A 144179-nucleotide genomic window follows, 5' to 3' on the forward strand; every position below is an offset into this window, starting at 1 on the left:
TTGCACCCACGTTTAAGACAGTTAATTGCACTTGTTTTATACATAAGTCTGTCTGTCGTCGTTAGGGCTATATTGCTGTTGGCTGTGATAACATTTTTATCTGTTAACTTCCAAGCTGCTACGACTAACACCAGCTACTCATGAAATGAGTCAGCTAACTTTCCTTTTAACCGTTCGTTCTGCTCCCTGAAGGTGTTATGAATGTTGTGGTATGACAAGCTGGTCGACACTCATTCCTTTAAAGCTTATGTAGCAATTTTATTGTCACAATAGGCTTTCTAAAAAATGGGGTCAGGGTTTTGCAGCAGCTGGGCAAGAAGCAGTTACCATTTCAGTGTGAAGGCTTGAGTGAAAACAATTGTTTTGATTTATTTAAAAAGCATCTTATGATGGAAATTGGTGTTACATGATCCAGGTTTTTGTTCCCACAGGAACAATTCTTACAGGCTATCTGAATTATCCAGAAACTGTTAAGGCAGATTTATGCTTAAACTGGATTATAAGGAAATACGCTGCAAACCACTGCAACAAATCATAACTAATCACAATCAATAGGAATGATTAAAGCTCAGAAATCTCCCCTGAAGTTGCATTAATGAATGAGAAATTGCATGCAAAGGGCGCTGCGGTTCTTGGTCTCAGCCAGACATTGTGCCTCTTGCCCCCCCTCTCACCCGGGGCGTTAGAAGGCTTCCCCTTGAGCTGAGGTCCCACCAAACGACTTTTCCATCCTGGGTGAAATTTCTATGGGGGGACTCGGGATGTTTATGCCAGACAAAGAGGGAATGCTGTAGCTTGGTGCACCCTAAAAAGATGTTAACCCCTATAGACTAGTCACACCCTTACTCAGGTAAAATATTTTCAGACTAGCTAATTTATCTCTTCACATGTAAAATGTCTGTGGTATTCATCTTAACTTCCTGTGCCTAACTGCTTGAACTATGCTTGCTAAACGTGGCCAAGAAGCTATGCTTTCCCACCCTAGAAGTGAACAGAAAGCTCCAGCATATATTTATCTTTTCTTTTGCATACTTCACAGAAACATTTTGAAGCTTAAGCAGTCTCTCCGATTATGTTTGTTCAGTGTTTCAATAACCTCCTGTGAAAATGCTCACAAAGGATTATTCTTCTTTCTGGTCCACAATAATTTACTTACTCCTCCAACTCCGTGTTTGCTTCATGCTGATTGTAAGGGCCATAAAGCCAAATGCACCATTCCCAGAGGCCACTTGCTGTCTTTGCTGGGAGAAAAAGAGGACTCACACCCCAGAGGATGCTTCTTGGATGGAGGATGGAGCCTGCGCTCCTGGAGCTGCAAATTTGGGAGACAAGATGTGTCTGTCCAGAAGCCCGCTGCTGCCAGTGCTGGCTGGGAGCGGAGGGTGGTGGGTGTCCCCGGGTATGTTCATGGCTGACAGCATCTGAGGAAGGCCCCATAAAGTGTAATCCTTAATTCCTCTTCTCAGGAGCCCAGAAAGGCTGACGTAGTTGGTGGGATGTGTGTGAATGTGAGCCTTTCAAAGTCAGAACAGGACGACAGTTCCTCCGTGCCTACTGCGCTGGTATGAACTTGGCCTGCATGACAGAATCCTTTTGTAATGTCCCTGTGTTTTACCCTCATCCAAAACAGCCAAAACAATTAAAAAAAAAGAAGTCCCAGATGACCCAGTGCCCACCAGTCCATGCCCCATATGAGACAGACGTGAACATCCACCGTGCACCCCAGCTCGGAGGCAGAAGATGAGCCTTCAGCCATCGGTGTGTGCTCCTGGGAGAGCAGCGGCGTAATTGCTGAGTGGTGAATACCAGTTTATCATGTTCTGGGATCCTTCCCCACGTACACCCACTTTATATGCTTTTTCCCTGTTTAGAGGGGAGGTTATCTCAGCCCATAAACCCCCCTGTAGCAAGATAGCTTTGTGCAGCTCTCCTCCGTGTGGCAGAGCCGGTGGTGAGGACACCCAGTGTAAGGAAACCTGTGCACCGCAGGACCTGTCCTCCGGGCTGCTCTGCTGCTGCATGCCCTTTTGAGGCCACCTCCTGCAGCTGCTGTGCAGCAATAAACCGTGTACACACCATGTCCGCAGCACTGAGAGCACCCTCAGCTCAGTGGGGTTCCGCAGCCACTGGAAGAGGCACTGCTGGGAAACATCAACTCCTGCTTTAGGACACTCCCATGTCCCAGCACAGCATGGGTGTCCCTCAAAGGCTGAGGGAAGTGACCCAGGTCCAGCGTATCACATCTCCCCAAAGAGTGGTGCTGCAAAGTGATGCTTCCTGACGCAGTTGCTGCTTAGTGACAGGAATGAGGTAGGTGTGTTTTAATGAAAAGCAGCTTTAGCTGAGGGTGGATTTCTCTGCTGTGGGTCAGCACTGTGGGTGGGTTCACCCCGCTGCTCCACACAGCTGTTGGCCCCAGGCACTGCAGGATCACCCATCTGGCTCTGACCAAAAGTCACTTGAAATCTTTGCTTGTTGATGAAGGTGATGAGCTGGGCTGATAATTGTGTCTTCTGCAGAACAATAGATAAGCAAACATTTGAGGAGGAAGAAACTACTGAGGGGGGAAAAAGAACCTGTACTTCTCACATTATCAAGATACTTGTGCTTGGCTAAACAGGCTGATGGGAACTGGGACTATTTCAAGCCGGAGTGTTTTAACATGGCAAATGGGCCAGGCTGATAATCTTCCTCCTTTTGAAACAGTTGAAGGGCTGTCTCCCCAGTGGGTCTGCTTTGATTTAATAATCACCAAAAAGGAATCAGGAGTGTCTCCACAAGCACCTAATGCTTCTGTGAGCCTGCAGTTCATCCCTACAAACGTGCACATGGTTCTGTATGTGCCAGAGTTTCAGCTCATGGGGTTTCACAGAGCATTTTCTGTTTCATTTTTTTTCATAGCCTTTGTAGGAATTCCGTATTTTTTACCCTCAGCTGTTGCTTACTGAGTTAAAGGGATGCACTTGCAGAGGATATTCATCCCTGGCATTCATCCCAGGTTACCTATCAAGAGCCTTCATGTTTGTTCTTACCTTCATGAGCCCTTGTCCCATGGTACAGTTAATCTTGGAGAAACATCTGGCATTGCTCCTCCATTTCTGTGAACAGTTTTATGGTTTGCATGTTCGAGGCCGTGTTCTGATTTGCTGTCTATCTAGTTCACAAATAGTCACCGCTGAAATGGTCCTCCAACTCTGAGCTGACCACAAGATGATTTGTTCAGCAAAAGCAGGATTGCTCTTCAAAACCTTTCCTGCCGCCTCTTGCTGCAGCATCGCTTTGTGAATCAGTGTCTAGTGGAGAGTCCCATTCATAGTCAAGATGATGTTTCTGGCGCTGAACATAGTGGTCTTCTGAAAAGTCTCTTCTGCTCCTCTTTAATCTTTCTGTTTTTAACTGTGCGGGTTGTGCATGCTCCACTTCTCAGTAGGTACTAGAAGCCCTTGTTTGAAGACTCTTGCAGAAAGATTTTGCTTCTTTTAAGGGAAACACACTGCTAGTGTGTATTTCTTCTCGGTGCTGCTTGCTGGTGTCTCCCTGGACCCTCAGTTTGTATCCCCTCTCTGCACACGTTGCTTTAAAGTAGTTCTTCCTACCTTCATGAAAAGGCAAAAAAAAAAATCCTCTCACCGTGGTCAGTGCATTCCCGGGATGCTTCAATGCCCTGGAATCCCCAGTTTGCTGCTGCGAGGTGCCTCCCCATTGCTCTTTGCCCTGCCCCACTTCTGATACGAAATCAGCCTTCTCTGCTGGTAGATAAGGTGAGCCCTGCGGCAGGGTGGCTAACGAAGACGAGTCTTTCTTATAATAACAGATTAACAGGTGAAGGGAGCAATCTGAGAGTGGGAAATCTGCATTACCCTGTAGTATCAGTACTATCTGACTCCATCTCCAGCTCTTCCAAACAAGAATATTCTGGCATCCTAAAGACCATTGGTAATTTTGACTATAATTCATACAGGGCAATCAGACTTTAAAGTCCTTGTCAATCTTCTCTCCCTTTCCACTGACATCAGCCCATTTTCAGGTCAACATATTCATTTTTTAAGTTGCTATTCAGTCTACAGCACTGACATGGCATTTTGAAGTAAATCCAGTAGCAGAGGTTGAGCAATGCTCACAGATTACTAACTCGTGTAGCTTTTATCAACTGGAAGTAGGAAGATGGTATTAAATAATAGTCTTTTATTAATATCTTCAGTACTAGTATTACATGATACTATCAAACATACAATTTTACATTTATCTATGAGTTTATTTTACAGAAAAGGTGGTTTGCAGTTCCAGCTGAAGATCTTTCTGGTTAAGAAATGCTGTTGTACAAAGCATGGCTGCTGCCTTTGATTTCTTGTCTGGAATGGGGTGTTTCACCTTTGTGTAAAGAAAACATGTACTCTCTCAGTCTTCACTGCTGTTGGGCACCTGTAAGTCATCTCAAAGCTGTGCAATATGTGAAGGTTACTCATCCAGAATTGAAGCAATGGTGCTAGCCAACACATTGTCTTTGAACACGGAAATTGCCTCAAAAGTTGATATTTAAGGTAGATTGGAATGAGTATTTGACAGGCCTTAAAAAAGAGGCCACTGATTGACAACTATGGAGGAAGAATATATTTTTTTAAATAGTGCTTTGAGGGAGGGCTTTCTTGGTCTATGTCCTGTCAGTGGTGTTGCTGTAAAGTTGGAGTCAGAGCCAAAGCTTACCAACAATTTTTCTTGTTGATGTGCTCTGATATCTGATTTTGTGAGGGTTGGGATTACCCCTAGAGAACGAGCGTGGGCTGTTGAAGCAGCTGCTCATATCTCTAGCAGCCTGGGGGAAGGGTGGGCTTTGCACCCAGCTGTAGAGGTGTGAAGGTAACTCGTGTCCAGGTCAGGTTGTTCCCATCAAGTCAAAACAGAGGACCACTCATCTCTCTTGGCTTTCAGGCCAGGCTTTGGATAAGTGAATTTTCTCTTCCTGTTTTTCTTCCTCAGCTACAAGTGGAGCTGGAGGTGCTTGGCAAGGACCTAAACATTAAGTTTTAGATGTCTGAGTCATGGCAGGTGAATCTTACCCACACGTTCAACTGCTAAAAGAAGCCGCACGCAGGTTCTTAAACGCCCATCTCCCCAGAAGCCTTGGCCAGCACAAAAAAAGACTTGAAAGCTGCTCTTCCACCTCATGACTGGGAAGATTTCAGGTACTTTCCTCTTTGCCTGGAGATATTGTTAGAAGGCGGCTAAGGCCCGTTTTTCCACCATAACAAGTTAATTAAATCCATTTTCCCCCAACTAAGTTGAGCAAAGGCTTTGTGCAAGCCACATGAGCTATATTGAGAAATAGGGCTTTTCTCCCACGTTCTTGCTGTGCCCGCAGTGGTATGGCTGACAAAGGCTGTTTTCTTCTCAGAAGGAAAACCATCCTTCGGAATTGTTTCTAACGGTCTGGGTTGCTCTTTTGGTTTCTAACTAAACTCGCTGCATTAGAAGAAATTCCCATCGCAAATTGCCTGCTTCCCCCACCAAGCCCTTGTGAATCATCCACGAGGGAACAACACGGCGCCGCTACCGTGCTGAGCGCAGCTGCTGCCGGGCTGCTCTCCTCATCTGCTGCAAGATGATGCCCAACACGAGAATTCAGCAGCTTTCCTGAGTCGTTCATATGACTTTCAAGATTTTTGGCTCATTTTTTTTGCCCTTGCAGTTGGTGCAAACAAGATATGCCACGAAGGTTTTGCAAAAGAGATTTCCAGATACTTTTTCATAGCTGGGTTGCCTATGACAAGAAGTGTAAAAAGCCTCTGCAAATCAGGAAACTTGTTCTGCGGTGCAATCTGTGTAGGAAAAAGTTCACTCACCACTTTTTGTGCTTGGCTCTGCCAGTGCAGATTCAACATCTTGCAGCTTCGATTCCTGCGAAACACTCTCAAAATATTTGTCACAGACTGCTTTTGCTTGAAATCTACGGGAGCAGAGCAAGCTGTGCAACAGAGCATGCCAGCATGCTTGTGAAAAATCCCTTCTGGATGCCCATCACTTCTCTGCTGAGCATTTACCTTTGTACTTGCTATAGCTATTTCCTTGACCTCGCGTTTACCTCCATGGCACTTACCCACTTCCTCGCTCAGCTGCAGATCTTGCTGGCTGGCTCAGACGTTGCTGCACATGCAGCAATCTGTCAGCTAGATTGTAACTCCGCTGACGAAGTGATGTGCTGATTTCATCTGATATTGGCACATGAATTTGATTAAAACATCAAAGAAAGAATCCATTGACGTAGGTGTTTTTGTAGACCCATTTGCACGACTTCACAGACATTGCTCAAATAGATGGTTTTTTTCTGACCACGGTAAGAAAAGCTTGGGTTTATTCATGGAAAAGGAGTTTCTTCCCATGCTGCAACAGCAGTGTTTGGGATGGAGAGTTGTGTAATTCGTATGCCAGTGATCTGCAGCTGATGTTTGCAAACCACCCATCTGCCCGCTGAGCGCCTCTGGCTGCTGGTGTCACAGCACCAGTGTCCACTGAGCCTCCGTTCTCACCTGTAGCTGGATAAAGCTGAAAATTGAAGAGGGGGTGACAGTGATCTGGGTGACTGCTTTTGCAGGGACTTTATTCTGGCTGTGCTGGGCCAGGGTCTTGTCCCTGGAGAAACAAGAATCGAGGGGAAAGATTCTAATGCCAACCTGTAATGCTGCAAAACCACAGGAGGACAAAGACATATTCCTGAAGACCTGTCAGAAAAGCAAATAAACCTGACAGCTGTTCTCATTAGTCAGAAATATTTGGCCATCACTTTCTGCAAACTATAGCCCTTGATAACTGGTCAGCTGCTGAGAAATTCAGTGTATTCAATGGTGAGTTTTACAATCTCCTCTCTCAGTTGCCAGATTTTGTTAGCTTTTCAGGAACATGATGATATCTTTTTGGGCTTCTCTGCCCCCATTCTCTCTTTACATTGTCTTCTCCTTTTCTTATCCTTCCCATCCTTCACAGAGACCTCCACAAGATGACTGAATATTGCCTTCTTACTCTTTCTCTCTCTCTTCAAGCTGCAAGGTGTTCAGCACTGGTTGAAGCCGGTGCCCTGGATGGGTCCGCATGATGTAGATGTCAACAGCATAAGACAAGAAGTGTAAAACACAGTTATTGTCCATTGATCAGCCTCCAGGGTGACAAACCTGGAGACTGTTGGTGACAAACCAAGTCATTTCCCAGCCCTGGGCTCCTGCCTCTGTATCTTCCTTCTCTAGAGCCTTGGGGCTCTGGAAAGGGTAAGTCCTTTCCTTGCCTCTGTGCCTTTCAGTGGCCTGACACTTGGAGCCTGCCTGGTTTGGGGAACTGACTTTGAATGGGTGCGGGTGTGCTGGATTTTGTGTTGCTCTGGAGGAGTCTGTACATCTGCCTCATACTGTAAGCGCCCCACTGCTAACAGGGGGTTGAGGAGGAAAGGTCTAGAAAGGGTCAGACTGGTGCCTGTGTCTGCACTCCTGGTTTAGTTCCAATATTAGAAAAACCCAACTCATTAGATTCACATGATGGAGCAGCAAAGAAAGTGCCTATTTATGGAGACTGAGGAGAATCTGCAGAGATGTGGGTTCCTGTTATTTGTCTGGATGGCGCCTCCTGATATCACGAGTGGCTGGAAAGGCTTGTTCAGGAACAACGGAGAAGGCAGCTCTGCTTGGCTGTGTTAAAGCCTTAGCACAATGCTTTCAGCACCTAGAATTGCATATTTTGGTTTTCATTATAGGAGTCTTATTTTGCAGGAATTTTGATGTACAGAGAGGATAATGCTTTTTGAGTCTTTCTCAAAGTGTGCGCCTTGCTTGTTTACAAAGTGACTTTTCAATGACACCACGGACATTTTACAAAGAGCAAAATGAGGTGTGTAAGTAGAAGAGAGAAAAAAGCTCTAAGAAAGGGTTTCACTAAAAAAAAGTTATATGAAGATATCAACTGAAAGGAAGACACATGTGGCAGATCTGGGAAAGTAACACGCCATTCTGCTTTTTGTGTTACATTCTGTAACGTAAAAATGCAGTTTTGCAGCAAAACTATACAAGGCTCAAGTTTTCAACAAGCCCACATATGTCAGGGATTTTTTTTTTTAGATTCATTTTTGTTCCTTGTCCATTTTATTTTGGTTCCTGAGTCCTTTTTGAAGTGTGTATCCTAACACTCTGGGGCCATCACTGCTGGGTCCTCCTAGGCAAAACGCTAGCATTAAATACTGGGGGTGCCTTGGTATTTATTCAGGTGGGTCAAGGAGACAGCAGCTGGATGCCTGATACACCACTTCAGGAGCCATCAATCTGTGGCATCCCTGAGCCCATCAGTCAATGCATTGTGCCCAGCTGTTTGGGACAGAACATTGCTGCATGAGGGCTCCTTTGCTGGCTAACTCCAAAGCTTGTGTCTCTTTTTGCAGCACCGCGTGGCTTTGCTGAAACCACCTCAAGGAAGTGCAGCCCCAGGTGCTTAGTCAAGACTTGTGGATGCTGCGGGGCAACATCAGCCATGCCCCAGGATTAAAGGGAAAGTAAATATGGACTGGCTAACGCGTGGCAGAAAGTGAGGCGCAGGACCGGCTTTGCTTGACCAGGTGAACTTCACTGCAGTGTAAACTATGGAGATGCAAAATTGCCCACCTGTGCGCCTGGGACAGGAGCTCTGGATCTATTTGCCCATTACATCTCCACAAGGCCAGCTTTAGTGGGGACGTGAAGGTGGCCAGGGTGAACCTTCTAAAAGAAACTCACGCAGACCTGCCCTGGTCACCTGTGGAGGTCTCCTGTTGTCCCTTGGAGGCACAGCTCTGGGATGACAGTCCTTCAGTGCCTTTTAAGTATTCTTGTGGGTTCTTTATTTTGCAAAAGCTCCAATTTGGGGTGTTTTGATACACATCCTCTTTTTTTCATACATTGGCCAAGTCTCATTTCTCTCTTTGTTTTATGCTCATTTTCCTCCTTTCTTTTTTTTCTTCCCCACCCCTCCTCCCATTTCTTTCTGTTTTTTCCCTTGTTCTGACTTCTTTATGTTATTTCCTTGTCTCCTCTCACCCTTTCTTTCTTCTCTTTTTTTCTCTCCACCCATTCTTTCCCTTCTGCCCCTTCATTGCATTTCTAATTCTCCAGCAGCATTGAAACTCATCAGAAAGGATGAGGCATCCCTGTGAGTCTGTGCCTCAACCAATTCCCACCCCAGAGGAGATACCAGAGACTTCAGTTGCTGCCTGAAAGTCTACTTTGATTTTTTGTTTCCTTGTGTTTTGTTTTTTTTTTTTTTTATTTTGTATTTTATTTTATTTTAGTTTAGTTTAGTTTAGTTTTTTGTTTATTTTTTTGTTTGTTTTTTTTGCAAGTTGCTTCATCAGCCAGCAAAGCTGGTAGCCACAGCTGGAGCAAAGAGTGAAAGTGGGTGGCTTTCAGGGAGCCACTGCTGATTTATTTGCAGCTGCAGCAGCATTTCTGTAACATGTGGGTGGATGGATCTGAACAGCCCCACCATTTACCCCTTCGCACTCAATGCTTTTCTCTGCCTCGAGCCCCCTCCTAAAATCTCATCAGAGATCATCTCCTTGGACCAGAAGAGAAGCCACCAAGCTGCCATCTGCCATGTACCTTCCCATTAGGTATCACGTGGCATGAGCTCATCTCACCTTGGTCGAAGTTCACTATCTGGGGCTTGGCAGATGTAAATGTAAAATTGAAACTACTGGTTGCTCTTCTTATCCGTTTTCAGGCGGGTACATGGTGCTTCTCTGCCTTTAGGCAGAACCTACTGCTGGGACCGTGCTGGTTTCAGTTTCATCAGTATATTCTCCTCAGAGGCCAGGCTTAAGCAGGGTTTGCATTTGCAGCACCAGATCTCAAAGCCCTTGAACTGTTAACTAACAGGCTTGCAAAAGGCAGACATTTTTTTACACTTGTTTTACAAAGAGGTAGAAAAACCACACAGAATTACTGTGTTTCACAAGAAGGAGAGTGTAGCTGCCTGAGGTTGCCATCCTTCTGCTGTGGACATTCACACCATGGCCAGTATTTGTATGCTGCAAACCTTACCTATGGAGCATCCTGTCCAAATGCTGCCTTCTGCAATGTGTGAGTCACCAGCAGCATAGGAATACATGCGTATATGTCAAAATACTGTCTTACTATTATTGTCTAACCACGTTTGCACCTATATATAAATCTAGGGTAAAATGTATATAATGATACCATGCACATGCATTTGTGTAGCATATAGATAATGCACACATTTGTATGCAAATACAGTTGTTAACATATATAAATATATTTTCAAACATGAATTCAACAATGGAAAAAGCATTTGTTTTTAAAAGTAAGCCTTTATTATGCCATAGCCTCTGTGCTCATTCTAGGTATACATTCTTTTTCTCGTTGATGACAGGTAGCTATCAGTTTTCCGGTGAAACAAAGCAAAAGAACATGAAATAGTTGTCAAGCATTGCATTGTACTGCGCCATGAATTTTCCTTCCTACAGGCTGAAGAGAAACCACTGAATTATACCGTAACTGTCAGATGTCCTGTTTTTAGTTTGTTGCTCAAACACAATAAAATTATTTAATATACAAAAGCTATCATGCGAAGCCAGTCAGTTTTTCCTCCAGCAATATATCAAGGAAAACAAGAAATGAGAAACGCACCTGAAAATGTTGAAACATTGGCCGTAGGATGTGGGAGAATATTGTAATAGATCATATTTACGACAAAACAGAAACTCAACACCCTGGAAAACATACACACCACTTGAACTGTGTTTACTTCCAGGCACATTGGCCTTTGCATAGGGGTGGGCCGGGTGATTCAGCTGAATCTGAAACCTGATAAACTCTTGCCTTCTGTTTTTACATCACAGCCAGTGATTGCACATGACACATTAAAACCAGATATGGCTACATAGACACTACCTTTGGTATTTATCGTATTGATCCTGGTAAGGTTCATTTCTCAGGCATACTGTACTTCACTCTTTCACTTACGACTGTGTATATGTGGGTGCAAGAGGATATATGTTTAAATGGGAGGTCTCATGCCTAGATTGTGAGAGAGTCGAGAGATGAATTTGTGTCAGATATTTTCTTCTGTTTACGAAATGTGGCAGCAGGCTGTAGTTCTCAGTAATGCATGCCTCATTTGAGCTCATTCATGAATATCGTTTTGTTCAAATGTTAAGTAAGAGCCACACTTAGTAGGAATTTGAGCTGCAGTAATCGCACCAACCAGCAAAGTTGTATTATTATTTATTTTCTTCAACTGGAAGAACATACCAGCGCTTCTGACATGCACTCTTGCACAAGGAAATTTAAAATTAAATTCTGATTCCTTCAAATAGTGCAACTTAGAAGTGGTTTCTGTGAAACCTTGCCCTCAACTCTTAATTGTTTACATTTTTCCAGATGCTGAGGACATCAAAGTAAACAGTCCAAAAATACATAGTAAATATTTTTAATAGCTTCTTTAGCTTTTTTTTTTAATTATTAATTTTTTTTGTGGTATTTCTTTTAAGCCAGGCTGGTCCAACCTCAGCAGCTACAAGGTCTGCACCAAGATTTTGGGAACCCAGCCCGAGCAGCTCCATCTCCCAGTCTGGAGAGCTCAACCTCACCTTCCACCCTCTTGACAGCTCCTTTTCACCCTTCCTTCTGGCAGCAGCACTCACTCAGCCTTCTGACCGCTCCCTGTCACCAAAGCTGTTATGGATAAATTGGGGAAGAAGGAGAGGGTTGGCTGCAGATTGTTGTCCAGTTTGAAAACTTGCTGCCAATTGCTGGTGGTGGAGGGGAGGATGAGGAGGAGGGGGTGGTCATGGTTGTACTGAGGAGGCAGCAGCTGCTGCAAGACACCCAATCTCAGAAGCCCGGCTCCCAGTGACAAGAGGTCAGGAAGCGAAGGACATGGTGTTTGGCAGTTTGGGCAGCTCTCACATCTCCAACCATGGTTCCCCATCTCCTCTGAAAAGGAGGGGTGGACTGCCTGGAGGCTTTCTGAAGGCTGGAGCTGCGTGATCCTCACTGTGTGAGGATCCGGCAATTCTCCAGTCAAAAATATGTCCAGCAAGCGGGCCAGTCAGTGCAGCCAGCATTTATAAAGCTCTCCTGGCCCTAATTTCAATCATATAGATTCAAATCCATAAGAGCCTTTCTGCCTCTACTGGGACCATTCATGATTTTTACCTGTGTGTTGCAGGAGGTAAAGCTGAGACAAGGTAACTTCAAATCCCACACCAGCAAGTACCCTGATAACTATTTGGTGGGACACATTTTTTTTAAGCCTAAGGACTGGGACTTGGTAGACCCGGCTTCAAAGTCTGTCTCTGCCCATGAGTCCTCTGGGAGGTCCTCTGCACATTATGTGAGCTCATGGTGGTCCAATTTTGGCCCTGCAAAGTAGGAATAACAATTTTTCCTTACTTTTTCCATCTCTTCCCAGTGCCCAGTTGGCCTGTTAGCCCAACCCCATGTACCATGACCTCTTTCTTACTGTTGAGCTTGGGAGGGCTGCAGACCTTTAGGGTGTATAGGTGCTGGTATAAAATAGGTAACAAGAAATTATGTAAAAGTTTATGCCAGACAAGGCTGGGTGCTCTTTGTTTTGCTCGAGCAAGTGGTCCCTTGACATCAGCATCATCGTGCCCATCACTTCTGGCTTGCATTGAATTGCCAGACACTTCTGGACCCCCAAAAATCCTGGGGATGCAATGACAGGGGAATTGGTGATTATGTGTTTTCCACATGCTATAAAACAGAATGAGTGGGATTCACTGGCCTGAAGGCAGATAGCTGAAAATGAGTGTGAACTACTCAGAGCAAGGCCATGGCCGGAAAGCTCCAATGTCTGGGGTGGCAAATCACACGTGAGTGGACCTATTTCCCTCCATTGACCATGGAGAGACCCTAAATGTGACATCCACCTCTCTCTGGGCCAGCTGGCCCTGGACCTGTGTCTGGGGACTGCTGTGCGAGGTGGGAGGTGAAGGAGGTGGGGTGGGGACACTAGTACCACCAAATTGTGGTGAGGGATTAGCAGATCCTTAAACTCCCTTTGTGGTTTGTGTGGTTGATGGGATGAGACGTGCACTCCCAGGAGGTAACTCACAGCAGTGAAGTTAAGCTCCTGCTCCGAAATGGGCTGCAGACGTGCTGCCCTTCTCCAGCAGCTGCATAAGAAGCCTCAGACTGGTCACTTAGCTCACTTAGCTGGGCAGTGCGAATGCATTGTCCACCCAAGGCATGTCCAAACTCTGCTGTGTAGGGAGGCCCTCAGACAGCCCAGATGTGATGGAGGTGCCACGCCACCTCTCTGATACCCAGCCTTCTTGGAAACGTGGACTACAGACCAAAGTCTGTCCCTTCCAAGAGATGTGGAAGGAAAGTGGAGGTGCTGAACTCACCCATTCTTCCTCAGAAAATAAGCTTTCTCCCAGCTCTTATGATACCAGGTGCACACTGGTATTTCTTCATTGCCTTTTGTTTGTTAAAATGTTTGTACTCTGTCACCATGCACATACATGTAGAAAAAGCTGTACACAGAGTACGAGTGCTTTCAACCTCATGTAATCTTCTCCTGGATTTGATCAAAACCTCAGAGAGTGAATTATACGGACAGTAGTAAAGAGACAGTACAGATCTTTTATTTTGGCTGCCTCAAACCCCAAATATGAGTAGAAGGCTGTGCTTTATTCCAGTGATGATAAAAGGCAATCTTCCGGTCTTTAATTTGAAAAAATACAAGCTGATGCTAAGGATGATAGGAGATATTGTGTTGTAGAGGAGTGGAAAACGGGAGCAGGAGTAGGAGTAGAGAACTGAAAAGGTGGAGTGTAGGAGGAGGACTGTGGGAGTAGAAAATGAATTGCGGTGCATCCATCAGCATTTCAGCATTGTAGGAGATGAGATAAACCTAACGGTGTCATTTGTAGATGCAGTAAAATTTCTTGTACTGAGCCATCGCTGCACTGAGCTGTTTTAGGAGGCGGAAACACTCCTTCAGCAGTTGAATGGGTGGTTTTGTTCGCGGCAGTATGTCCTAAGGATGGTCACTGATGTGGGGGCGCACTGCAAGAGTGGTGCAGTTGAGGTTACAGCATGCAGCTTGTGTGGCCCTCATATTCTGTATGGCATGTGTGTCACTTTATTGCTTTGACTCTAAAATTGGTTGACATGAAAGGATGCAATCCCCAAATACTTGATGGAGAGAAAAAATTTTATGAGGAAAGCAACGGATCACGTACATGGGGACCGGGGCCTTACAGAAGGATTCACTCACCCAGGCGGTTCCCCGAAGCTGGAGCAGACTGCCTGGATTACTCAGCCCAGGAAAGTGCAGAGCATCATCTCATCAGCCTTCAGCCTTCCTGCAGCCCTCGGCAGACCTGGGCCCAGCGATAGCACGCAATAGTCAAAATCCCCGCAGCAGAGCTAAGCACCACCTGTTGCATTGTGAGTCATAGGGCTCCACTTGCTGAGCAAATGCAGCATTTTGAAGGCTCTGGCTTTTCCACTCTGTACCTCCATGTTGCTCACCCCTCACTGCAAACTGCTCTGTGTATTCACTGCAGAGGTTTGAGCTGCAAGAACATCAGTGGCATGGGGCACAAACAAAGCAGAGCCCCACCAAGAATGTGAGGTGAGCAATGGCAACACCATGTAGGGCCAAGAAAGGGCAATACAACCCTTATCCTGCAAAACAAGCTGGCAATGAACTACAAACACACCAGAGCTTCCTAAAATCTCCCAACAGCAGCTTTCTTCCCAGTTTTCACAGTTGGCGTCTGACAAAGGAAAGCTATCTTTTTTCAACATTTGCATATAGCAATAGAGGTCAGGGAATAACATCTCTACTTTTGACAAAATGTAAAAGCAAGGAATGCAAGATTTAACAAAAAATCCTTAGAAGAAAGCCTGGGTAATAAATCCATTTCCGTTAGCAGGATAGGTGCCAGTCTGCCTCTTTTTCTTTTTTATTCAGACGCCAAGGAAAGAGAAAGAAAATGTTTCAGTGTTCTTGGGCACTTCTTTTGTTTTGGCTCCCATTTAAGCATGTTCATTCGCCACGCAGCCCTGGCTGCTTCTCACCATTATATAATCTCTGCTTCTCCAAGGCAGGGTGCTCTCCCTTACTGCAGGGCAACTACTGTAGCCGAGTTGTGTAACGCTGCCGGATAAAACCGTTCCAAGCTGAAACGTGGCATGCAAGTTATTAGGTTGAACTGGGACTATTTTTTTTAACTGAAAAAAAGCATTTTTCTAAAATGCATGGGCTAAACGATATAGATTTGTGGGCTGAATCATTTGCAGGATTTGGAAAACACAGAAATGACTTCAAGGCAAAGCAAGTCTGAAATCTGACAAGCAGCCAACCTATAATAAGGTATAACACCTTTGGCATTTGGGAAAATAAACATGACAAAACCAATGCTTTAAAACTTGATCAGTTACTATGCACTTATGCATATGTTGCACTAGCTATGCAGTTAGGTGTCATCACATATCTTTAAAAGTATTTTCATAATAGACAGTATGTGTATGTAGACGTATGATCTGTTGGTAAATTATATGCTGTGGGCCTAAATCCAGTCTTATACTCTCTTTCATTATTGTTACTCATTTTCAGAAAATATCTTCATAGGAACAACGAACCACATTTAAATACCATTAACGCTCTCTGCCTTGATGCAGAGAGTGAGGGAAGAGTAACGGGTTCGCCATCTCAATGGTGACAGTTACCCCACTCCAGTGGTTCTTTGACAGACAACATCAAATGCCATGCCTGGTTGTGAATGTTGTGACTTACTAACCCACGTTTGAAGTATGTTTTTTAAAAGCACTCCTATTGAAAACGAAATAGATTTTCTAAAAAGTAGGGTTTGCCACTTCGAGCAAGGTGTTGAGTTGTGGCTCATCCCCGGGATAGTTTCCGTAGCTTAAGCAAATGTATTCCTTTTAATTTTAAACAGAATAATGCTTCTGTGTCGCCTTGACCATATATCTATGCATGTTTATGAGCTCCGGAGGCAGAGTTGGCATGTCCTGTAACTGCTGCCTCTTTGGAAGGGAGGACTACAAGCCTTAGTAAACTGTGTGGTTTTGGGGTTTGCCGGGAAATATATAGAGCCTGTTTGATAGTTGACTCGAAATGAAATTATCCTGTGCTCCCGTGCCTGCCCACGGCATAAAACTCCAGCTCACAGTATGAAAACACGCTCAGTCGAGGGGGAGGTTTATCACTTCGGGAGGCGCAGACATTTTCTGGCGAGGAGCCGGTCAGGGAGGGAAGAAGAGAGGGAGGCAGGGCAGCTGTCCCAGCCCCCGGTCCCGTCCCTCGGCGCGGGAGCTGTCCGGGCTCCCACGGGGCGGGCGGAAGGGCGGCAGCAGCACTCCGCACGAAGCCACCGCCGCTGGGCTGCTGCTGGGAGCGGGGAGCCGCCCGGACCCCCCGTGCAACCCCAGCCGCGCCGCTGCCCCCGCCGGTCCCCAGGAGCGACGATCACCGCGGCCGTCAGTGCGAGCGGCAGTACCCTGCCGGCAGCAACCAAGGCAGAAACACTTGCGGGGGCACTTTCCGTGGCGATCCCCCGCAGCTCGCCGTGCGAGCAGAGTTGTTATTTCTTTCGCAGCCCGCGGCCGAAGGGCACTCCCTCCCCGGCGGGGCAAGTGAGCTCCGGCACCACCCGCGCAGCCCCTCGTCGGCGCCGAGCCCGGGGCTGCGGGGGGTACTGCGGGCTGCCCGCCGCTTCTCACCCACCTCCGCCGCCGGAAAACAAAAACCACCCAGTAACAGCACGGGGGGACCGGCACCCTCCTGCCAAACCGGCCCCGCGGCGGGAGGCGGGCGGGCGGAGCGGCGCTGCCATTGGCGCGGCGCTGGCCGTCCCTCCCCCCCGGGAGGAGGAGGAGGAGGAGGAAGGCTGGAGGCGGGCCCGCGTGGGGCGGTCGCTCCAGTCGGTGCGCGCCGGGCGGCCGTGTCGCTGCTGTTGCTGCCGCCGCGGAGGGCAGGGAGCCGGGAACCGGACAGGGGCTGGGCGGCTGGGCCGGAGCCGCGAGGCGAGTTGGCGGCCGCGCCGTCGGGGCTGCGCCCGTCCGCGCTCGGAGCCTGCATGGGGCGGCGGCGCTGAGTCCAGCCGCCCCGCTGCTGCAGCCGCTGCCGCCGCGCTCCCGCCCCGGCCCCACCATGGCCGAGGCACCGCAGCTGGTGGACATCGACCCCGACTTCGAGCCGCTGCCGCGGCCCCGCTCCTGCACCTGGCCCCTGCCGCGGCCGGAGTTCAATCCCCCCAGCTCGGCCACCTCCAGCCCGGCGCCGTCGTGCGGCGGGCAGCCCGACGGGGCGGCCGGGGCCGCGGCCGGGGCTGCCGCCTCGGGAGGGCTCAGCGCCGACTTCATCAGCAACCTCAGCCTGCTAGAGGAGAGCGAGGACTTCGCGCCGCTGCCCCCCCGCCGCCGCCCCCCCGGAGGCGACCGCTTGCCGGTGTGGGGACTTCTCGGCGCCCGAGGCCGGCTGCCGCCTCCACCCGCCGGGGCCGCCGCCGGTGCCGCCAGTGCCGCCTCCCGTGGCCGGTCTGTCGCCGGGCCCCGTGGCCGGGCAGCCCCGCAAAAGCAGCTCATCGCGCCGTAACGCCTGGGGCAACCTGTCCTACGCGGACCTCATCACCAAGGCCATCGAGAGCTCCCCCGAGAAGAGGCTCACCCTCTCCCAGATCTATGAGTGGATGGTCAAGAGTGTCCCCTACTTCAAGGATAAAGGCGACAGCAACAGCTCCGCTGGCTGGAAGGTGAGGGGCGGGCGGCGGGCGATTCCCCGTCGGAAGGGGGTCCCGGGAATCTCCGTCGCGGAGCTCCGGGCGCCGTGTTCGGCGCTGCACACGCTGCCGCCCGGGCACGGAGCCGCGGCGCTGCGAACGGCAGGTCACGCCGCCCCCCCCTGGGCTTCTCGCTACCCGCCGCGGAGTTTGCAGCGCTCCGGTTCAATGTCTCTTTCTTTCCCTTAAAATTTTACTTTTTTTTTTTTTTTCTTTCCTTAGCCTTCCTAAGGGAGTGATCCGAAGGCGAAAAAGCATTTTCGCTCTCTCCCCGCGGGGCGCAGGAGGGACTGGGGCCGCCCCCCCCCGCTTGCCTCTCTCCGCCTCCCCCCCACTCCCCGCCCTGCCCCGCCGAAAGCAAAAGTTCATGCCGTGTCACGGCGCCGTCCGCGGGCAAACCTGGCGAGTGCGCCGCCGCCTCCGGCTGCACTGGGGCGATTGGCCAGGGCTGGGGTTCGACACCCGTGTCGTGGGGGTGGCCGTCGGGCGCTGCGGAGACACTGCCGCGTCCCCTGGGGCTGCCCGGCCCGGAGCAGGGGGGGGGTGCCGTGCCGCTAGCCGTCCCGGCGCGGCAGCGTTTGCCGTCGGGCGGCTAAGAGGGGACAGAAGCAAACAGGGATGGGGAAAGAGCGGAGGCAGGACAAGGGTTGCAAAAATACCGTGTGTTTAATGAGTAAGCGGCCGTATTTGTCTTGATGGCTCTGTTAAACTTGGTTGAGGGAGAGTTTTTTCTCCTGTTAAATAGTGGGACAGAGTTTCCTCCTGCAGTGCGGTCTCTGTAGCCGTAGCAGTAACCTGTTGGTGACAGGGATTTGTGCTCAGCTCTGTGCAGGCTGGAGCTGAGCGGCCAGTGCTGCTCAAAGCCAGTCTGTAAGGCCAGGGACCAGAGCACTGTCTTGACCGCGGTTCCCCACCCCCCGCTCACCAGGTCCCGGGGGGACCCGTAGGCACCTCGGGTGGCCCTGAGCCTGGCGTCACTTCGCTTGGGGCTGTGTGGCCACGCTAGCCCTCGTGACAGTGGCTGCGCTGGGACTGTCGTCCCCTCCAGCTGTGGGTGACGCTTAATGCTGCTGTGAACAAATCCTCTTCCTCTGAGACCTCCCTTGAGAATGTGTCACCCACCTGTGCCCCTGAGTGCGGCAGAGTCAGAGCACATAGTTTCGTGGCACTGTTGCGTGACGGTGTTGTCAGAATAAGCTTTAGCTGTCTATGTAAAGGCAGAGCCTCCTCCACCCTGCGAGGGATTAAATGATGCCAGTAAATGTGCGAGGTGCACGCACCTAGCATGGTATCAGCGCATCCTGCTATGTTCCCGACTTAGGTCCAGGCAGGGCCAACCAAACTGCAGTGCTGTAGCAGAACTGTTTGTTTTCCACTTTTACTTCACTTTCTAGTATCTGTAATATTTGCCTTAAAAAAAAATTTCAACTCTCATCCTCTGTTTATGTATTTTTAATTGCATAGCTAGGAATGTTTGTCACATCAGATTTTTGTAAGTTTATATATATATATGTATATATATATTAATTAGAGGCAAGCAGCATCCTGCTAAGGAAATGTGGATTAATCTTAAACTCGTTTTTAGCTGAAGGCTTTTAAGGCTTTTAGAAGTAATTTGCTAGTTTCTGTTGATGTGATTGGCTAAAAAATGACTGATAGTGGACAACTTTTACATAAGATACCTTGTCACTTAAAAATACCTTTTAAAAAATACCTTTTTTTATTTTTTCTTTCCTCTCCTCTCTCCCCAGTTGTAATTTAATCTCCTGGAGAAATGCAAAATACATCAAGTGCTTTTTCAGAATAAGTAGAAGAGAATTAAAAACTAAACAAACCAAAATAAAATCAAAGAACTCCCAGATTCAAGCGAGCAAATAAGAAACTGCTAGCTGTGTAACTTATTGTTTCTTATTTCTGCTGCTCTTCCTGTGGTGTTTCAGTAAATAAGAAGTCTTATATTCCTCTTTCTGATAGATCGAGCCCTTCCTATGCCTTCCATACCTTCGCTATGACAGGGAGAGCAGTATGTTTTTTGGCTGTGGTACCCTCTGGTGGGGTGCAGTACTTACCCTGCCACTGCTGGCAAGTAAATACACATGTACTCTGCTACCCTGATTAAATAGTTACTGTGTTCTGCATTGGACACATGTTGCCCTAATCCCTTCCTTTGGCTCAGCCCCTGCCAGGCTGCTCAGAAAGTTACACACTTGCAGGTTTTACCGCTTTAGCCGGGTACCTGCAACGTTGCTTGAACACATTTTCAAGTTTAGTTGCTGGCAGCCACTGGGCATTAATGCTCTAGCTGATTTGGCTGAGACGTGCAGCCCGTTTGCCTCGTTTATCACCATTTATCCACAGCTCAACCTGAGTAAGGATTATTTTTGTTTTTCGGCTTGGGTGCTCTTGGTTTGCTGGTGCTCGGGGGGCCGGGGACCCGCAGTAGGTGTGGGCGCAGGGCTGGGAGCGAAGCCTGAGTCATGCAGGGGCCCGGCAGAGGAGGAGCATCGCTCCGGCTATGGGCACGGGTGAGCCATGAGCACGGATGAGCGGCAGACTTTTCTGCTGACAGAGGGAGCGCGGGTTCGCCCTATGGCCTGACACTGACTTAGGGCCCGCGGTACGTTTTGTGCGGGTGTTTCACAGTCTGAGAAAGAGAGGATGGGTTCTCCCTCTCCACTCCTCCTTAAATAAAGTTTGAAGACAGTTCATCTTGTTGGAGTTTGCATATTTTAAGTGCAATAGGGCACCTTTCAAATTATACGCAACAACAAAACGCAAAAGAAATCGAAATGAATGTGCATTTTCTGCACAGGGGCAAGGCTGTGTTTCTCACCAGAAGATGAGGGCTCTATTACCTGTGAATATGTACTGCCCTGATTTAATATCTGATGCTGAACTGCCCTCTCATTTTATGCTGAATAAAGAAGTTCAGCAGTGTCAGTGTTATCTGTTGGGAGCTCAAAGCAGCATGGCCGTTCTTCCAAATAAAAACATTCAAATAAAAATGGCTTTAAAAATAAGAACAGAAGCTGAAGGCAGTAACATAAAATTATTAATAGAAACTTATTAAAGTAGGTAAAATCATTCTCAGTTGTACATACAAAGTATTTTATTCCAGGCTTTCTTAACACAAACTCTGCTTTATAAACACACCACCTCCCCCTTAAACTCTAGGGGAGCAAAGTCTACATGACCCCCATGTGGTGGCTACCTTGAATGAAACACTTGAGATGCGCTTTGCCAAACCTGCTGTATTACTGATTGTGAACGAGTGTCAATAGCGACCAGCATTGCTCAGAGAAAGCTGAATCAAGAACAAGATCTGTTTCAGAGATAACAAAGAAATTGTTGCGAAAGTTGCATGGAAAACTTTTCTCCCAGTAGTAAGGTGAAAGCAATGTTTTCCCTCACCTGTGCTAGTGGGAGACAGGGTCTAAGACAGTCTTCCATGAGCTTCATTCAGCTGTACATAACTCTTCCTCTACTCAAATCTGATAGCTTTATGGCTAATCATCATTTATAAAATATGAAATGTTTTTGGGGTGTGCATATTTCATGATGTTTTTGCTTTATGGCTGGATTGTTGAGATTTATCATAAAGGAGCTATCTCAGCTAAGCTTCCTTGAATGGTCTTGTCCTCTGAGCATGCTTTTGAACACTGGTTCAAATCAAACCCTGTAATTTTTCCGAAACACAAAACTCAGTGTTTTGGTGGCACTCATCTCAAGGTGGATGTGTTGTTTATTTTTCACAGTTGCAGGTATTAAGGTTGCATGCGTATTTACACCTCCTTGACTTCTAGTCCCAAGGAAACTTGATCACCTAAATTTATTTGTTGCTGTTGGTGAAGGAATGAGAATAAATGATGTCTAGCTGCAGAATGATGAATGGATGTAAGCCTGAAAGCTTAAGGACAAAACAGGTGTGAGACATGAGACAGATGCTTTGGGTCGCCTTACTAGAGGAATACTCTGTGCCTGTGGCTCTATTCTATAGTGAATTGCTCTCCAGGCGAAATAAATACTGAGTTGCAGTGTATTTGATTCAAAAGCCACACATGGTATGAAGTGTTTGAAAGACCCTGGGAAATCAAGAGTAATCTTCACAGTAGTTGTTCGAGCCTTTTGATACTAGATCGGTGAACAATTTAAATTGTGGAAATTTATATATTTAAAGTGAAATGAGTTTTTTATTACGTATTCCTTTTTCTATGTGAAAATGCCACTGTAATTGAAGATTGCCTTGAAGAATTGCTGTGTATTCCCTCAATGCTGGTTACATACCTGTAAGGCATTTACCTCTGTCCCTTTAGATGCTCCTAGCATCACGCATTGTATTATACATACATACAGTGTACACACATGCATATGTAAGTGTTTGGTTTTCTGTTTCTGGATTCTGCCAAGGTAAATGGGATTATAGTCATACCTCTTTAGATATGGTACTAATAATAGCCTCAACAGCTGGAAGCTGCAGTTGGATCTGCTCTGCCGCGATACCTGATCTTGACAGAGGCACAATTGGAGGAACAGCCAGACAAGTTCCAGCCTCTGCCCACCCCATTCCAAGTTTTGCTGTTTAGTGGCTTGCATGCATGCTCACTGCCACTAAAAAGTCCTTTGTAACAGCCTTCGTTTGTCTGTGAGTCACCAGCTTGCATTTTGCTTAGTAAGTGAGAAACTTCAGGTATTAAAGCTCAGCTTAATCTCCGCAGGTGCAAGGTGCTCTCCTCGCCTGTGCCCCAGTAACTCGTGATGAAGTTGTATCGCAATGCTGGTCCTTAACTATTTGTTCCTTTTCAACTTGATTCCATTTCTCCTTTTATCTTTGCCCTTTTGACTTCAGCCCTTCCTTGAATTAAAAAAGCCCATTCTGACCTCAAAACTGTGTGTTGCTGTTTTTGGGGCAGTGTGTGAGCTTCCCTTGCCCCATCCCACATGGGGCAGGAGGGACTGAGGTGCTTCTCAGCAGCCGGGATGCTCAAGATGCGCCTGCTGCCAGCATCCTGCGCTGTTTGGTGCAATGTCTTCCAGTGTTCATGGGTGGTTTGAGCTTCCCGTCAGTGCCTTGAATTATGTGTTGCAAATACTCTTCGTTTTCTCTGCCTACTTTATATTTGCTGTGATATATGTTCAGTTACTTGTATGATTATAGGTAAGATTAAATACCAAACCAAAATGCCTGGGTGGCTTCGTGTACCGACATAATTAACTAATTTTTCCTGAAGTATCTGACTTTAAAGAACTTCAATACAGAAATGAGGTAGCTGATCTCTTTGCCACCATATTCCTTACGATATGCTCAGCTACTTCCTTAGTATAATTATTTTCATATCACTTACACAAGTTGTCAATGAAGTTGGTGATTTAGGGAACTGGGGCTTTTGCTGCCTGGGATGGAAAGGAGAAGCAGTATGGTACAAGGGGGTAAAGATGTTTAAGTAAGGTATGCGAGGTGTGGTTTTTTGTTTGTTTGTTTGTTTTTTTGTCTCTTTTTTTGTTTTAATACAACAATCAACATTAAAAAGGCAATTTTTTTATGGTTTAGGTTCTTATAAGACTCCGGAAATGATATACTCTTGAGATGTCTGTTCAGACTTTTTTTCAGTTTCCAAAGCACAAAATATACCTAAATATATGCTCCTCTGTTTACACAACTGGTGAATATTTTGTGAAATTAGTGCTTGGCTTTTGGAACAAAAATGCTGGTACATATTGCAGCTGCAGATTTATGAAATGCGTAGGACTGTGGCCACAGAAATTCAACTTTCAGCCCCTTCTGTTTTTAGAGAAATTGAGTGTATGAAACAAGTATTTCTAATGGGAATGATTTTATAACCTGGAGTAATGAATACTGGAGTAATATATACTGAAGTAATATGTCCTGGGGGTCCTGGTGGACAGCAGGATGACCATGAGCCAGCCCTGTGCCCCTGTGGCCAAGAAGGCCAATGGCATCCTGGGGTGTATTAGAAGCGGGGTGGTTAGTAGGTCGAGAGAGGTCCTCCTTCCCCTCTCCTCTGCCCCGGTGAGACCACATCTGGAATATTGTGTCCAGTTCTGGGCCCCTCAGTTCCAGAAGGACAGGGAACTGCTGGAGAGAGTCCAGCGCAGGGCAACAAAGATGATGAAGGGAGTGGAGCATCTCCCTTATGAGGAAAGGCTGAGGGAGCTGGGGCTCTTTAGCTTGGAGAAGAGGAGACTGAGGGGTGACCTCATTAATGTTTATAAATACGTAAAGAGTGAGTGTCACGAGGCGGGGGATTGGACTAGATGATCTTTTGAGGTCCCTTCCAGTCCCTAACATTCTGTGATTCTGTGAAAACACCTGGTAAATAGTTCATTTTCTTCTTTAAAAATATGTAAAAGATGGTTTTATTGACTTTATTGTCAACTTATATGAAGAAGGAACTTGAAATTCAGTGATGCAGCTAGTTGTAGTTAAGCATTTTATAATACATACTAATATTTTATTGAGTTTTGTAGCATTTTGTAAGTCTGGGGTGCCAAAGTGAGTTGTAAATATTGGGGAAACACTGCTCTTTTTGATGATAGGCTGCACTTCAGAAATAGATGAAGTGCTCTGGGAAGAGTCACATTTTGAAGAACAGCATCTCTGCTGCTCCATAGAGAGCTTCAGCATGAATTAAATTGATCTGTGAGGACAAGTGTTATTTGCATCTAAGCATTATTTCTAAATAATAAAACTTACTAAGTGTGTTCATTAAACAAAGCTGCTTGATTCCTGTACTGTAGTTAGTGATATGATCTTTAAGTTGTCTGTGCAGCAGCTGTACCATGAGGTTTCTTGGTAGATCTGTGCTCCTAATGGAAGAGATGGAAGAATAAAAAGAATGAAGTCAACCACTTTTACTGGATCGATGTTTATCTGCTAAGAACTTCGTTAGGCCTTGTGCTAGATTTTAATAGTGGATACTGATCTTTACCAGATCACTTAAATAATACCAAAGGAGGCAAATGTATTTAGTTTTGAAGCACTTTGGTAGTAAATGGTAGCGGTTTAGCAGTGCTTTGCTTTGTGGTACATGGGACCAGCAGTGGCTTGGTTTAAAAATGTAGCTGCTGAAAGTCTCTCAGGACTCTGACAGCTGTGGCATCAGACAGAGCTTAGAAATTTGCTGGAGGAGCATAGAGCAGCACTTGGTTTGCTCAGACAACTTGCTGTTGTTAAAGGCATCTTACATTACTGCACAGTATCAATGGTGTTACAGTTCTGTTTGAAAATACGTCTTATTCTAGAGTTAATTAAACTTAAAGGTACAAGTCTTCTCTTGTTCTAGTCTTAGAAACTTAATTTTTGGGAATGCTAGGAATCCGTGCAGCTGGAAGTATGTTCAGTCCCATTGCCACTCCAAGCCAGGGTGTCAAGGGTGGCTGTGATTGCATTTCTAAGCAGCCTGTTTCCCCAAGCGCTTTGCTGGTATCCTAACTGCAGCCCAGGCCCGTGTTGGTGTGAGCATGTGGGGCTCCCTTTTCATTTTGTCTAGGCTGTTTTTGTTGCTTAGGTCTAAGAGGTGTAAATTCTGGAGCTTGGCACATGTGTACTTGACAGAACATAATGTGTATGTGTGGGATATAGTCTTTAAAACAGTACATATGCAGATTTAAATTTGGACTGATTGCCAAAAAAGTGCTTGCAAGCAGAGATGCCCTTAGCCCGTAGTATTTGCCAACTAAATTATATCTCCTAGCTGTGCTTTGTAATATGTAAGAGCTCTTATTTAATTAGCTTTTTTTTAATAACGATCGTTAAGGGGCCACTTCATGCCAGGCCTCCATGCTTCTCCTGCACCAGGATGGGAAATGATGATGCGGGCTTCTCTCTGCTTCTTGCATGTTGGTGTTTCCCTCTGAAAATGAGAAATCAGGAAATTAAAAACTTTTTTTTTTTTTTTTTAATGAAATGAGTGGTGCGCATATATGAAGGAGTTATACTTGTAAGCAAGCCTCTGCTCTCCATGGAAACCGTAGTTTTGGGGAGAGCTGAAGGTTCATGAAGGCAGGAGATGCAGAGGGCTGGGAGGCTGACGAGGCACCGCTCTCTCGCTCCGCTGTCCATGTTGCAGAGCAGGAGGACAGCGAGTGAGCAGAAATGCTGGATACGGGAGGGCCCCACACCGTTGCTGTTCACCCGCAGCAGGTCTGAGATGTCCGGGCTGGAGCTGGCCATGTGTAAATGGACAGCTGCTCACTACGTGTGACCTGTGTCCCTGGCTGCCCTTTCTGCTGGCAGGTCCACCTTCTGGGGAATCCCTGTTCTTGCTGATGGTCTCTGCTTTAATGCTGCAGTGACAGGTGCCTCCCGGCCCAGGCAGAACTTATGGATGTTTTGTTTATATGCTGATTTGTTTAAATTAAAAAAGAAAAAAAAAATTTTGTTTTCTTCCCTTTTTTTTTCTTTCCTCCTTTCCTTTTAACATTTTTCTTTTCTTTTTGGCAGTTACCGTGAGTGGGCAGCAGAGGGTCTTTGATTTTGCTACTGTTTTTTGGGAAGGGGAGCTCTGCAGCTTTGGAATACAGACATTCATTTTGTGGGAGAAAGTCAAAGTGCCACAGTGCATACTTTTTTCCCCTTCCTGAATAAGGGCTATACACATGGTTCAGAATACGGACTCTAATGTCCAGATATTGTTGGTAGTCTCCATTGCAGTGAAAAGGTAGCAACTTCTGCAGTTTTCTTATGCTTAACTCCAGAAACTGTGACGTGGGTGTAGTTTCACTTACCCATCACTGACTTTTCAAACTATGCAGTTAGATAACGCTGAAGCAACTTGCTATAAATGTGGTGACTTGTTAGACCGCATTTATTGTGCAAATGAGCTTACATCCTGCAAGATCAGCAGAAATGCTTAATGTTTGCCTGGATGGAAATTAATTAAAATTTGGCGACTGAAATTAAAGCCCGTTGTGTTTTATGAAGCTGCTTTTTAGTTCCCACAGTGGGAATTAGCACAATTGCTAATGTTTTTTTGGCATATGTGAGTTTCAAGTCTGAGTTGGTGTTAAGTTCTGGGATCTGTAGTCTTTTTAAGATTTAGACAAAACTTGTTTCACTTTGTCTGCTGCTTTTTAATATATGTTAAATGTTTTTGAAGCCGCTAACAGGAGTAAGGATACTAACAATCCAAAAATAAACTGTTGTGGTGGAGGTTGATTTGCTTGTAGCTTGCATTTGCTTAAAACTGATTGGAGTTAATCTGCTAATTTGAATGTAACTGTTAGAATTATAAAAAAAAATATACCTCAGCCGTATATATTGTAGATATATGTACAGATTTAAATTTTGATTGCCAAAAGCATACTTACAGACTGAGAGATCTTTAGTGTTTGCCAACTAAATTATATCTTATAGCGATGCTTTGCAATATATAGAAACTCTTAATTAGGTATTCAAAAAATGAAGATGGTGTTATTCAGAGATGCTTCATAGCAGGCCTCCGCAGTTCTCCCCTGTCAGGATGTGAAAGGATTATGTGCTCTGTGCTCCCGCTTGCTGTTAACGTGTTGATTTCTCTTTCCAAAAATATTCTGTTCAAATGCGAACCTTGAAATTAAACGTAATGGTTTGCAACCCCCACCACTCCCTCTCCCAGAAAGAAGGTTCCCATTTGGAGCTGTGACCCGGCGGCTGCTTTGTGCCGAGCTGAGCCCATAGACGGGGTCCTGCCGAAACGCTGGGGCTGTGTGTGGGCACCCCTCTGTTTGCTGCTCAGGTGTAAAGAGGAGGTCAAGGAGAGGAATTGCTTTTCCTCTGAGTAGTTACAGGGAGAAGTTCGTAGTGATTCACCACACAGGTTCCTCACTACTTGAAGCAGTTAAGGTACATCCCTTGGGCTCTCTGGAGGATACTGTGCTGCTGCCTTTGCTCCTCAGGAAGGTCTTTCAGTGTCTCCAGAGGTTCAGGTGAGGAAAGCAACACTTGTGCCAAAGTGAAAGATTCATGATGGACGTGTTGTTCCAAGATAAATGTTTATTGTCTAGATCCATTAGTATTACTACACTTTTTTTTTTTTTTTTAAATGAGCTTTGTGGTGATGTTGAGGAAGGTTAATTTGTCAGAGTTAATCTGGTTCAGGTGTCTGCAGTCACTGTTTGCCTGTCACCACTGCACTGCTATGATTGTCCTACTTCAGCCCTGCCTCTTGGAGCTGAGCTCTGCTCAGCTGCCAGAGCTGCAGATCAAACCAGAAGCTATTTGAAATTCAGGGTGAGGATACAGCCTCACATGTGATCTGATCAAATTGTATTATATAATTCAAACATAAATAAAAATACCTACATATTTTTATCTAACTAGATATATTTAGATCTTGGTTAGAAATCTATAGTGAAGTGAGCAATACCAAAAAAAAGGTGTAAATTTTTTTTTCGATGTGAAAGCCCTGAGTGTGACTGCATGTGTAACTCAGAGCAGCTTCATTGTTACAGGATCTTGGCCTTGCCATCCTTTGGATGGCATCAGTGCAGTGCTGGAAGGCATTTTGCTGTTTTAAACACAGGTGTCATGATGCTCAGAAACCTCAGAGAATGAAGGGGACAGCTGAACCAGGAGCCTTCTCTTTCAGCTCAAGATGGATGATAAATTTTATCTTATTTCCCCTCCTTCCTTGATGAATATACACAGCCTTTGAATAAAACTGTGGTCTCTGCTCTTTATGGTTGAGGGTTTGCCTTTGCTGAAAGACCTGAGTGTCTCTCCTAACATTGTGTGAGTGTATATTCCAGCTAGCAGAGTGTTAACACTGTTCTTGGGTCTGGTTACTGGTGCTGCTGGTGTGTTGTGCCCTTATCCACAAAGGCAGTAAATCTAGTATATGCCTTCTTGAAATAAAAATGAGGACGGGAGTTTAAAGCAGCATTTTAAAAATGTAGCCTGTTGCAACTAATTTTGGGAAAATAAAGAGATGCTATGTTGAAGGAGACTTTTTTGTGCTTGTTAGGAAACTTGCGTTGCTCTTGGATAATCCAGTTTGTTCAGTTTATGAAAACATGATACTGCACTCTTGCCTATTTCTTCTGTACAGTTCCATGGCAATGACATAGTAATAAGTATTAAAAGGAGAAACCATAATCTCTGCTTGCGGTCCAAGCCAACACTAGTCATTCCCTGATGCTATGAAGTCACCCTTTGCTTTGAGGTTTCTAAGACTTTGCTCCCAACATCTGCTTGGGGTGAGCAGTAGTGGCGTTAGTGAGGGAGTCCTGGCGTGCTCCCACAAACTCTGACCCCTCTTCAGACCATCCTCCTGTGGCCAAGGGGACGAGTTCTGCAAAGTCCACCCTGTCCTTTAACAGTGATCACTCTTTCCCCCTTCTGGAGCACTAGAGCAAAAATGAAGATGTAAATGAATTTGCAATGATTGCACAACCCGGTTATGCAATGAGGCTGACGTGGTAGCATATACATATGTAGAAAACGCCTTTTTGAAGAGATGACATTAAGCACAGTTTCACCACCTTCTCCCCAAAGATGAGGGCAACTGTGTTACTGGCTTCAGCTCGTGGTGGGTTAACCTGGCTATTAAAGCACATCAAATATTCAGCTTATGTTGACTGAGGATTATTGTTGATGGAACCAAGAAAATAAAAAAAGAAAACAAAGAAAAAAAGATTTGGTTTTTGCCGACTGTTTATTTGGGAAGGAGTTTTTTAGCTCGGGGCCCAGAGTCCAGGCAATTAAAGTTACAATAGTCAGTCCTGGGGAAATGTCCTGCACTGTGGTGAGTTTTTGTACTGTCAGCATAATCTGAACCACCTTTTAAGTGTGTGTTTTGTTTGGTTTTTTTTTTTTTTTTTTTTCCTCAAATGAGTGATGGAGTTTCAGTTGGAGACATTATGCGCTAGTCCAACAGGTTCGTGACTGAGTGCTCAGCATTTCTTGCAGCTTGGATCCCAATTCCTTCCTTCCTATGGTTTTTGATTTATCTAGAAGAAGTTGTGCATCACCGCAGACTGCAGCCTTTCGTGTGAAGAAGGGAGACTGATGCAACTGTGCTCTAGTTGCATTTTTGGGTGAGGCTGATTGATTAGGCTGTCTTAGAATCACAGAATCATTTTGGTTGGAAGAGACCCTCAAGATCACAGAGTCCAATCATTAACCTCACACCGGCACTAAACCGTGTCCTTAAGAACCTCATCTACACGTCTTTTAACACCTCCAGGGATGGTGACTCAATCACTTTCCTGGGCAGCCTGTTCCAATGCCTGACAACCCTTTCCATGAAGAAATTAATCCCAATATCCAGTCTTGATTCTGAATATGCTGCAGACATTATTTTGTCGCTTCCCTGGCAAGGTCTCCTGCCCTGCGTGTCACGCGGGTTGGTGGCCAGTGCTGCCCTGCCTGGGACTGTGGGCGAGCAGAGGCGTGATGTCCCTCACTGCAGTGACTGACCCCCTTGGGGGTGTCTGCTGGCTACTTGTGTCCTGCGGACCTGTGAGTGAGCTGGGGGGTGGTGACTGGGGCTGGGGTGGCTACTGCAGTGGATGTTATCACCAGGCAGCTTATTGCAAAATGTTTTGGACTTAACTGCTGATGCCTTGGGGCAGGGGATGGACTTCTGAGGTTCCTACCATGTCATCACCTGGGCAGATTTACATTCAGCTGCTGGGCCTGTGGGAAGTTGTTCTCCCAGCTAAGATGCATGCTCTCTAGAAACTGAATCTATCCCATTTCTCCAGAAATGGCTGGTGCTGTTGTTAACATGATGTGCTGTGGCTCTCGGCCTGACTTTGGTTGGTACTTTTTTTACTTATGTGTGGGAAAATAAACTTTTTTGTTCCTCAATTGCTTCTCTTTTTGCTTCTGTATTAATTCCTGGTGTGTAGAACGGATGATATCTTCATACGTAGTGCTTATTGCTGATTGAAATAAAAATTCTGCGAACTAAGCAAGTAGACCGACCTGATGACTCCTCATGACAACTGCCTAGTTTTAAGTTAACATTCAGAATATTTTTATCCTAGTTTACTCCTTGGAGGCTAATAGGGAGAGTGCTGCTAGAGTAATTTTCAGATGAATCATGCCATCTGCCATGCATGCTTTGCTGTTTCAGCAGTAGGGGAGGAGAGGGAATATATATTAATACATACAGTGGTCTGAAACAGTATGTTTGCATTCACTGTAAAACTAATTAACATTTCAGAGTGGTTTTTTTCTAGCAGGCATTTTATATTTCTCGCTTTGGTGATCAGTTTAACATGTGGCTCCAACACTGATATCGCTCTGTTGGGTGGTCAGTGCCAAACTTCGCAGAGACTCACAAGGCGTAGGGCATGCTTGATCTGATCTGAGTCAAAGTGAAGCATTGCAAAGACCTTTTTTGAAAACACAGTTCTAATGTTGACCCTTGTTGGGATTGTGAAACAAACCAAAAATGATAATAAAAAAAGTTGTAGACAAATGAAACTGATGCAGGTAGCCTGGCTGTGTAGAGGGAAAGGTTACTGTGGAATAAGTTCTGTAGGGCCGATATTCAAGACTTGTTCATCCAGGAGCTCTCCTGGGCCGGGGGAGGAGCATATCCAGCATGTGTCCGTCTTACCTGTGAGAAAGAGCAAGCCGGCATTTGAAACCAAAAATTCATAACCACAGTGGAGCATCAGACATGTCATGTCCCATCTCATGTTTTGTTGAGAAGCAATTATTTGGGAGACTAGCCAATCTGTTAGTAAGGTTCATGTGTTTGGATTTGGGTTTAGAGAGAACTGAAATTATAATCTCGAGGAGTTTGTATTTCAGCCATATCCTATCTTTGAGAACAGGCTATGATATTAGATAATGCTTTAGTTATTACTAGGCAGAGTAAATTCTTCTGTTCTAATATAGTAAAAATCCTCCCTTGCTGCCTGTCCTAAAGATCTAATTTTCTCATGAACTGATTTGGCTGGTGAACTGTTGCACCGAAAAGTACTGATAGATTTTGTGCTTCATGTCTTTAAGCTTTTTATGAGAATTTTATCTCGTGCTCAGTTTTAGTGCCCTGACAAACCACATTTGAAGAAATTGAGAGCAGAATATTGAAATGTGAAGCAATTAAACCATTTCCCTCCCTTTTCATGCATTTCACCCCTGCCCCTGAAGGGAATGATATATCTGGTATACTCCAGAATTAATTACATGAGGTCAACTGAAGGCCTGAACAATAGCATGCTCTCTTTTTCAGGCAAGACAGACAATTTTAGAATGCCAGGAATTAAAAGCAAAGATTGCTTGTCTATGGAGAGGAGTTGTTGCACCAGATATTGAGCTGACATGCAGACAGATCTCTGCTGCTCTTAGATGAGGATTAGTTTATGCCCTGAAGCAAATGGGTTATTAACTCTTGTAATTTTATTTTAGCATGTTTAACAACAGATACCGTTGTTTATAAAACCTATTTAATCCCTTTTTAATCGCTGCAAGTTATTTTCCAGTAGTTATCCTGCAGCCATGGGTTCCAATGGTTAGCTATTTACCGAGCAAAACATAGCATTTGTCTGTGTATTTTTTAAGTAATTCTTTAATGGCTTGGATTAGAGTTGAAAAATAAAAGAAAGAAAAAAGTAAAAAAAAGTTGAGACTCTCCTTCTGTTGCCTTCTCCTCCCTCCTGATTCCCCAACTCTTCAAATACCTGTAGCAGCCCCTTCCTTTTGCTCTGTACTCTTTGGACTCTCTGCTGTATCCCCATTTCCCTTCACTTTTCCCTGGCCACCACTGTTGTTGATGTGAACCACCAGCAGATAATCCTCACAGATTTTTATTAGCTTGGGTTTTGCTCTGCACCTCGAGGCATTTATTGATAAATAGGGGCCTTGTATTATGGGATGTATAAACAGGAGCATGTGATTGCCCTCTGCATTGGATTTGAGAAGGCAGAAAATAGAGGTGGTGTCAGTGTCGTCATGATGTTCTTAAAGGAGGCAGTGCCCTTTTCTTAGAGCCAAGGCTACCGTGGGGAAAAGGCTGGCCAGCTTTCAGCAGTGCAGGACATTCTTTGTGTGTGAAATAAAACCTGTCAACTTCAAAACTATATAGCTGAGAAGAAATATTTTCATCTTCAAAGACTCTCAGAGAAAGAGCATCATTGGTAGGTGTAGAGAAGGGACACCAGAGGAGGTGGAGGGCTGAGTGGCTCTTCCAAGGGAGAAATGGAAGCTGTTGGAGCTTGGAGAGGAGGAAGAAAGTACCCACCATAGTTACCAGCATTGCTGCTTGATCCTTACCCCATGTTTCCCACCTACTTCTGGGGCAAGAGCTGGTATTTACTGTGGTTTTTAATGTCCAGCCAGTCACCAACAGTCAAACTAATGTGCAGCCTGTCCTTTGGAAACCAGGCTGAAGTGAAAGTGCCCCAAATGTCCTATTTTTCAAGTTACAATCCAGGCTGAGACAGAGGTAAGAAATATTTACACCAAAAATCACTTACCAGGTTAGGTGTCTTTAGCTAGATCCATTGTAGCAGCAAACAATGCATGCAGAAAACATGACTCATGCCAAGGACTTTGTGCCTTTTACGTTATCCCGTCTGTGACCCAGGGCAGTGCCGTGACTGCGGAGATTTCTTCTGAGGTAGAAGTTTCCAAACTGCTCCAGTTGTTCTGCTGAACAACAGGGTTTAGTAACACACCAGCTGAATTAGCAGCTGTGGCCAGGGCGGCATTTCATTTTCACGAGCCATCATCTCTCGGAGCAGCATCCTTCTAGGTGGCCCGGTGGCTAGTGGCTCAGTAGCCAGTGTCCCTGTCCGATGGCAGTGAGCAAGGCTAGGGACACAGGCGTGATAGGGAGGTTGGCTGTGCTGCCTTCTGTAAACTTTTTGGGATGACTGGCTTGAGTCTTGGAGGTCAAGGAAATATGAAGGGAGAATTTTACTTTGCTGGACTAAGTATGCTTAGATGCATGTGGATGGCCCATCTGCTCAGAAAGCTGGGCGGAGGGCATCAGGGTTTTTTGGGTTTGCTGGCCACTGTGCCAGGATGCTTCAGAATCTGGCAAAAATCTATCCTCACTTTGTCAGCTGCTGGGACGCAATGTAGCAGTGCTGCCCTGCATGTGGGGCGATTTTGTGCTCTGTCAAGTGTGTGTCTGAAAAAAAATATAATATATATATGTGTGTGTGTATGTGTATACATATGTACCCTATAAGCTACTTACTTATGCAGTGTGAAAGATTAGGAATGAGAATAAGAGAGTGATAACATTTATGTCTTTCTGGCTCTATGAGCTTTGCCTCTTAACTCTGATTAAACTGGTATTTAGCCTGTTTTTTTTTTTTCCCCTTCACGCTGGGAGATCTGCTGTTACAAAAGATTTGCCATCAGGGCTGGATGGCATAAAGCAAATACCTGACTGACTTGAAATAATTTGATTGGTCTGTCTTTTGCTGGGAAAATCCTTCGCTCAGGCCTGTCCCAGGGGTAAGTGAATCATGCAGAGGAGAAATTGAAATTGCCAACTAAGACTTTAAGTTTGTTGCTGTTAAGTGACTGTTAAATGAGCTTTGCTGTAGAAAACATGCCTTTTCCTAGAAATGAATTTAAGGAAAAAAAATCAGATGGCAGAACATGCTTTTATTGTCAGAAATTTGCGATTGCGCTTATTGCTTGTGCTGCTGAGTTTTACACTGCATTTTATTACATGAGGAATAGAAATACAGTAGCAAACCATACCTGACCTGAATATTCCCTCTGCCCATTAACACCTTTTTTTTTCCTGCCATGTAAATCTTGTGTTAATGTTCACGTAGGTAGCACCAGTAAGAAAAGTAGATCTCATTTACGATTTAAGATTTGATGTTTCCTCTTGTACTAGCAACCGAAAGATCAGATGTGTAAGTGCTGATGGGAACCAGCTGTGTGAGAGTCCACTGGGGTTCTGAGGTTCCTCTGCAGCATTGAAGTTTCAAAGTAGGAAAGAGAGGTTTCTTTGTCCCTGAGTGGTTAGCTGGTGTGTAGACCACAGTCCTATTCTGAACTCCATTTGAGGTTGCCTGATGTTAGAAGGCCTAACAGTTGCCTTTAGTTAAGCCTAGTGGTTCCTTTCCATGTGTTGACTTCTATGATTTAAAGTACCTCTTGCTGTTGCAAAGAAAGCCCTTGGGTAGCAGGAGAAGGGGACGAAGACAGCTAGATAGGAAGAGGGTTACATAGTCTGCTTTTATCTTAGGAGGCTGATACGTTTGGGATCAGTGTTTGGTGAAGGAAAATAGGTTTCTGCTCTAACTGTTCACAAGGAGAAACTTCATCAGTCATGGTGAATAACTCCCTAGAAAGGAGGCAGAACTTGTGAACATCCCCAGTTTAGGAAAAAGGCCAAGGGACAGTTTCAAGTGTTGACAAAATAGCCTCATCACATTCACGCCTGTAGTCCTGAGTGTGTGGGACTAAGGTGGTTTCTCAGACCATGTCTCCTGCTTATGTGAGGACTTGGCATTTCGTCTTCCTGAGGGATTGGCTCAGTTTGCTCTGTCATGCAGATGTTCTTACCTGTACCACAGTGCCCATTAAAGGATTAGAGAGAAAGTTCTCTTAGAGCGATTAAAAAACCAAGAATCTCCTAGTCTGTAGAGAAGTCATGGGTGTCACATGCAGTAGGAACAGTCCGCTCCTCTAAGGAGGTGGAAAGGTGACAGTCTTACATGGGGTTTAACCAGTGCCTGACTCCCTTCTTGCCAGCGCTAGGACGTCTTAACTCTGGTCTCTTAAAGACTGAGCACAACCACACAATTCACATGTAGTGTAGGTGTGTTTTTTCAGGTAAACAGCATAACTTCCATACATATGCAGTCCCAGAGTTCTCCCCCTTTTCCATTTTGAAAGCAAGACCAGAGACACAGAGGAGTATGCTGTGTAACCCGGGTGCATGTGATGAAATATGTTCTTTGAGCCAGAGGTGGTCATGACGTCTGTCAGTCTCAGGCTTGCCAGCTCCCAGGACAGACCCAGGAAATATCTGAACTCCAAGTTGTTTTGTGCTTCCTAGAAAGTCTGCAAAGGCTGGATGGTTTCGATAAAGGGAACAAAGGCTATAAAGTGCCAGTAACCTCAGTGGGTTGCAGAGAAATTTCCTCATATTTGGGAGTAGTAGGGTTTTGAAAATCAAAGCAAACAAATGTATTTGGTTGCGGTGTTTATAAGAAAAGGCGAGAGGAAATGAGAAGACTTTGAAATGTGAGCTAAATCGTGAGTGCCATGAGCTGTTGTGTTTTTCTCGTTTTTTGCTTTGTAAAATCCCACTTTCTCTTGCTGCAGCTTAATAAGGAAAATTTTACTTTCTAAAGAGAAGATGATGTGTGTCGCAAACAAAAGGAATATCTTAAAGGTATGTAATCTGCTACGTAATGGAAGGGTTTGTTATGGAGAAAAACTGCAACACTGAGACATTATAGTATTTCCTATAAGTTCAAAAAAACAAGCTTTACCTGGAAGCGTGAACTCTTCAACAACATTGTGAATGCAGATGAAAATAAAATAAAAAGTTACAGAATTAAAATAATGTTATAAACAAACTGCAATTAATAACGAAGGTAACTTGCTATGAATTGTATTTGAGAAAATGTTTATTCACATGAAGAAAATTAAATAAAAAGAAGAGTCAAAGGAAGAGCTTGTGTAATTCATAGCTTTTCTGCTTTTTCCAACTTCGTTGTCCAGTACAAAGAATGATGTCTGTCTGCAAGTCTTGCCTGTAGACATATGTATCCTTTTCCATGATCCCTGGGTCAGAGGAAGAGATTTTTTTGCTCTTACTGGTGTAGGGTAGAAAAGAGCAGACTTTTGCTTTCAGAAGCAGTGCTGTGTAATGTCATTGGATGGATCTGTTCGCATCACAAGCCAAAACGGAAATACATTTAAAAAAAAAATCCAGAAGCTTAAAATGAACCATTCTTCCTGCATTTTTAAGGCTTGAAATCCAAAGTGTGAAGGGGATTAAAAGATTCTAAATATATCTGTGGGATATTTATAAATCCTAATTTCTTACTGTTCCAAATGCTGGGTGCTTGTGCTTCCCTGTAGTGTTGTCATCAAAATTGTTTTGATTTGTAATGCTTTTTGAAGTGTAGCTCTGATGTGGAATGTGGCCTAAAAATTATGGAAACTTTACTCAGTTTAGAAAAAACCTTTAATGAGTCATATGGCAGTAATGAATCCAGCTTCTGTGCTCATCACTGTTAGAGTCATTATTATGGGTGACTGTCATAAAACACCACAAAAAAAACCAACAACCCTGAAGGTTCAGTTTGAGAGCTAAGAAGCCTTGCTTGGGGTCTCCTGTTTTGCTTCTGGTGGCTAGTGACTTGCTGGCCAGTCCAAGCTCTGTCGTGGACCTGGTGGACCCCCGAAGGGATGTTACTTAGGCTGGGCTGAAGGCTGCTATGGAGTTTGAGGGCCATGTCCTAGGGGCTTGCAGTATTTGGGGGCTGCAAAAGATGAAGAAGTGAAAGTAGCTAAGTTGGAAAAGGGGTGCAGATCGTGGGGTTGAGGTTATGCCCATGGGAAGCTCTGTGGGACATGGCAGGGGGAAGGGTGTAAATTTGTTGGAAATCATGGCATGGCTTGTTGTGCTTGCATAGCTTTAGTGTAGCATGCCAATATTTTCACTTACTTTGACATGTTTTTATATTGAGGGTAGCTGAGAGGAGCAATTGCAAGCAGAGGCAATCCTGAATGTATCACAACCCCCTCCCCCAAATAGTGTGAAGCCTAGGGAGGCCCAAGAGGAGAGGGGCTTCAGTGTCCTGGCTGGTGGGTGGGGAGCAGCATAGGGCAAAGGAGAGGCCTGGAGCTGCGCGGGGGCTGCTGGTGGAACCTGGAGCTGAATCTGGGACCATGAGTCAAAGTCCCATGACTCCGTTGCAAGACCATTAGTCCTTTTAAGTAGCTGCCTTAAGGGCTGCCAAGAATCAGGGCTGACGGACGGCACCAGAACAGAACTTGGATTATTCGAGGTTTTCAGATATTGTAGAAAGCAGCATGGGGTGGAAACCAACACAGTATGTCTCCCAGGCAAACTCTGGCAGGGTAAAACGTCACTTGTAGCTCTGCGTCCTGGCCACTGCTACCCAAAGGTTCTTGTGGTTCTAAAGGTCATGATAAATTTGAGTTACTGAAGCATGCATAAGAAGCTGCAGAAAGGACATGCAAGAAATAGATATTGTTTGTTTGTACATTTAAACTGTATGTTTAAAAAACTTGCATTCGAGAGACACCACTTGAAAGGCAACTTTGTACTTTTATCTGCATTTTTGGTACAGTATTAGACTTTTGGTCATAAATAACTTAGTAGTTATTGATTACCAGTTGAATAGCAGCAGTACTCTGGGAATTAACATTTGCCTTTCATACTCTGATCTAAAGTATTAGTTTACAATTTGTTATTCTACATATAATGAAGAGAAAAATGGCTTTTTTTTTTTCTACAATGAACTATGGAGAAATTTTACATTCTCAGTACTTGTTATTTTAATTCAAATAATTTTGCATTCTTTGTATGTCTAATGTCAATTACTGTATGTTTCAAATATGCAGAGTCATAGAGCTTGCAATTCTTTGACACAGATATTTCCCCTGAAAAAATCAGGGTTGTCTTTGTGATATTCACCCCAGATTTTTTCCTTTCACAGTTTGTACAAATACTCATCTCTTTGTGTTTTCTACTGTTTTAGGTATTCTTTTTTTTAAAAAAAAATGGATGCTACTTAAGACTTTTATATATAATTTGCTTACAGCTTTTTCTATATTGTTCTATTCATTTTTTTAATGTATTATTCTGTTGTTTTAAATTTTCTATGTATATAGGCCGCTCTGTGCGTGTGTACAAAAAAATATGTGCTCCAAATTTGAGCTTGAAATAGTCATCTTAATATGTCTGTGCTTTTTGTCCAAGTCCATAAAATAATTATGCTTATTTTCTTCCACTTTTAGTTTGCAAATGGGGTAAGGACCAATTGCACCTTGCTTGCAATACTCCTGCTATTATGTATTTCTGCGTTAGGTAAAGGATGAGTATTTTGAGGATGCTGATGTTGCGGCTGCCTCTTAATACTTTTTGATGGGACCATTTGTGTGGTTTTTACGCAGCGTTTGGGCAGACCTGCCAGAAGTAGGGCACTATTTGCTTGCTAGCAATGCATGAAGCACGAGATAGCACCTTTCCTCTGGAGTTTACAGTCAGAGGTCCTGAGTGTGCAAACGCACGGCTGGGCAGTTGTGAGCATGTTGTGAGCACTGGAACCTGATTAAAGACAGCTTATTGGGAGCCAAAGTGCAGGCGAGGTGAAAGCCCAGACCTCAGCTCAGGCAACCTGTTGTTTACAGGAGCGAAGTGGTGGAATCACTTTGGCAAAAAAGGCTATTTGTCACAAAATTCATATTCTTTGGCTGTTTGGGCAGTATTTTTTCTTCTGTATTTTTTCCTAAGAGATTGTTTATGCAGACCATATTGAAAACATACTGCTTTTTCTTTTCTATTTTGACTGTAATAAGGGCTTTGTTAATCAAAAATAAGTGCAATAAGGTAGAATGACTTGGTTATTTTTACATTTTCCTGTTTTAAAAAAAAAAAAAAAAAAGCCTCAGTAAGTGAGCCACAATGAGCCGTGATGTATTTCCTCCATCAGGATGGAAAATAAGCCATTTATTATTTCAGCTCTGACTCACAGTGAACCTGCTGACACTGAGACATTTTATAATCATAAGGAACAGGTTAGGGCAGTAACTTGGACGCCAGGCTGGGAATTACCTACTTATTACAGTGTTTTACAACCTGGATGCTTTAGGTTTTCTGGCAGAATGTCCTAAACCTCACACTAACCACCACGTTGTTATTGTACAATTACTGCTTGCAGGTCTTGCTGTAGGTGGTGCCAGCTAGACAGATGCCTTCATTATAATTATCCTTTTTACTATATATAAAGATTTCATCCCTTTAATCCATGTAAATTTTACTGCTCTTGAAAGTGACACTAATAGTTATACTTCTCACCCTTCCTCTTTGTCCTGCGTTGTTCCCAAACCGACCGGGCCGGGTTTGCGCAATCCAGAAAGGGGAGATTTCCAAGGAGAAGTTGGGTTCTGCGGGAAGCGGCGCTGATGACTCAGTAGGCAGCGCTGGTGGTCATTGCATAGTCCCCCGACACCGTCTGTAAGAACAGCAGTGCTAACTCCAGCGTGCTGGCCAAACTCCAGCTGAATAATTACTTTCAGCCTGCCCTGAATTCCTCTGCAGCTTCAGCTGGAGAAGTTGAGCTTCGTTTCCCTTCTTATAAACAGTGCTGTAGTGTTCAAGCAGCGTGGCTGCCTCGTCGCCCCTCGGAGGTAACTGTATTTTGGTGTTGGCTGAGTGACTTCAGCCTCATACATGTGTAAAGCCTGAGAAATGCTCTGATGCATTTTTGGATGATAAGTCCTGGGTTTCATTCTTTGCATTTGTGAAAGCATATGTCCTGTCATGTTTGGTGCTTGTATAAATAACTTCAAAATATATGGCCTGGGAATAAAAATAACCAGCGTTTGAGCATTTGACTGGCCAAGACAACTCCTAAAATGCACCTTTCACTATGAAATATATGACAGATCATCTTGTACTCCACTTTTTCACTAACAGTCTGTGAATACCATTGCATTTACTGATAAGTGAGGGCATCTTTGAGGTTGTTGACCTTTTGACAGCTATAATAAATGTTGAAAGATGACTAGGAAAGGGATATTGAGATCCTTGTTAGAGGATGAGCTGAGGTGACTTTCCTACATAGCTGTTTAAGCACAGTAGGTGGTCTCTTGCTGTTTGATAAAGCATCACAGTGGGCAACCTGTGACTGGATGTCTCTAGTTTGCTCAAACTCACAGCTCCACGTCTATAGTGAATCAGAGTAGTATTATAGAAAGGTAGATCAGAAAGTTACATCTACCTTGAGAGTGTCTTCAAAAATAAGAGCATAGCCAGTGCTCTGCTCTGGGTTTGGTGTTCAGACAACCCCATCCCACCATGCTGGGAGGAAGGCTGGCTTCCCAGGGCAGGTGCTGCACCCCTTTCAAGTATGGGGGCTTTCCCAATATTTCATTGCTTTTTCCTGTAACATCATTGACTTGAGGCTGGGTGCTTCTTGGGGAAAAGTAGCTGGTGGGTTTTGCTGGTCATTTGGTTTAATCTGGTATCTGGCTAATGTATTCCCTGAGCTGTGCAACTAAAAGATTCTTATGTTGACTTGATTTTTGTCAGTGAGTGACAAATGGAGGATGATTCAGATGTGCTCTTACCCCTTTAACACAAGCAAAAATTACTTGCAAGAAACAAACTGCAGGTAGAAAGACATGGTTGACATGGCTGAAGATGTTGGCTCCTTGATTTTGTGTTGGAGCTCATGTGCACAAGAGCTTGAACTGGTTTCTTATGAGGAAGATGGCGAAGTTACCTCAGAGTTAAGCTTACGCTGACATTTGCTGCTGAGCTCATTTGACAAACTGTCTAATCTTTCGCTTGCCAGATGCTAAGTACATGTTTGAGTGCAAATAAGAAATCAAGATTCAGTGAGGCTTCCTATGCATATTAGAACTACTTTTTTGCCATTTATTTTCTTGGAGAAGTTTGGCTTTGCATGATCCACTCTTAAACTGCCCTTTAATTGCTTAATCCCATCTTTTCTTGATGAGGAGACTACTCATGTCTTTTTGAAGCCTGCAACTTACCAGCATTCTATAGTTAACCATCAAATCCTCTATTCAACACATATTTTACTATTTTGTCTCCCCTCTCCCAGGGTGCTCAGAAACTACACCAGTGTTACAATATTTGTGTCTTGCAATATTTGATATATGCAATATCGGATGTTTGATTGGAATCAAAATAATTGGTTGTCTAACCAGTGCAGGCTGCCCACTTAGTTGTGCAGGGTGATTTGGGTAAGCCACCAAACAGACTGCTTGGTACATTGCCATTGCAAATTCTGCTTGGCGGTTCATTTTAAAATAATCTTTAAGGGACTATGTTTAATGTGTTGTCAAAATCAGGACAGAACAAAGCATATGGATTAAAACTGAGCAGACAGAGTCTAATACCTTCAAGCTCATTGGAAATGGCAAAATGGGAGGTAGCAGCAGTTCATCATGGTAGACCAGGAACTTTTACTAGCTGTGTTTAAGCCCTAGTGTGTGACAGCTGAAGGCATAGACTACCTGAGAAAAACGTATGATGGTGAACCTGCAATTTTCTTAATAAGTAAATGTTAATACCAGACTTCATAACTCATTGCAGGATAGAAGAGGTAAGTAAAGTTATTGTTGTTCTTGTGTTCCTTTCTTTTTTTTTTTGGAGGCAGGGAAGCTCTGTGTATAAAGTCTATCTTTTAAGCTACTTCTTCATAAATGCATAATCTGCATATTCACATGTAGAAGAAATTAAAGTGTGCTTTCACTGTAGTTCTCTTTAAATTGTGCAAGGATCCAAAATCTTACCTGGTTATCTGTAGGCTTATCAGTTCCCAGTGCCACGAGTTGGCACAGATCTTCTAATATGAAGAGGAAATAATAAATTCTAGACTAAAAATACTGGCATATCTCATCTGAAAAAAAAAAAAAATCACAATAAGGGCAATATGGGAAGAGGTTATACAAAACAGGCAAGTTGAAAGATGATGTGGGCCTGAAGGGAGAGCTTATGTTAGGAACCCTTTATTTTTCACATGAAACATCTTAGTAATCTGTCAGTTACTTTAATGAGTGGGTTTGGTTTTGTTTATTTTATTTTATTTTATTTTATTTTATTTTATTTTATTTTATTTTATTTTATTTTATTTTATTTTTTTAAATTTGGCCTGGACCAGTTTCAAAGGGAAAATTGGAAAGCACAGCTTTTGAACAGAGTTTGACTGTGTCATTCACAGAACCAGAGACCTTCTCCCAGAAGAGGGTTGACATGTGAATGACACTGGAGCTGCTGCAGGGGAGAGAGGCAGCGGGCTTGGAGACTGAGTTGAAGTCACTAGTTGCTTTCTTTGAGGTCACGTGGATGTGTAAGTAGGAAGAGCTGTCTGATTTAATGAGACATTTAGAGTAAGAAATTATTCTGGTACATGTATCAACAAAGAACGTGTAGGTAGGTGTACTTTGGGAGTTACAAGGTGTTTTTTTGGGGGAGATTGTTGTGTTGTCAAAATACTTTGTATTTTATCTTGTGTTGTTACTTAGCCTGGCTGTAGCACCACCTGACATGTTCTTTACCGCAAGTCAAATGCCCTGCTGGAGTAGAGAGGAAAAGTAGTAGAGGAAAAGATTTAGGAAGTATTCTCCTAGAAATGTGGATTAAAGTATGTAATAAAAACAGGTCTTTGGCAGGGGTAGAAATTTCTCTAGATGTAACTATGGAAGTTTTCTGGCTTGATAGTTCCTTTTAAACTTCAAAAGACAGATGCAAATAATTATTTATGGAATTGGAAAGGTGTTGTTGCACACGTTTTGCAAAAAAGTGTGGAGATAAGAGTGAGGACAACTTAGAGTTGCAGGACTAAATTCTAGTTACTTAAATCCAAGTTAGCAAAGAAAAATATAGGGGTTACATCTTCCCTTACAGGCATGGTGCTGGATAATGAGCAGCTTTATAATCATAAAGCAGGAGTGTAGTGATGGTTAACTCTACACATGCCAAGCATCTTTCTACTCCAGTTATTTGATATGATTAACTTCACACTTATTATGAAAGACTGTTTTAAGGCTAAGAATTAATTAAATCCTACAAGTCCCATCTTCCCATAACTTATAAAGCTAGGTTTGTATTAAGCTCAAGTATGTGGGCCTCTCTCAAGCCATTTGCTTTACAATAAGAATTGTTGTTGAGACTGTAGCTGAATATATGTGTTTGTTTTACCTTGTATTTCTGGGGAAAACTTAGAAGCATTCATTAATGAAAATTTGACTTTTTCCTCTAAAAACAAGTCTTTATAAAGGGACCACTTCTGAATTTATCCTACATAAAAACTGAATGAATTCTGTGAGCAGTGTTTTGCTAGAGCCTATTTGTGGTAGTTATCCCAAATATTTAACAGGAAGGGTCTTTCTAGGAAGCATATTATTTCATGAAAAAGACTACAGTGAGAGCACTGATCTCACAATGCAGAGAAAACCCAAACCATAATGTGTCAGAAAACCTGGTGTGATCCGTTTTGCACCTGGATCTCCACTCACCTTATTTTTTTGAGCCATTACTTGCTCTGTGAATGTACCACTAAATATCCAGCTGAGAAGCCTCTGCCCCCATGATGATATTCATGGAAAATCAGAGAAGGTGGCAAAGAAGACTTAAGCAGTTGCATTGTAGGAATTATTTATGTGTGGATTTGAGTCTTGCTTTCTGGGACGTGGTTACAATCCATTTTTTTAAGGGTATTGCCCACTCACAGGGTTTATCTTGGGATGGAGACCTCCATTGCTTTGTGCAACCGTACCCTCTCACCTCTTTTTAAATTTAAAAATGGCTTGTTCTTCCTTGCTACAGCATTCCTGTTACCTTCCCTCTGTTATAAAATATAGACCCTGATAAAGTTGCTCCCAGAAAGAGGATCTGCTTTGCAGTTAGTGGCATTTGCTTTGGGAAATGGACCTTCTAATGATGACGTCTGCAGAGCTGGGGGAAGTGTTCCCAGAAGCCAGCCCTTGCACAATTCACATGGGGATGCTGGGGACTGCTATGCCCTGAGTCAACCTTGCAGGGTGATGGCTGCCAGTGTTATTTGGACCAGAGGCTGCAAGGACCAACTTGGTGCCCAAATTGATTATTTCACTTCTCTACACAGCCCTCAGCAGCATCAGTAGGAGCACCTGTCATTTCAGTGGGAGGAAGGCTCTCTTCAGCAGCATCAGTCATTGCTCCAGCTTTGTCACACAGCAGTAAAAGAAGAAAGCCTGACTCTTAAGTCCTGGTGCTTTTGCCCTATCCCACTGCCTGCTTTCCCCAGGGCAAAGCAACCACCAGCCTCGTGCTTCCTTCCCTGCTGCAGCAGTCTGAAAGTTGGCTGGCCGTGATTAGGGATTGCAGCATGGCAAGGTGGAGGATAAAGAGATTTTGCAGAAGGAATGGGGCTTGTGCAGATATGGTTAGTTGAGCCTGTGTTCGAGAAGATAGGCAGGGCATACTGCAGTGGCAATGTGCATGAGGTAGATGTGTGGAGCATGACGTGCTGCAGGGAATGGAAAACACCTTTTTGGGGCTGTTCTCAGCTTCCCACTTACCAGCCTGGTAATGCCACTAGATTTCAGTTTTGCCTACGCTGTTGAGAAACCTTGAGCTGGTCCTAGGCAAGTATCAGTCACACGTACTTTGCCTGGGTGAGGGTTTGATGCCAGAATTGCTAATCGGATCAGGAAGTCTGGGTATGCTTTCTTCTACAGAATTGTGTGGGCAGAGTGCTGTGCCTCCTGCTCCCGCCGGTGATTGAGCTCGCTGGGTTTTATAGCTTTGAGACTTTGGCCTCTATCACATGCATCAGCATGAGAGTGGTGCCAGGCTAGAGCTTCTCAAAGAGGCATTTATGTGGGGAGGCCGAGTTCAAAACCACCCTTGGAGTCACTGGTTGCAGTAACACGCTAGAGGGGCTGTAAAATATAAGGGAAGCTGTTACCAGAAGTATGAGAATATGCATGGCCAGAGCCCAGCGTTTCTGCTGTGGATGGTCTTGGCAAATGGGAGTTTTAACTGAAATGAGGTAGAGAAAGACAAGTAAAAGCTGTATTTTTATACCAGTATATATAGGTAAACAGATAGAAACTCTGCTCTTGTCAGAATGGGCAGCTTTTAGAAGATTTTAAATTTACATTTATACTGGAATTTCAAAACCTATAAATAAATGACATGAAGCTAGAAATGTAGAAAACAGGATAGACACATGACCGAGTGTTTACGAACATCTATCTCGTCCCAGACCTGCAGAGCAGCATGTGATGTTGTTGTTTCTCCTGCAGCAGAAGGTGAGGGGAGAGAGAGCAGGGTCACCAGAAAGGAGAGAGCATAACTTGGGTTAGCATAATCTGAAATCCTTTCACAAGGATTTCCTTAATTTAAAGCACACAATACTCTGAATCACCTAAAATAAAAATATTTATTTTTCAAAGAGCCTTTTTAGAATAGTTCATTCCTTGTTGCATGGTTTCTGTCGTAGCCAGTGTTTAATGGCGTTGGAGACTGCAGTGACGCTCAGATGCACCCTAGTCCCTTCAAAGACACAAGTCTGTGTTTTGGTTTGGCAGATGCTTTTCTTTAAAGGACTGACTTGTTGCCGCTGTTGGAAGTTGTCTTGGGAGCCAGAGATGTCCTTCCTCTATGGGGGGCGGTGCTGAGATTTTTCCCGACTGGAGCAAGGGAGATGCCTGAATTCCTCTCATGGTGCTAACACACAGCAGAGCAGAGCCTGCCGCAAGCTTTGCCGCAGTGCAGAGACAAACAGTGGGCTTTTCTCAGTGCACATCTTTGAGATCTTTTGTAAATGCGAATGTCCTGCAGCCTGTGCTGCGCAGCAGCTCTCCGTACCACCATGTACTTTGATTCTTTTAAAACGGTAAAGAACAACACACATTTCCTCCCACTCTTCCCTCCCCAAACTTGTAGCCCTGAGGGGCTGGTTGCAGGCCAGGGGAGGGTCCTGGTTGTAGTTTCCTGCATGAACCTCTGCCCTCCTGTCTCGGGGCACCATAACTCTGCGGCCAGGCTGTCACAAGCTCTCTTCCTGCCATTGTTATCCTGACATCTCCCCTCCAGTTTGTTTTACAGCACAATGATAGTGAACGCAGGGAGGAAGGAGCAGGGCGGAGCTCCAGTTGTAAAAAGATTTCTCCCCGTGCCCCGAATATTGCCGTCTGTCTGCGGGAACTGTGCCTCACTTTGGCATCTACTGAGGGAAAGACTGATGGACAGGGGGAGGCAGGTGTTACCCCATGACGGGGGTCCATGAGATGGGGCTGGTGGCAATGGGAGGTGTTTGGCCCATCAGGCCTCATGTCAGGATTAAAACCAATTCATCTGAGTGCACTTATCACCATGTGCCCGCAGGCTCTGTTCGCTGCCTGACTGCAGCCAAACAATATTTTAAAAGTGAATTTCAGAAAATAAAATGGTCTTTAGTCAATTAGGCCTAAGATCCTTCTACTCCAGTCTTTCCTCTATCTGGGACCTATTGTATGTAGAGTTCAAGATCAAGGTGTGCATCTGTCCAGGGAAACATATTCAGGTTTGAGCAGGGCCTTTGAATTTATTCTGTGGAAAGCATGTAATTATAAGGCCAGTTAGATGGCTAGCTAGAACACACTGAATTTTCAAGTTGCACATGTATCTTCATAAATATAAAATTTTCATTTTCTTAATTTGTCAGATTAAACGAATAGCAAATAATGCTAATGGTGTCACATCAGGCTCCTAAAAGATGTAGTATTACTGACATTGCAGTGCATAAAATGCTTGTTAAATTTTGCAAGCTGAGAATCTTCATCAAGGAAGTACTTGCTGCTGTGGGAGCTTTCAGTTGTATTTCTTGTTAAGAGGAAGAAATCATAAAAATATTAAATAAAAAGGTGAATCTCATTGACTATCGTAAAAAAATGCAGTAAGGATCCCTGGTCTTTTAACTTTCACTAACACCCTTATAACTTTCTTAGAAATGGCGTCTTGTGTTTACTACCTCGTGTCCTAGAAGCAAAAAGGCAGAATAAGGCTGACTTGCATGTGCAGACATGTCTGCAAGTAGCAGTAAGGACAGAGTTCACTTGTCAGCTGTGAATGGGACTTGTAAAGGCAAACTAAAATACTATGGGTTACTTAATATAAACGTTCGGTTAAATATGAAGTTGGAGCAAATGTGATGCACAAAAGGCAATTGAAAACACAGGCCAGGCAAAAATATTCTGGAATGCGTGTGTTGGTATGAAGGTCAGAAGAAAGTAAGATGAAATAAACCTGCCCCTGCTTATTCCTTTGGGAGCAGAGAAGAGGAAAAGAAGGTATTACCAGCTGTTGTGCAATGTAAGTCTGCGGGATGTGTCATTTAAGCATCTAAGGATAGATACACACACATATAAGGAAATATATATATAAATATATAATATAAAAATATTTCAATATATAAAATATTAGTGTTTTGTTGTTAATTTGTTTATGATGTGTTTATATTAGGAAAAAAAAAAGCCCCAAACCAAAGCTATGTAGAATGACCAATACACAAATAATGGTGCTGCAGCAAAGGCAGGGGCTTTAGTTGCATACAGCTTTTAGGAGACGTGTAACATCTATGTACTAAAATCCTATTTCTCCAGCAGTTATTTTCATGTCATGTATGTAGAAGTGGAGCAAATGTGTTGTGTCATTGTCTAAAGATTAAGGTGAATCAGACTTTAGGAGACATTTCTACTGGTGACAAGGTCTTTCATTTTTGTAGTCTTACTGCTAAGTTTCCACACATACAGGGTTTTTTTTTTCTCTAATAGAAACTTTTGTTGCTCTCCTCTTTTATCTGTACCACAGGTCATAGTTATTTTCAGTATCCTGGCACATGGTTTAATAAAGCCCATTTTCATAGGAAGTCACTAATTAGGAAATATGGTTTGAAGGGTAAGACTTAGACAGCTGGGCTGGACAGGGATTTGTTTTCTGTTCTTATGGGGTTGCCACTACATTTAATGCACAGCTTGGGAGAACTCTTTTCAGTAATGTCTATGTAACTAACTTGACTTGAGCAGTGTGAATGGAACGAGGGTATCCCAAGACCTGATTTCATGTTTAAGCCATTTCCTCTATTCAGTTTTCACTTGGTCATTAAGAATAAAGGATATTCTGGAAACAAAAAAAGTCACATTTGGGAAATTGCAGGGAGGAAGAGAGATTTTCACTGGATCATGGGCTGTAAATAAGAGTATGTTCTACATTTTGCAGACAGAATGAACTGCAATGCCAGAGCTATGTTCACAAACAGCATTTCAAAGGAAACTTTGTAGGAAACAAAGCTTCAGTGCATGGTGCTGTTAATCAAGCTGATAGCTGTTATATCCAGAAAACGAATGCCCACTTGGATTTTGCCTTGGAAGTGTGGTTTTCTGATGCATAAAGAAGAAAATCTCTTGATGATGACCTAGTCCTCTCCCCCATGGGAGGTTGGTACAGAGCAGATCCTTCCAATTTCTGTCTCCAGGTCAGTTGTGACTTGGAGAAGCCTTAATGGGTGGGTGTGGGTGTATTTGGGAGGAAGGCTTGTTTCCAGTGTAGCACATGTAATACATACCCTTCTCGGTTTCTTTTCATAGTCTGGTTGTCCTGGGCTGTCAGCTTTTTGGGTCGCTGACTCTGTAAGCCTCTGTGCCTGGCAGAACGAGGCCGCTTTGTGCTTAAGGTCTCTGGGTGCTACTGCAGTACAAATATTTAATGATAAAACATGCTTATCTCCCGCCAAAAATCTGGCAACATCCTTATCAAGATATTATTAAATTGTCAGTTGAACCATATGCCAAGCATTTTAGGTGAACAAATGTTCACTCTGGCTTTCATGCAATACGTGAAGACTCAGAGAGAGACGAGACAGGTGGCCGTGTTTGCACCATTGAGTACTGCCTGGTTCCTTACAAATAAAAAGTTGCATTAAGTGGCTTGCTTTATAGCAGCTTAAAAATTTATGGACTTGATGCACTAGAGACAATGTTAATTTGATTACACTTAAAACATTAAGTGTAGTTTTGTGGAACCTAATGTAGTTTGCATATTAAAGGTGCGTCTGCATTGCTCTGATATGAGAGAAGGAAATTTATCAGACCCTCCCCACAAAAAGCAATGAATGTGTGATTTAAAGTTTAATAGTATTTTTCTTTTCTTTTAGAGTAATTAATACAAAAATAACTTTATCCATATATTTTGTTACTTCTAATATTTACCATTGATAAATGCTCAGGAACATTCAGGTGCTTTTTTAGACACTCTGTTCCATCTTTTCATCCACTTTCTTCAGATGACATCACTTGATATCACAGTCTTGTTCTTGGAATACATGTGCTTTAAGATCCACCAAGTAGTTGTCAAATCTTTCATTTTATCTTCAGTTTGTCTCTTCTTCAGGAGTGAGAAGTGGAGATGTTGTTCTGTCACTGTACTAGCATTTTTTCCCACACTGTTGTTCTTGGAAGGTAGCCTGTCTGGCAAAAAATCAAAATAGTCTGATTTTGTGAACGTGCTTGGAATTTTCTTTCAAAAAATCTGTAGTAATACTGCACAGTCCTAGCTGTGGTTAATCAAAATGATATTTTGATTCGTTTCAGTGTTGAAGATTTTTTTTTTTTCCTTTCCTGTGGTCTTGTTTTAAAAATAAATTAGTAAGTTAGTCCATTGTGACCAGCAGGGTGAGGGATGTGATTTTTCCCCCTCTACTCCGCTCTGGTGAGACCTCACCTTCAGCACTGCATTCAGCTCTGGGACCCCCAATGTAAGAAGGACATGGGTCTGTTGGAGAGGGTCCAGACGAGGCCACAAATTTGATCAGAAGGAGGAGCACCTCTCCCACGAGGACAGGCTGAGACAGTTGGTGTTGTTCAGCATGGACAAGAGAAGGTTCCAGGCAGACTTTATAGCAGCCTTCCAGTACCTAAAAAGGGCCTACCAGAAAGCTGCAGAGGGACCTTTTCCAAGGGCATGTAATGACAGGACAAGGGGTAATGGCTTTAAACTGAAAGAGGGTAGATTTAGATTAGGTATGAGGAAGAAATTCTTCACCATGAGGATGGCGAGGCATTGGAATGGACTGCCCAGAGAAGCTGTGGATGCCCCATCCCTGGGAGTGTTCAAGGCCAGGCTGATGGTGTTTTGAGCAACCTAGTCTAGTGGAAGGGAAGTCTAGGGGGTGTAGTGCCATGGCAGGGGGTTGGAACGAGATGATTTTTAAGGTCCCTTCCAACCCAAAGCATCCTATGATTCTATGAAAACTATTTACTATGGTGCTTTTTGAATTCCTTTCATTAAGAATTGTATTATCTGCTGAGGATCTGCTATACTTTGTGGGATTTTGTTTTGTTTTTGTTGTTGTTGTTTTTTTCTTTTTAATGATAGACTTTGTACCAAGCTTCCATAATGATAAATGAGAGAAGAGGGAAATGATATTTCTTCTTTCTTGTCTTTATCTGGTGATAGCATTTGAATTCATCAGGAGGTAATGAACTGAAAATGAATTAGAATTTATACTGAACATTTTCTTCAGAAAAAGAAATGCTTTCAACATGCCTAATGCAGATGAATTTGAAGGAAGTTGCTGATCTGTCTTTATTGATGGATGTAACTTCTGGATGGATATAATAATTCTGCTTTTTCTGCCTGGGTAATTTCTTTGAGAGAGAAAAGTTCACATGCCAAAAAAAGTTTGTAAGCATAAACATCAAGAACATTAATACTTGCAATGTTTGACACTGTTTTAGGTGAACTTCCCTTACCCAAAGCACCACTTGCTTTGTCAATGTCTTTATTATTTTTCTGACCAATATTTTACTTTCTCTGCAGTCTTTCTTTTGCTGAAATGAAAACCTGTGACCACAAAGCTGTCCTGCAGCTTGAAAGTACCAGGTACAATGTCACCCGTCCCTCAGTTGCCTCCTAATGCATTCCTTGCAGGTTGAAGCTAGAACAGCTGGACACCCCCATTGACAACACACCCTGGATCCTCTCAGAGGAGCCTTCAGCTGATGGACATCCTTGGGAAAGGAGTGACTTGCTGCTGTTTGGAGCATGCTTATAGCCATCTGGGCATTTCAAGGGTGATTTAAACTTGAGCCATACAGTAGATGGAATACAGCTTGTAGTGACTGAGTCTAAGTAGAGAGATAGTACTGTCTCCTCCACCCATCTGCTCTTCAGTCCATCCTATGCTCTATGGAAAAGTTGTTGACTACTATATTTTTTAGGCAAAGCCCATCATCTTGCTGAAACCTGTTCAAGAGCAGTGTAAAGGTGTGCTGGACCAGCTCTGCTTCAAGGGGTGGATAGATTACATTGGAGCTGCACTGACGTGTTTTTGGAAGGCTTGGACAGTGATGAGTCAGTGTCCAAGATGTTTTGGGAACATGAGGCCTCTCGTAATTTTCCACTTAAGTATTTGAAAGTTTTATGCTTTTCATAAAACACAGGGAATGCAATTCCTTTGGAATTGCTGTGGACCAAGTTGTCAAAAGAGCACAGAGACAGTTTGGATCAAAATCGTGTTAGAGACAGGGTACATGGCCACCCCTCCCGTGGCAGTGCTAGAGTCTCCAGGGTGTATAAGAAGACCACCAGTGGAGATGGGCTAAGGGAGACATCACAGAATCTCAGGGTAGTTGAGACAGGAAGGTACCTCTGGAAGACTGTCTAGTCCATCCCCTTGCTCGCAGCTGGATCTGTTAGGGCTGTGCTCAGGACCAGGTCCTGTTGGATTTTGAGTATCTCTGAGAGTGGAGACTCCACAACGTTTCTGGGCAACTTCTGCCACTGTTTAACCACTGTCACAATGAAGGTGTTTTTACTTAAAAATGAGGAAATGGTGATTGTCTAGGGAAAAGGGGAGATAGGACCAGCGATGTGATGAGGTGGTGTTATGAAAGCAAATGACCGCTTTCAATTTTGCTAAAGGATCTGAAGCACATTTCAGACAAATTGGAGATCACTGTTGAGAAGCCACAAGCTGCTCTGTGTTTGCTCTGTCTTCTGGTTATGCAAAGAGCACCTCTGCCATGCTTGTGTCCATTCACAGTGTGGCTGCAAAGATGCCACCTCATATCCCTTGCTGGGCCATGTCGCATCCTGCCTAACCACCTCCTCCCCGCTTCTCTGTCACATCAGATCTGAGTGTCTCATCTTCATTTTCAGGGCCTCATTTAACCTACAGTTATTTTCCCTTCCACTTTTACTCACTCCCGTGATGTTGACACAAGCCTCTAGTTTCCCTGTGGTACCTGTCTCCATTGCCTACGTGATGCATCTGTACAAAACCTATTTTGGTGACCTCTTTTGTTGAAGAGAAACCTTCCACAAATCTGCTTCAGTATCCTCATTCAGAAGCTCATTTAAAGTCTTTGTAGTGTTTTAAACACCGTAGTAACAGGCTGGGTTGCTGATGTGCTCCTGCTGCTCCCTTGCAGATGCGCGTTCCCTTGTTGATTCCTCGTTATGCTGCTCCCATTTCACTGGTTGTTTGTTGTTATATTCTCCTGTTTCAGACTGTAACCCCCTGCCTGAGAGACCACCATTTTTCTCCTTCTGCAGAAGGTCCAGTGGAGCAGGACACAATCCCTATATTGATTGTATAATCCATAACAGAATAAAATAATGGTAGATCTATGATGTAGAGGCCTGATGTTTTATCTACGTGAATTTGGATGAACAGCTTGCTTGTGTAGAGAGCCCTGTGGTCCAAAGGATACAGCCAGGTTTAAGGGTTAAAGTGAAAATGTGTAAAATGGGGCAAGAGAATAATCTTAAGTAGTCTTGTGAGGTGACCTCTGTCAGATGAAGAGGTCTGAACTCTTTAAAATGCTGCTGGTTGGCCTTGGTTTGGGTGGGAAGGGGAACAGTTGTGGGATGATTCGCTATCCACAAAGCTGCTCTGAATCAGTATGGGCAGGATTATCGAGGAAGATCAACCAGAAGAAACCCACAGAAAATAAAATAGAGAAAGGTTGTTCGCTGGGGATTTTGGCATAACTCTATGTCTGTATTCTGGTGTACTCTATCCCTGGCTTTTGGGCAATACTTTGCCCACATCACCCTTCTGCTTTTGGTGGCAAAAAGCTGCCTGTGGTTGGGCAGGAGACAGGGCAAAGTAATGAAGTTGCTGACAGGTTGGTGTGGTCTTGTTGGCGTCTGTGTCATGACCAGCTGAATTTGGGGAACATTGGTGTTACCCTGTCTTGTCTGTGGTTGTGTTTGTGTAATAGAAAGCATGCACCACTTGGTCAGATTAGGTGGCTGTGGGTCTGTGAGTACTGTAGAAAAGTTTATTGAAGATGTTTTTGCCCCTTTTGAGAGGTGTAATATAGGTAACATCACTATATGAAGAAGCGAGTGGTCTTGTTTTATTAATATAGGAAATGAATTTTGCTTTCTTCCTTCTTATAATGTATCATCTCTCTGTGACCTGAAGCAGAAGCGTGTTCTCACCATGATTGAGATACTATGGAAGCAAATGACACTGAAATTAAATGAGTCAATTTAAAACTAAAGTAACCTTTCTAGTTGGATGCAGGAAGATTTCTCATCACAGCTGTGCTTAAGACTTTTACTAGCGGTAAATCAAACTCTGGGATATGTTAGTAGTCACATAGACACAGCAACAGTTAAATGTTGGCTGTGAATATCTGAGCGCCTTTTTAAGCGTTGTTCTCCATTATCAAATAACTACTAACTGAACTTGTGGTTATTAGTGCTTTATCATTAAGATTTGTGTTACACTGGTGGCTCTAAAATGCTAGTTTTAATGTTCTTAGTGGTTTTAAATGGTTGGAATTCCTAAGAAATGTATTTGCTCTTATGTTTTTTTCTTGTTATTACATGCCCAGACAAAAAATTAAGAAAGGTGGTAGAAGGTACTTATTTTGCTGTTAGAAGTTAAGCATAGGGGAGGTCACTTGCATGTCTTGAGCTGCTCTATGGACAGGAGGTTTCAGGATGAGTGTGAAGCTGCTGCTGTCCTCTTACAGCTGGTCTGTGCATGCATGTGTGTGCTTCAGGGTTCTGTCTTCTGCCTTTCCCCATACCAAAGGAAGTCATCTTTGGGTCAGCAGTTTTTAAGCTCATCCAGTTTTGCTGAACTTCAGCCCCAGGTGAGATAGAAAGGGAGCAGGATGCAACAAGGTCTTACATGGTCATGTTACAATCTCTCCTCCTTTAGCAGGGACCCTTTTTGCTGTTTCCCTTGAAATGCAGAGCTTCTGAAGCAGAGTTTGTGTTACTGTGGGGTCCAGTAGGACTGCAGTTTGTGACTTGATTTCGGTTTGTCACTGAATGGCCCTTCCCATGCTTCTCTTCTAAAGCAAAAAATATCAGGTGGAGTTAGGGCTGGTTGTTTATTCACTGCCCTTTGAGTCTCTGCAGGTTTCTTGTGCTCAGGTAGGTAGTTCCCTTATTTGAACTGTGCAACGCTGCATGTTTTGTTTTTCTCATTTAGCCTATTATTTCAAGAAAGGAGAGGATCTTTGAAGACAAAAAAAATTTCTAAGCTGTGACAGAAAGTTTTGACCACTTCTGTTTGACAAAAGTTTACATTGGCATGTAATACTTGTGATTCTTGTCCTGAGTAAGCAGGTTGTTTAAGAAATCAAACAAATGCTTTTTAGATACAGTAAGTAAGTATTTGTGGCAGAGAGCCTTGCCTGTGAATTCAGGCATACTTCTTGGCAGCAGTAATCTGTACAAACATCTGGAGATTCTGTCCAGTGATTTGACCTATTCTAAACAAAGCTACATTGGATTAGCATTAATTCAAGCCTTTTTGTGTGTGTCTTTTTTAGGAGGAATTTGCAGTGCAGCTTAAATAAGCTTTAAATGTGTTAAAGCAACAAAAATTGCAGATGACTATCCAATGTGAATAAATATATTTAGTCAAAGAAAGGTGGATACGATGGAGAACCAATAAAATGCTGGGAAGCGGCTGGGTTTCTGAAGTCATCAGCTTGATGCATTATTGTTGACTTTGAGGGGTGGGTCAGAAACAAAGTCTTGGTCTAATTGTATTTTGAACTAATTAAATGTTGAGAATAGGGTATACTCTAGATCACTGCTGTGATAGCACCAACAGCTTTGTTTTTTCTTGAAAACTCAGGTTTGTAAATTGGAAGCTTACACTATATCAGAGAATGAATGAACTTCAGTGTGTGGCTTTCTAATTACTATAACCAAAAATATAGATGTATACTATATCTGCTGATGGTATTAGGTGCTAAGTTTGTTTTCTGTTCCTCTTGTCACATTCCTCTGGGTTCTGTTGAATATGACCAAGCTTCTTTAGTGTAAGCCATGATTATTATGTAATTTCTTAAGCTTAAAAAAAAAAGTTTAATTAACTTCATATATAGAAGGAAACATGGAGGGGAAGAAAGGAAAGGGAAGGCACTGTTTGCTTATGTGCACCAGACAGTAATGCTCTCTGTTATCATGAAATGTCATTATCCCATTCTTGTTTCACTTCTCCTTTCCCCATATCCATATTACAGTTTTAAGTCATTTATGCAAATCATGTCAAGCCAGTTATTTAATCATCTTAACGGAAAAGTTTGGTCTCGGTTGAGTGCCGAATTTAAAAAAAATTGTATTAGCTTTTTCATCTCAGGCTAAAATTGTTATTGTGTGTCTGTCTCCTACAAAACATCACTAGTTTTGCATGGCCTTTATGAACAGTATTTATACATATTTGAAGTTGGCTATTGCCAAAGAAGATAAGCAAATGGTAAGAAGTCTGTTGAAGGCTCCAGATTCTGGGGATCAGGAATATATTGACTAAATATGTATTCTAAAAAGTTATCAATTTTCTTACTCTTGTTTCAAAATATCCTGGAATTCCCTATCAGGTCAGTAGCTATTGACAATAAAAACAACAAAAAAAAATACAGTAAACATGATTGTCTGGCTGAGTAAGGTTCTCAAATGAAAACAGCATGTATATATAAATATGTAAAGGGTGAGTGTCCTGAGGATGGAGCCAGGCTCTTCTCTGTGTCAGCCTATGATAGGACAAGGAGCAATAGGTATAAACTGGAACACAGGAGGTTCCACTTAAATTTGAGAAGAAACTTCTTCATGGTGAGGGTGCCAGAGCACTGGAACAGGCTGCCCATGAAGGTTGTGGACTCTCCTTCTCTGTAGACATTGAAAACCCACCTGGACGCCTTCCTCATCTGGGTGTTCCTGCTCCGATGGGGGGATTGGACTAGACGATCTTTTGAGGTCTCTTCCAATCCCTGACATTCTGTGATGTCTCAAAACCCAGGAATCATTCAAAAAAAGGTCAGTACCATCCAATGAACTTTGCTTCTGGTTCCCTTTAAAAAAGACGAGGAGGAGAAATGACCTGCAGTTTTTAAATTTCTCCCTCCCTGTTTAGAAGAGTAGTGTCAGACCTGTGTTTCTGCCGTGATGCAGTCATGGCCCGGTGCTCCCCTCACCGAAGCGTGACGTGTCTCTGTGCTTCAGTTCACATGGTGCCTGCCATGGTACTTTTGGGGGGGTGGGGGGGTGAGGGGGGGTGGTGAGCATTTTGGAGGTGGTCCCAGCTGTGCCCTGGCAGGCTGAGAGACCTGACCAGCATCCCCACATCTCCAGCCTCAGGCAGGAGACCCTCCTGACCCTGCCTGATGGGATGGTCTCTCTGCTGCTGCAGCTCAAAGCCCTGGTAGATGGTAGCCATGCAATTTTGGGGCTGCCTGATTCTCACTTTCAAGTCCATTGGCAGTAAAATGGCTGGCCACACCGTAGCGTGCCATTTTCTGGGTTACATGGCCAGGATGTTAGACTTAGTTGCATTCTCTTAGTCTCATGTATTCAGCTGAAGCTCAGACTTCAGAGGCTTGTGGTTAGCAAGTGTCTCGTGTGTGTGGTGAGGGTGGGACCCTGGGGAGGGACGGCAGTGCCCTGCTAAGTGAACATCCAGGTTTTGTTTGAATTTAACTCTTATTTTTGCAGCCACGGGTGACTTATTCTTGGAACTCCGTTTTTCAGAAACCCATCTGCACACAATGTTGCCAGGATTTCTGGTACAAATATTTTGTCATTTGCTCTTGAGACAATCTGTTGTTTCAGTCCTGGATGAAGTTTTGTAATATGTTGCTTGAGATATCGTGGAAAAATATCTAAGTGGTGATGTAATCTTTTAGGTGAAAACACAGGATCTTTTTTTTTTTTTTAAGTAGAAAATCGATTATTTGGTTTTATCAATGAACAAAACCTAGAAAATTTAGTGGGTTCTTTTGTTTGTTTTGGTGGGTTTTTTTTTTGTTTTGGTTTTTTGTTTTGTTTTTTGTTTTTTAAAGCAAGACTCTAGTGCACCTATTCTTTCCATATCTGACTTCAGCAGTTGACTTAAAAGGGATCCACCTTTTCTTTTCCAAGGCATATTTGGAGTGCTTGCATTTGGTGATCATTTTGCTCCATCCTTTCTCACTGATTTCACATGCTTAGAACATAGCGACTGGAAGCCTGTTTGTTTTCATATGATTTTTCATCCTCTGGAGTCAGAGCTCATTCTCTTCACTACTACCTCCCTTTAGTGTATGTACAAAATCCTGCCTAACACCATGAGTAGCTACATCAAGGGATCACTGCTGAAATTCTGTTTACTGGTGTTAATTTTTTATTTTTTAGCTTTCAGTCTTCAGATGATTGTATTATGCTTCCTTTTTTTCTTCCAAATCCAAAAAATGAAATAGAAAAGTCCTCTAATATAAAGAGGCTTTCAGGAAAACTGTTTTGTGCCAAGGAGTGGGAAAGGGGAATAAATGCGTTTGCCATGGTTGATACTGGAGTATGTATGTTTATCTATCCTCATGGCTCTCCTATTTATTTTACAGTATTTGAAAATTTAAATCCCCAATCTAGAAAATGGCTTAAGATTTCAAATTAATGGAGAAAAATCCCAATCTTCCAAAATAGCCTTCTGGAGGTGAATCTTATGGAATGTGCAGACAGGTAGGTCCAACACTCTGGGAAGCAGCTCCAAGATGTTATGGGATAAAACTCTAATTAAGACTTAGGTCAACTTTGTGCATTTAGGAAAGCTGTTGCAGATGAGGTTTCTAACTGGAAAGAGAGAATTATCTCCTCCCACTCCAAAACTGGAGCGTGAGTTGAGTGGTTGCCAGGTTTATTGTGGCAGAGGCAGCATTGGAGGTAATGGCTGTTGCTAAAGGTGTGCTCAGAAAAGCTCCTTTCTGCAATGAGCAGCTTTTTAAGTTTGAGAAAGCTTCATATACTCACAAAATTCACATAGAGCCCTTACAAATACTGTTCCTTTTGGCACTCGCCCCTCTTCCCATCTCTGTATCTGGGCCTGGGAGCAGCAGTTCCCAAGCGATTCTTTCTCCTGGTGCTTTGCTTGCTCTTGTTTGTGTCTCTGGATCTCACGTGCCTGGCAAAGCTTTCAGGCGCTGCTGGCTGCTCCGTGCAGGAGAGGTGGAGGTGGGCAGGTCTGACAGCACGTAGCTTTGCTGCCCTGCTTAACTTTCACTTGTCTTCTCCCTGCAAAATAAATAAATAACTGACGCGTGAAGGGGAAAAGCGTGGGAGGAAAAATGTCAGGAAATTCAAAGGTGAAGCTATTTCCTCCCTCAGTAATATTTTTCTTCTGTGTGTTGTTTCTTCTCTTCAAACAATGGGGAGAGTTTGAATCCATTCTTAACTATCAGCCTTGCCATTGTTTATTCATAAATCCTTTCATGTGTGTGAGGGACCTCAGGAAAAGCCCACACTTCCATTGTGAGTCTTCTGGCCAGGCTCTCTGTGGTACAGTGCCAGTGCAACAGGGCTCCAGCCCTCCTTTGGGGTCCCCGTGTACCAATAGATTAATACTAATGGTGAAGTATATAACACACGTGATTTAAAGGTGTAGGCTGTGAATTTGATAACTCTGTTAAGGCTCAGCTTTTTTTAAAAAGCAAATAAATAGCTCAGATACTCAGAACAAGAATTCCTGATATTAATTACTTAAGCCTAATGGTGTTTGCTAACTTCTTGTGTGTTGGTGTGCTTGCATTTGGGGGAAGGGGTGTTTTGTCAAAAACAGGTGAAAGTTAGTTCTGTAGCATAAAACAGGAAGCAGATGGGTACTAATTAAAGCTCTGTTTTTGATAAAAGGGTGACTGAGCTTTTGAAGCAGCTGCTTTCCTAATTTTATACATAGCCGGTATGTACTTTATATAAGAGCCGGCCTCCCCACACTTCATTGTTTTCGTGGAGCCAGAGGAAGTGCGTATGCATGTGCGTGCGTGCTGCCATGGCTGGGGGACGGCGCTTGCAGCGCTTGCTGCTTGCTTCCTTCTCTGCGCTGGAGAAAATGGTGTTTTCTCAACCCCTGACAAAGGTGGCGGGCACCTTTTCCTCTCACTCCTCTTCTCCCTCTGCCTTTCCACACACAAGTAGGCACCGGGCTGGTGGGAGCGCCTGTTGGCAGCGATGCTGTAGATAAGGGAGGGCAGCTGAATGCGTATTGCAGGTTTTTGTGTCTCAACTCATCTGGGAGAGAAAGTTATTTTTTTGCGGCTGCTTGTTATTGCTCTGTTAGAGTTTCGCAAAGTGGTTGAGAGAGTCAGCAACCAAAATACCAGTGAGGGTGTCGGCCTCCTCTGTGTGGGACCTGCAATCGTCATTATGGTCTTTAATCTCTACAAGTAACTCTTTATACTGCCTTTACTGCCTTTTATCTTGGGGCTTGTAGGATGGATAATAAACTCGTTTTCCAAAAAAAAAGTAAACAAAAAGATTCAAGCATATTATATTGAGGTGCAGTCAAAGGAAAAATAGCACCAAAGCAGAGCAGATCTTCATGTGGTACAACTAGCAATATTAATTGTAGTATTTTAATGCACTCGAGAGAAAATGGGTGTTGGACATAAAGAAATAAATTGTAAGTTTCGGTTGACCTGAGCAGCATAAGTTTTGTCCATATATTTAGTCATTGAAACCTGTTTACTGGCAGCTTTTGCCACTGGCAATTGATGCGGAGGAACTGGTTTCTTGTTGGGGAAAGTGACAGTGTTCAGTCTTTGTGTTGGAGATGTCATCATTCTGGTAGAAATAAACTTGATGTGGGCAGGAGGAGAAAGAGGAGCAGGAAAATTTTGGTCAGTGATGGGCCTGAGTCTGGTAATGTGCAGATTCGGGGATGGCAGCCGCAGGGTGGAGGACTATCTTCTGTATGGAGAAACTCTTGTTGCCTTGGCCACATTTCTTAGTGAGCAGTGCTTGGGAATCAGGGTTGTGTTCAGCTGAAGCTCTCATAGGGGTGCTCTCTGGGTGTCTGTTTGAAGGAGTAGCCTTTCTATTTTGAAGCTACTGAGGCTGCAGGTTCCTGATTTCACTGGAAGCAGAAATAGCTGAACTCGAGTCACAGCCTCTGCTTGTACCACCTCATAAGCCCTCGACTGCCCCGGAGGAGCCGGACAACCCAAAGTGTTCAGGGAGGTGCTGCCTGGTTCAGTGGCCGAGACTCCTTCCCTCAGTGTCCCTGAGTGACTGGTATCTACTGTGGCTTGTCGAGCAGCTCTTATGAAACTGCTGTACAATACCAGTTACGGTCTTTAAATCCTTCTCTGTTATTGCTGCTAGTGGGGGTTATTCCCTGACCCATCTTTTCGCTCTTGTGAGAAGACAATTACAAAGTGGCAGAGCTTCCTAACCTGGGACCTGCTCTTGTTTGTTCTCTGCATGTGAAGAGGTCAATGGGTCTCTCCCAGGGGATGATCCCAAGAGCCTCATGCCAGGAATGAGAGAAGGCAGCTGATGAGTCCAGCTCTTTTCCTGTCCCTTGCTAACATTGTTGATGGATTTGTAGGTGTCTCCTTCTAAGCTGTGCACTTCTCGACTACTCCATCTCTCCCTGGCTTCTGGCAGTTGCAGAGAGAACCACCAAGTCCCAAAGTGCATGGAAAGATGGCAATGTGGCCTCCACTGGACAATATATATCTCAGAGGATTTTCTTACTCTGAAGTCATCTAGACTGTCTGCATTTCTGGTTATGGGCTCAGTGAGTTGTGCTGCATCACTACAACCAAAACTATTTGCTGGAGTTTACCAGGTGCCAGAACCTGCTTTGAGAGAGCTTTCCATTGTGCACAGACTGCAGGGTTATGAATTCTCTTCTGCCGTATTGGTTTCTTAAATGTTCTGGTTTTTACAACCCCTCCGTGTTTGACAAGAAGCTGTTGCTGTTTGAGTGTACTTTGACATCGTGCTTGTGTTAATCTCTTTTGGCCTTATCCTTTAAATTGGCCTCTTGACAAAGTCTGGGATTAGGTTTAATCTTAGGCAGTTCTTGCTCTTTTTCTAGAGTCAGCAACTTAAAATTGTCTGTTTTCTTCCTTTGGAGCAGTGGGAGGTGTATTTAAGTCAGGATTACAGGAAAGCCAGTGCAATCAGAGAGAGGACATTTGACAGCCATTATCCCCATACCTGCCTTCCAAACGATTTTAGAAGTATTTGGGAGGCTCTAAGAGTCTGTGGACTTCAAGCTGAAAACAGCTGTAGTAGAAAGGACCTAAGTTTGCCCATAGACTTGATTAAAAAAATTAAAGCCCCATATAGTTAAGGCTGTTTGAGAAGTGGGCAACCTCTGTGGTGATGCAGAGGAGTAACACGAGCTGCTGTGAAGGTTGCGGTGTGCCCTTAGCTGGGCCAGCAAGTGAGCGCCTTGTCACTGCAGCTCCCCGGCAAGTTCTTTCTTAGAGTAAAAGGCCTCTAAGCCTGCTTTAAACATGTTTATGTGGCTTTTATTAGCCAGCCATACTGCGCAAAAATCACTGCAGCTGAGGGATTTGTATGAATCACAGATTTCTCTACAGTTCTCTTTAGGGGTGAATGTGTATCTTAATGCTTTGGTTGATTACACTCAGTCTTGAATGTTTTCACTTTTGAATACTTAACACAAAACCAGATGGAAATAAGTGAAAATTGCTAAAAAATTCATCTTTTCTTTTTAAAATATCACTTCTTTTTAAAAAGAGCTGTAGAGCAGGGAGATTCGTATTTTTGTTGTCAAAATTACTGAGCTACTACTCTACTTGGAAAATCTGTCAAATGTATTGAATGCATATGTGTGTGAGGGATGGCGGCTGTTGTCAGGCAAACTTTGAGCAAGATAACTCTGAGCTTCCTTATCAGATGGCCCAGAGGTGCCTGGCGGTGAAGGAAGCAGGCAGAGTGGGGGAGTGCGTGAAGGGTCCTTGAGTAACTGGCAGAGGAGGAAAAAGGAGGATTGAACCCATGTCCGTTTTGCCCGTTTCCATTATTTGTGCAATATGTTTTTAAGTGGTAGGTCCTGAACTCAGCTGATGCCTTGAGAATTTCATTAAAATGAGTGTCCAAGGGGGTATTAGACTTTGTTAAAATAGTAATTGATGTCTAGATATCTTCCAGGTACTATAATAGGTGCAGACCCTTCACTGATTTCTCCGAGGCTGAGTTTTGGAAGTACCTTTTTTACAATGCCAGTCTTGGAGGAAGTATTCTATCCTTCCTAAGTAAATGAGGAACATACAGTTAAATCAGAGCAGTTGCTACTCGTAGTCATTTTAAGAGATACAAACTTGACCTCACGGCACACAACTACTAGCTTGTAAATGTTGCAGTCAAGACTCTGCCCTGTGAGCAGATAATTATTCTGTTATCTTTTCTGATTTTGTTACTTTTGTTCCGGGGTGAAGTAGGGAAAAAGGGAAGAGGAAAGGGCAGAGAAACAGTAGAGTAGGTAAGCTTTCCTGTTATTATTTAAGGCCGAGCACTGTGAAGTAGATACATTCAATATCGCTCAAGTGGAAAAGCAGAAACACTGCAATTATTTATGTTTCCTCTCAACTTCTATTACTGCTTTTTTGAAGCTTCAGTTTTGTCAGAGGCTCCAGTACAATATTGCTCTAGTGGAGCGGCTCTTTGTAACTTTGTCAAGCTAGCATACTTCAGTTGAATTTAAAATAAAAGTAGAGAATGGTGATGCTTGGTGTCAGGCCTGGCATGCAAATAACTCTTGGTGGGAGAGAAAGGGAAGAAAAAATAATTTATGCACATGATCCTATCTTCAGGAAAACCATCTTTGTCCCAGGTATTATCACCCAGTTGGCAATAATTTAGCTTAACCCAGTCCCCAGTTGCTATGTTCCAGAGGCTGACATAGCAACTGTGGAAGTATACAGCTCAAAAAGCTCCCTGAACTCTTCTGATCTATGGACAAGCAGATCTGCTCTTTCTTGAATGTCTCCTTGTACTTTTATTTAGTTACACACTTGAAATTTTGGGGTGGGGGAAGAGGTTCTGTTGTTGCTGGTTTGCCAGAAGTGTTCTTCTGGTAAGTTAGTGAACGTGTTCCACCTCCAAAAGAAGGGTGTTTCTGGATGGCTGTAGCGCACTGAGGTTTGCTCGAGTAGACTGTAGATGTCTGTGAGGAGAGTGAGTTATCTTGCCAAGCACTTTTATTTTTGAGTTAGAAGTCTGTATTTTTCTAGAAAATGAGATCTTTCAAAGTTCATGTTAGGAGGATCAAAAATAAGGTGGTTTTAGATGGGGTCATTCACTCTGCCTTTTGAGAATAGAAAGAGTTGTTTTTTTGAGCCTGTGTGCCTGAGGGACTTGAGGCATGAATATGATGTTATGTCAAAACTCAAATATTGAAGATATATTTTTCACAAAGATGGCCAAAGGAAAACATGTAGTGAAACAGCTATTTTTCTTCCCTCTTATTTATTTGGATTCCTGAGACTTCTCTAACGGAGGAGAGGCGGAAATCCTGCTGCATGAGAACTGAACGCTTGAAAGATAATGTCCAATTTAACCCTACAGAAAAAAGGCCTTGAGAAGCTCCTGAAATGTAGTTCTGTAATTTCTGCTTTGATGCAGAGACTGTTTTGTATGAATATGTGTGACTTTTGGAATTATGTCTCTCCTTTTTCTAATCCAGAAGGCATATTCTTCGGAGTCATGACGGGTTAGTAATCATGTCCACAGCAGACCATGGTCCTGATGGACAGTGGGGCTGGCATTAGTTCAAAGCCTCTTTTCTAACTCTCTGCCTTAGTGTCAGGGTGACTGGAGGCAATGGTGCCTATCGCAGCTGTGTTCCCCGCAACGCCTATGACTTCAAAACCAACCTTCAGCAAATATGGCTACTTTATATCTTACTCTTTTTTATTTCTGCATCCTCTCGCTTGCTGCTTTTGGTTTGCGTTTTGTTCTGACTATGCTTGTGAGCCAAATCTTAGCTGTTTTTACAGGTTGCAAAGCTGTGTAAAATTCTGAATTATCTGCTTGCTGTTGTAAGTCAGCAGCGGACAGGAAGAAAGCTGAAAATATTGAATAGGCAGCATATTACTGTGTAGGCACTTAACGTTGTTACAGTGTGATATAAGTTAAAATATTGCTTATTTCCTCTTCACTGTTCAAAACAACCTGAAGCGTGTTATGACCAGGATCTAAACAATAACTGAAAAAGTAAAAACAAACATTTTAACAGAGAAAGGCATGGTCTGCCAAATACTCTGCGTAATTTATGACTGAATGAATAATCAACAAACAAAATACTTGAAAACACCTGACTTTCAAGGGAAAGACTTTTAATTTCTTTTTAAAGCAAAATGAAAATGTGGAAACATTCCCTGTAGTATCTTCAAAACTGAAAATAATCCAAGAATTAAACAAGAGCAGCAAGGGCTGCAGTGTCTGCTGGAGTTTGCCAGAAGTTTAACAACAAATCTGTGGACCTAAACCCATAGATGTAGTCACGACAAATTATTATAGAACTTCATAAACAAACTTGGCTAGATAAACATATTGGAAAACAAGCTTCAGTAAACACGCTTGCTTTTTTCTGTTTCATCCTTGTTTTTAAAGAGACCCTTATGTGATCCACAGAATAAATAACTTCCTGTGTCTTGATAACTATTGCAAACGACAGTTCCTACTGCTGACGTTCCTGCTATTTTTAATGTGATATAAGTTTGTGTCCTGTGATATTTTTTATTAGTATAATTTTTGAAACAAGGTCCGATTCTGACCTAGGAAACTTGTTCTCTCAAGAAAAGAGCTTGCACGTCCTTAGCGCTGTGCAGGGGCTGTGTTGCCTGAACATCTCTGAGAGGGAGAATCAAACCGTGATAAGCAAAGGTGGGCAGAAAGAGACAAATACTGAGAAAGGCCCTGCAGAGTGTCTTAAGACTTTCTTTTTGCAGCCCTTTGATTTGATTTGATTAGGGCATGTTTAGCTCGCTGTCTCAGCTGTACTTTCACCATAGTGCTCTAGTGCACATCTGGAGAAAGCCAGAGAGCTCCTCTGCCTTCCCCAACTTTGGGCAAAGGGACAGGAGATCTTTGTGCTTGAGAAGCTGGATGTCATGCTGCTTAAATCTGAATAACTAGCCAGGCACGCTTAGGCTGCCCAGTTGCCCACAAACTTTTCATTCAAGGAGGGTGGGAGCAACGATGGTGAAGTTTGCACCAAGTGAGACTGGGATCTCCAGGAGGAGGGAGCCTGATCTGAAAGCTGATAGGAGATCTTTGTGTTAGTGGGATTAGTGACAGCGGGTGGAAGACTTTCAAAAACAGTGTTTTCTTCTCTGAACTGATGAGGATGATGGCAACGTCCTTCCTGGGACACCTGTTACACCTGTCGGTCCCCAGTGTGCCCAGAGCCTCCTTGTGTCAGGTTCTGACCAGGGGAAAGAGAGAATGGGTGAGGTCTGCTCGAAGGAGCCATGGTAAAGCCAATCTCCTTGAGAATATCTCATCTCTCCTTATTACTTTTTCTGTCCATTTATTAGACTCAGTTAGCAGGAGGAAAATAGCACCCAAAATGCCTAACAGCATCCCACTGTGGGAGGTGTCTTACTCTGTCCAGCATGTTCCTGCACCTCTCTGGCAGCACGTGTGTATGTAGAAGGTCCATAGCCACAATGCTGTGGCTTATCTTCTTTTTCATTGTCCTCATTGTAATATTTTACTATTTTTAATAAAAAAGGTTGTTTGGGTTGTATGATGAATTCTGATGCACCAGAGCTTTTAGGCTTTATGCTGTTAATTCCATTCTTGTCATTAAAAACATGGCTTTTTCTCACCTTTTTTTCTCTTCTTGTTTGGGAAGGAGGAAAGTAAGTAAATATAGAGCTGATGGTTTAAGTCACTGTTGCCAGATGACATTCTATGGGAATGTGGACTTGCCAGTATGTAGATTGCAAATAGTCCTTTGATTAACTAAATAAGGGTCTGTTAAGTACAGAGCACAGCCTACAGTAGTGAGAGAATAGGAATGCTTCCAAAACGGGTGTGAGATTTCCCTCCTCTTAGTGCCCAGCTTACTCTGAAAAATAGTACTCTGCCTCCCATAGCCTGCTGAAAGTAACTTGGTTCAGAGTTGGCGCTAAATGTTGCGCAAGATTGGGCGACTGTGGCTTTATAATGCTGAACAGATGTAATAAAAACCCATTGATGAGCACCAGTGTTTCTTGAAACTGCAGCCTGGAGAGCGTCACGGAAAGCAGCGTTTGAGAGGAAGACACTGGCATAAACAGGGCAACCACCCGTTGTGAGGCCTCCAAGTACTGAGACTCTCTTGTGAGAAAATATACTAAAATCCCTTAAAGTATAAACCACACCTGACGTGGAAGAGGGTGGCTGCGACTGGCCAGACAGTGGGAAGGGGCAACGCACACTGGAATATAGCTCAAAGCTATAATGAAATTTGGATGAGGGTTTTTTGTGGGCATTGTAGTAGTAAATCATATTAGATAAAATCTACTAGACTGTGAGAGCAAGCTTGAATTGGAAAGAGCTCTCCCAAAGAGAGTGTGCTGGTGGTCTGGCATGGTTCTCTGCTGAGGGAAAAAAGCACCAAGGCAAACTGTGTTCAAAGCAGCTGAGTAGAAACACAATACCTAGGATATGCGCTGCCTCTTTGTGATGCACAAAAAGGGGTAATTGGAAATGGGTACATGCTGCTTGTAACTTTGGAAAAAAGAACAAGTATGACAAAAAGAACATAATGAAAAATGAACAAGGATTGACTACATAATGCAATATTGTCTATCTGTGTATTTGCAGATTTGCAGTAAAGAGAACGTAAATCTGGTCCTGTTCAAGCTGTTTTAAGAACTTAATAAGTCTATGTTTTCTGGTAATATTTTGTTAACAAGAAAATGGTATTTTATTTTTGTATGTGAGGCAGATACAGGGAAAACTGACTAGAGGAAAAGTAAATAGTAAAAATGGTGGCTTCATATGCTAGACTGTACTCATGTACAAAAGAAACTAAAGGAAAGAGAAATGTCCCTGTTTTCTTTCCTCAGTTTCTTTTGGTTACTACAGTAACGTTAGATATTAACAACATTAGGTGAAATACAAAGGGTGGTTGTTATTTTTAAGCTGACACTGTCCCCTTACAAATGTGAAACCTTCAGCATCTTTACACCTAAATTCAGTAAAGAGTCTCTAAAGATGCACTAAAACAAACAAAAAAACCTGCTGAACTCTATTTTATTTTCCTTTTTGTAGTTTTGGGGACTATACTAAAATTTTGCTAGCCTATCCTTGCACTTGCTGCAGTCAAAATAAAGATCAAATGCATAGTGAGATGCAGCGTGAGATATTTTTCAGCCTGTAAATGGAAGGCTTTGCCCTTCTTTTTACAAGACTTGCAGTTTCCTTCAGCCAGGGATTTCCTGTGGGGCACAGCTAACCCTGCTGCAAAGGAAGCTTGCAGCTTTCATTGACTCTTTGTTTCTGAAAAACTAGTATTAAGTGACACCCATGTCCGGAGAATTTGTCGCCTTTGCTTACTGAAGGAAAAGGCTCCCTCCGCTATGCTGCTACAAGTGTAATAAGTAGATGTATGTATTTATGGTTTTTAATCTGCACAAAGATTCAGTCAACCCAACTTTTTACATTATTGCATCTGTACGTTCCCCAAAGTATGTTGCTCCCTGAGGTACGAAACGAAGACAGGCTTGGTGGCTTTTCTGCAAACAAGCAAATATCTCTGCTGCCCTTCTCAGGTATTTTGTGCGTTTTAGGACCCATGGGTACGGTGCTGCAGGTGCGATTGGCTCCCTCCGTGGATTTGTGGCTGCAAAGTGGCAGCTGCTCCTTCTCTTTGTCGGTAAGGAGAGGCCTGGGCAGTGGGTGTTGTTGCGGGTGACATGGGTCCTGGAGCCTCTCCAGCCACAGCTGGCCCTTGGGCAGCACAGAGGGCGGGGCAAGTGTTGTAGACTTAGCCCAGGTCTCCAGTGCCTCCTGCTTTGCTTTACCAGCCTCAGTTTTAACTTATTTTCCGCTGTTGTTGGAGGCTTGTAAATCCATCAGTTCATGAAAAACATTCTAACCCTTTAGGTTATCAGGAATTTAGTGTAAATTAATAGTCTTGATCCATGAAGATGAAGATGTGCGGCTCCATAGTAAAGCATCTGACTGAAACCAGACATTTAGGGTTAGGTCTGCTTGTGCCTTTACCTAGGCAAGTGGCAAATGCCTGCTTTGGTCATTATACAGGGCTTTTAGCATGTAAAATTGATGTGAATCCTCAGGCAGGGATCTTTCCAGTTGTTTAACTTATCCTTTTAAAGCTTTTGGTGTAATTGGATCTGATTTTCTTTTCTTTCTTGGAAGTACTCTCTACCTGTCCACAAAGGCCAGTGCAGAAAATAAGCCCTGTTTTTGGACTATGATATTTCTCACCTCTGTGGTTTACACTGAGACTTTGACATGTTTCTCACCTTGTTGTTTCTTATCAATGAGAATGTGTTTCTAGTGCTACTTTTAAGATTATCTGCTGGTCTAATTAGTATTGATATATTTACCAGGTATACACATTTGTACTTCTTCACTAGAGCTAAGGAATGTCAACAAAAGGCAGCTTAGTTTTAGAAAGGAAAAGAAGGGGGAAGCTTTCTATAAACAGTGCTGTAGTCTTTGTGATGAATTGGGTGTAACCGTGGAGAGTGGCAGAGGTGAAACAGGCTGTCTGTTAAACAGGAAACGAGTGATTAACATTTTTCGTTCTACTGATCGTAATTATTCCCACTGGCTGGAAAAAATAAATACCCCTTAGTCTCTCATTACTATAGTCGGCAGAATAAAATTTTAAGCTATTAGTCATTCTGGCATTGTATGGATGAACCGCTACTTTATTACTCCAAATTTTTATTTATTTTAATAAACTTTGCTTGTCATTGTTATTCACGTTTTCCTTGCAATAATCAGCTTGTGCTCTGCATCCAAGGGCAGCTTTGCCTCAAACCGTGACCACCGCTCTGGTCCTGCGTCCACTCCACAGCTGCATTCCTGGTCGCTGCGTTGGAGCCTGCAGTGAATAGCAGTGACAGGGCTACCTGCCCGCCACGTGTGGCGGCAGCCTTCCTCACAGCTTAGCGCACTACAGATAATTTTAATGGTTTTAATCCCTTTAAGCTCACATTAGCGGGGGTACATGGTGCTACTCTTGACTGCAGTGTCATTGAGTGTGGGATTGATGTATCTGCAGGTGTCCTCTATCTTACCTTTCTGGAACAAAAGATGTATTTTCCTTGTACATGCGATGGCCTATTTTCTGTGGGACTGTTTTGAAAGACACTAATTATATCCCTGACCTCTGCTTTATTAATTGGGCGCTGCTGTTTTTCCTAATCAGTGTCACTTAGTTTCTTTGGCTTTGAAGTGCTAGCAAATGTTTATTTATTTGTTATATGCTGTGTTGATATTATATCATGCCTTTTTTGTGGTTATAGAAATAAATGTGGTTATAAGACAGAGTACTGGCACAGATGTAGGTGATCATTAACCTGGTTGTGGCTGTGTCTTTCTCTTAGAGCTGCAGAATGCATAAGGGTGGTCATAAAGAGTTTTGGTTGGGGTCACACATGTGGAACGGTATCCAGGTGTGTGTTTGCACTGTGTGTATACTTCTCATATTATGCTTTACCTTGTTTGGGATTTCTATGTTCATTCTTTCTAAACGCCTGGGTAGGGAAAGTAGGCAGGTGTTATCATTTTATTAGAAATGCCCAAACTGCCATTATGGAAAAGTGCTTGTAAGTAGTCTGCCTAAAATGAAGATGAGGGTATCTGGGGATAGCAATTGGGAATTAGTCAAATACCTGTCAGTAGAGTTGCCAGTTCTGACATGTCCAAGTGCTTTAAACATCAGTGTCTGGAGCTGTGCATTTATTTTCTGTTACTACATACCATGTTCCAGAGGAGAAAGCTGCAGTTGTTGTGAAATCCCATCCAGTCCCTGCTGCCACGTGTGGTAACAGGATGCAACCGGGAGCATGGCCAAACCCCTTTGGTGTCCAAAGTTTTTTTAGTCTTCTACAGCTGTGAGAAGAAAGTGTAGGAGACTATAAATCTACAGACCTAACTGCAGAATGTGGAGGACATAGATTAATGCCATTGACATGTGGTCACAGGAGACCCCTTTCTGTGCAGGAGAGACATGTGTAGCAACCATGTAGGAATAACATACAGTCTGTCCCATTATTATACTTTCTTGCGTGGAACAAGGGATGCATTACTGAAATCTTACAAAATGAATCCTCCTATGAAAGTATCTCCATGTTTGAAGGTGGCGTTTCATGGGTGGTGATCTGGGAAAGACTCTTGCTATGTCACCATCTGTAATGAAAAGCACAGAGAAACAGTGTAAAGTCCCTCTAGTAAGACTGAAGTGTTTCTGCATTTTTTTCCAGGTGACACTTCTTAACCATGTAACAGCACAGGACAAAAATGAAGTCAAACAAAATCACCCCCCCCCAAGAACAAAGGACCCAAAAAAACATGACCTGTTTGGGAGGAAATCCTGCCCTTCCACCTTCACACAGCTGCAGGTGGCCAATTGCCAGAATCTTCTAAATATGACTCTTTGACCTGAGGCTATGTGACGTGCTTTTTGTCCATGCTCTTATGTGACAACAGAACAGGTTTCTGAGCTGTAATCAGTGAATGCTACAATTGGGTGGCAAAGATAGCTATTTCATTAGCATTTGAAGCCTCTGAAGCTACAGCCAGATGTGTGGTTGTGTTGGTGAGTATTGTAGTACCAGGAACCCTTTTGAGAGAGAGATGTGGCTAAGGCTGTTTCATGAACAAGTGTGCTATCTGATGACAAACACTTTTGGGTGACCAACACTAGCTCTGAGGTAACCCCAAGCTCCATGTGCAGCATCTGCATCTGAATTTGTATCTCAAAGTCATTAGATGAGACAAACAAGATTGCCTTACATCAGCCAGTTGTACCAAAGGCAATTCTGCTACATCTGGAATTACCAATATTCTCTTTCCTCCTTAGCCTGCTCTCCCAGCCCCTGCAAACTTGATGGGATGGTTGGAAACCACAGCAAAGTGGGTACAAGCAGTGTAACTTCCCAGTAGACTTGCTCGTTTGGCTGAGTGTGGTCTAACTCAGCTTTGGACAAATGCTCCGTGGTGCCACTTGCCATGGTTATCACCGGCTGCTGCCATCTGGCTGCTAATGCTGAAGGAACCCTGAACAAGTGTGGTGGTGGACTTCTTGTCCTTTGCGTACTTTCCTAGGAGATTTTTTTCATAAGTTGTTTTTAGAATGGTGCGTGCCACTAAGGCTCCAAGAGAATGGTGATTTGAACGTCTGGACCTGTTGTAGAGTCCCCATACACAGACCTTGAGAGGCAGGTCTGGTGTCCTCTTTAACAGCATATGGAAATCTTAGGGTCTTTCCTTCTCTGCTGCAAAGCTTTTGCTTTGATGCTCTCTCCACAAAGGGACTATGCCAGTTCTTTGTCCTCCTGCAAGCTGTCAGTAATGTGACATGCTAAGATGCCTGGTGCCAGCCACCAGTGATGATGGCAGACGCCTCTCAGCAGTGATGTTAGCTGGTGGGTCTCTGAACTTCTACCAGTAATTGACCCTGATTTTCTTGCCAGGCATGTTCCTATTGCAGTTATCTTAGAGGGTCATGACAAAAGTAGTCTTGAGTGTCATATTCCCTGAAAGTTTCTCTTCAGCTTCTCAATCTGTTTCAGAATTTGTTTGGAGAGATCTGAGAACAACAGTCTAATACTGTTCCCCAATCTGCATTTGCAGCTATTTCAGTTGGTAGTAGTGCAAGCTGACTAGCAACATGTGTAAACTGTCCTCCTGGATGAGGTGTAGGAAGCAATGGACTGCTGAGAAGTCCTCTGAAAGAAAAATTGCTAGGCACTCGTTAGACTGTTAACTTTAATAGCAATGTTGATCTGTGTATGGTGGAAACAGTCTTGCTTTAATGGCCTCCCTCTTTGTTAGGGCTGCATTCGCCTCCAGAGGCCAACTCCTGCCGTAGTTACTGGTGAATCTCTTTTCTGAGATACCGTGGCACGCTTTATTGCGATACCACCAGCATATGCACCTTGATAGCAAATCTGCTTGTTTTTGTAAAATGTATCGACTGTTGCATCCATTCCTTGCTCTCCCTTTTGGTGGCTACCACAGCACTGTGGTTGTTGAACAGATGCATGAGAGGGTATGAGTGTGGGAGACACCATGGGCACTCATAGGTGTTTTTCCAAGGTTTGAGTCTTGCAGCTCCCTGGATACCCACAGATCCAGTTAGATTCCGGTTGGAAAGTTTCGCAGTGGGATTAAACAGAAGCTCTGCAGCAGGAGTTCTGCTCAGCTTCCCTCTCCCTTACGTGCTCCAGGGACCAGGGTGAGGGAGCACGACTGTATGGTCTCTCTTCAGTGAGTACAGGCCTAAAATGTCATCAGATTTAACAAAGCAACTGTGTTTTGGGGTGTTTGTCTTTTGTAAAACATCAAAACAATTTACTGAAAAAATAATTAAATACTTCAACTTTAATTGTAATAGTGGTATGATTTTTTTCATCAGTCAAGTTAAGTTGCATGTTTTAGTGTATCGCTTGGGTTTAAATGCAGTATTAGATATCAGCAGAGCTACTTGCACACAAGGATTAAATGGCTGAGACATTTATTTCTTTAATTGTTTAAAAGTGTAAAGCAGTTTGAGGTTTTTTTTGTTGCTTACAAGAGCAGCAAGAAGGGCATTCTTGCAGCAGTGCAGTTCAGCTCTGTAGGAAATGTTGGAAATGCAGCTGAATTATATAAATATGTAGGTTCAAATGAATCGTTTTCTTAGCTTCACGTGTTTCACTAGCTAGCATGTGCTCGTCACATTGCATTTAGCAGATATTGATTTTGCATATTTTGGCTCTTAAATCAGTGAGTAGTGACAAGCATAGCCACAATTCCCGGTCTGTATGCTGAAGCAGAGCATGAAGTCAGACCAAACAGGAGCGGAGGCTTCTCTGCACTTTATCTCAGGGGTGGAAACTCAATCCCAGATAACACCCCACAGGTGGCAGCAGCCCTGCTGCCGACCTGGCAACGTTTTGGTAAAACTCCAGCGGGGATGCTCTCAGAGTGATCTGGCAAGCGTCGCCATAGCATGGAAACCTGCTTCAAAATGCGGCTACTTGCTTTTTGCGTCATTCAGGCCAGGTTTTGGGAGGCTTTGCTCTGGAGTCCCGCTGAAAGCCATGGCTGGAGACATCTCGCAGCTGACAGCCGCGCTGCCAAGATCCTCTGCTGAAACTATACTTTTTTATCAGGTCATGTTTGCGTCTGGCAAGGATTTGTAGACACAACATCATTAACAGCAGTGCATATTTTCACAAGATTTACCTCTTCAACACTTTTTCCAAGTTAGTAAATCATAGCTTCTTTAATGTCCTGCTGGCTGCGTGAAAAACAGGAATTTATGTAACAAGCTCTGGGCCGCAAACCTTTTCCTGTTAGGAAAATTTTTTTTTCATTGCTGGCAGAGTTAGGAGACAGCTCTGTTACTCACAGAGTGACCTCAGATGGCCTCAGTACAATAACACCAGATTATAACATTTTTGATGACTAAGGAATAGCAGTGATTTCTTAAATATTTAACACTTCTGTTGCAGGAAGGGGGAACTGAGCCTTAGCATGGTATTCTCTCTCCCTGATGTTTTGTGTGTTTGATATGCCTATTTTGATAGAAAACAGTAAGCCTGAGCCAACTGGGTATGTTTACAAAATACAGTTTAAAAAAAAAAAATGAACTGGTGCAGGAGGCTTTCTAATCAACAGACGTGCAGAACAACTTTCTTGTGACATTTCTAGAGCTGGAGTTGTGTCAGATGAGGATTCAGCTGTGGCCCTTGAATGAAAACAATGGGCTGTGCCGGGCTGGCCTCATGAAGCTTCTCGGTTATCCCTTGTGTCCACGGGCAAGTCCAAAGATGGATTTTTTGGGCTTACCCTCCCGATGCGTTAGCTGTACCTGCTGAAAATAAAATTTCAAGGCCTTCCCTAACACCCTGTAGCTAGATAGAGGATGAGATTTTGATTGTGGCTTTACCTGCAGTGAAGAGATACACTCTTACGTTAACTAGCTAATATGAGAAAGACTGTCTTTCTTTCAAAACTGAATAAAGAAATGCTCGAATTGTCGCTAGTGTTTCTTTAACTGGGATAATTTGTTAAAAATGGTTCTTTGGAGGGGAAGGAGAAGGTGGAAAGACTTCTGAGATGAGGCACGTGGTTTGACTCTGTGCTATGCTGGTTGAACAGTGAGCGGTCATGAGGGCATGTTTTGCCGTCTTCTAAGGTCAAAGAGCACCACATGTCCCTGTTTGGGGTGAAGCTGCACTCGTTGGGGGGATAATCTCAGGACCCTGCTGTCTGTAAGGACTACAGGACTTTAACATCTCCTTGATGCCCTCATCTGCTGAAGGTCTCCTCTTTGACCCCAAGAGCAACCAAGTATTTCTGTGCACCCCTGCAGGTGGCCAGGCCTGGCTTTGGCCATTGGCTTTCCATGGTCCACAAGGTGTCATGGCCCTTGCAGGGAATTTGAGCCTATGTCTCTGTTTTGAGCCAGGTCCTATGAGTTGACTATTTTCACCTGGCATGCCCCCTTATAGTCTTTGCTCCTTTTCTTCTGTCAGCAGGATGTATAGGCAATGGGGAAAGATGTGCATCTTTGAGAAAGCAGATGTATGCAGGAAGACAGGTAGAGAAGGTGAAGGAAGACATTTATAGAGATTCTGGTGTCACAGGCAGTGCTCAGGGTTGGGAAATACAGCAAAAGCAGTCAGAGACCAGTGCAGTGGCTGTGTCGCTCATCCTCTGGTTTGCCTCGCAAAACGTGCAAAGCTCCATCGTCCTCTTGGTTTGGTGCCGTAGTGGTCCTTGGGGGTCAGGTTAAAAACTTAGAGAAGGTAGATGGGAGGAACAAGATAGGAAAACAGGAAAGACGGAACAGGGCTTTTGTGCATCTGGCAGCCATATACTGTTTTGAGACAATTGTCCTACTGGCCTGCTGGTCAAGACCAGCCTTACTACTGCTTTCTAGAAACAGTCTTTCTACTTTTGCTCCCTGAAATTTTTCTTTAGACAACCTGCTAAAAATGACTATGAATGGAAGGCAGCTGCTGCATCAGTGATTTACATCGAGGTCTAATTTCTGGTTTACCCATTTCATATGTTGTTTTGTGGTTCCCTCCTACTTGTTGTGTGTGAATTGCAGTCCTAGCACTGACTATGGGTCATAATGTAGTTTGTGCTACTGTCCCACCCTCTTACCAATGTCTATGCATCTATGGCTGGTTATTTCAGCACTCTTTGAACTTATGGCCTTTTAGCAATAAAGTAAAAATATAGGACAACTTTTCTGTTGATATAATGTTCTTTACATGCACTCAGCAGAAAATTACACAAGGAAAAAAATGTTTATCTACAGCTTGATAATGTGAAGGGTAGACTCTTGTTAACAGGTCAACCTGGGGGCCTAGGCTTTGGATTTTTGGATATTTTTTTTTCCTTTTTTTTTTTTTTTTTTTTGGTGTGTGTTTGTGTTTTTGTTTGTTTGTTTATATTTAAGAATAAAACATGAAACATTACTTGTGGCCGAGGAGATAATGAAAAGCTTCAGTACCTCTGGTCAGTCTTGGCTCAAGATAGCTTGTGCTCTCAGGTATTAGAAGAGTCCATTTTGTATATTAAAATATTGGTTTTGAAAGACAAAGATGATTTTATGACTGAGGGTTTAAATGTAATTTTGTCTATGCTGTTTGCTTTTCTCCCTTGTGATTTCTTAGACAATTTGTGATGTTTATTTATAAAAATTAGAACTTAATCCTCAAGTGGCTTTCTGTATGGGTTTTCTCACACAACACAAGTAATATAAGCCTCACTAATGCTGTGTGGCAACACTCACAGGCTGGCATGTTTGCAGGGTTTAGGGATATACATGATGAGGTGCCATTATAAGGACCATACAATAGGATCTAGCATTCCTGTGAATCTGATAATGAGATCATCATTCATCATTTTGGTCTTCTGGTATATTTTGTCTCTTTTATGAGGAATTTGTATTTCAAAACAACTCCTTCAGTATTTTATTTAACTTTTTTATAATCACAGAATCACAGAATCGACTGGGTTGGAAAAGACCTCAGAGATCATCGAGTCCAACCCTTGGTCCAACTCTAGTCTGTTTACTAGATCATGGCACTAAGTGCCATGTCCAACCTCACTTTAAAAACCTCCAGGGACGGCGAGTCCACCACCTCCCTGGGCAGGCCGTTCCAATGCCTGACTACTCTCTCTGTAAAGAATTTCTTCCTAATATCCAGCCTAAATTTCCTCTGGCAGAGTTTAAGCTCATGCCCCCTTGTCCTATTGCTGACTGCCTGGGAGAAGAGACCAATCCCCACCTGGCTATAACTTCCCTTCAGATAGTTATAGAGAGTGATGAGGTCACCTCTGAGCCTCCTCTTCTCCAGACTAAACAACCCCAGCTCCCATTTCATGATGATGCCATGCTTTCTAACAAAAATGTTTGCAAAGACGAATATTAGTATGCCATAAAACAAGCACGTTTTCTCCATTTCTTACACCTTATTTTATTTTTCAGAATTCAATCCGTCACAACCTGTCTCTGCACAGCAAGTTCATCAGAGTGCAGAATGAGGGAACAGGGAAGAGTTCCTGGTGGATGCTCAATCCTGAAGGAGGAAAGAGTGGCAAATCTCCTAGGAGGCGTGCGGCATCCATGGATAACAACAGCAAGTTTGCCAAAAGCAGAGGCAGAGCTGCCAAGAAAAAAGCATCCCTTCAGTCTGGTCAAGAGGGAAATGGTGACAGCCCCGGATCTCAGTTCTCAAAGTGGCCTGCAAGCCCCAGCTCTCACAGTAATGATGACTTTGATAACTGGAGTACCTTTCGACCTAGAACTAGCTCTAACGCTAGTACGATCAGTGGAAGACTTTCTCCTATTTTGCCAGAGCAAGATGATCTTGGAGATGGGGATGTGCACTCCATGGTATACCCATCATCAGCCACCAAAATGACTTCTACTCTACCCAGCCTTTCAGAGATGAGTAATTCTGAAAACATGGAAAATCTTTTGGATAACCTTAATCTCCTGTCACCGAATACATCAATGACTGTGTCAACCCAGTCTTCATCTGCTACCCTGATGCAGCAAACACCAGGTTACTCATTTGCATCCTCGACCACAAGTATAGGTTCACCAAATCCAGACTACAGGAAGTTTACGTATGCTCAAGCTAGCATGAACTCTTTGCCACAGATTCCTATGCAGACTCTTCAAGACAGTAAGTCAAGCTATGGATCGATGAGCCAATATAACTGTCCCGCAGGACTTCTGAAGGAGTTGCTGACTTCCGATTCTCCACCTCACAATGATATCTTGGCATCAGTAGACACTGGTGTTACCCAGGCTGGTGGCAGGGTGCTGGGCCAAAGTGTGCTGATGGTGGCTAACTCGGTGATGCCAGCTTATGGCAGTCAACCGCCCCACAACAAAATGATGAACCCCAACGCCCGGCCTCACCAAGGACATAACCAGCCAACACCTGCAGTTAATGGTCGTGCCTTGTCACACACAGTGAACACCATGTCACATACTTCAGGTCTAAATCGCTTGTCAACAGTGAAGACTTCGTTACAAGTGCCTCTGGGTCACCCGATGCAGATGAATGCTATGAACCCGTACGCCCCTGTTAACAGTTGCAATGGCTACGGAAGGGTGGGAATTGTTTCCCTTCACCAGGAGAAGCTTCCCAGTGACTTAGATGACATGTTAATTGAACGGTTGGACTGTGACATGGAGTCGATTATCCGTAATGACCTTATGGATGGAGAAACATTAGATTTTAACTTTGACAGTGTATTGCCTAACCAAAGTTTTCAGCACAGCGTAAAGACAACCACACACAGTTGGGTGTCAGGCTAGGATGTAGTAGGAGGTAAGCTGTGCTTTTTGTAATAACTCTGAAAAACAGCTAAAGGGAAAAGAGATGTCAAAATGCTTAAAATCTGGGTGGTCTTCTGTGTTGGCATGTCAGGTGCCTCTATTACAGTCAGTCACTTTCCAGTCCCTTATTAGTTTGTAAATCAAGTTTGCACTGGTGCATTGGGCTTGCCATCTACTTTTCTGTTACTTCATGTGGAGCACTAATGTTTTCCCTTTGATATTTTAAACAAAAACTTGCTGGTAACTAGCAATTAATGAGTACATTTTTTTTTCCACATTTAACTTATCTTAAAGCTAGTTTGAGCATATTTGAATAGATTTAATCTTTTGGTGTGAATGTTAATTTGCTCTTTTTGTTGTTTTATTTTATTATTTTTTTTTTCTTCTTAGGCTACGGTTAAATTCTCCAGACTTGTCTGACAGCAGGAACTGAGAAAAGCAGTACAAAGATGTCCTTCACCTTCCTTTTTAATTTTCTTGACAAAGCTGTGTGCATGCACTAGCTTATTTGGGGGGGTCTTTTTTTTCTTCCTTTTGTCAGAGTTGGCAGCAGACAGAGTATTTTCCTGTACAGGATGTTTGCCCAAAGTTTGCAGGTTATGTGCTGCTGTAGATAAGAACTGTGCCATTGGAAATTTCATTACTCTGAAGTGCCAAATTCACTACACCATATAATCACAGCAAAGACTCTTATTTACATCATGACGTGCTTTCGGTTTTGTACAGTATGATCTGTAGAAGAATAATTGTTTTTTAAGACTATCTGTTTTGGTCCAAGAAAAGTTTATAAACTTTTGTAAGAATACTGTGATGATCTCATGCCCTGAGTAAGTTTAACCTTCGTTGATGTTACCTGTGTTCTTATGAATTTAAATAACTGTGGACTTGCCTTGCAGCAGTATGAACTGCAGTATTTTACTCAAAATTGCCACACATTTCATATGGGAACAGAATAGCCTGTTAAATATTGTCCTACTAAACTCACTGATTATTCAGAGGAAACAGTAGGTTAAATGCCATTTGATAAGTTACCTGTATTCATGTAAATTTATGCAAGAATATTTCTGGATTTCATTGTCAGACTAATGATTTTGTTGTTGGACTTAAGATAATTTTTGGAATATTTTCCAAGGTATTTTTCTTATAATTAAAGTCTACTTTTGTTACATAGACAACTTAAAAAAAAAAATCTGAGATCTGGCAGCATTCGTAACCTCTTCATTTTGTACAGTATTTTAACTGGATTAAGTACATGTTTTATAAATTTCCCTAGCACTGGGGAGTGCTAATAAAGGAAAAGCTTAATAAGTATCTTGAATATAAAGTATTTCTGTCCCTTTTTTTGTTGTGTGATGTATAAATATAGACAACTTTATGTTTAGGAAATATTTAATCGGTTTTATATATGCATTTTTAGAAATGTCATCTGCTTCTACTATCATTTTAACTCTTGACTACCACAAAGTGTTAAGTATTCATTGTTAGATGCTTGTACAATGCTTCACATTTATATTTATTTCATGGAGGTCTCATAATGTTTGTCCACTCAAGAGCATGACCTTTTGGAGAAAACCCATAATTTTAGAAAAATGAATGACACAATTGTCATTTGTCTCAATTAGCACTAGTTTTAGGGCCTGTCAGTGTTTCTGTTGTAATGCAGTATGTTTGAAGAGGCAAAAGTGCTAGTTTTGAGTGGGAGGCTAAAACTTTTGTGACCCATTATTACAGGGTAAAATGTTACTTTCTTCATAAATAAGAAGGGTAAAGTAAGTGGCGAAGTTATACAAATACATGAGCTTTAGGGTAGGGCAGAGCATTTATGACAGAGGCCTTGTTCCTGTGCAACAATCTGCTCTTGTTGGAGCAGGCCCACTGACAGCTACCTGAGCATTTTCAGGATTGGGTCTTGGATTAAATGTTTTCTGATTATTTTTTTGTAATTGCATGATGCAGTTTTCATGGATGTGTGGATAATGGGTCTCAACTGTGTTGTCACTGGTTGCTGCACATCATTTGTGTTATGGGAATCCTTGGAGCTTGTTTGTGCGCTGACAGGAGGAGCAGTTTATACGCTAGGGCTGGCTGTGGTGAAGAAGGGGAGAAATAAATATTTTTCACTGATTTTTGTTTTGTGTACGTAGCCCACAACTGGAAAAATGTTCTAATTGAAACGTATCTTCCCTGTAGTGATGGCATATGGTGGAAAAAGAAATGGGATGTGCCAAGAAAATGAAGTTTAGTATCAAGCCATATATTTAATGATCTTATTATGACTTTCCTAAGGCTCTGCAGTGTATTTATTGATGTGCTAGCATTTAGCTCCCTGTTGGGCTTAAATCGCTACTAATTACAGCTGGTTCTACTTTTTTAGATATCCTATTACAGTTGTCAGCAGTTCCAGAAGCTGATGTTAAGCTGTCCTGGATACAGGATCTCCCCTAGCGTGAAATTGGTCTTTGAACTTCTCTTGAGCAAAATGAAACATTCTCGGTGCTGAAGCCTCAATGAAGCAGTCTGCTTTGACAGAGAAATTTCTCTAGTAGCATCTTTGTCATCAAATTCATAGTCTCTGAAACGTGATGGTAAATCCTGGCAGTGGAGCAAGCAGAGGGCTCCTGTGGGTTTCTGAAGATGCTTCTTTCTGCTGCATGTGCAAAAATATTTACTCCCAAACAGGCACTGATATACATAGGCCAACGTAGTTGTAAAACTCACCTCTGCATGCAAAGAAAGCAGTAGTTAATGCTTTAGTTAATGCACTATAGCAGTAGTGCTATAGGGGTTGCAGCTGAACATGCTACATTTAACAATATACCTCCTTTTTATTATTTACTGCTACTGTATAACTTCCCGAACACATATATTTTCTTCATTTCCTTTTATAACTATGAAAAACATAAATGTAGCCGTTCCTTAATTACAACAGTCTGTAGGCAGCCCCTTTTAATTATTGCAAGAAAGCAGTTGTAGATAATCAGAGGTTTGGGCTATGTAGTCTCTTTTGGTTTTTTTAATGATGCCATTCTAATATTTTGCAAATGTAATTCTAGAATACTGTGAAGTCTGGTGAAGGGGCATGTTGTCTGCCTTGAAAACAAACATTATGTGACCTCTAATAATAAATCCTTTTTCAGTAAAAGTACCGAGTTTCTGGAGTAACTTAGTTTGTCAGAATTGTTGTAAATGATTGGTTTGTGAATTGTGCAGATGATCTTACCTATGCAGCCTTGTTTTTGACTTTTATCTGGTTTGTACTGTTATTAAAAGTTTATTGTATTATAGAGCTGTTCAGATATTTTAAATATAAAGATGTATTGTTTCCATAATATAGCTATATGATATATGTTTAGGTAGTAGATGCATTAATTGGAAAGCTCTGCTTTGATAAGCTGACAATTTACCTACACTTATAAGCAAAAGTCATATTGCTTATTATTGGCTTAAGTCAACAGAGCATCCCTAAGAAGAGAAGTTCAAATTGGACCAATTATAAAACAGTATAAAATTTGCACTTGTTAAACCACTGGATGTATGTTAGTACTTTTTTATTTTTTTACTGATTTGAAATTCCTATTTTCATTATGAAATTGCTAGGATCCTTAATTTATGACTGATTTTAAATAAGGTATTCTCATTATTATTATTATTTTGGTAATCATAATGTAAAATGCAGCATGGTTTATGCAAGCAAAAGGCAAATTACTTGGCATTAAAACTGGTCTCCTTTTTGAGGGTGTTCCACAAACCAGCAATATTGTGAGAGATTGACATGTACATACTGCTAGTTCTACTTGCGAGTGGTATGACAGCTCTTCAACGCTTCACCGCTCCGACTTAGTCACATTGCAGAATTAAAATTCATACGTGGATATTTTCAGAAAAAGTGCCTGATGTACCTCTACAGACACACAAGAACAATCCCTGACAGTTTGTTGTATAAAGCCATAAATGTATATAAATAATGTTTAAAAGGTTTTGTGTCCTTTCTTGTATACGGAGAATGAGATTTGTACCGGGATTCTACTTGTGATTAGTAATCCTTCCACGCAGACGTTGTTGTAATCACTTTCCTTACCATGTAATCTTTTTAATGATGATGATGATCCCATTTGGACAATCCTGATGGCATTAGCAATTTTATACAGAAAAATACCTCATGGTACCAAGTCTTGCCTGGCAAGGTGATACCATATTAATGAGCAAACACTAACTGCAGAATAGTTAACAATTTTTCCATTACCTGGTATAAAGGAATTTCTCTCTCTTGGCATTGCTTCTGGAATTGGAAACCTAGCAGGTACGGGAACCTAATAGGGCTGTGTTACCAGTGTTTTATCACAAAATTGTGTGCTAAAAGTAACTTGTTTACAAGTCTTTGAGACTAAACGCAAGAAGAATCCATGCCTGACTCTTAGGGCTCGCGAGAGATGTTTGTGTAGAGACGCTTTGTTACTGGAAGCTGCATTAGGCGGCATCAGACCATGTTGCCAGTGCTTCAGCAAGCCTAGTTCAGAGAAAATTACAGAAAAAGTCCTGAAATCCTTTCCAAATGGGTATTTGTAAGTATAAGCTCTTAATAAAATTGCTATGACATGAGATGGTAATTACTGTATCAGAATGTTATGTAATACATTGTTAAAGAAGAAAGGAAAAAAAAGGACGCTAACATCCATCAAACTGCAGGAAAGAATTAGTCTTTAGTCCAAATTACACGTTAGATCCTAATGCTATTAAATGTGGGAGGGAGACGGCTCTGGAGAGACATTTTTCTCTTCCCTCTGCTCTTCCTGTTAAAGCGAGGCAGTTTGCAAAGTCCTCTTGGCCCTCTTCTTTCTCATTTTTGCCTTTTGCCTTCCTTTGCCACTCCTGCCTTCCTGAAGTACGTACCTTTTTCTCAGAATAAGAGAACATATGGGCTATATAGACCAACCTTCCTGGACATATGGGCTATATAGACCAACCTGGATGGTGCTACTCCTTTCGCAGCCATGCTTTACGCTGCAGCGCAGGAGCACTGATGTGAGTAGGGAGAACAGAGATGCCTATTTTTTTTTTTTTACTTTTTATTTTTTATTTAAATTTAGATTGTGTTTCAAAACAGAGCTGGAAGAAAGGAGGAGAGGCTGCCAAAACAGAGAGCCAATAACACCCACGCCACAGTAGTCTTGTGAGGCCTGGCTCCCTGCTTGCCTGCAGGTGGGGAGGGAGAGGGGTGGCAGAGAGCAGGCTTTTAATGAATTGCTGGCAAAAATGCCAGCTTGATCTTAAAGCGAGCAGAGGTAGACCTAAAGTGCATGAAAGAACACAAGAGTATCGTTGCACATACAAATAGGACCATTTGAAGACATTTAAAAAGTAGTTTTCCCTTGTACTTTGCAGTTCCATCTTTGTTTCAGCTCTTCTTCAGTGTATGTTTTGGAGGTTTTTTGCACACTAGAGGAAAAATGAGAATATCTTTGCTGATGTTTTGAAAAGCCTGACTTCTGGAATGGGAAGGTTGTAAGAGCCAAAGATACTCTCCTTGGGTGTTTGCAAAGCCGTTGTTTGAAAGGATGCGCATCTAATTGGTACATGACTAGGTACTGCTGTCGGAAGAGAGTCAAAGCTTGTCTCTTGGGAAGGGACCGGCTAGCAACTTCTGCCAATCTGGCAACAAGGGATTTGAATCTGCTGATCAAGCACAGAAACCTCAAAGCATTCTTGTGCTCTGAGTCAGTTCTGCATCAATGTAATAAACATGTTTTTGTGCAGAAACATCCGTGATTATGTCACGTCAGTTGATAATCCAATTAAAAGTACAAATAGCATTAAATGTTGCGGCCATTTACTGTCAAGCTGGTGTGCAAAAATGGGTTTTGTGAAGACCCGGAGAAGGAAGAACTTGCACTGAGCAGTGCCTGTGGTCATGCCCACTGCTGGAATTGCATGCAAATCCCTGTTCATTACCTAGTGATGTTTTACCTCAGGTAATGTTCTGGCATGTGCCAAAATGATAGCTAAAATGAGGAGGCAGGGACAGTACTCCATCGTATTTTATTTTATGTTTTTCTACTTGCTGTTGGACCCTGGGGCATTCAGAAATTTTGCATGTATTTTTTGCAAGTAAACTTCTTGCGTGGGTGTTTATCACTGAGATGATGGGAAAAGGCATGAGGTCTTTGTGCAATACATCTGGAGGAGCGCTGCAGGAAGCTTCTGATGGCTGTAATAGGGCTGTGGAATGAAGGATCTGTCAAGCTTGTTTGTAACCTGGAACCTCAACATTTTACATCCTTGCTGTGTGCTCATCTATAGTTGCTTATGCCGTCCCTAAGTGAAGAGGCCTTTCCAAGTGGTTACATTTCCTTCTTAGTGCCCTAGACTGACACTGCCTGAGGAGGCAACTGCCCAGAGCTTGCACAAGAGCTTTGCTGGGTTTCCAGGGAACTATGGAGTTTGGCAGGAATGTCTAAATTGTTTCTGATATATTTAATCAACTTTGATTTTGCTGAAGTCAGAGGATTTCATGGAAAAGCCCATTATAGAAGTACAAGTATATGCATTGAAAAGGGAGGGGGATGAGAAAGTCTGCAGGTAGAGAGCTGTTTCTGGGATGTTGAAGCAGGGCAAGTGGTTGCTTTGAAGGGCAAAGGAGATGGGATTTCTCTTGGGTAAAGGCTCCATGTAGCAGAAAAAGAACTTCCTTTCTGTTGGATTTTGAAGTTGTGCCCAGCAGCAGCCATAGATGGCTCAATGCCGCACCTTGAATCCTGTGCTCAGTTTTGGGCCCCTCACTACAAGAAAGACGTTGAGGTGCTGGAGATAGTTCAGAGAAGGGCAATGAAGCTGGTGAGGGGCCTGGAGCACAAGTCTGATGAGAAGAGGCTGAGGGAACTGGGGCTGTTTAGTCTGGAGAAAAGGAGGCTAAGGGGAGACCTGACCACTGTCTGTGACTACCTGAAAGGAGGTTGTAGCTTAGAGGGTGTTGGTTTCTCTTCCCGAGTAGCAGATGATAGGATGAGAGGAAATGGCCTCAAGTTCCACCAGGGGAGGTTCAGAGTGGATATTAGGAAAAATTTCTTCACAGAAAGGGTTGTGAAGCAGTAGAACAGGCCGCCCAGGGAAGTGGTGGAGTCACCATCCTTGGAGGTATTTAAAAGATGTGTAGATGAGTTGCTTAGGGACATGGTTTAGTGCTAGATTTAGGTTATGGTCCATAGATCTTAAGGGTCTCTTCCAACCAAAATGATTCTCTGACTCTGTGATTTGTTGCGTGAGTCGCTTTGACCAGGTGAAAACAAGTGGCAAGCTGTGAAACCCTGTGAGAGCTGGAGTCTCGTTTCAGGAGGCCAAATAAGTTACCACTTCCTGCTCCTCCCTTTCTTCCCCCTTCACCCCATCAGTTTACCACACTTCAGAGGAGGAGTGTTACTGTTTGGAGGGTTTTTTTTGTTGGGTGGGTTGGTTTTTTTTTTGGTTTCTTTTTTTTTATATATATATATTTTTGTCATTTCAGCCCCAATGGTGATGGCTGAGCTGTGATAAGGAAGTACTTTGCCTCCTCTTTCTCCTTCAGCCCATACAACAGTCGAGACAAATTAGTGCCCAAATGAGCCCCAAAGCCAGACTTGACTCACTCTGTGGACAACTCCAGGAGCCCTTTGAGGTAGGAAGTCTCATTGGCCTGTGACTTTCCTTCTGCAGGGCTTCTATATTTAAAATAACCTTGGGGTAGCAGGCGAAGTCTTGGCAAAGGGGCTTATCTTGGGGCTATGCAGGTCCACCACTGGCCCTCTCCCACCTTGCCTTGGTGTCCTTTAACCCTTGCACTGAGCCTTGTTGGTTTGCAAGGCAAGACTTTCACAGGAGACCTTTCTGAGCAGGGTTTCCACACCCCAGATGTCTCATTCTGCCACAGGCAAACTCTGCTGGTGTAAGTCCTTGTGTCTGGAAGTTTATTTTCAGCATAAAATAAGAAGTGCTGCCCTCCCGCCTACAGCCTCCTTGAGCAGCTGGCTGGCTTCACCTCAGTGGTCCTGGTGTCGAAGGTACAGCAAACCAAGAGCCTACTGGTGACTAAGCATTATGCCAGGCAGATGGGGCTAGTGTTGAATCCAAAAATAACGTTGAATTCAGTATAATTATATTGAATATGCTGGACTCCAATATAGCTGCTGGGACACCCATTGCTTAAATAGTGCCAGATAAATCAAGTTAAAAAGAAAAAAAAAAGCTGTTTTTTGATCAAAGGAGACGGATGTGACTTCCACATGAGGCAACTTCACAGAATGTGTAACACAGACTTGGTAACAGTGTGGAGTGACAGAGGGAAACAGTGGCCATGTCCCTGCTTGAGGGACCTGTACTTCACAAATGTGGCTAAGTCAGGGACACACATGATCAGTGTAACCTGTTTGGATTTTTGGTGGCTTCAGAAATCTTCATCATTTAAGTTCCAGAGACAACTGGGATGCAAAGGAAGTCCTCTTAGTGCCTACACTGCTTTAAATGGTTGGCCATCTGAGTGTGAGTAGTACTTGGTTTTTCCAAACAAGGGAAACTGCCACTTGCAGTCCCTCAAGCACCTGTGCTGTTCAATGCTTTTGAACACTGATCAGCAGAAGTGGTTGATGACCTAAATTACTGAGTGCATCATTACACAGGGAAGTGAAATGTCAGGCTGTACCAAGAGCTGCAGAAGGATTTCAGGATATTTTGTGACCAGCTGATAAACCAGCAAATATGATTAATTATTGATAAATATGAAATAATGCATAGGGGAGAAGAGAAAGTGAGTCTAGCACAAATGGGTGCATAATGAACCCTAGATGAGGTGCTACCACCATGAGAAAGATCTTGCAGTCATTGGGAGGATTTCTTACAAGTATCAGCTCACAATTAGCTGACAAAAAGACACCATAAAAATAAGAGTAGGAGAAGAGAATGGAAAAACCTCTGTTGTACTACTGCTTATGTGCAAAATGCACTCATATAATAAATATTGCATGCTGTTTGGCTTTCAAAGAGGGTATTGCAGGGCTACAAAGAGCCAGGAGCAGAGACTAAATAGAAGAAGGGGTGCGTGAGTGTAGGTATAGATGGGTGATGTTATAGAGGTTTGTAAAATTGTGGATACAGTGGAGAAGGTGAATAGGAAATGATTAATCAATATTTCTCATGACACAATTGGGGACACCCAATGGAATGATCAGGCAGCAGCTTTAAAACAAACAAGAGGAAGTACTTTTTCACACAGTACATAATTAAAATTTGGAACTCATTGCCACGGGATGTTGTGGAGGTCAAAAGTATAAATAGATTCAAAAAAGGATTGTACAAATTAATAGAAGATAGATCCATCGGTGGCTATTAAATACAATGGTCCGGATGTGGCCTCTAGCTCAGGAAGTCTCTAAATGGCCAGTTGCTGGAAGCTTAGAGCATGTACCAGGGAAGGGATTACTCAGTGTATGGCCCATTGCTTGCACTCTTTTCTCCTACGCATCCGCTGTTGGCCACTATCAGGAACAGGGCATTGGCACAACTGGACCTTTAATCTGACCTTACAAGGGTGCCTTCAGATTCTTAGTTGTGCTGGGGATTGATGAAGCCAGAAACATCTGCCTGACACCTTTCTGTGAGGAGGTTTCAAACATCCATGTGTCCTGTTCCAGTTCTCTGTCAGTGGTCACGGACTGCCTGTCTCTGTGTTGGGAGTCTGACTTGATACCTTGCACTAGGAGGCATCAACTGAGATTATATTCTCACCATAATAAGCTGTGGTGTAACAAATGCAAAATATGTGTTTAGATTTGAAAGCTTTTAGGGCAGAAAGAAATACACAAAGAAGACAGAGCAGGGAGAAACAAAATCTCTGTTCTTCCCTGACAGCTCTGTGCTCAGTGTGTTACAAATCCCAGCCTTCCTTCCACACCCATGACTAAAGTACTATGTTTTTTTGCTTTTGTTGGCAGATAAGGGGTTAAAGTCCATCATGTGGGCATGTGAAAGCCTTTCAAAGATAGTCAGCAGTGATACTGGACAGTGAGCCTATCAGAACCTGTCTAGAAGTAATCGTGTGTCAGTGGTCGCAGCTTCTCCAGTGCTGGCAGCTGAGGTCAGCCAGAAGAGAAATGCATGTGAAATACACACTTTTGTCTCTTTCTAAATATTTTAATGATGTAGAATGGAGTTCTAGTGGAGGACAGAACAGCATTCTTTTTACTGGATTCGTAGTTTGAGCTCTTTCCCTTGTACGTTAACAGAACAACACCAGGCTTGTTAACTCACCGTACCTGATTAAGAAATGCTGACCTAAAGATGCAAGGGAAGGTAAGGCTTGTTATCCTTCCTGCCTGTAGCTGAGACAGCCCATTATAGGACTTCATGTGAAGAGAGACTGAGTAGGCATCACAACTGAGTCTTGAATGCCAGCAGCTATAAATACTGGGTGAGAGTGAATTTGTGCTGCAGCTCACCAGTCAGCATGCAGAAAATCACAGACTTCACTCAAGTGCTGAAAATATAATGCTAATGGACCACCACATGCATTGCAAATGGAGCTTGTTTTCCTTAGATCTATGTCCAAAGCTGCTTTCTCAGTGAACCTTTGAAATGTGAAGTCTGATCAATGCTGACTCTTCTCAAAACATTCAAAAGAATTTTTAAGAAAGCTGTCACATCTGTATGTTCCCCTTCAAGCGCGAGTGGTTATTTCCTCTAAATATCCACCATTTAAAAAACCATGGAGATATCTAAACCTCCATAAAGGTAATCTGTAAGTTGTTTAAATTAACACTTGGCACTTCAGATGATGGAAGCCTGGACTTTTAATTGTATTTCAAATTGAATAATACAGAACCATGCATTTTACAAACCATTAGTTAGGCTTTATTATCAAGCAGATCCCTCCTCTCTTCTGTCTTTTCTCACGCACCTTCTCCTGCCAAGGAGAAGGGTTTGGCAAAGGCTTACTAACATCCAAATCATGGGTGCAATGTCACAGACTGGGCATCCAGAGCTCCTTCCTGTTTATATTGGCATCTGTTATTATTTAACAGTTTCTCTTTTACACACTTCTATTAGTAACATTTGTAAGGTGTGAAGCACCTTCCAAACATGATGAAAATATTCTTCTGAAAAATCTTGCAAGTGACAATTTGTAGTAAGCAATGGTTTTTGTGTGACAGGTTTTGAAGGCAGCCATGTCCCTCTTTGAAGTTTCTTAGTTTGCCCTGAACCTTGTTCAGGCTGCATTAGCCATTAGCAACACTAAGATGTGCTGAGATCATTATGAGAGCTTCAGGAAGGTCTCTGCCATCCACTGCAGAAGCTGTGCAGATACTTTGAGGCTATTGCCAATGTGAAGTGAAACTTGTGAGCCCACTCACTCTGAATACACTTAGAGGTGGTTTGTATCAACTTAGTGTGTTTTTTTTGTTTTGTTTTATTTTGTTTCTTTCTCACCTACAGTGGTCTGGTGGTAATTACACAGCCAGTTACTGCGGCTCTGCGGAGAAGTGTTAACTTCTATTCAAGCAGAAGTTATGGCTTCTTGCACCTTTAGCCATGTATAGGCAACCCACAAAGTGGCTGACCATGACAACTCCCCTATTCACCGCGTTTCTGTGCATCCTCATAATTTAACTGAGGGCAGGCCTCATAATTCCCTAATTTAAGAGGCAGTTGCATACCAACATCACAGTTGCCTTTTGCGCATTAGTTAACTGAGTGATGATACAAAGCTGTTTCTGGCAGCCGAGGGGATGAGATCCAGCTGGCAGCTCTGCTGGCGCAGGGTCTCGGTCAGGCAGCCCCGCTCACTCTGCGTTCCTGGTGCTGCTGTGCTAATTGCTGGAATGTGACTCCTGCCCATGGTGGAAGGGGAGAGTGTGACCCCTGGCACACGCAGGCTTGCCTACCCCCTACCAAAGCCGTAGTTGCCCCCAGCTCCGCGGTCTGCTTCGCTTAGGTAAGTTACTCCTCCAACGCAAGTAGCTGGAACACTGTGTGCTGTTTTGACCACCAAGCTACTGGAGAGCACTCAGAGGGGGGCTATGAAGTTGGTGAAGGGTTTGGAGGGCAAGCCATATGAAGAGCAGCTAAAGTCACTTGGTTTGTTCAGCCTGGACGAGACTGAGGGGAGACCTCATGGCAGCTACGACTTCCTCATAAGGGGAGGAGGAGGGGCAGGCACTGATCTCTTCTTTCTTGTGACCAATGACAGAACCTGAGGGAATGGCAAGAAGATGTGCCAGGGGAGGTTTAGGTTGGACATTAGGAAAAGGTTCTTCACCCAGAGGGCTGTGGAGCACTGGAACAGGCTCCTCAGGGAGTTGTCATGGCCCCAAGCCTGACAATGTTCAACAAGCATTTGGATTACACCCTCAGGCACATGGTGTGAACTGTGGGGTTGTCCTGTGCAGGGACAGGAGTTGGACTCGATGATCCTTGTGGGTCCCTTCCAACTCAGCACATTCTATGGTTCTATGAAGCGCTCGAGAGCTGCCCAGCAAGAGCCCCGAGCCCTCCCTGCCCATGCTGCATGAAGGGAGCAGTGCTTGCAGGGCACACAGTGGCGTTGATTTGCCATTTCCTTTTTCAAAGATTTAGTTCACCTGATTGGAAAACACTCATCAAAGACAGTAGGTGATTCTGTGCCTTGAGGTTCTCAGGGTCTCTGATAGTGCAGATATAACAAATCGTCCTGAGCAGCCTCTGGCTTCAGTGTCACTGGAAACCAAGGGAAGACAGCAGCTGCCTTTACTCAGGATACTCTCTATCTGTTGAAAAAATGATCCACTTCCCCAGGCAGCTCTCACTTTTTTTTTAGGGGACTGCTCTTTTAAAACTTTAAGAGTATGATTTTTGAGGTCAAGATGCTTTTACCATGTTTGAAAATTGTTTGCTTATTGCTCAGATGAAAATGGATTCTGATATATTGATAGGAACAAGTTTAAGGAGAAGGGAGGGATTTTTGACATTTTTCTCAAAACAAGACAAAAACATGCCTCTGATCAGTGAATTGAAATAATAATAATAAATCTGTATTGCTGCATCCTTTTTTGGTTTATAGACAATTATGAAATAAATTTTAGCTGTATATTTGAGCAAGGCACATCTTAGTTACTAGGTTTGTGCAGAGAAATAGTCAACTTGCTTTTAGTATGACACAGTCTGAAAGAAATCCAATAATTTGGGGCACAGATGTGAACATAGTCCTTGACAGATGATGGGAATCAAGGATTTCTAGGCTTCTGAGTACCTGTTTTTCTTCCATGTTCCTATAGTCCTCCCCTCTTTGAAGAGATTTATACTGCTACTTAACAGAATTGTACACAGCAGAATGGGGCCCCACAGGGCTGGGTGTCGGAAAAACCCACTCCAGGAAATTATCTCTGATTTGCAGCCTTTATGGTCTTTGTTGTGAGAAGGGAAGTGGGGTGGGAAAAGTGAAAACAAAGAAAAGGATTGAGTAACATGCTGCCAAGCAGTGTTATGTATGGTCCAACTCTTTCATGGTTGAATTTGGTGTGTTTAGCAAGAAGGAAAATAAGGGGAAAGAAAACCAAAAAGACATGAGCTGCAGAAAGGAATGGAGGTAAATGAAATGGGATTGGGGACAAGAGGTAAGGGCCACGTGGAGAAAGAAATGGGAAAGAGCGGATGCAGTTGCTGGTCAGTGAAGAACAGAGTGAGCTGGGGAGAGTTACCAGGCATTCCAACCAGTGGCTGGGGGGCACGATCTCCATCACACATCCAGGTAAAGCAGCTTCTCAATCAGTATGTCCTATGTGGCAGTGTATGGTCTTCATGCCAAAGCTGATGGAGTTCCCAAAACAATGAGCTTAATGGAACTATTCATAGCTGAATGCATAACTGTATAATATTATGGAGTGTATAAAATGTCCTTGTATAAAATGGATAGTCTAGACTACATATGGGGAGTGTTTGGCCACCATGCTGCTGGGAACCATGGACTCAGCTCCTGGAGGAGTCATTAATGGTATTTCTGTGGCTGATCAGGTGTGGACTATGAAAGTGAACACATCATTGTCAGTCACTGGAAGAGCCAAGTAGACACCAAGTAGAGCCATTCTCCATGCAAGTATGGTACCAGTGGAATCAAAACAAAGCAGATGGCGATGGAAGTGGAGATTATCCAGAACTGAAATCAGTGTTGGAAAGACAAATTGTTGCCTGAATCCCTATGGCTACAAGTGGGGATATATCTTGGGGTTTGTTTCCGAGACATCAAGAGCACTGGAACAGGCTGCCCAGGGGGGTTGTGGAGTCTCCTTCTCTGGAGACATTCAAGACCCACCTGGACATGTTCCTGTGTGACCTCACCTCGGCGTTCCTGCTCCAGCAGGGGGATTGGACTAGATGATCTTTTGAGGTCCCTTCCAATCCCAAACATACTGTGATACTGTGAAATCTGTTCTCAGGTTTTACTAAATGCACCTTCACTTGCTGTATCAGCTTCTAATCTGTCACCCATTTGCTCACAAGATTAGGATGAAGCAGATTAATTTGTGGTGTCTAGGGAGACAGCCTTGAGAAAATGGTGGTTACAGGCACTCCTCAAAGCCCTGTTATCAAGGGTGTGTGGGGCTGGATTTCTGCCAGTCTTCATGGAAACTGGAACTGGGATTCATGTAGGCAAGTGCTGAGTTTTGGGATGGGGCTATCAGTGGTCTGTGCAAACTGGTACTCACCTGCAAAAACAAACAGCTGAGACACCCCTTTCAGCTCCAGCCAAACCCAACGCTGTCTGTGGCTCCACACACCAGTGACTGCAGAGTGTAAGAGACTCTGGCTACCTGTCCTGGCCCTTTTGCTGACCACGCAGGGCAGCTGCTTAGGGAACCGGCTCAGGCAGTTGATTCAGCCAAAAAATAACTTGCCAGAAAAGAGGTCCTGGGAATCAAGATGCTGGAGAACAGCAGCTGTGGCTAGGAGATGCAGCTATGCTAGGTCAACATTTCCTCCAAAGCAAGGCACAGGGAAATCCAGGCACTACTGTCCAGTGTAAAAGGCAGGGGCTGAGACCTACACCGGTGACTGTGCTCATGAACACAAGTGAGAGAGAGTGCTGGCCAAACAAGGAAGCCTTCACTTTTGTGAGAACCCCAAAGGACCATGCTTTAAATATTACCTTGCCCATGCCTGCCACATTTTTTTCCTCTGCAAAGCCAGATCCATTTGATTAAGATAACTACAAACAGTGCTCCTGGTGCAGCAGCTTTGAGGTAAATTGTTCTTTTTGTCCTTTTACCAACCTATTTCAGTTGAATGTGGAAGCTACCAAATTTCAGTTGAGGCTGGAAGCTAAATAAGTGCTGAAGCTGAAACCTTAAAACTGGAACATGATTGCGAATTTAGCAGCTTAAATTTTCCAGTGAATGCAGTCAGCCTTGCCTGACTTCAGGTCTAAACTTCCTAGCACGGAAACTTCCCAGTGCTTGTTCTTCCAGTGCTGGTCTTAGAAATCTAGATCTGTTTATGGTGCTGGCCACCACATTCCCATTTGTTTGAGAGAACTTGTGACAATTGCCATGCCCTCTTCACCCATGTTCTCACCGTCTGGTGGCTGTAGTCCACAGTTTAAGCCCCTAAAAAAATTAGTAGAAACCAACAGAAGCATACTTTGAAATATAGATTAATTTCTAGGAGTTTCTTTACTTTTAGACTTGGATGGATCTGTGCAAAACAAGACTATCTGCACATAGCCCAATGCTCAAATTTATTCCCAGCTCCTCATAATTCTTTTGGAGAAAAAAGTCTGTTTGGAGGAGAGGATTGAGGCTTTTTTCTTTCTCCTTTCTCTATCCCACCTTCAGACTGGGCAATGTTGTTACTTTTTTTGGAGCCCGTGGCTGGTGTGGAGTGGATTTCACTTTCAGAGAGTTCAGCTTCTCCTTGCAATAGTCAAGCACTCCACAACCAAGTGCAATGAGCTACTCTTTCCAGTCTAACGACCTGTTCAAACATGACTTTGTGACAAGGCATGAGCGTGCCCATAACACATGATACTTGGAATAGGTCACTGTTGGGATATTTTGCTGTGCTTTTATTAAACTGACTGATGTCCTCAGTTTGAACTGTCTGGTTCTAGCAATAAAAATCAGCAGCTGTGAAGTCTATCAGGTGCTGAGGGACCTTTGAGCATAGGTTAAGCCTAAGTCTTTAGGTCTGAGATGTTCAGCTTTAGAGACTTCATGCTATAAAACTGCATTTGTTGGAAAATTTAAGCTGCTAAAGCCACAAATGTGTTCCAGTCTTAAAGTCTCAGCTTCAGCATTTGCTCAGCTTCCAGCCAGCTCACTCTCAACTGAAATGGGCTAGTAACAGAGAGAAAACAACAACAAAAAAAGAACAAATTACTCCAGACCTTCTACACCATGTCCCGGAAGCCATGGAGGTACCTACCTATTTCAGAGCAGATTTGAGGAGCTTAGTTAATGACAGTTTCTGAATGCTTTGAGTTCTTCAGATGATAGCACTTATATATGCCTATGTATTGTCCCTAAGGAGGCCACTTAGGCTGGAGCTTCCCTCTCACCTTCGTGCACACAGTAGAGAGGTCTGTGCATACAAGCACCTTGCACAGGAGAACTGAAGGAGCCCTTTAGCCATTCCCTGATATTTCCGAGGAATTGAGTTGATAAATACAGCAGATGTTTGATCTAATTTCAAGTTTTGGGCTCAGAGCAAACACAAGGGAAAAAAAATAAGTGCCTGAAAAACTCCTCAGCTTGCTATAAAGTATTTTTTGTCACATGGCAAAATACAGGCAGCAACTAGATGTCCTCTTGTTTTGAGCAAGTTAGTAACACTATCCTCCTCCCCCATGGTGGCTCCACCATTTGTTAGTGGATTGGATTACTGTTTGGCAGCTGTTCTGATTTGGTGTAAAAGTGACCCAACAAATCTGAGCTATGTGCTATATTGAAGAACAGATTTCACTTGGTAGTTTGAAAATAGCCACGGCACTTTCTGTTTCTTTTCCCATTGCTTTATTATTTTTGTTCCCAGAGCTTCCAGGACAGTAAGATTCCCCAACCTGAGCTAGCATGGACAGGTTAAGCTGATTGATTGCTTCTTGGTCACACATGGAACTGCAATAGCCCTTGGCTGGGTTTCAGAAAGCAAAGGTGTGCAATTCTGTGGCAGCTCCACCCCAGCCAGAGATGAGGGAATTCTTCTCCCTAATTTACTACAGCGAGAGCAAGTGTTCCTACCCACAAAGTTGCAACACAAGGTGTGAACTGTCCCAGCTAACTCCTGCTTTTCATTCAGCCTCTGCTTCACGCCAAGGCGGAACCTGAAGAGCAAAAAACCAAGCAACTGGTGTGAATGCTGTTGTTAGAGATACTGGGCTGGCCTTTGTAGGTATCTTTAAAAGTGTCAGTATTTACCAGGAACATGGAGAGACCAAGAAATGCTGGCAAGACTTTGTCTGGTTACTAAGCCTAAACTGATAGTGCTCGCAAAGCAATTTAAATGGTCTTTTTGGCTGTGTTTCTTAATATTGCTCCTGCCCCTCTGAGTTGAGGGAAATGGTTGTTGCTTCATGAGGCATCAATGAACAGTATCAATAAACCTGGCCTTTTTTCTTCTACTGTATGTCTGCAAACTGGTGACTCTTCACAACGACAAGTAGAAACTGCTCGTGTTCTAGAGCAAAGAGCTGCTTGGTGAAGAAAGACACCAATAGCCTAGATTCAAGCATGCTGGAGTGAACAGGTATCTCTAAGCATAAGTGTAGATCTAGGCATAAATGTAAAAACTCTGTGTGTATGGATACATACACTTGTGTCATACACATATTTATGTTTGTGTACATAAGCACACATACAGTGTTTATTTAAGCCTGCATAGCGTAGCCATTGTTACATGACAATAGGCAGTGAACAAAGGCCGATGCTGTAAATAAATAGAATTGCTCATGTGCAGAATTCAAGCTGCCTTGCAAGCAATTTAGCCAAACGTAGATTGATGTAAGGCCAGAAGGAAGCACCACAACAGTGCTGCCTGACCACCTCCATAGAGCAGGCCACGGGGCTTGTCACAAGAGCAATGCATCTTCTGATTCTGATTTAGATGCCATTGCTGAAGAAAAATCTACTTTGTCTCTTAGCACATTGTCCCAATGCTGTCAAAAGTGAATCTGACCCCTAGTAAGGCTTGGTTGGTTCTCTCCCAACTTTAGATCTCTGCAAAAGGGGTTTCTAGATTCAAGCTTGTTTCTGTCCATGCCAGATTCTCCCTCTGGTCAGTGAAGGCACTTTTGGGGTAAGATGTTATACATCTAAAAATGGGCATAGATGAACTGCATCCTGTAAGACCCTATTTTTTGTCTGTTGACTACAAACGGAATATGAAGTAAGCAATGCTGATGAAGATGCTGGACTGATTGCCTAACCTCTACCTTCAGCCTTTGAATCTTGTCTTTGTGTTTTCTCAGTGATAATTTTTTGTTCCCTGGTAAATTGCTGTGGTTTTCCCTCTTAATCTTCTTGGAGGTACAAATTGGAGTGATTGGCTGGAATCTCTGTAAGGCCCATCTTTAAAATCCTTTAGTAATTTTTTGAGTTCCTCTCTGATTTCTGGTGTTCCCCTTGACATTAGAGCTGAGTACAATGACCAGCAGTAGTCATATATTCCCACCATGGATTTAGTGCAGGTCTGTTCACACATCCAAAGATTGCTTTTGTGTTTTGGCCCAAGTGCAGCACTGCAAGATTGCTATCAAATCATGACCCGTGATCTGCCAGAGTCATGGCTGCCTGAGAGGATTCTCTGCCTATGGAGCATCCGCTAAGACAATTGGTTAATGATTATTGCCATATATGTCCTGACAATATCAGATTTTGATTAAACTTCTAATGCATTTTATTGATTTCATAGAATCACAGAATGTCCTGAGTTAGAAGGGACCCACAAGGGTCATCGAATACAACTCCTGTCCCTGCACAGGACAACCCCACAGTTCACACCATGTGTCTGAGGGCATTGTCCAGTCTCTTCTTGAACACTGTCAGGCTTGGGGCCATGACACCTCCCTGGGGAGCCTTTTCCAGTGCTCCACCACCCTCTGCGCGAAGAACCTTCTCCTAATGTCCAACCTGAACCTTCCCTGGCACATCTTCCTGCCATTCCCTTGGGTTCTACTGTTGGTCACAAGAGAGAAGAGATCAGTGCCTGCCTCTCCTCCTCCCCTTGTGAGGAAGCTGTAGACTGTGATGAGGTCTCCCCTTAGTCTCCTCCAGGCTGAACTCTTAGTCTTCTGATCCAAATATTAATGCCCATCAAAATACCTCATGCTTAAGCACTTCTATGACCCCTATTACTGCTATGAAAAACTGTGTCATGTTAGGACAACAATGTAATTTGATAAGATTTATTTTCCATAAATCTAAGTTGATTATAATTAACTATATATAATTCTACATTGTTCTCAATATTTTTGTCAATCAGTTTTTTATTTTACTAAGGTCAGTATCAGACTGATAGAATGCAGCTGACCTATTTATTTACCCTGTAGCCTGGGGTACTAATATGACATTACAATTTGACCATGCTCTTGCTCTTTTTCCAATTTTCTTCCACCTTTGAGTGTTGAGGGGTTTTTAAGTCCTGATGCACCTCTTGCCTGGTATAGCACTAATATTCTGAGTGGAATCACACAGAAGTTTTGGTATGAAGGAGTCTGAAATATAAGCATTTGGATTGTCTTGATTGTCTTACTCCACAAGCATCGTTGTTGCTTAAGAGTTGTAGTGTTAAGGCTTTTCTTCCTCTGGTAACATGAAAATGTTTGATGGAAAGCTTGGCAACTAGGCTTTAGAACAGGAGCAGTGATTTCAAAAAAGGCTGTTGTTTGTCTGCAGATCCATAAAGTCAACTGTTTTGACAAAAATTTAAGCCATGTATGAACTGTCTGTATTATTCAAACCTAAGTTAGATGTTTCTAAATTGTAATTTGTGAGTCCTAATAATGTCTAAGGCCATGGTAAGTACCCTTTGTATTTCCCTGGCACATTAGATTCGCAAGGTACAATGTGATGTCTTGTCTTATATGGAGAAGATGCTATGATGCCGATGTGCATGCTGATGCGCATGCTGGGTAGCCAACCTTCCTCAGCTCTTCTGGACATTGACCTTTCACTCCATGACAATATGTCCCTTTGTGCAAAAGATCACAGCACACTACTTTCTTCTCTGACACACTTCTCATCCCACCAGGTATGATGTGCTCTGCTACTACATGCCTCGTGGCTCTGAACTGATCCATGAGAAAAAATGGTCTGGGAACTAGATGTGTGGAAGAGCTGCTTGGTGGTTGTCCTGGGGCCTGGGTCTGAGCTCTTGAGAGGAATGAGTTGAGTGTCCTTTGCTGTTTGCAGCCTGAAGACTTCTGCAAAACAAGGCTAGTTATCACAGGACAGTCACTTAGGGGCACTGAAAGGCATTGCTGTTTGCTGTGAAAAAAGGGTGTGAACCAAGATATATTGCTAGACTTTTGGAGACATAATTAAGAGGCCATCTACAATGTAAATAGTCCCAATAAAGTTGGCATAGTCACAGCCAGAAGACAGCCGGTGAAAGTCAACCCACCTTATATTAGCCCACTGACTGCACTAGTTTATTGTTGAAGTTAAATTCTTTGTAAAGGATTTAATGAGGTTGTGGATATTGGCTTTTCAGTTGTGCCTTTGGGTTATAAGGGTGTATCAGGCTAAAAATATTCTGGAGGCAAAGGAATAAACCAATAGACCTGTCTGACTGGTTGATCTTGCAGACAACACAACTATCTAAATGAAAAATATCTTTCGAAGGATATTTTATGGTGGAAATGTAGTTGTTTAGTGGGAGGAAATAGTTATTATCCGGTAGAAGCTATTGCCAAAGTCCTTCCATTATTCACAGAATCAACATATTCCTGGCTCCAGGGAGAGGTACTCAACCAGTCCAGGAGCTATTTCTTTGGGAACAATAGGAAGTTCAGAAATGTTGAGAAACCTGTACAGGGAATGGAATATTTGCTCTCCAGGACAGTAGTTTGTGAACAGCTCGGGTGCTCTCCATGGGAGGCTCCAGGCATGTCTCTGCTGGCAGGATTCAAAGCCCATGTCACCCTGCATACCTACACAACAGGGTGCTCTTGCCAGCTGGGGACTTCAAGTCTGGAGGGAAGGCACCGAAGTTGGAGCTGTGTTGTGTGTGTAGATCAGGTGGACCATTCTCTTGGTTCAGCAGAAGGATCAAGGGCTGACAGAGAGAGTCTACTGGTCCGGGACAAGGACTCGCACCACCTGGATCATTTCTAGCTCACAATGTACAGCATTGATTGTCACATCAACATCCCAAAGCAGCAGATTTATCTATGATGGAGAGTTGATGGAAAAAGAAAACCAGACAATGGAAAAGGTCTTTCAGGGGCTCCAAGAATCTACTTTAAAAAGTGTGTTAGTTTCTGGCCTCAAATACTTCAAAAGCCTTCCTTCACTCAAAGCGGGGCTTAAGACCACACTGGTGCTGATTTTCAAACAGCTAATAGTCCATGTTGGGAGAAGAAAAATGGAAAAAAGCCTAAAACACACACACCTTTTAAAAGCTGAGGTCTTTCTTGTGTACATGGGGCTCTGCTGTGAATTTTATGTCTGCCTGCAGATCAGAACAGGAAGCAAGGCTTCGAGAGCTTTTGTCAGAAAACCTCAAAGCTTTTGATGGTATTATAAATGTCAAGTATATTTTAAAAAGGAGGAAAGTACCAGATTCTGTTCTGCACAAGACAATGGGGACTTTATAATATTACAGGAAGCTGCATGTGAGAATTACAGAGAAGTTAAGGTGTGTGGCACTAATGCACTGTAATAGCTGAGCTCTCAACACATTCAATTCACCCCTCTTGCAGTATATTCCCAGGCACATGCAGTACCACATTGGTTGAACTGTGGAGTGTAGGCTTGTCATTTAAAAAGCACTTAAAAAGAATTTTTCCCCAAGTTCCGGTCCTCCTGAGTGAAAAGGTTAAAATAAAACAATCAAAACAGAGCTCCTATACTTCGTTGTACATCAGATAAGTTGGTCAGCAGAGCGCATTGTCTTTGCCTGCTGGTCTTGAAAAAATTAGAGAAACAGCAATGTTAGCAGGATGGAGAGTGGGAAGGGAGACTACTTCTGGACCCTGCAGTAGAGGTGAGCTGGTAATTGTTCATATGTCAAAGACATTTGAAATAAACAGGGAAGTAAAAACTTGTCTCTCAGATCTGGATATGTGCTGAACATAAAAAGCTAAGATTGCATATGTTTGGACACACTGTATGAAGCTCAGAATAAGAAGTGACCCTGAAAATACTTCAGCATTCTGCCACTCCTTCGCTGGTGGCCTTGTACCAGACATCTACGATTCTCTCCTAGCTGAACTGAAGTACAACCTATTATAATAAGACTAAATTGTGTGTATGTAATTGGACAGTGGAGAAACTGAATTCTGAAGTACAAATGTATCCATGGGAGAGTATAAAAAACATTAAGGAGTCCTCAATGAATGTTCTATCTACCGTATTCAGTGGCCTTTTAAGAGCTTTTTTTGGTCTCTCTTTCTTATCATTGATTGTGGTGGGGCTCATATATATGTGTACACATGGCCTCATTTATATACATGGCCTGAAAGCACTATGTTAAACCTTTCAGAATTTTTTCTATCTTATACTAGTAAGCCAATGTTGACTGTGTATAAAGATGAATATGTGAAATTAAAAAAAAAATTCTGTGTAAGCTGAGAGAAAGAGAATAACAAGTGGTATGGACTACTAGAGCCCACTGGCGCTATTTCTAGGCTTTATTTTGTTGCTGTGAAATGTTTATCCAGTTTAATGAGGAGAAAGTATCCTGTAAACTTAAGGAACACCTTGCCTTTCTAAAAACATTTTTGACCTCAAGAAGAAAACCTCTTTTGTCACCTTTTTTAAGTATTATCCTTCCCCACTAGCCTTGCTAGAACGTGCCTAATCTCCCAGACCAATACATATGAGAACAGTAGATGTGGTGAAGATAAAATTTCCTGAATTAAAGGTGAGCACAAGGCTGAGCTGTTGCTTACAGCTGCCTTATGTTCTCACTGCAGGAATAAACACCAGTCTGTCAGTCTGTGTGGCAGGCTGTAGCATGGCTCAGGACCCACAGTGCTCCTTTTCCTTCAATACAGATTGTTTCTGACCATTGACTATTGACTTTTTTTTTTTTTTCTGACAACATCCCTCTTTGCAAAATAGTTATGGGGGATGTCTTCTCCATGGTCTCAGTTACCTACTGTGCCCTGCTCCTTGGGCACTCATCTGTCCCTCTTGTTCTTCCACCAGTGACCCAAGCAGTGCCCAGAAGGGGACTTGCCAGCCTTTTCCAACAGTTCTCTCACAGTTTGCTTGTCTCTGCCTGCATTTGTGGTAATTTATAATAGCAATCTTCCCAGGTCTAACCCAAAGCCTACTGCAGCCAGGAGCAAGTCCGTGGTTCTGTCCCTGCCGCTAAACTGAAGGACAGGCATGATGGGTCAGGGCCCAGGACCTGGACATGGATGTATCAGAGGGAGGTTCCTGCAGGTCCATAAGGATGAGACTCTGCAACAGAAACAGTTGAAGGGGTGGTTTAGGTTGGTGTGAATTCAAATTCACTTCCCAGCTGATGGCAGCAGGACTTGATGCTGTGCTCATTGTATGTGCATGTGCAAGTGCTTCTCTGAACTGTGTCTTTTGTTGGAAGGGAAGGAAGAGCAGAGAGTAGAAAAAAGAGCATAATTTTAAGAGACTATTTTGAAGTGTTTTAAATCCAGCCTCCTTAAAAATCCAACAACTTCACAGAGGTATTTTGATGTTCTACACTTGGGGGTTGAGATTAATCATGTCAGCGACTCGCAGTTGCTTAGTATTACTTTCCTAACTGTGCTGAATCTCTGTATCTTTAGGTTTTACTAGTCAGATCAAATTCCTGGTGCCTGGAGTGGGATTTGTGTAGACAAAGCACAAGGAAGATTGAAGTCTGGGTAATCATTATTATTTCAGCTCTCCTTTCAAGCCTTCAGAGGTCATAAAAATCATCCCTAGCTGCAGATATTATTTTTCTCACAGTAAAAGGAAAGATTAGAGTAGGTTTTCTTTTTTTGTCCTGAACTGAGTGTAAGACTTTCAGGAAGTATATTTCCCTTTCTCAAAACAAAAACATGGGGTGATTGAAGGGCAGGGATTCATTTTCATATTGTTCATTTCCCTCTGCATCTCAAATAGATCGCACTTTGGAGCTCCCCAGTTCATAGATGTTTTGATAATCTTAAAGATGATAGATATGCTCAAGATCCAGTCATCCTGGAGTTAAAAGGATGCAAACTGTCTCTAGCAAACATGGCATTTCCATAGGAGATTTGAATTGGTTTGCTTTTGTAGTGCTGTTGCAAAACAGGCACACAGAACAACCTCACAAGCAAAACAGAGGCATCAAAAAGACAATATACCTTCCTTCCTGAGACAGATATTTCAGGAGTTGGGGAAACACAGCTTCCTGTGTTCTCACACGGATTTAGATAATGAAACTCTTGAATGATTCAGAAAGAATGGAGCATTACACAGTTGCTTGAAAAATATTATTATGTTATTGTACAATGTGCCGTAGCATTAAACTACCAGCTGTAGTGAAATCTGTGTACATGTCCTAGAAAACAACCATAACCCCCAGGCTGTGACTGGTCTTTCCACAAGGTACCCAGGCTGGGATGGGAGGAGCTGCAGAAGAGTGGCAGATGGGGAAAAAAAATGAAATAAAGGTATAGCAGTAATGAACATAAATAGGTTACAAATGGCTGGTTCACTTCTATTGTTTTAAAGATGTGATTATAGGTGGGGTTGGTAGTTTTGATTATCATTAAAGTCATGTGATACCTGGCAGCCCAGTATTCTGTTTTTAATTATAACTCACATTCTCAAAGCTCAACTATGTAGGTTGAAATTTTCCATGTGGTGTGCTACCATGAGGTAAGTATAACAGGCAAATGAGATCAGAATGGCTTTCTTTTTTCCCCCCTCAGAGAGCTGAAGATAAAGCAAAAATTTAATTACTATTTTATTACCATTAAAAAATTATTACTTTAGTGTTTTTTTTTAATGCTCCCATTTCCGTGTTTCGCTCTGTTTTGTAGCAAAGATTCAAAATACAGTAAGAAATGGTTGCTTTTTGATCAAAAATGGCTCTTTTTCATCCCTGTGAAATATCTCTGCAGGCTTGATGAAGTTATAAGCCATATGAAATCTTCATTTTACACAAATTTGAGGCGGAAACTTTCAGGTCTTTTTAGAGTTCAAATCTCCTGAACGTGTCTTCCTCACTGAACATCTTCCAGCCCTGGCAGATGGAGTGTGCACACTCCATCTCTGCAGACCACCTTACTTAATGGTGGGCTGGAAAACTTCTCCTGGGACTGTGTCCCGCTGTGGGCTGAACTAGGAGCAGCTGCTGGAAATGAGAATGGGATGGAGAACAGCTCTCTTGTTCACGATCTTTTCCTGCTACTCCAGTAGTATGGAGAAGAAACTTGTCTTGTCCAAATATGGGGGGATGAAATAAGGACCTCAGCAGGTAAAGGTGACAAGAAGGGAGAGAAACAGTGTTGGGAAGTTGAATGGAGGGAATTCAGTTTAGGTGAATGAAGGAACTAGGAAAGAGGGTGGTGGACAGGAAGGCAACTGGGGTCAGATATGTGGCTGAAGAAAAGGGGAGTCTGGGACTGACTAAACAAGGAAAACTGGAAACAGTGAAGTGAGGGAGATGGCCTGGAATATACAGGGTGTTTCAAAAAGATGGACTCAATTTCAAAGCATTCCCACCTGGAACTGGGTCCATCTTCTTGAAACTCCATGAAGACTTGGACCATTAGGATGCAGAGGCATGAGCTGGGAGGTGAGCTTGGTGTAGCTCAAGCCAGGGGTAAGGAAGAGAGACAGGGACAGGGGTGTTTTGGAAGGGTTTGGAGGAAATATTTGCCAGTACATTCACACTCCCCTTCAAATCTGGAATTCCTGAATCTTATCAGCTCTGTTGCTACTGGCAGGTAATTTCTGTGCTATCTAGTCTGTATCGTTACCACTCTGTCAGAGTTCTTTTAAATCAGGCTTATACTATTGAAAAGCAAGAAAAGTTCTACAAAATTTCAGTCTGCTGATATGTAGAGTTCTAAATGCTAATGATGTTACCTGAAAGCTCGAGGTGTGTAATTCTCTACCCAGCATATGCTATACTATACAGATAGGTGGGTCCATCTCCAAATTATTTTCAGTCCAAAAGCAAGATGAAGTGAAAGGCTAGTGCAATAAAAAAGATCAGGAAACTACATGGCAGCAGTGGCTACACACATGGTGATGGCAGAGGTTTTACAGGTGAAGGCTGGTTTTCTACCTATAAAGAGACAAGCAAATATATATATATATATATATATATATATATACACATATATATATATGCATATATATATTTTTTGTTGTTGTTGTTGTTGTTTTTTTCTCTTTCTTGAGTTTCTGCAATGCTTTTTACCCCTGTAAGGCACAGCTAGAAGCACAAAGGACACTCACAGAATGGCCACGAAACTTTTAAGCAGAACTTAAAACTTAATGTTTGGAGTCCATTTGGCCATGGTGCATTAGAAATGTTCGGTGTCCAAGTTTGGATGCATTCTTCCCCACCTGCATGAGGAGAAGGGTGAGAGCCTTTTCTCTTCTGGGAGGAGCCTGACCTGGGACATGTTAGCTCCTTCTCAGAGTCCTGATGAAAGATCCACTAAGCAGACATGCTGTGCTGCTTCTGCTTCAAAATAGCTACTTTTTCTCCAAGCATGTGAGAACATGGAGAACCATAACCACTCATGCTAAGGTGGATTTGGCAGTATGATCTCTGAACACCTGAGGGTTTCCCAGTGAAAGATGGCAATATTGCAGTACTTTGGGAGAATGGCAGAAAAGGCAGGCTCTGACTGGAAATGAATTCCAAGACCTCTGGAAATATTTTAATTGCTGCTGATATATCTATGTAAGAGAAATGGGAATTTTTGTCCTGCAGTTGATTTACATCTGAGCCTTGGAAAGCAGAACACAACACAACTGTTGTCAAGAGACGAGTTCATATTCAGTTGAAATATTTGATGTACATGGTGGTGAGCAGCACTGAGCAATCATTGCATCAATGGCACCTCTTGCCAGACCTGCCCATTGCCTCTCAGCATCAGGCCTGAGACAGCTTTTGGACGAACAATTTGTCCTGTCTTTGAGGGCACTACCATGTCATGTTTCTACCTGAACAAAGACCTTGCAGAAAAACAGCTATTGAACTTGTCTTAATGGCAAAACCATGGAACTTTAAAGCAAATACCATCAAAATATTATCTCTGAACAAGGCAGCCAAGGTAATGTAAGGCTTCACCAGTGGTTTGTTCATGGTAACGTGAGTCTATGGAGGATGGGCTACCTCTAATTTTAATGGTGGTTTCTGATAACTAATCCTGCTGTAGAATGAGGGCCCCTGTTTAAACTTTCTTCGCCCATTTCCTTTTTCTCAGTTCAACAGAATTAGAACTAATGTGTAAAGTGCTTATATTACTAGGAACAACAGTAGGAAACCCTTTGTTAACCTTAATTTCCCATCTAATATTTCTCTGCAGCGTCAGCCAGTCTCCAAGGAGATTGGGTTGTTGACAATAACTCCAAATCGCTATGTAACTATCAGATTGTGCAGCTTCTAAAGAGCAATTTGTTAATTTTGCCCCTGCTCATTTGCTGGTGGTTGGTTTTCCACCCTGTCCCCCACCTCCCTTCCCCTCCAGGGATCGTGCAATATCCAGCTCTTGAATGTTAAGTAAATGACAGACCTGAATTTCCTACCTAAGAAACAGTATATTTCTATCAAGGGCTAAATCCAGCAGGTTGCTGAGATCCTACTGTAAAGCACTGAGAATTCTGCCCTTTTTAGGAAGCCAAGAGGTGAGAGTACTCAGTACCACAGTACCATCGGAGTTACACATGTAGTTGCAGGATCTAGAATCTGTCTTTTAAGATGAAATCCTAACATATGCAGAAAACCTACTTGACAGCACAAAAAACTGAAAGTGTCTAGCATGATACATGGTCCCATTTCTGGAGGGCATGGAGAAGGGTTTGAGAGTCCACATGTCTTTATGGAACGTACCCAGAACAACCACAGGTATTCTGTGTCTGTGAAACTCTTGGTAATTACAACACTCCAAGGTGTTTGTTTAGTTTTGATGTTTTACGCATCCTGTTGATGAAAGAACCTCAGCAGTTCATGAAGGAAATGTCTGACTTGATGAAACATCAACTTTTCTAAATATATTAGGTTCAACAATTGTTATCTTCCAACAGAACCCATGTTGTTTTTCCTCACCATCTTTCACTCCTATCTGTGATGCCTGCTCTCCAGGGCTATTGGTGTGACTTTCATTCAGCTGGCAGGAGAGTGTGGCGAGACTTTGAAATTGTCATGTTTTTTTTCATTCAGGAATGGTAAGAAGGTGGTCTGCTCAAGATCTTGCACCCATTGCTGAGGTATGAAAGCAAAGCAGAGACCCAAAATAAGAACAGGCCTTGTGTCTTTGTCAGAAGAGCTTTTCTACCCCCTGGAAAGATGGCAGGTGAAAGAGAAGTAAAGCACAGGTCTAAGTTGTCATGCAAACTCTACTAAACTCTATTAAAAAAGTGTAACTTCCCAGGAGCTATGTTTAATGTGGAATATTGTGTCCAGTTCTGGGTTCCTCAGTTCAAGAAGGACAGGGAACTGCTAGAGAGAGGCCAGCGCAGGGCAGCAAAGATGATGAAGGGAGTGGAGCATCTCCCTTATGAGGAAAGGCTGAGGGAGCTGGGTCTCTTTAGCTTGGAGAAGAGGAGACTGAGGGGTGACCTCATTAAAGTTTACAGATATATAAAGGGTGAGTGTCATGAGGATGGAGCCAGGCTTTTCTCGGTGACAACCAATGATAGGACAAGGGGTAATGGATTCAAACTGGAACACAAAAGATTCCACTTAAGTTTGAGAAGAAACTTTTTCTCAGTGGGGGTGCCAGAGCCCTGGAACAGGCTGCCCAGGGGGGTTGTGGAGTCTCCTGCTCTGGAGACATTCAAAACCCACCTGGACACCTTCCTGTGTAACCTCATCTGGGTGTTCCTGCTCTGGCAGGGGGATTGGACTAGATGATCTTTCGAGGTCCCTTCCAATGCCCAAAATTCTGTGATTCTGTGTGATTCTGTGTGATTCTGTGATTTTGTGAATGAAAACACAGTCAGGTTTAGCATTTTAGCTGCTCTTAGCCGTTAAATAGATTTCTGAAGGCTGGAAAATTCAAACATAGATTTTGGAACTTCAGCATACTCCAGACAAGGAGAAAAAAATACATAAGAACATGAAAAGAAAAAGATGCAAGGTAAGGAACAAAACAAGGTTGAAATACTCCTTTACTTCACTCCTGAAGGAAAAAAAAAGTGAGGCAATTCATAGAAACAGTGACTCAGAGCAGTAATGATTAGTGAAAGAAATAATTAGCTTATGATTAGCCTTTTTTCCTGTGTGTTCTCATGTTTGGGTAAAGCATATTGTTCTTACAAATGATGAGCGGACATTTATCACATCCTCTGTCATAATTATTAGTGACAAGTCAAATCTGAATTAAAACAAATGGAAGAAGTAAATGTTTATCTCACTCTGAATTCTTTATGATAATGTCTCATGAAATTCTTTCCATCTTGTGCTTGCAGGAACTTAAGGAGCATTTTGGCCCTGTGACTTACTAGGTGTATTACCATTAATTGAAAAGAGCATTCCCTTTAATTCCTCTAACAGTAGAAGAAATAAGCCAATTTAATTCCCAGGATCTTTACACTTCTATTGTTTTCACACTTTTTTTTTTTTTAATTTGAATTGCACTGGGTTGAATTGTATGACGTAACCATTTAGTCCCTCTGACCTGCTCACAGAACACCCAAATGTGTTGCCAAGTTTTATACTGGGATGGTTAAGCATGACGAGTTTCACCCCAGTACGGGCTGGTTTTTCAGAACAGGAAAAGAGAAGAGCTAGCATTCCCTCTGATGGGTGCTCAACCTGGGAGGTGTGGGACCATGTTTTGAGGAGTGTCTCAGTGCCCTAAAAGACAAGAAGGGATGAAGCCTCTGGCACTATGACTCATTCACAAGCTTTCCTACTAGTGGTGCATTGATGCTGGGAGTTCTGCTGGATATCAGAGGAGGAAGGAAACATACCTGTTCAACAGAGAATGGGATTAATGCTATTATGCATTTGCTCCCAGAGACTAGACTGGACTAAGAGAAAGAGGGCTTAAAAGGGAAGAACCTTCAGAAGAGCCTTGTAATAGTCACTCCTTCTGATCCTTGGGGTAAACCACCTATGGATTTCAGAGACAGTTTTACCTTAAGGATCCTGAACTGATCTGTTATTTCTGAGGCCAGCTGGTCCTGGAGTGACCTGAATCTCACAGAAAAGGGCACCAACATTTTCTGAAGGAGAATGACTTTTAAAAAATTATTATTATTTGATGTTTAGATAACATGCTTCAGTTTATTTGTCTATCTATCTATCTATCTATCTATCTATCTATCTATCTATCTATCATGTATCTATTTTACATTATGTACAGGCTGAATCAACATTTCCCACGTGTTTAAGAAAGCAGTAGATAGTGTGTCTGCTAACAAGGCATGGAGTTGGTTGCTCTTCATGCTGTTGCATGAGAACCACGAGATCACTGGGACACTGTAGGTGTTTGACTGCAGGGAGGTTAGGTGAGTTCAAGCTGATCATGTGAGTCCTCTTGGGCTTGCTTTACCTCTTTGTTGCAGAGCTGCTCTCCAGAACATGTCTTTTTAACTGGGAGAATATAGAGATCTGGGGAGAAGAAGCTATTTCAGGGAAACAGTTCATGGTTTGGCCAACAAACCCCAGTGACTGACTGTTAGAGGCAGTCTGCTTTGAAGAAGGAAAGACAATTTCACAGGCAGGCCCAAGAAAGCTGCTCTTCACCTACAAAATGTGCCGAAAAGAAGAGTTATTTTTATCTGCTTTGAAACTTATCAATCAACATAAAACAAATCATGAAATCACCAGATTTCTGTGGCAATTGCTCTAAAGCCAAGTGCCTTAAACTCTCTAGTTTTAAAAGTCTCAAGAGCTTGGTTTGGGGTCCTAAAAGTTGAGCGCACCAGTGCTTCTTTCCCGTGGTAAAGAAAGGTCTCTTCTCTCTTTAGCATGTTAAGAAACATCCTTGGTGTCCTTTTAGACTCTAGTAATGTTGACTTCTAGATGCCTTGTTATGGGGTGGGGTTGTTGAGAAGTGGGGATGGGAGAGTTGGAAGCCTGAGTGTAAAGTCTGAAACTTTGGAGACCTCAAGCCTGCACTGCAATCTCATGATTTGGACGGTAGTTTGAGCAGCTTAGGTAGAGATTACATACCCAGAACATGAAGATAAAATCTGAGTCCTGTCCAGCACAGTGGGTTGTTGTGTAGCAGCAGGATCAGGTAGGACAGATAATCTGCAGATGATGGTGGTTGGACACCCTAACATGTCTGTGGTAAAAAGAACCACCTCTGGAACTCAGTTGCTTGTCTTGCTGCCTTGGGACTTCTGTATAACTCTATCCATAACACTATTCTCTCATTTGGAGGGGGCACTGGATTGCAGAAATTTGATGCCAGTAGTATGCAAAGGCAGTGGGAACATTATTGGAGCTGGTTCAAATATATTTTCTTGCGTGTTCTTTTTTTTTTTTCCTGGCACTTCTTGTGACCTTGCTTGAGAGCCACTCAGAGATTCCCCCCCCTGCCCCGCATTCATTTGATCCTTTATTCAGCATCTTAAATATGTATTTATGTGGCTGGTCATGCAGCTTTGCCAGGCCAAGGCCAGGACCTGTCTCCAGCCCATACAGAAACTCAGGAAGAAATGTATGGATACACCCCTGGATGCTGGTGTGGAAAAGGATGCTCAAGGCTAGCAGACAGCAGTTAGAGAGTGGTACCAACCAAATACCCAAGCAGGCATGTGTACCTGTGGGGATGAACAGAGGTCAAGCGTGAAGCATTAATCTTCAAAAGCCAGCTACTATTTAGTTTTCTTGCTTTTACTTTCCCCAATGGACGAATTGAATTGAAAAAAGAAAGGAAAGTCTTCTGGTTTGAGGCCACAGCCACTGTGGAAAAAATAGAGGAGAGAGAACTATTTGATGGTGAACTATGTGAGGCTGAAATCAAAGGAATCTGGGGAGCAGTGAAACTGGCTGTAGCATTAAGCGATCCTTGGTGAGTCTGTGGCACCACACCAGTCTGAAATGGACAGATCCGTGTTTCAGATAACGTATTACACAACGGCCCTTAATCAGACAACTTTCCTGAGGTGAATGAACTGAGATTACTTTCAGATCACATTGCTTTCTCTTTAATTTCCCAGTCCTTCCTGAGCTGAAAATACAGTAAAACATAGTTTTTTCACATTGGATTTCAGTATTTCCCTGCCTGTCTGAGCAGAGGAAGCAGAGAAGAACAGGAAAATAAATAAAATCAAATAAGTTTTCCTGGAGGATCAAAAGAATTTAATTTGATTTTTTGGGGGCAGAAGTTTGAATTGCTTTTTATTTTCTATGAGTTTATTTTCCTTCCCTGTTGGCTCTGAACACTGTGTACTTTCAAGATAACATTGTCCAAAATCTTATGAAATTTACGCATAAACTGTCTTAAATGAAGAGGAATATTTAAGTTTGGAGATAGTTGTAGAGTGTGATGATCTAATTACAATAGCATTTTGAAGGATAACAAGCGTCAAAAGAAATAAACTGGATGTTATGGAAAATAAAAGTAGGGCCAAGAATCTAAGGCTAACCAGATAAATTAAACATTGAGGCTTTTCCTTTGGAAGGTTTTAAATCAATTTAGTGTTGGTGAAAAGTGCCAGATCCATAGCAGAGGAAAATGATGCCTTTTATTTATTTACAGGCGAGGCTGACATCTGCCAGTGACAGCATCTCTTCTTTAGACTGTTGCTGTACTTTGACACTCAGCTGAACTGACCACCAGGAAAAGCAGCTGAAAAGTCCTTCTGTCTTTCTTCCCTTCTGTCCTCTGAGCTTGCCAGCAGTCAGGCTACATTTTACTTTTGAAAGTGGCTTTGATCATGTGGATCTATCCATCAAGAGCTGTGCTGAGACAAACGACTCCTTGCATTCAAGTCCAGGAATGGCTGTTAGACAGTTTAAAAAAAGTCGACTTTTATTTTTTATTTTTTATTTTTAATTACTTTTATTTGCATGCAAATTTGAATGCCTGTGGATCAAGAGATGGACTGGGGTCAGAGTTTAGTTTTTTGGAGCACAAAGTTCATGCCTAAGTTTATTCATGATGTATTTCCACCATGCTTTGTGAATAGCAGGCAAGGAGACCCTCCCCAAATATCAGCTGCCCTCCAGTGAGGAAACATGTGAGGTATCTAGGGAAAGAAAGGGGTGGTTTTCAAACTGCTGGCAAAGAGTACAGATTTTTTATGGCAATAAATGCATCTTTTCTTAGTTCTTCAGAGCAGCTTTCATTCAGGGCTGAGCCTTCCAAACTGGCTGATGCAGTAGGAGCTGCAAACTTTGTACAGTCCCTGTGGGACTCCTTGTGGGAGTCCTCAGGTGGTAAGTTAATTTGGAAGATCAGGAACTGTTCCATAAAATCTAATTTCTTCATGAGGTTTTACCTCCTACTGAATGTAGAACTGGGGCTGAATGAGGGAATTTAGTTTTTGTTGGATGTTCAGTGAGCAGATGGAAAGAGACTCCTTTCATAGGGCCTAGGTTTTGGTGGTGGGGCTCAACTGCATGGTGAGGAATACCCGGCTACCTGGAAGCCTCTTTAAAGCCTATCTATCTCCTCTCTGAAACAGAGTTCAAAACCTACTATGGCTCATGCAAGAAAGTACTGAGGCATCAAGCACGTCTCATTTTGAGGGAGATTCCCCAGCCTTGTAGGCTCAGACTCCACATTGCTGGCTGCTAAAAAATCAGGCCAGAGATGCTTAATACCTTCCCGCCATTTGGCAAGTTGCATGCAGTGGAGGGGAAAAAGGCAGTGCCCGTCTGCAGCTGCAGATGACACAGCTTTGAATCACCAGGGCTAATGGGATCCAGTGACTAACTGGGTGTTTCCAAGGAGGCAGCCACTTGCCAAGGAGGTGAGGGAAGGGAAGGGAAGGTGTCTGTCAGGATCCTGGCATGTCATGCCATGGATGCTGTGAAATTTGGCCTGGGATAAGGCAGGGCAGTTGCATAGAGCCAGTGTCATGTCTGGGAGTCCAGGGCCTGGGTATTAAAACAAAGGCTGAAAAGGAAATGGTGATCTGGTTTGAAAATGAAACACAATAAAGCATTGCAAAGCAAGACTGGAGGCGAAACTAGTGCTTGGAAGGCTGTTCTCAAACGTCTGAAATAAAATTCCTAAGAAAGGGACAAAAATAAACAGCAGTGCGAGGGAGCTCGGAGAGCTGTTGAGCCCCAGCGTGGATGAGGGAAGGGAGGCTGGGGTCAGGTTTTGCGCAGCCCGCTCCCCATCTGAGAAGCCCCCTCAGGTCTCAGCCCCTTCCTGGAGAGCTTCTGTGCTGCAGCAACCCTGACAAAACCCCCATGTCTTGCAGCTTTGGGAAACTGCTTTGCTCTTTTGAGTGGAGAGAAAGATTCAGTGCAGGCAGCCCCCAATTCCCGGGGGTGCCATTGCTGGCTCGGGTTGCTGTCCCGGGGCGGCTGGCCGGTGATGGCTGGTGCTGGTGGTGGGAAGGGCCAGTGGCCAGCAGCCTCCCATGGGGGAAGAGTTTTCACATAGAAATGTCACTGCTGGGTCTTTTGAACGAGAGAGATACCTCCCTGCAGAATTCAAGAGGAAAACGGGAAAGTGTTCCCCCTGCCTTGGATAATAAACTTCAAATGGCCAAAGGAAGAAGTACTTAGCGCTTGCAAAAATGTTTGGCTTATTGAAAAACCCTGGAGATAACAGCACTTCACTGGTTTGTATAAAGGCTCTGCACTGTTAAAGGACTTGCCAACTTTTATGCACTGCCCCACCAATCTAAATTAATTTGAGATCTTTGGGACGGACTCACAAGGTGATAAAGTCGGTCAGCTTTCATTTCCTCACACTCTGTGATCTCTCTCCTGAGGCTGCTTTCAATGGAACATAATGAATTGATTTTATTGTTATTCTTGATGACGAGATGACATGGACCCAGTGGGAAAAGAACAGAAATCATGAGGGTATATATTTTTTTTTCCCCCAAACAAGTTTTCAATGATTGTAATTTACTGGCACTGTGTTTTTTGTGTGGTTTCATTACACTCTGCTGATCTCTCTTAATTTGTGTGGAAGCTGGGACTTCTTTGTGAGGTGTCTGTAGCTAAGTGGTGTGAAGCTGGACCTGTGAAACTACACAGCCACCATAGAGATCCATCTCTCCTCTACTCTTGAAAGACAAATACAGAGAGCGGTTATCAAATGCAAATTTATGTGTTTCTGTGACGGGCAAAATATATTTTTTGTCAACAAAATATGGTATTTGTGCACAAATAAATAATTTTAAAGAATCTTTACATGCATTTTTTTCCCATGCACCTTAGAGAAAACTTACATTACTTTTTCGTATTTCATATTTTCACATTATAAGATCACTTAACAAGTTTTACCTGTAGTCAGCTCTAAATCTTCATTCCTCTGGACACTGGATTTTGGCTGGATGACTTTGCCACTAAAGCACAGCATTGTAAGCAATGTCACTAGGCTGAATCTTGTGACATTGTCAATGACATTAAAAAGCCTGGCAGCTGTTTGACAACCGAGGTAAAGAGGCTTTTAAAGGACTGGTCTCACTCTTCTGAATCAGGATTGCTATCTCTACTGGTGATTTAGTAAGAAAGAGTTTTACTGTTCCTGCCTGTGAGACAGGATCTCTTTGAGCATACGGAAATGTCTCCTCCCAGTTTTCTGACCTCCCAAGAGAAATGTCTTAAAGTTGCCTTACACTTCTCTGAATGTGCTTGCATTACGCCAGTGCATACAATAATGCCTTTGACTAGTTAACTTTCCAACGTATTCTCTAGTGCTTTGGTTATGTATTGAGTGATAGGGAAAAGAGTGAACCTGAAGACTTGTGGAGTGTATTTTTTTTTCCCTTTAATGTGGTGGTAGTCTGAGGTTTTATAAATGCTGAGACTGGTGGGAAAATTAAAAAAAAAAAAAACAAAACCAAAACCAAAACAACACACCAAAAATCTCCTTATCCCAAACCAAAACTGTTTCTTTGTCCATCCAGTGCCTAGTTCCACACTCCTGTTATCTGACCTACTATAAGCTCAGGTATTTGCAGTAATGGTTACTCCAAGATTGTCTACACCGGGAGCAATAAACGAGGGGATTAGTCAATCCATAAATAATTGCTTAAATGATTTAAGTATTTAATAAGTATCGAATTATTTAAGTGGTTAGAGATTATATAACCTGCTCCTCCCACCACTTTGTTCTGCGATAGAGGGATTGATGTAGGTTTCTTACTCCCATGTACCCGCCCAAGCTAATTCTTCATCTGGTAATGGCCTGTAATGCTAATCAACAGCAAGCTTTACAGCCTGCCTTGCTTCCTTTGCCTTCATTTCTTTGTGGGAGATTTTGGTAGGTCATCTGTGTGCAAAGAAGCGTACTCCATCCTAAAAGACAAGCAAGAAGCATCACCCTTAGGAAGACCTAAACAGAGCCACAGAGGGAGCTGGCATGGACCATCTTGTGTGTTATTAAATGCATACCTAGGTGGGGCCTTCCTGTGTTACGCATCTCCTGGTACTGCAGGCAACCGTCCTTTCACAAACTGATTGTGCCCTGTCTTGGAACTAATTTCATTGTTGTTTAACCCCTTTCTGTTGAGAGGCTGTTCCAGAGTCTCCTAGTCTACAGCTTTCTCCGAATCACCAGTCTGAATATGTCCAAACCTCATTTACATCCAAACCCAATGTACATATTTGTCCTAACGCTACCTTTCATCCTCAATGACTTTCTTCCTTGTCTGGTGCTTTCAGTGATATGTACAGAGAGGAATCATAACTTTTCTTTTAGATTCAACTCCTGTGATGGACTCTTTATGCCTCTCATTATCTTAGCCTGGTTTTTACTTCAGTACTTCTTCGAGGTGAAGCTAATTTTTCTTGGGCATGGATGACTGATTTAGACATGCAAACATCAGTTTCGTACTCATCAGAAAGCAGAAAAATCCCCATCCACATCAAATGCAGGAACTCTTTCTAGTGGAACAGAGGAAACAACATCTTTCTACCACTATTTAAACCCGTGACTTGATCACGCCTTGAATTCTCAGTGCGATCCTGCTCTTCTTAGCCTAGAAAGGGTGTATTTAAACTGAGAGAAGGGCAGAAGGGATGACCAGGACTGATCGAATACATGAGGCCTGTTCAGCCTGGGAGAGAGGCCACTTGTGAAGATATGATAGAGGTCTACAAAATTTGGGGAAAGGTTGATGTGGGCTGACTGTTCCTTGTCTCATCCTGCACAAGAATCAGGGGCCAAATGATGAAATTACTGGGAACTAGGTTCAAAACAAAAATGGGGGTGATTCTTCATGTGACAAGCAGTAAACATGAGGAAGTCCTTGCTGAAGGACACAGCGGATTCAGGGAATTTACACTGGCTCAAGGGTATATTGAGAATAATTTGGAAGAAAAATCCATTGTGGGTTGCTTAGTATTCAAACCACAACTAGCAGAGGAAATCCCCTGAGCTGAAAATGTTTTGAAACTGTGAGAGTATCAGAAGGAAGTCTTACACGTGCTTGTCCTATTCTTATTCTTCCTGTTCTTACTCTGGCTGCTGTTGAAGAAAGGGTAATGGGCTAGGAGGACCCTTGGTCTGAACTAGTGTAGTCATTTGTATGTTATTACAATTCCATGTTGCACCACTCCATGCTATGACAACAATTACTTGTCTCTGGAAATACTTTGACATATCCTAGGATCACATTTGCTTTTTCTCATAGTTGCATCACTTGGTAGCTTAAGTCATCCTATAATTAACTAGTGCTCCCTGCTTCTTCTCCTCCTCAGTCATCTCCAGTTAATGGGCTCTCAGCTTACGGTGGCAGTTCTCACTATTACTCTGTGAATATATGATCTTGTGTTGAGTAGCTTTGAATTTCATCCCATTTTTGTGTTTCCAGTCACCTTGCTCCTCCAGTTCTTGGCTTTGCAAGCCTCCCCTAGAATGGAACCTGTCTCCTTTATGTCCTGAGGAAATATCAGCAACACAATTGCTTACAAGTCACTTACAAAAACACTAAAGAAGATGGGGCTAAGGCTGCTCCTTGAGTGATTCTATTAGTGGTTTCTCTACGGACTGATACTTCCCCTCTTGTCAAAACTCACTGCTGTCTCTTCTTTACCTACTTCTTTCTCACTTCAAAGTTCTGCTATTAGAGCTGTGATTTTGCACAACCTATGCATCTGGAGGACCTTCTGGGCTGGATCTTCAAAGGCAGGTAGTACTGGCTTAACCCTCCTCTACTGAAATCAGCTGCAATTTCCCCATGCCTTTGAAATTAGTGTTGTGATGATGGACCAGCATTAATATCACAAAATAATTACCACTTGGGTCTTTTTTTTGAAAGAGCAGATCTACTTTCACAGCCAAATATTTGGTTTGTTTTCTGAAAAACATGGAAAACTGCAATAGAGTCAAATTAAGGTGTTTCTTTCTCTCCCATTTAGAAAAATGACACAGTGGCACTTTTAACCTTTGGTTAAAACTTAATTTGCTTTTGGACTACATTTGCCTATGCAACATTAATTGGTGGGCAGCAGCTAAGGCCAGAAGGCTTTACTTTCTCATGGCTATGGTTGCATGTAATGTGAGGTCAGTTACAGGAACACTGCTATATTCCTGCAAGCTAAGAGACATTTTTAAGGAGGACACATGACCCTTAAAAAATGGGTGAGTAGAACCTGATTATTTTGCAGATGGAGATGAGGACAGCCCTTGTTAAGATTTCATCTTCAGGGACTGAAGTTCAGTTTAGATTAGAGTTGTAGAATTATCGAGGATCTGAATGTGCACTTGGGTGTTGGAAATGATCATCCCAGGGACCTGATTTCACTGAGAAGGGAACCCCTCCTGTGCTTGGATACCTGTTCCCTTCCTTGTAGGCTTTTGGGTACTTCCCTATCTTGTGAGAAACTTCTGAAATTGTCTAATAGGTCTGTGTGTAGGTCGTGTGCGGTTATTTATGTGCACATGGAATAGTCCTACTTGGGCACCGGGTTTGTGTGGTGGCGTAGGCACTTCCATATGCTAATCCAGGTTTTTCCAGGTGCTCATTTCCATGTGTCTCTCCTGTGGGATCGCTTCTAGCTAATTTTAACCCATTTTAAGTCTTGGTTTCTTAATTTGCAAAACAGGACCAAGAAGTAGTTTCAATAAAGAAGTCACTCTTCATCTCAGCAGAGTGTTCCATGTTTCTTAAAAAATAGCACTTTGAAAGAAGGAAGTTTGGCAGACCTGGGGTCTGCAGACAGGTGCTTACTCCCCAAATTCTTATTTACAGGAACCATCCAAAGAAAAATTGACTTATGGTGGAGTTGCCAAGAGAAGTAATGTGGGACAGGACAAGTCCTGTAGTCAGGGAGCAAATAGAGTTCTTTAAAATTTCATTATGTGCCAGCTGCTTTTTTGGCAGGAGTGTGGAACATAATTGTAGCTTTAGAAAGTGAGCTCAGTGGAAGTGTGGTTAAGGAAGTGAATGTTCCAGAGACTCTGTTTGCATGCAGGAACATCACTACAGGATGGCTGCCCTCTCAGCCAGCCCCTTGCTGTCTTGCCTATGCTGCTCAATTTTATGGACTCAAGAGTATGGCTCCGGGGAAAACTAAATTACTTGGAACTTATCAAAAGGTTGCTCAGTTATTTAATCATTATAATGGCTCACTTGTAATTTCCTCCAACATGTGGAATGCATGTTTGTGTTTTACAGAGACTGGAACAATTATATTCATATTGATTACAATTGGTTAGACTTCCCATGGGCATAAATGGACAGAACACCACAGGTTTTAGGATGTGCATCTTCAAACAGCAGTGCAGGGTCTAGAGTTTAAACTTGCTGTCCTCAGAGAAAGGGAATTTTTCTAGTGTGTACACTCAGTAATTAATTGCCTTGTGGCTGTTAATTGATTGAATACAAGCCCATCCCTTTGAGAACACTTGCATTTAATTTGCAAGAGTGTGAGAGAAGCTGTTTAGTTACATTACCTGTCATTGTTGATGTGTGTGGCAAGAACTGTAATTTTACTGTCCCCAGTTTAAAAACAACTGTTTGGAGCATTTAGTGCTAGGGACACTGATTTCTAAACAACTTTAGAAACAGCATTTCTTCCTCTCATGTAATCTGGTCATGGGTGATTTACAATTGTGCTTTCGGTGAGTGAATGAGAAGGAATTATCTTTTCCTCTTCTACTTGTGGCAATGTCTTTTCCTCATTGCTAAAGGAAGTTCCAGCATGGTGGCGATGTCTTTTTGAAGTGTTACAATCTCGCAGCTAGTACTTAGCCCTTACCTCATGCTTTTGTGTTTGTAGATTTCCAAAGAGGGCAAATATTTTCACCTCTGTAAATGAGGCCAACAGAGACCTAGTCAAGTGAAGTGATTTCTGCTGAAAAGAAAACACAACCTTTCTGATGTTTCTGCACTTGCCATCACTTCCAGCTTATTGTGAATCACAGCTCAACTCCTTCTAAGTGAATTAAAGTATATGGAGATCATCACCTTCCTTCTGAAGTCCTTTATTCTTAGCTATGGAGAAGGAACATCTAATGGAAAACTTTGCAAGCAGGCACAAAACTAAATCTTATATGTCATAGAATCATAAAATCACAGAATGACCTGAGTTGGAAGGGACTCACAAGGATCATCGAGTCTAACTCCTGTTCCTGCACAGGACAACCCCACAGTTCACACCATGTGTCTGAGGGTGTTGTCCAGTCTCTTCTTGAACACTGTCAGGCTTGGGGCCGTGACACCTCCCTGGGGAGCCTGTTCCAGTGCTCCACCACCCTCTGGGGGAAGAACCTTTTCGTAATGTCCAACCTGAACCTCCCCTGGCACATCTTCCTGACATTCCCTTGGGTTCTATCATTGGTCACTAAAGAGAAGAGGTCAGTGCCTGTCTCTCCTCCTCCCCTTGTGAGGAAGCTGCAGCCGCCATGAGGTCTCTTCTCAGTCTCCTCCAGGCTGAACAAACCAAGTGACTTTAGCTGCCCCTCATACGGCTTCCTCTCCAAACCCTTCACCATCTTGGTAGCCCTCTTCCGGAAGGAGCTTGAGCTGTAACCAGAAAACAATGGCCACACTGCCCTGGCTAAGGTGTTTCCTAGGGCTGCTCCAGTTCTTCTCCTCTCCTCCACTCCTCCCTTTCCCAGAGTGAATGGCTGTAAGAGAGATCTTCTCAGTCCTCATGACAGCCTTACTGGTGATGTTTGCTGAGCTGTCAGAGGGCCTGGGTAGATCTGGGATCGTGCTGCTTGGGAAGGATGGTAATTCATCTTATTTGTTGCCTGGTGCAGCTGAGAGGCAGGGATTCTGCTTGTTAGTGGTGGTCTGCTATGTGGATTTTGTTCTGTAATAAGTGTCCCTCAGCATTTCCTTTTATCTAGCACAGTCCCCTCTTCCCTCTGTGCCCCACTGTGACACATAGGTAATATCTCTGTAACACCACAGTGGCTGTAAACCACCCAAAGCTGTGATCCTATATGTATCTCTTCCAGATGTAAAAGAACGTGTGTGATTTCTTGAAGGGCTGTGTGGCTCCCATAGATGATGGGTTGCCTTGGCATGGTCTGAGCAGCTTGCTAAGGGTCTGAGACCAGATAGTTTTGTGTCATGAGAAACATCCTAATGGAGTCTTTAGGGGTAAGACCAAAAGAAGGCAGGAAATTCTCTCCAGCACGCTCAGAGTGGGCACCTAAGAATGAAGATACAAAGGGCAGGTGGAAAGTTTTCCCAACATCCACAGTTTTCTGCCAAGTCACTTCCTCAGCTGGGAGGTAGAAGAATTGCCTTGTACTTATTAGATGTCAATACATTATTTCTTTTTCCCAAGCTCCCAAAGTTTTCACAAGTTTTGTGAACTTATTTGCTTGCTTTTTAAACTGTTTAGCATCCACAGAGCCAGTTGTGAGGAGCACAGCTGAACCCCGCGTATGCGTGTGAAGTATTTCCTTTTATTTGTTTTGAATCTGCCATCTGCTAGTTTCATAAAAGACTCCCTAGTTCTTTGAATATGAGGGGAATTAATGGAGAGAAGTTCCTTGTTTTCTCCATGCCACTCAGGATTTGATATGTCATTATATATGATGTTGTATTCCCCCTCAGTCCCTGTTTTTGTGGACTGTGTTCTTGTCTCCTTGGCTATTGATTACACAGAAGTTGCTTTGGTTTTGTTTGATTTTTTTTTTTCCTTTCATATCAGTCATTCACTCTATTCTTTACAATTCTGCAATATACTTTTTGAGATGGAAAGGCCAAAATACGCTGCAGTATTCAGGATACAGCTATACCATGGTCATGTCTTCCCTGTGCTTAAGATATTTTACATATGCCTGAGGACATGGGGATTCTGGGCTACAAGGTGTTCACTCAACTTTGTGTACTATGGTGCACAGCTTTGCGAGGTCTCTGTTGGTTCTGCCTCTCTGTTGGATGTGTCTGTGTCAGGGTACATGTGACCACAGAGCACAGAATAGGAGAATGCTGCTTGCAAACTCTCCCACTTGGTAGGCTGAGGTGTCTCCAGAGCCTGGGTAGGTAGGTGGTGGCTGGGGAAGGAGGTGTGGATGGGACTGCCGGGGGCATCATATTAATAACAGGAAAGTGCAGCACAGCTGGGAATATCTTCTTGCTCTGAGCAATTGCCTTTGATATCATCAGCAGCCTGTAAATCACTGCAGGTGTTGCTCCTTTGCTTCCACCTTTGCTTCCATTTAATCCATTGGCTAAGACAGGTGAAAACTGTGCTTAGAAGTATTATAGATAAAAATGATTTAATCCTCTCCACTGACCATGATGTAATGAAGCCGAATTCTTTGCTGTCCTTGGGTGAAATACAGTGCCTGTTGATGTGTCCCTCTATAGAGCAACTTCCTTATTCTTTCAGCTTGATAGAAGAGCCTGCTGGGTTTGTTTTCCTTTTGAAAAAGACAGGATAAAAGGAAGAAAACACCTCATGCCCATGCACAATCCTGCCAGCTCATCTTGCTAGCTTAGATTTTGCTTAGTAAAACATACACTACTGTGCTCTGCAGCTCCAGCCTTGGAGATGGGGACCTGACCCACTGTGCCTTGATCTCATTAAAACACCATTTTCACAGAATCACAGAATGGTTAGGATTTGAAGGGACCTCTGGAGATCATCTAGTCCAACCCACCAGCTAAAGCAGGTTCACCTAGAGCAGATTGCACCGGAATGTGTCCAGGCGGGTCTTGAATGTCTCCACAGAAGGAGGCTCCACAACATCACTGGGCAGCCTGTTCCAGTGTTCTGGCATCCTCAGAGTAAAGAAGTTTTTCCTCATATTCAGACAGAAACTCTATAAATACTTGTAATAACACACATTAGGCACACCATCTTTTCTGCAAAGCATATTATTGACTGGAGAAAAAATAAGTTAATGATTGAAAGTAGAGAATGAGCTCTGCTGAATCAGCTGAAACTATTCAAGGGCATTGTGAGAATTACTGTTTCAGATTAGGTTTATGGCAAATAGTTGTCAACACTAAGATCATTAATGTCTATTGGACCTATGCAGCAAGCGGCTTGTGTATGCAGAAGAGAACGTGCCCTTCACATTTCCTAGTTATGCAAAGGAAGTATTTTATGGAAAGCTTCATTTAATTAAGATTTTATTTGATTGAGTATTTCATATCACTTAGCAGAGCTCATTTGGTAGAAAATCTACATAGTTTCAGATACGGAAAAATATGTGTCTGTGCACGTTCACCAGAGAATAACTCCTGGCTGACACTATTAAAATCAATTCTACCGGTGTATTCCCTTAGCGAGAAAGTCTCGGATCATTGGAGTGAGTAGCATGAGCTCTTGGCCAGTTTGGATGGGTGATAGGCCTGACTCTAGGTCAGGTGGATCACAGCCCTTTTCTGTTTCTTTGCTTCTTAACCTGTAAAATGAAACACATGTATTTCTGTGCAGGAGAGAGTTGGTGCTGTTGCTCATATCAGCAGGAAACGTCTTTTTTCTTGACAGTTAAATCCACCCAGCTGAGGCCGTTCTCGGGCGATTCTCACAGAGCTGCTACGGTGAGCAGCTGGCTGAGGTGGAAAGTCTCCCTCAAACCCAAGGTCACTGCTTTCTGCTCTCCTGGGATATGCAAAGATTGGTCATGCAAAGGCATTACAGACACATCAAGGGTTTTTTCCAGCAGCACTGGAAACAGGCCCATTCATTCCTCCGTCACTGCAAGGAGTGTGGTTTTGTGTATGTGTAGCTTCAATTGCACTCTGCCTTCCCAAAATAATATAATACTTCTTTTTCCTGCTATCACATCTATTCTCTAGACACATATATTTCCTTATAAATACAACAGGGCTTCTCTCTCTAACACAAACCTTGAAAGTCAAAGTGGTGACTAGGAATAAGTCACTGGGAGCTGCACTTTATTTTTCACCCCAGATGACACCTGCAGACCATGCCCTTCCTGGGTAAAGAGGCAGGAAGTCTTCATAACCCGGCACATCAGCTACATGCTCATCCGTTCTGCACACTATTAGTGTGGCTTTCCTAAAAACACGTTGTATGGTTGTTTTGTACCGAGATGGTGGGGAGGGTCTGGCTGTTGGCAGCAAACAGCAGCCGTGAGATGGGTTTGTCCACAGCATTGAGGTTTACACCGGTGAGGTTAGCGGTCTTGCAACCTCACCTCTATATTACGAAAGGTTTTGTACAGTATCTTGTCATGTGAGTTTGCATCGGAGCTGATATTCACACAGATAGTGAACCACATGTAGAAGCAGGTCCTTTGCCAGACGCATTTCTTTTGTAACAGTATTATCTCTACTGCTTTTCCCAAGTATGTGATTGGCCTCTCAAAGCAGTTTTGTTTCAGCATCATGCCTTTCTCTGACCAGACCCTTTAATTTGGCGGGATCAAACAGATGAGGCCTTAACAGAGACATTTCCTAATTTTCTTTTATTGCTGCATCTCTTTTTACTCCTGGCAGCAGCAAAGGTGCTTCCCTTGTGTGTTTCCCCTGACAGAAGCGGCTTATTTGTATACTCAAGAGATACAGATCCTCAACAATTCATGGAAATACGTCTTTCAAGTGGCCCATGTGATGTTTCTCACAAGGCCCTGTGCAGGAATTTCTGTTTCTACCAGATGACCAGAGTAACAAAATTTGCTACCTCAGGCTGCTGTCATGTCCCCTTTGCCTAAAATTCAGAGGTGGCTGCTGACAGTTTGGTGTACCAGAACACAGAACTGGGAACTGGCTTCCTCTTTTTTGTTGTTTCACAGGGATACAAATCAGGAGTAATTTCTCAGTGGGGTGAACCCAGTGCTGTCAGAGCTGCAAGAGCACAGACTGCTCTGGAAGAAACTTTTTGACCAGTACAATCTCCTTCCAGAGGCTCTTGTGTCAGGTGCAGATGCTGGACTACTCTGTTGTGAAGAGGCTGCTCCCGCTGCCCCTCCTAGCCCCGTGGTTTGTGGTTTCTCAGGTTTGCTGACAGCCAGGGAGGAAATGCAGTTGCTGCTCAGGCTGCCTGTCCCCGGAGCTTGCAGACCTGCTTGTCAGATGTGAAAAAGTGTGCGTGCTCCAGACAGCACGTTAGGGGCTGGGTCCTCCAAAACTTGCCAAAGGACCTCCCCAGGCCTGTGGTGCCTCCTCCTGCTCACACGTCAGCTTCTTTAGCTCTCCATTAGCAGCATAGCTAGAGTTCATGGTGAAAAAAGGAGAGGAGAGCTTGTCTTTCCAGTAGCTTTCTTTGTGAGATGAGGTGGTTTTTGCCATGCAGGGAGGGCTGGAAAGTGTGGCACAGACCATCTTAACAACGGGAAGTGTTTGCTCCTAAATGCCTAGGATGCAATGTCAGGAGAGGCAAAGGCATGATCTAACATCACAACAGCCTCTCACTCCACTGCTGAGGTGCTGGAAAATCTGTGTTTACAATGCATTTATTCTCTCCCTTTCCATCTCCTTGAAGTTACCTGGAAAGCTTACTGAAGCTCGGGAGCCTTTTGCTTTACCTGTGGGGCTGGTGCAAGCTGGGCAACAGCAGTAGCTGGGGGGTCCTGGACATCACAGGGATATAGGGCTGTGCACTGAGTACTTTGGGACACAGCTCCTCAGAGATAAGGCTTATCTTCATGTGACCGTGGCCTCCCACAGCTCCACAAACACCACATTTGGGGCCAGGACCACAGTTTGCAAGCAGATAGGAAATCTCTTCCTTGTACCTATCCCTAGCAGAGCAAACCCTTCTGTGAGGGAAATCTATAATGCACAGGGTAAAATTTCAGCATATGAGGTACAGTGCAGGCATAGTTTCACCCACAATCATTGGATACCAAAAGGATTTGTTCACCTATTTAATTTTTATGTGGCGTCAGTGTTAAGCATCAGACTACAAAGTTCAAGGAAGGGAAGAAAGAGCAGTGGACATGACTGGAGGTCTATTACCTTCCCTCTCCCATTCATACTGAGGAAATCTGGCCCTTTTGTAACAAGAGGTGCCTTTAATCTGCCCTGGCAGAAGAATCTGGTCATTAAATTTTATGTCCTCCACATGGAAACAGTGTGAACAGCATGGGGTTTGGGACCAAATGGGTCTGCAAACTGACTTGCCTCATGGCAGTGAAGAGAGAAAGCATCACAAATCAGAGGCAATAAAGGATGCTTTCCTAAAAACTGCTGATCTGAGAAACAGAGTGAGGTATTCCCTCCAAGCTGGGAGCAAACTCCTGCAGCCAAAGGGATGGAAGAAAGGGAAGAGGTGGGTCATTTGATTAACATAGTATTTTGCTTCCATGGGGGTATTTTTGCCATGATTGCTTGGCTTTACCATACTCTTGCTGTAGGAATGAATGGGTATGTTTACGCTAAGATGCTTAGCGTATTCTAGCAGCTCTTTAGAAAGATCATTATCTATAATTAGGTAAGTGTGTGTAACTGTTATTGCTCTTGTGCTAAAAATTGCTGCAAATGGAGCTTAGGAGGGAGAGGATTATAATTTAGACATCAGATAATTGAACCTAATTTGCTTAAGAGAACTACTAGTTGTGGCCACTTGAAACAGTAGGTCTTAAACTCAGAAATAAAATGCTTTTCTAAAAGTATTTAGTGTTGCTGTTCATGTCTATGTCAATATTTCCACTAGAGATAAGTGGTTTTGTGACTGAAACTTTGCATATGAAAATGTCAGTCAGTGCATCACTGAACATAATGGTCCTGATTTTGACTTTTCTCACAGATGTTTTTAGTTAGAAACAGACTGCCATTTCATAAACTTTAGTGGGTTTTACTGAACTATTGTGAAGTTCGTTGGTCCCTTTCACACTGATTGAATTTCCAGGCAGGGTTTAGATACTTTTGCTGCTCCAGTGGTCACCAGTGTGGTAGTAGATTGAGATGAGGCTAGTAAAGGCACCTATGAAGTTAGTGCCTGTTCCCTAAAGGCTGAAATTCACCTCTCTGCACAAGCAGATGTCACAAACTGTTTTGTGAAAGGCTCTGCTTGCCATTACTTGCTTTTGGGAAGGAATCGCTAAGTGAATGCAACCATCCCCAGTATTGTCTGCTGCGTTGCATTAATACCCAGCTGCCCTTACATGTTCTGAACCTGCTCTGGGACCAGCACTGCTCCTGCCTGGGGTGCTACCACAGCGCAGAGTGCTGGTGTTACAATGTGTGTGATGTTGAATACTTAGGATTGTGCGGACTGAGGGCTTCAGTGCAGCCCCAACATGCTGTAGACATCTGCATGAGGATGAATTTTGCCCTTGCTCTCGTACCCCATGTCTGTATCCTATTCATATGTCTTTTAGAGGAACCTGATAAACTTCTCTGTTCTGGAAAGCACAGATCCAGCTCACATACTTTCAGAGCAATTATCTTAAATGCTAATATTGCATTTTTAGTTTTGTCACTGAAAATGTACCTGATTCTTTTCTTTCTGTCTTGTTCTGGAAAGTCTGCAGTTGGAAATTGGCTGCTTGTCTTAGCTGATATGTGAAATAAATAAAAAACCTAGCTGTGCTACTTCTACAGAACTGACAATGTGTAACATTTGGGGTTTAGTGTTATCCTCCAGGTGTGAGCCAGTGCTGAATAAACAGTTATTCAGTGTCTTGGGCTCCTGTGCTGGAGCCTAACCACTGGAGCATGTGAGCAGTACGAGCTGATGGGCTCCATGGGTGGGCCGGCAGTGGACACCAGTGATTCCTGCGGATGCTGACCTGCTGTAGGCTGAAACTTCTGCAAGCCTTGTGGTGAGGGCATGGTCCAAATGCTGAAATGAGTGAGAAAACCTCTGAACATGAACCCAGAGTTTTCATGGGAGATTATCCCAAGGAAGGGGCCTACATGGGCCAAAGCTCTGTCACTAGACCAGCAGGCAAAGAATTGCATGAAAGCCACGGAGACAGAAGAACAGTACTTGCCATGGTGCCCTTCCCACCATTACTACCTTGAATCTAAAGGTATTTTGACAAAGTTCTCTTGGTGTCTTGAAAATCATGGCTACTGAACCCAGCAAATCAAGTCCTAAACATGCACACAGGATGGGGGCTGAGCTGGCTCCAGTCATGGGGCAGATGGTCTCTGGTCAAACCTTAAGTGTGTGCTCTGAGTATGTCTTGGTGAAGGCTACTCATCCAGCAGGCAGGAAGAAGACAACCCTGGCAGTGAAAAGAATCCCTTCCTCAGATTCAAATCCTTCTCTTTAATATAAGTAACAAGGTGATAATATATACTGTGCGTATGTTCTTGGTAGCTCTAGACCGCTGTCCCCAATAAGTTTTAAATCCATTATCTAATTTCAATCAAATTCAACAAATAGAAAGAAGTCTCAAAGATGCCAGATTTCTTAAATAGGCCTTTTACACTGTATAGCCTGGAGACCGTGCATGGCTCATGGAGCCATTTGTTTGCTCCACAAGAACAGGCTAATAGGCTTAGGTGGAAGTCACAAGAGAGCAGCTGGATGGCTAACAAATGTGTGAGTGCTGACAGTTCATGTACTGCTGATCCATTTATCCTCTTAGGCTATGTCTGTCCTGCTGCTACCATGTCCATGTGTTATCTTGTTGACTTCTACAAAAAAAGTTCCGGGGTGAGAAGTAATATGCATGCAGTATAGGTGGCAAGGGGACCAAGATGCAGGAATAAGCATGGGAGCCAAGCTATTAGATAATGGAAACAACTCCTATGTACCTTAAGCACCATACCTTTCCCCTGTGCCTTTGCTAACTTAAGTGAATCCTAACTTGGCTGGTTTCCAGGACCCCTTTCTTTAGACAATCCACACTCCTTGGGCATCACCTGTGCTTATAGGGATGAGAATTCCACCAGTGAGTGAGGTACTGTGGGGTCAGATGTTACAAAAATAATAATTGTGTACCTTTGAGGACATAGTCTGAAGTGAATGATGGGATGAAGAGTGCGAACACAAACATCACATCTAGAAAAGAAGATGCTGTATGACGCTGTATACCTTTTTTTTTTTTTTAGCAATGATTTCGGAATGAGGCTTAACACCCTGATTAGGTGTGGCTGTGACAGGGAATACTTCATCAGCCAGCCTGAGCTATTGCACCGTAGCAGAGAAATGACTGAAGATATAAGATAACTGCCTACTCCAGAACCACTCTGTGTTGCCATCATCTAGGGAGAAGGGAGATGGAACCAAGTATCCATCCGAAATAGTCTTTGTTGGCTTATTGGCTTGATTATTCTCCTTGGATATGTATTCACTCAACAGATCACAGCAACCCCAAAGAGATTAATTACGTGTATTTTAAAATTCCCTAAGTGCACATTTGCATAACTAGCATTTTTAAATATTCATAAATACATATTTGCTTGATAGATTGTAGCAGCATCATTTGCAACTTCAAAAGGGACCTTTACTTAATCAAACCAGAAATGTTAACTATTTCTTGAGGCTCAGACATATGATCAGCATATTGTGGCACAATAAATACATTGAGTATTAGCTGGGGCATGGTAATTGAGTGCATGCTCCTACCCTATGGCACATGGGAGGAAATCTGACCCAGCTTAACCCCCTATCACTGTGGTTTAGCTGAGCCCTCTTTGCATTCACTACAGAGAGCAGACTCTCTCTGCCAGATGTAACTGCTGTGGATCAGCTCATTTGGGTTAAGTGGATCCTACATCCTTGCTAGCTCTACTTTCCCAGCAACAAAAGCCTTGCAGGCATACCACTGGGGACATTCCTGGAGAGGGTGTGTGTCCTCATGGCATTCTGTACCCTCAGCCTCATCCGGTATGTCCACAGTGTTGAACAGAAAAGGCCAGGAAAGAACCCTGAGCCCTGAAGCTCTGATTGATGCTACTGCATAACTCTTTTGACTCTCTTTTGAACTCCTTCAACGATCTGCCTCCAAGACACAGCCCCAGCAGAGTCCTGGGAACAGCTCTTGATGTCAGTAGGAGGGCACTAGGCGTGTGTACCTTCGCCCTACACAGTCATACAGTGCTATCTCAGAGGGCTATGCATCCTCAGACATGCCCAGACACCTTCCTGCCACCCCAGGAGTAGGCAACATGGACTCTCGGTGCCATAACACTATGCACACATTTTCGGTTCATCTTCAATAATAGTACTCAGTCACTGGAACAGGCTTCCCAGGGAAATGCTCATGGCACCAAGCCTGTCACAGTTCAAGGAGTGTCTGGATGATGCTCTTAGTCATATGGTTTAGTTTTAGGGAGTTGTACTCTGTCCGAATGAGCCCCTTCCAACTTGAGATGTTCTATGATTCTGTGATATTATTATAAGGGATCGCAGTGACAGAAAACCAGGTTCATGTGCTGCGTGGTACAGACACAGCTTGTCTGCCCTTGAGGGGCTCATCCCAAAGCATTGTGTGCATGGGCTGGTCTGTACACCCCTCCACTGCAGCGGTACAGACAGAGCTGCTGAGGCCGGTATCAGCTGAGGGGGCTTGTACCTCAGACATGGCCCGATGTGCAGATCTCCATTCCTCACCCAGCTTGGCTGTGTGCTTATTTAATTCTGGATGCAGGGAAGTAATCCTGATTGTCTTCAACTTCAGAGAAAGGTGAGTGTAATTTTTATTCATGCAAGCAGATTGTGACCAGGTGTCACAACCAGAAAGGCTTTCCCCCATCAGCTTTTTGCTTTGCATCGCTGTATGAAGAGTGTTTGCAGTATCAAAGCAGGAAACCTCAAAGCTGGGTGACAAGGAAGTTAACTCCTTCTGGGCCTGCCTGCGAGGTGGTGAGTCAGATGTGAAGGGTGGTCCCTTGGCAAGAAACTGAACAGAAAAAGGAAAGGCGGCAGCTGTCCCCACCACCCGAGGTTTGAGCTCAAGTTCAGGAAGAAAGGAGCATGAATTCACTGCGCACAAGAAATGCTAAAGTTTGCACTCGCACGTAACAGCTCATGGCTGGGAAGTGGGGGCCCCTAGAAAGGATTAAGAAACATGACCCATGACATGGGTCTGGTGGGACTGGGATGCAGGGGGAAGGCAGAGGGACAGTGGTTTTGGGGCAGGAAAGGAATAACCCAGAAAGAGGGAAGGAACATGATTCACATGTGTCAGCGTCCCTGAGCTCACAAAGAGGGTCTCTGGTATCTGGGCCGTTGGTCTTATACCCACGGGTGCATTTTGGGTGCAGTAGGGGCTAGGTGCTTTCACATCTACTGTGCTGCCCTAACTGTAGGGTACGTGGCACCCCAGGAGCTGCCAGCTCGTGGGGTGTTTGCATGGGAGGAGGAAGGCCACGAAGGGGGAACTGGTGACCTGAGCTTGAGCATGATCCCTCCTCACCAGACCACATCCCTGTAACCCTGTTCTGCTGAGACGGTGTGGGACACGTGCATTTTAGTTTTCTGCTGAGCGATATTGCATAAACTGTGACATCTACACCAAATCAGATCCTCCTTGCCTTGGCGAGTGGGAAGCGAAAGCTTGCTTGGCAGATTGCTATAAAGCCAACCTTATGTCCCAGTGCTCGTATTTTGAAACACTTCATAGCATCACATCTTAGCAGAAGTGATCTCTGACTTTAACCCTTCAGGGCAAATTCATTTTGGGATCCAAGTTTGTTTGGGGTTCAGTAGTAAATAGTTGAATTTTTTGTTGAGAAATTGTTGCGGTTTAGTCCATTGCAAATAAAAGCCAAAATGCAATTACAAGTACATAATTTTATTTAAAAATGCATACTCCTTTATAGCTGGATACCAGTTCCCACACCCTTTAGTCAATCCCTTGTAGCCAGTAATTTATTTTGGAAACATGCAAATTCTAGGCAATCATGATAACAGTTTGATCACTGAGAAAGAAATAAACTTTTTATAGTAGTAAAAGCCAGTCTTAGTGGGGATCTGTGTTTGAATACGTTTTTGGCCTTTTGAACCTCACAGCAGAGCATGATGGAACATCTTGAGGCATGAAATTTTCTGTCATTTGTATTTCATTGTTAACAGTTCCTTTTTAGAAGGATAAAGCCACCTATGTTTTTAATTTGAGCTGTGAAGAAAACCTACCCCTGCAGTTTTGGATGACTCAAGACTATGGTGGCAATGAATGATTAATATTAATTCCTGCTTCAGTGGTACGGAAATAAGCACCTTACATCAAACGGGGAAAGCAATCTCCCATGGACAAAGCTCATCTAACCTGCCTTCAGTGAGGAGCAAAGGGAGAAGGGAATACTGAAGTGTGCTTAAAAGCAGTGGCTGTGGTGAGATGAAGGGTGGAGATGATGGGAAAGGTGCTCCAGACCTATGGGACCACGGCTGCTCCGGTTTCTGAGAAGAAGAGCCCTTCGGCTCAGTGGGTGCTTGCTTCCCAGCTGGACAGGGTCCCCTCCAAAACCAGGCTGCTTGGCTGTGGCACAGAGCCCCCTCACCGAAAAAGCAGCTGTCCTGCACTGGGGGATGTGATTCCTCCGAGGCCACCCTGCCCTCTGGGCAGCCCTCTGCGAGGTAAACACCAGAGCTGCTGCAGCCTAAAATACCAGCCTTGGGCAGGGGACAGTGAAAAAGAAGTAGTCTGACATGCAACTGAAAAACCACAGGCTGAATCATACCGGTCCTCTGGCTGCCTGTCCTCCGTAGCCAGGAAAGGTTGAGTTTAGAGGATGAGGGGGTGCTGACACAGCCTCTTCAGAGCACAGCCTGAGGGCTGCAAAATGAAGGGGTCTAACAGGGAGTCTTGGCTGCAACCAGCTATAAGCCTTTTTAAATGATCATGTCTGCAATGTGTGAATGCTAACAAAATGCTAAGTTCCTACCACCAGAAAATGAGAGGTTTGATCTAAAACCTGGGGTGCACTATTTGAGGACAGTCTTGACTTCAGTTTTTTAGGTCCTTGCTGAGGAATCCACAGCAAAAGCTACATCCATGCATGCACACAGAGCCCAAAAGTAGACCCTTAGCTAGGCATTAGTTTGGTTTTTCTGTAGGATCTACCCTATTGATGTGTTCTGATCAAGCCACAGAAATTAACTGATCACCTGGCCTGCCAACATGGGGACTATATGGACAAAACCAGATGGAGCTCCTAAGAATTCTCCATGCCTTTGTGGTTACATCTGTCTTGTAGAAGTGGTCTGAAATGCAGGCAGGAGGACAGCTTGCCCAGGGGTTCTTGTGCCCACCAGGATTACTCTGGTCAGGGGGCTCTTGTGTTGCTTTTCTTCAGCTGAGTCTTGAGTCAGGATGGCCATGTTGTCTAAATCCTGAAGAATTTCAAAGGAGTGAAAAGCCCTTTCTGTACTCTGGAGCTAAGCTCTAAACTTTCTTAGAGGTTATTTCTTAGAACAGGTTACAGGCCACCCCACTCTTCGATAGGTTCCTGTGTCCCCCAGTTGCCATCATAAATTGCACAAGGCATTAAGTTGCCTGGCTAAGATGCCCTGTTTGCATCTCACCATGTAGTAAGATGTGATTGCATCCTACCTAATTCTGAACACTTAAAAGAAATACCTAATTTAGGAGTCTGGATGCTCCAAACTTTTCCTGTCAAGAGTGGTGAAAGAGTCAGATCTCTGAAAGCAATGAAGGTCCTGGGTGGGCTGTAAATATTTGTCTCCTCCTGACTAATGAGGTTACTAAGGGTGAAGAGTTACTTCAGTTATGTTCCTGAGTTACAGGGAGGGAATTCAGGCACAAGTTCCCTGAATGTCCAGTGTAGGACCAGTGAAAACCACTGCAGTGTTCATCTGCTCTCACATCTGTCTTGTTTCATGCGCCATCTGGTTTGTTCTTGGTTTAGTAGGATTTTCCTGTTCATCGTAGCCTCCCTGCACGTGTTTGAGCCTTCAGACAAGTACAGACCTTGCTGATTCTCTTGCCAGATAATGGAAGTAAAAAAGTAGGTGGCTCAGTGGGATGTCTCCACCATCATTTGGATGAGGACCAAGTGAGCACTGGGATCTGACTAGAATAAAATTTTAATGGAGGGCTTGTGATTAAGACCTGGAGTTTGTTTGCCTTTTTTTTTCTTCTTCTTTTTTAACTCTCATTATCTGGTTTCCATGGAAAGCTTTTTCAATAGAGTAGGAGAACAGCTTCTTAATGAGAAATAAGATGCATCTCTGTCTCTTTCATTTTGAAATAAGGAATCTCAAGCATGGAAAATTGAATAGGCCAAAATGGATTGAGTGATCAATTTCTCCTGGCCTCCATTTTCCTTTGTGAAATATGACAACAAATAAGAGCAGCAGGTCAGAACACCATTGGAAATGCCTTTCCTTTGCACCATTAAACAACTGCTCTATTTTTTTGCATTAGAACAACCATGCATGAAATAAGCATACATTCATAAGGCTGCCTGTCACTAAAGTGATTTGATTATGTTGCAGGGAGTGCCAGTTTAAACTGTAAACTCAGTAGGCCTTCTTGGAAGCTGCTTCTTTTTACTCATTGGAAAAAGAACTTGGAATATATATTTGGCCTGATCCAGTCTAATCTGATCTGTTTCACAATGCCATCTGGATCTCATCAGGGGCTGGATACTTTCAGTACTTGATCCAGGCTTTTTTTTTTTTTTAATTTCCTTCACCCTTAGTTGCAATTCTTTAAGAACTAAGTATTATGGAGGAGCGTTGATCCCAGTTCATTCCTATTCAGTGTGTGGAAGACATTCAGAAGCAGCCACTGAGATATTTATTGCCTTTAAGGAGCCAATAGCTAATTGAATCTGAATCGGTGGCTATCAGTTGTTGTCTTGGGAGTGGTCCAAAAATATTTCTGTGTCTTTCAAGGATGGCATATTCCTGACCTAAGTAACCACCCGGTGGGTTTGGATGACAGCACAGCACTATCTCAAAGCATTTGTCAGTGACTGGTATGTCTTCAGGTAGATGATCCTACATACTGGGAAGAAAAACTTTCTAATGATAAGGATAGTTATGCTCTGGCACAGGTTGCCTAGGGAGATGATGAAATCTCCACCACTGGAAGTTTTTAAGAACAGGTTAGACAAGCAGCTGCCAAGAATCGTTGATATATAATCAATTTTGCCTTTGGGCACCGCTAGATGACCTCCTGAAAGACCTTTGAATATGTTGATCACCGAGCTTAAAGCTTAAGGATGAACCAATCAACAAGAATTCACAACCAGGGAACTGAAGCAGTTTTTTTTTTTTGTTTGTGTAAGAGTTAAAAGTATAAATAGAACAAAAACCACACTTAGTATATGACATTTCATTAAAAAAAAAAGTCTGAATCATCAGAGAAAGAGACATCTGTAAAAATGCCAGAATAGAGATGAAATTCGATGTTTATGGCTGGGGATGCAAGATGGCAGAACTTCATGAGGAGAGAATGGCAAAATCTGGCTGCTTTCAAACAGTCAACCCTCATGTGCTCACCAAGGGGTTCTGCGAGGTTACTGAAAGGTGCTCCGTGATACCTGTATATTTCTGTTTGGTTACCAAATAAGTTTTGACATACAAAATGGTATCTGTCTCAATCTCACTCCTTTGACTAGATGGCCTATTTGCGTTGGTTACAGTGCCTGCTGTCTTGTAGGCACAGCCTGAGCTAAGATGTTTCTGAGAAGTCTGATGGAAGGCCAGATGAACCATTGTTTGCTTCAGAAAGCAGATTTGGGTCCCATGAGACTTCTCTGACTCTTTTATCGCCACTGCTCATTTTTATTTTTTTTTTATTTTTAACAAGCAGAAAAAAATTAAACAAAGTACTCTGACTCTAGTGCAGATGGGAATATGGTCTGTTTTGCTACTCATTAGCATGGGCAAAAAGCAGTTTGTTAGCATTCCTGAGATGGTGATGTCTCACCACACAGATTCTTCATTCTCCTTCCTTTCACTGCTTTATTTATTGGTACAAAATACAGAAGTTTTTAAATCTAAAAGGCCCATTTCGAGCGCCTAGAACAGAGGTGTCAAACTCATTTTCACTGGAGGCCACAGCCTCACAGTTGCCTTCAAGGGGCTGAATGCAATTTTGGGACTGTATAAATGTAAATACTCTTACTCCCACTCCTAGTTACATCTATACAGTCCTAAAATTACATACATCCCTTTGAAGGCAACTGGGAGGCTGATGTAGCCCCCAGTTAAAATGAGTTTGACACCCCTGTCCTAGATTCATGACCGAACTAAATGCATAAACCTTTGCTTATAATTTAAACATGGAATGAAAAGTCAGAAGCATGAAAGAAGTTATGATTTTTGTTACTGGTTGTGTCTGGGCCCAGCGCTTTAAGAGTGGTGTGTGAGCAGAACAACTCCTTCACTTAGCAAGTGCATCTCTTGATGTTGCATAAGGTGGTGGTCCTATCCCTTTTGTTTTCACTCAGCAGATATAATAGCTCATCTTTAAAGCAAAAGAGCACTTCTCAGTCAGGTTTTCCTTTTTCCTCTCTTCAACACAGATCTCAATAATTTCAAAAATGAATTAATTGTTGAATTAGTTTCAATTGGATAATAATTTCCATTTCAATAATTTATTCTCCTTCCTCTTAACCCATCTCCAGCCCCCATATTCCCAGATACATGACCTCTACTCTGCCTTGCTAACCTCCTCTACAAACTTCCTATCTTTCTCTGAGTGTAGCAGTCAGTAGTATCTACTCACACTGCCTCCTCTCCCTGCAGCGATCCTTAAATTCTGCTTCTGGCAAATCCCTACATGGACCTGACCCCAGGTCGCCCAGGAAGGTGGGAGATGGGACTGATCCATGGGCTGGCTGCAGCATCTGCACCATATTGGCCTCCAACTACCCAACTAATCCTTATGATCCTTGTGGGAGGGAAAAAGGAGTGGGGGTGAAGTCTGGATAGTCTGCTCCTCTTTCCCCTTCTTCTGCATTATGAACACCACTGAGCTAGAGAATCCTTCACTGCAGTTGTCATTTCACTTTGACATCTAAGATCCTTGGCTTTCTATACAGAATGCATCTTTTTATTTGTTATTTCTGTTTAATTTGGAGGCACTTAAAATATTTCTCCCAGCATGTTAGTGACCCACTTTTTATTTTATTGGAAAAGCATTTCTATACACTGACAATGTCATCTATGTTGTGCTGATTTATTAGGTTCTTTCCCCGGCTCTTACCCTGTCTTTATTCAGACTTCCCAGTGACTCACTGAAATCAATGTCAGGTAACACTCTTTTTTTTTTTCTTATCCTCTTATGTACTTTTATACCTTTGAGGACTGTTTGTACAATGCAACCTCTCTGATTAGGCCCGACCTAACTGACTACATGAATCTCAGAACTGTGTAGCAGCAGGTCCGATGGGAATTTAGTTAATTAGTGACTAAAAAAGATGTCAGGGTTTACCATGAATTGGATAATCCATCTTAATAAATTGAAGTGAAGTGTAATGTGGAAGAAGCATTATTGCAGCACTGAAAAAATATTTTAGGTGCTTCCCTCTTATTTGAGCCGTGGCAAGAGGTAAGACAAAGGGTAACATAACATGTACTCAGAGGCTCATGAGCAGGGTCCACTGGTCCTGGCTTCATATTAGATCAGTGACCCCTAATTATAGACTGGACTTTGTCTCAGGAATCTCTATAATCAGTTTGTTTGTGTGTGAGCATTCCAATGTCATTCATCTGGTAAAAATACAGTTCTCAATACTGTAAGATTTAGACCTGAAGCATCTTGGGTATTAAAGAGGAAACTGATATTCTTTTTTTATGATGGAAATTTGAAGTTCAGCTTTATCCAAGTTATAGATGTGTTTCCACCCAATTTTATATCCTGCACAACTCATTCTAATCTATGTGATAGCAGGGGTAAGAGGTGATAGGTTTGTTTAACGTTCTGTTGCTCTTGTAAACAAATGATCCAGTAATGCAATTTGCAATGGCCATTAAAACAAAATCAAGTACTTTTATAGGCTATGCATAATTATTGCTTTTAATTAGCAAGCGGAGCTGGGCTGTATTTAAGGCTTAGATCAATTGGATTACTTCTTCCAGTTTGTCTTCCATATTAAATCTCATGCTGTAGGAATCAGTTGCATCTGAAACACATGCCTATCATTTGAAACAAACCTGTCAATGTGTATTATAATAGCTTTCCTGCTGCGTTTCATATCTTTTGAGTGTAAGGCTCTCCTGAGTTATGTAAAGCTTTAAGACAAAGAAAATCTACTAAACACTGCTAGGGGGATGTTTTGGGGTACCAATAAAGACCTATGGGAGTGAGGAATGTAGCAAAAGGTCAAGAAGGAAATAAGAACATTAGGAAGTAAAGGGGTAATGAAACTGAAGATCTAGACAGGAGGCAAGGAAAGAAAGTTGATTACAAGGAAAGAAAAATAAACAAGAAACTCATGCGAGAGTTGTGTGTGTATGGATAGACAGAGACAGGGAAGGTGGTTTTGTAGGACGGGTCTGTGCCCTGCCACACAGTTCTTTCAACTGATTAGGTCAGGTACCTAACATTTCTGTCCCTCAATTTTTGGTCTATAAAACATGGATAATAAAAACCTTGCTAACTGACCAAGATATTTTGTGACTCATTTATGCTATTTAGACACAGGTTGTGGAAGAGGAGGCACTGGTGTGGCAGGAAGAAGGGAAGACATAACCAAAACTAAACAGAGAGAAAAAAGAGAGGATGAAGCTTCTGGAAGACCAAATTAAGCCAGACTGGGGGAAATCCAGTTGGTTCAGCACCATCATTATGGATTTTTCCTCCAAAGATATTCTACATGCTCAATGTGGCTGCCTTGCAGTGACAGCTGCTCTAGCGGGGAGAGGGAGGGTTGAAAAGTCAGGACACTTGGCAGCTCAGCTTTTGCTTTACAATACACTGAAGTCTTGCTGAAAGAAGGGATACTTCAGAGGATCTTGAGGCTGTGGATGCCCCTCAAGCATCTTAAGGATTTAGCTATTTGCAGTGCTAAACCCTTGTTTCTTTCTTGGGGAGATTTCTTGTTTCTTTCTTTTCTTGGGGAGATTGGACTAGATGATCTTTCAAGGTCCCTTCCAACCCCTAACATTCTGTGACTCTGTGATTCTGTGACTCTGTGTGATTCTGTGATTCTGTGTGATTCTGTTCACCAACATCAACCAATGCAAGTTACGGTTGTTGTTCCCCTCCTTCAGCCCCCCAGCTTCCCTTTCAGCTGACACTGAAGATTAGCTTCAAGGTCTAAGCTTGTAAATTCTTTGAGGAAGAGCCTTAATGAGGATCTGATCCTTTTAAACTCTGATCTAATTACTGTTAGAGCAATGTTTCTATTTTGGATGCCAAAACCAGATCAAGTTTGCATGTTTGAAGGCAGCACTATTCAGTGGACAAGAAGCAAGCCCCACCCTGTAGGTTAAACAAGTTTTCCTACATAAATAAAAACATGAGTAGCACCCATGTAAAGCAGCTGGCATGATTTCAGAGGAGGCTTAGGAGCTGAGCCTGGGGAACTACAGGAATAGAGAAAGATGATTTTTTTTTTCCCCTTGCTGTATGTTTACTGGTTGAATGGTAGCAGAGGAGATCTGAGGCCACAGTGGTGTAATCTGCTGAGTTTATCAGTAGGGCAGGAGGGCAAAGAGGACTGGAAACTGCAGACCCAGCCATGATGAGTGCTCTGGAGCTGCACAGAAGTATTTCCCAGAGCATGATTGAAACCTCATGGGCTCTAACTCAGTGATAGCAGGGAAAAACGAGACTGAGTCCTGCAAACCAACATTTTCCCTTGATTTGTTGCTGCACTTTCAGTGGTTTGTGTGCTTTTAGAATGTGTGTTTATCACCTCACAGTCAGCCACTGCTGGGATTTGAATCTATATGCTGAGCTCCGGACGATGTATGAAGACTGGTTCCCTGGTGTTCCTGTCACATGCACTGGGCAGCTTTGCCCATCATGGAGCACATGTGTGCATGTGCCTGTATCATGCATGGTGGCAGAGAGCCACTCAAGAGCCTGCAGATATGGACACGATCAATTTACAGTCTTTGCCTAAATCCCCCCATGCTTTCTTCAAGAGATGGAAGAACATTGCCTGCTTTCCTGGCTGTAAAACTGTCAGTCATTGCATGGATCCCTGTGCTGCTGTTTGGCTTGGCTGGCAGCCTTTGGAGTGTGAAATGCTACCACCGGCAAACCAGGTGTGAAGTGAATTTGCCATGTTCTGCTTAATGGGGTGTTACTGTAACTCCAAACCCTTGTGGTGACCACTTCTAGGTTAACACCCTTCAGTAACTAACCAAAACACAAACATTAAGCAGGAGAAATGTTAAAATGCTATTATGAGGCAAGGTTTTATCCAATTAGCAGACTTTGCTTTAGGCTTGACTCAAGTGGCTTGTCTATATAAGGAGGCGTTAGTCATTTTCTTTTTTAATTTTTTTGACCATAAAAACAACAGATGTGATGCTCTGTGGTCAGCATAGACAAGAATGATTCACGACTGGGCATATTGAAGCCTCCACTAGAAAACTATCCATCTGAGACCCTGTCCACCTCTTCCCCCTCATTTCAGGCAACTAGAGCCAAAAGCACCTATCACATGATACATCTCAAAATTCATCAGTGATTCTCTCCATATGTCTTAGTTCTGAGGTGGCCAGGAGATATCAGCTGCTCCTGCCTACTCTCTTGGGACTGCATGGACTTTAGCAACACTGGAGCAGTAGAGAAGAAATTCTTGTGCAGTGGTGATGCAGGTGAGCAAAGGAGCTGGTATAGCTGAGCAAGGATCAACACACGTGGTAACTTGGCCTTGTGTAAGGTTTGACACTGATATCTGTTCTGTACCCATCTCTGGAGCACTTTGGGTAGGAATTCAGCTGATGTCAAAGTCAATGTTTTCAGCTGAGGATGTGAGAGAGGGATGGGCTCAGAAAGTAAGGAAAAGGGGCTGTGGACATTGAATATGCAAGAAGTCAGCAGTCAGTGCTCCTTCTGTGAAGCAGTTGTAGAAGGAGCTGGGAAGCAGGAATTGAGGGACAGGGGCTGTGTGTGGAGCAGTAGGGGTTTGGGAAATAAGAGAACTGGAAATCCTGTTGTGCATGGGCTGGGGGTCCTGGCTTGAAGACCTGGTACTTGAAGTAACTTAAGAAGAGGGCTTGCAAGAGGATAGGAAGGAGAGAGGAAAAGGCTGTTATTCTGTGAGCATTTTGTTGGCAACATTGAGACTCCTTAGCTACCCCTAATCCATAGCTAGATCTGTGTGGAATTGCATGGAGCCCCAGGAAAAGTCCTCTGCCCAGGTGGGATGTGTCTGTAAACCACTGGCTGCTGTATAAAGAGCTTGGTCTTTCTTGTAAAGAAGGACTGGAAAGATGAGGCTTTATGTACTGTTGGCCTCTTTTTAGTACCGCTGTCATGTCTATTCTGCCACTTTAGTAGTACTTGACTATCTGATGGTCTCCAAGACCTGCACCCCCAAAGACTGGCCTGCTAAGGACTCTGCTGAATGGTGACTCATGGCTGAAAGTGCCATCTCCAGAGTAAACTAAACTGATGATCTGAGCCCCACTGAGAAACGAAAACCAGTAAGTAAGAAATACAATAAGTAAGAGTATGTGGAAAATGTACCACAATGAAATTCAGTGTAGGTAAAAATAAACCAGTCCTCTACAGGTGATGTAAGGTCTCCTCCCACAGAAGGGAGAAACTGGTGGAGCAGTAAGCTTGAAAAACTAGGATGGGGGACAAGTAATGGAGATGAGACAGCCCTGACAAGTCTTGTCTGACAACTGATGAGATATGAGATTAGGTGCTGTAATGTAGGGCACAAACAAGACAGGACAACGAACTTTTCCAGCTAAAGAGTCAAAAGTGGGAAATCACAAAGGAGGAAAGCTCTGGTTTGGCACTCTTTGCTTCTGGCATAAAGTAGACTGAACTCATCCTTGCTACAAAGTACATATATATATGCACACAAAGCACATTATAAGAACTCCGAGGTTGCAAAATTTAGCTCTTCCAAGTTAGACCAAGAGTCAAGGCTCCTTCTTGTTTTTTTTTTTTTTTAAATTTTATCATAATTTCCTATGTCTATCTCCTGGCACAGTCTTTAACTTCCTGATGGTGGGCTCAGAAGCACTGCTTACTTCAGTGTACACGATCAACACATCCTTCTGCCTAGTCCTGTGCCAAACCTGGCTGCTTGCTCCAGTCCTTTTCTCCATGTCCAGCCAGCTTCATTCTCTCATCTTCAGCTCTCCTACCTCAAGTTTCAGTTTCTTCATTCAGCAGATCCTTCAACGACTTCCCACTGCAAATTCCCCCCTAGCTGATTTTGACTAGAACAGTCATACCCACTTACCACTGTACCACTTTTGTTTTGCCAAAAGTTTCTCTTTCCTGCTGAGTTCTTCCCTTTCATTGTTCCCCATCTTCACTTGTGGTCCTGATCATCTCTCCATGGGCTGTTCTTCCTCTGGGACTGCTCATTTTATGTTGGTGTCTGTGAATCTGACCAGTTAGCCCCCATTCTCACATGTAACATGGCTCCTTGTCAGGTTGTTCACTGCCTTTCCCTTAGCCGTCAATCTCACAATCAGTCATGGGAAGTGAGGGGCTCTCCCTGGTTCTTTCTCCAGCTTCAGGCTTCTTTTTGTCATTCTGTGGCATTCAGTTGTCCTTCCTATTTTTCTGCATACTTTCAAGTTCTGTCTCTCAGTCTTACTCATTCCAGTCACCGAGACATGGGAATGTTTGATACAGCCTTGCAAGGGATAGGTCTGCACTTTTTAAAGTGGAAAAAACAGTAGGTGAAGGAAAAAATCCATTTTCCCCTTTGCTTGAGGGGGATGAGTTCTCACCACACATGGGTTCCAATGCTACTTAGAATCCCTCAATGCCTTGTGATCGGTACCTGTTTGGGTGAGCTATAGACCCAGGACCCTAGTGTCATGTGGAGTTCATGCAGAAAGGCTGCCTGACACGAGCTCCAACAAAGGGATACACATCTGAATCTTTTCTGCTTGCAGAACCAGATGTGTTGGAGGTAATTGAAGCACTACGTAGCATTAGACTTGCTGTTTCTGGAATGAAAAAGCTCAACCAATTTTAATGCTCTTCCTCCTGCCCTGCCACCCAAAGCCTCTTCTCTGGGGGGAGCAGGCATAGGCCACCTGTCTCCATTTGGTCCCACAACCTTGTCTGCGCTATTCCTTCCTACCCTGTGGCCCTGTTGCTTTTGGACTGGCACAACTGGCTGTCTGCTCATTACCTGAAAATGTAAGCTTTCTCCTCTGTCTCTCTCTTTCCATGTGCAGGTTGGAGTCACATTATATCTTGTGGCAATTTCGAGGGAAGAACTGGGAAACTGAGGATTCCAGGATGAAGTCTATGGCACTGAATCTAATTTGGGAGGCTGAGACCCAGTCCCAAGTGACACCCAGCACTGAAGATCTATTTTGGCATGTGTTTTTTCCAGTTGTTGCTAAAGAAATTTGGGTATAAAACGATCTTCAAGGCTGATTTGGTTGCTGTTCTTGTTTTTAATATTTCCAAAAGAAAATTCATTAAATCTTGGTTGAAGGATGAAGAACCACAATTTTGTCTTTGTCAATTGCAAAAGCTGAAAACTGGGATCAGAGGCATGTTTCATTTTTTTTTAGATGTACAGGGCATAATTTAATTGATCAGAAATAGTCATAATCATGTGAGAACTGTTCGCTTTCTGAATCTATGCCAATAACATAACAAGATGGCACTCAGCACCTTGAGTAAGCTCTCTAAATTGCTCTGAAAAGATTTTGTAAGTACCTATCAGTCTTTATTGATTCTATATACAAGCTTAGCTAGAATTCCACTTTATCTGAATGTGGCCCTTCAAGCAGTATCCTGTCTGCCTTTTAGAGATCCTCACATGAACTTAACTTACATGCCAGTTACAAACTGTAAATTTAATGGAGTTGAGAGTTGAACAAGCTGCTTGCTATCCAGGGCTGAAGAGCTGACTTTTTACCCAGGCGACGGAGATGTAGTGGCTATATTTTGTAACTGGTACTTATAAAGTGCCTAATGTGTACGCTGTGACTATTTATCTCCAAAGGCTCCGTAGGGAGCCAACCCAAACTGCTCCTGCTCCTCTGAGCTTTGGCTCTGAAGTTGGAGTGTTAGGTGCTATTTTAGGTGGTCTGAATATAGCCCTTGGCAAGTGTTTATTATATTAGAAGGTAGCAAAAGCTTGGAATTAACAATGGTACTATGTATGAGATGCAGTTTTTACAAGCGTTCAAATTTCCACTATAAACCTAGTACTACTGGAGTTTAAAAATTTATTTTAAAATATGCAAAATGACCATACTTTTCAATTAGGCCTTTTGAGTGAGTGGACAAAGAATGAAGACAAGGATGGGGTGCTTGTGTTAGTGTAGCCTGAGAGATAAACAACAGGACAGATGTATCAGATATGACCTGCTTGACAACCAGAATGTTTACCAGGTATCAAGAATGATGAATATACAGCTACCAGTTAGGCTGATCATTTTTATTTATCAGCCAGAAAGCTTACTGTGCTGTTCCATGTCAATAGGTTACTGATGTAACATGAAGTGAGTTTTGTTTTCATATGTGGGTGGT

The 144179-nt window shown here is 43.1% G+C and overlaps 1 protein-coding gene across 1 annotated transcript; it reads left to right on the forward strand.

Moving 5' to 3' along the window:
- The first annotated feature begins 17011 nt into the window (after positions 1-17011).
- Positions 17012-83336, forward strand: FOXO1 (forkhead box O1). The gene is given in 4 exon segments (XM_080351738.1): positions 17012-17441; positions 17443-17779; positions 77438-78794; positions 79193-83336. Coding segments are annotated over 3 exon segments (1944 nt in total). The 5' UTR covers positions 17012-17178; the 3' UTR covers positions 78782-78794; positions 79193-83336.
- The last annotated feature ends 60843 nt before the right edge of the window (positions 83337-144179 follow it).

Source organism: Nesoenas mayeri (assembly GCF_963082525.1).
Source record: "Nesoenas mayeri genome assembly, chromosome: 1".
Lineage (NCBI taxonomy): Eukaryota > Metazoa > Chordata > Aves > Columbiformes > Columbidae > Nesoenas > Nesoenas mayeri.